Source organism: Canis lupus, chromosome 26, assembly GCF_048164855.1.
Source record: "Canis lupus baileyi chromosome 26, mCanLup2.hap1, whole genome shotgun sequence".
NCBI lineage: Eukaryota > Metazoa > Chordata > Mammalia > Carnivora > Canidae > Canis > Canis lupus.
In genome coordinates, this window is record NC_132863.1 from 17843233 (window position 1) to 17987411 (window position 144179).

At 41.3% G+C, this 144179-nt stretch overlaps 3 protein-coding genes and 3 long non-coding RNA genes across 14 annotated transcripts in view; 2 read left to right on the forward strand and 4 right to left on the reverse strand.

Moving 5' to 3' along the window:
* Window positions 1–55105: 55105 nt before the first annotated feature.
* Window positions 55106–61243, reverse strand: LOC140618129 (uncharacterized). Of its 2 annotated transcripts, none has more exons than XR_012018334.1 (3): window positions 61072–61243; window positions 58540–58851; window positions 55106–55558 (listed from the first exon to the last, which is right to left on the reverse strand). It is a non-coding gene; the product is annotated as an uncharacterized lncRNA (long non-coding RNA). The 2 variants fall into 2 exon arrangements; XR_012018333.1 differs by having other exon boundaries at window positions 58459–58851.
* Window positions 58180–94671, forward strand: FERMT1 (FERM domain containing kindlin 1). Of its 3 annotated transcripts, XM_072800119.1 has the most exons (16): window positions 58180–58315; window positions 60351–60445; window positions 61341–61509; window positions 63535–63768; window positions 67166–67312; window positions 68536–68749; window positions 70406–70508; window positions 75897–76004; window positions 76427–76558; window positions 78161–78210; window positions 85946–86070; window positions 86824–86930; window positions 88122–88343; window positions 88953–89077; window positions 90811–90952; window positions 92359–94671. In XM_072800119.1, the coding sequence occupies exons 2-16, from the start codon at window positions 60410–60412 to the stop codon at window positions 92530–92532; spliced, it is 2088 nt and encodes a 695-aa protein (XP_072656220.1). In that variant the 5' UTR covers window positions 58180–58315; window positions 60351–60409; the 3' UTR covers window positions 92533–94671. The 3 variants fall into 3 exon arrangements, with proteins under 3 accessions (XP_072656220.1, XP_072656221.1, XP_072656222.1); XM_072800120.1 differs by lacking the exon at window positions 60351–60445 and having other exon boundaries at window positions 58186–58315; XM_072800121.1 differs by lacking the exons at window positions 58180–58315; window positions 60351–60445 and having other exon boundaries at window positions 61368–61492.
* On the reverse strand, window positions 61295–101715 carry LOC140618128 (uncharacterized). The gene is made up of 4 exons (XR_012018332.1): window positions 100862–101715; window positions 87485–87557; window positions 86139–86216; window positions 61295–61466 (listed from the first exon to the last, which is right to left on the reverse strand). It is a non-coding gene; the product is annotated as an uncharacterized lncRNA (long non-coding RNA).
* Window positions 101716–111354: 9639 nt separating this feature from the next.
* On the forward strand, window positions 111355–120647 carry LRRN4 (leucine rich repeat neuronal 4). The gene is made up of 5 exons (XM_072800122.1): window positions 111355–111738; window positions 112768–113431; window positions 114591–114795; window positions 118054–118191; window positions 119594–120647. Exons 2-5 carry the CDS (start codon window positions 112777–112779, stop codon window positions 120591–120593), a joined length of 1998 nt encoding a protein of 665 aa, XP_072656223.1. The 5' UTR covers window positions 111355–111738; window positions 112768–112776; the 3' UTR covers window positions 120594–120647.
* On the reverse strand, window positions 113545–119705 carry LOC140618127 (uncharacterized). Of its 2 annotated transcripts, XR_012018330.1 has the most exons (6): window positions 119567–119705; window positions 119133–119185; window positions 117198–117288; window positions 116895–116982; window positions 114501–116523; window positions 113545–114381 (listed from the first exon to the last, which is right to left on the reverse strand). It is a non-coding gene; the product is annotated as an uncharacterized lncRNA (long non-coding RNA). The 2 variants fall into 2 exon arrangements; XR_012018331.1 differs by lacking the exon at window positions 113545–114381 and having other exon boundaries at window positions 115016–115823.
* Window positions 120648–123771: 3124 nt separating the features above from the next.
* The window catches only part of CRLS1 (cardiolipin synthase 1), a 23440-nt gene continuing 3032 nt past the window's right edge, over window positions 123772–144179 (reverse strand). For all 5 annotated transcript variants that reach the window (XM_072800125.1, XM_072800127.1, XM_072800126.1 and 2 more), the window contains exons 2-7: window positions 143924–144061; window positions 138952–139081; window positions 129232–129317; window positions 128096–128164; window positions 126493–126584; window positions 123772–124743 (exon numbers count right to left, since the gene is read on the reverse strand). In XM_072800125.1, the coding sequence (XP_072656226.1) occupies window positions 124656–124743; window positions 126493–126584; window positions 128096–128164; window positions 129232–129317; window positions 138952–139081; window positions 143924–144061 (603 nt within the window). In that variant the 3' untranslated portion in view covers window positions 123772–124655. The remainder of the gene's footprint in view (window positions 124744–126492; window positions 126585–128095; window positions 128165–129231; window positions 129318–138951; window positions 139082–143923; window positions 144062–144179) is intronic.

Consider the following 144179-nt stretch of genomic DNA (forward strand, 5'->3'; position numbering starts at 1 on the left):
AAAGTATTATCAAAGATAAAAAGGTGATGGGGCACCTAGGTGGCTCAGTGGCTTAAGCAGCTGCCTTTGGCTCACATCATGATCTCATGGGTCCTGGGATCAAACTCCACCCATGTTGGACTATCTGCTCAGCAGAAAGTTTACTTCTTTCTCTGTCTCCCCTGAACCCCCCAACTCCCAACACCCTTGCACGTATGCACACTCACACACACTCTCTCAAATAAATAAAATTTTTATAAAAAATAAAAGATGAAATGGTGATAATAAGTCATTTACCTAATCAGGAAGTTATGTAAGTCTAACCTTAACCTAAAAACAGAGCCTTACAATATGTAAAGCAAAAAGTATGGAAGAAAAACAAGGAGAAATGGAGATTCAAACATCGCTCTCTGAGTAATCAGTAAACCATGCAAGAAAAAAAGTATATAAAACATACAAACAACCCAATTAATAAGGTTAATCTAACAGACATATATAAAACCACATTAAATACACATTTATCTAAAACACATTTGGAATATTTACAAAAACTGACCACATACCAAACCCTAACGCAATGTCCAGTACGTTTCAAAGCATCATACTGATCATATCCTCTTACCACGATATCCTTAAGACAGACAAGGATAAGTAAAATGTTTGGGAGATTTAAAGACACACTTCTAAATAATTTTTTAAGAAGGAATTATGGCAAAAATTTTGAAAATACTTAGAATTAAACAATAATAGGAATACTACATTCCAAAGTTTTAGGAATGTATGTATTATGATTATACAAGAAAATTATTTCCTTGGCTATAATTGCTTATCTTAGAAAAGAAAAAAAATTGAAAATTAAGATGATGAGCACCAATTAAAAAGCTAGAAAAAGAGTAAAATAAACCCAAAGCAGAAGGAAGGAAATAGTAAAGCAAAGAGAAAAAGCCAATATCATTTTTAAAATGAACATATAATAGAGAGAATGGCTTATCAGGAAAAGGAGAAAAGGTAAAGTAATCCATTTAAGAATTCAAAAGTTGGCAAAACTGTGGATAAAACAAAGATTAAAAAACTATAAATATACAAAATTTATGGCAAATCAGTTTGACAATTTAGATGAAATAGACATTTCTTAGAGAAATGTAACTTACCAAAATAGACTAAAGAAATAGAATTGAGAAGAATAAAAAAAAAACAAAACTGAGCAGTTCAAGAAAAAAAAATACTTGTGGAAAAAAATACCATGTCCAGGTGGTTCAGGTGGTTTTAGATACAAGTTGTACAAATAGTCAAAGAATATTTCATTCTACATTATATAAACTCTTCCAGAAAATAGAAAAATTGGAAATGATCCCTAATTCTTTTTTTGAGACTATCACAATCTTGAAATCAAAATCAGACTCAGAAAGCAAAAGAAAGGAAAACCACAAGACAATGTCCCTTATGAACATCAATACAAGAATCCTAAACATAGACTCAGGTTGAACTTAATAATATATTAACAACAGACAAAGCATGATCAAGCTGGACATGAAAGAATGGCTTAACCTTTAAAAAAAAATGGAGTGGGTTATAATTCACTACATTAGTGATTAAGGAGAAATGCTATTGGATCATTGCAAAATGTTTTATTGAATGCCTTTTCTGAATACAACATATATTTATGATTTTTAAAATAAATCTCTTAAATAAAAAGAAATTGAATGGAATGGACTTAACCCAAAAATAAGAATTTCCCCAAAATCCATAGCAAACATCTTACTTAAGGGTGGAATACTAGGAAACATTACCTCTAAAATTAGGGCCAACATAAGTAAGTTACTATCACTGCTTCTGTTCAATCTTGTACAAAAAAATAAATGAAAAGTATAAGGGCCTGAGCATTAGAAAGAAAGAAAAGTGTTCTTATTATAAACTATATGATCACTGTATTATTATTTATTGCTGTGTATCAAATTATCCCAACACTTAAGAGCTGAAAATAATAAACTCCTATTATGTCAAGCAGTTTTTGAAGATCAGGGTTCTAGAAGCAGCTTAAAGGCCCAGCATCTCTGAAAAGGTCTTAATCAATATATCTGCTGAGGCTACATTGTCTGAAGGCTTGAGTGGGACTGGAGGATTCATTTCCAAGTTGGCTCATTCACTTGGCTGTTGGCAGGAGCCCTCAGTTCTCCACGTGGACCTCTCCACAGGGTTGTCTGCGTGTTCTCGTGACATGGCAGCTGGCTCCCCCCAGAGTGAATCATCAGAGAAAAAAAAAAAAAGACATAAAGGGCAAAATGGAAGCTTCAGTGTCTTTTACAACCAAATCTCAGAATGACACACCATCACTTTTGTCTATTTGTTAGAAATCACAGAGCCCAGCCCATACTCAATGGAGGGGGTTTAGGCTCCACTTCTTGGAGGGGGAAATAACAAGAAATCTGTGCACATTTTTAAAACAAGTTAAATTATTGAGGTGGAAAATCCAAAATAAAATGCATATAATTCCTTATGATTAATAAGAAAGTGTAGCAAGGTTGCCAGAAACAGCATCTATATACAAAATTCAATTACATTTTTATGCAAGAGTAATAGAGTTCAAAAATCCACATTTTAATTAAGATACAGTATTGATGGGAAAGCTTAATATTTTAAATGTAATAGTCCCCAAATTAATCTATAAATTTTCACTATACTTAATACACTGATTCTAAAATTTTCACAGAAAAGGTCCAAAAATAATCAAGAAACATTTGAAGACAAGTACAGAAACCTGCCTAATCAAATATTAACACTTATTTTAAAGCAATAGAAATCTCAAATGTGTGTTTGACATAAAGATAAACTAATAGTTCAAACCAAAGAGCCCAGAAATAGATGCACACATACATAGAAATAATATTTTTATAGAAATGGACTTGTAATCAATACAAGGAAGAACAAACTATTCTACAATTTCTGGGATGGTTGCCAACTTTTTAAAGCAGATTAGATTTCTACCTCATATAAAATGAATTCCAGTTGAGTTAAAGACATAAAAACACAACCCAAAACTTTTAAAAAATTAGAATGAAAGATGGGAGAATTTCTTTATAATCTTGAGGTAGGAAAGGGTTTTTTTAAACAAGACCTAAAACAGCACAATAGAGATGATAAGAGACTGATACATTTACTGCATTAAATTTAAAAATTCATCTCTGATGAGAGAATAAAAATCTGAAGATTTCAACAATTCTAACAAACTAAGAAAACTTATTTTCCATACATACACCAACATGGATTAGTACCCAGAATACATACTTCAACCCCAAAAGAGAGGCAACTCAATGGGAAAACTGAGCAAAAGATATTAATAGACAGTTGACAGAATAAAAAATGAATGTACAATAAACATGCAAAATTATCAGAGAATAGAAATTAATCAGAGAAGTTCAAAATTAAACCAAAATTAGTTACTGTTTCATACTCAACAAATTGATAAAAATGTAAACCTAACACCCCAAATGTTGGAGAGGATGCGGAAAAACAGAAATTCTTATATATTTCTGATAGGAATATAAGTGGGTACAATAATTTTTGGCAAACAAGTTGGCAAAGTCTAGGATAGCATGCACTATTTCTTACCCTACTTTAAGGTCTTAATAATCAAGGAGTCTTGGTGAGATGGATGTATCTAGAAGGTTCCCATGTTGGGAAGAGTGGAGGAAGGACTGCGACTTTGGCACAGGACAGATTGAGTTTTAGACACTAGTAAGACATTGAGCTAAAGATGCCAACAGGCAGACGGGTGAGCATCTGGAACTAAGGGAAGATGTCTGTACCATGAATAAAGAACTAGAAGTCTAGTGTATAAGTTGAAGGAAGAGTAAAATGAGAGCCTGTGAGCTGTGAATGCCTAGGAATGTAGTTGAATGAGCAATATTTTTAGCTAGGCAGGTGTTAAGCTAAGTCACTATTCAAGCAGTTGTCTCCCTGGCCTCCCACTTTAAACAATCTGGTTTCACTCGTTTGATGTTTAGTTGGAAGATCTGATAATTGGTGATATAAGGAGCCATCGGTCAGCTTGGACTACCAAGGGCCCTAAGTGTTCAAATTTGAATATTCTAATTTTATAATACTACCATAACCTAAGAAAATTGATTATAATGTGTATTAATTATACTCTCGTGCTTATTCAGAAACTCAGGCATTGGATTCAATATAGGTCTCATTTCCTTTTAAGTGAATTTTGGATGTGAGGGCAATCTGGCTGCAACATCTGTCACCCCATTGATCGCCAGGGTTGATTCGGCTGATCTGGCTGGCTAGGTGGGTGTCCCCTTCTTCCCTCAGAGCTCCAGTGTGTCCCTCCCAAAGCTGCATGATTGGTAGAAGAGGAAGACCATCCCCAATAAAGGAGGACTGTTCTTTCGGTCAAAAGTACATGAGTAGCTCTACTCCCCTGCTAGTACCTCCAAAAAAGCTCCTTTTAAGTGAATTTTATGGACATTTTATAACCTGTGAAATAATGTCTGCATATTATAGCACCGATATTAAGGTTAAAGCAGCAACTGACAAAGAGTAGAAAGCTAAATCTTCTTACTTGGATGTCATTCTCACTAACATCTGACCTCTGTTTGGTACATGCCAAAGAAAGGGGTAGTAAAAGAAAAACTTGAATGGCATTCAAGATTAAAATTTAGTAAATGGAACTTAATCACTCAAGATATATATCCAAGAAGTACATACAGGAGTTGATAAAAACATGAAGATTCTGGAGATCACTATTAAATTTTAAAGGACAATGTGATATGGTCTCATTCATTTGGGGAATATAAAAATTAGTGAAAGGGAATAAAGGGAAAGGAGAGAAAATGAGTAGAAATATCAGTGAGGGTGACAATACATGAGAGACACCTAACTCTGGGAAATGAACAAGGGGTAGTGGTAGGGGAGGTGGGCGGGGGGTTGGGGTGACTGGGTGATGGGCACTGAGGAGGGGCACCTGGCGGGATGAGCACTGGGTGTTATGCTATATGTTGGCAAATTGAACTCCAATAAAAAAATAAATAAAAATAAATAAAGGACAATGTGAACCTTCACAAATGCTAGAATTGAAGGGACAGTACTTAAGAACAAAAGGTAGTATGATATTTTAAGGCTAATAAGAGTATAAGAACTAATCTTATTCATATGGATGTTAGGATGAATAAAGAGTATTCTGTTTGAAAGCACTGCTTAACTCTCCTCCTAATTTTTGCCTGGTTTCTAAACACTGGAAGTATGCCTCCCCCCCCCAGACCACATATGTCAGTTTTCCCCTTTTAGAATCAACTGAAAACAAGAGTGAAATCCCAACCACTTGCCTCCTAAACAAGAGAAGATTCAAGACTTCATTCAAAAGGAAACTTACTCAACAGGAAATATCAGCCTTGAGTGAGGTCCCAGTTCCCTAGCTGGCTGTTCAGGCCTTCCCAGTTCTTCAATTTCTGCCCCTGATCCACAGGCACCCCCTGTGTGGGTTTCCTACATGTGAGGATCAGCAGAAAAAAAGGTAATACATTGCCATTCATCTGCCAGTAACAAGTGCAGCTCATTCCTGACCTGGAAAATCTCAATTTGTTTCTAGAGTGAGTCATATGGGTTCTGAATAACTGACGGCTAATGCTTGCAAATGGTCCTGTTCCTCAGCCACCAGCAGGTCTGAGCATACAATACAGTTTTATGGTAGAAACCAGATATCAACAAGCTAAGAAGAGCCCAGCCTGGCCACATTTCTGAGAACTTCAAGCAGCCTCAAGGAAGAGCAAACTGGACTGTCCTTCCCTGGCTACATTATAATGTCTGTGCTCCATACAGTCTAGGAACACACTAGAAAATAGTCAGAAAGTGATGACCATTTGTCAACAAGAGGGATTTAGTCAAACTGTAAGTCCCTGTTCTCTATCCTGCACATAGACAAGGTTCCATAATCTCCCAAGCTGGTAGCCAATGCTGTTTCCCTGGTTATGAAGTTCCCAGGGAAAAGGACAGTATGTACAGGCTACCCAGGGCATTTGTAAAGAATAACGCCATGGGAAAGTGTGGGCATGTATTTAATTTTGACATGGTCTCCTTTCTTTTTTTTTTTTTTTTAAAGATTTATTTATTTATGATAGACATAGAGAGAGAGAGAGAGAGGCAGAGACACAGGAGGAGGGAGAAGCAGGCTCCATGCGGGAGCCCGACGCGGGACTCGATCCCGGGACTCCAGGATCGCGCCCTGGGCCAAAGGCAGGCGCTAAACCGCTGAGCCACCCAGGGATCCCCCATGGTCTCCTTTCTTACTGAATCTTTGATGGCCACATACAAGTTTTATGTCAGTAAGGCAAGTAAAAATCTGCTTTGCTAAGGATTGCACATTGAGCTTTATTGCACGTTGAAATCACCTGGGGAGACTTAAAAGTACTTATGCCTGATATAATCAATGCCATTGTAATAGTGTTGTATGGTGACAGATGATAGCTACACTTGTGGTGAGCACAGCATAATGTACAGACCTGTCAAATCACTGTGCTGTACACCTGAAACTAATATAACATTGTGTGTCAACTATACTTAAATAATATTTTTAAGAAGACAAAACAAAACAAAATACTGATGCTTGGGTCCCACCCTCAGAGATTATTCTGATGTAATTGTCATGCATTGTGGCCTAGACATTAGGATTTTTTTTTTGTATATTTTTAAAGCTATCCACATGATTCAGATATGCAGAAAAGCCTGAGAACCACAGCTGTAGAACTATTGTGAGAGCTACATTGGCCATCCATAAGGTTTCTTCCCTTTAGGGGTTCCCATTCACGGTAGAAACAGCATAATGGGTCTGGACCTAAACTAGTTGTTCTTTCTGAGTTTCTGTTTGGCTTTAAATATATAATGTGATTTAAATTCTTTTTAGAGTCTCAAGCAACTACAGGTTTAACTTTCTTGACACTCTGAAATCCATAAAGTTCTGAAAACAAGTTTTGAAATGATCCATTTCATGGCAAAATCTGAGTTTGGCTGATGTGGGATGATTAATAGCCTCATTCAGCTCACTTAGTGTGAATAATCCTAAATGTCTCTGCAGAAATAGTCATGTAATGGATTGTATATTGCTGCTTCAGTTTTAGAAACTATACAATATGTATACCATAACAGCTTCCTAAAATCCAAGGGTTTGAGATAAGAGAGACATTATGCTATATGCATACAACAGAAAAATAAATCAAGATGTGGTCTTAAATTTTAAATAACCCCCATAAAAACAATCATATTGCAATATGGAAACCTTATTTAAAAAAAAAAAAAGCATATAAAGCTCTCTGGGAATGCAAAAGAAGGAGCAATTACTCCTTGAGTGAGATGAAGGGGAAAGTCACTTAAGAGGTGGCAGTTGAGGGATCCCTGGGTGGCGCAGCGGTTTGGCGCCTGCCTTTGGCCTGGGGCACGATCCTGGAGACCCAGGATCGAATCCCACGTCGGGCTCCCTGCATGGAGCCTGCTTCTCCCTCTACCTGTGTCTCTGCCTCTCTGTCTCTCTCTGTGTAACTATCATGAATAAATAAATAAAATCTTTAAAAAAAAAAAAAAAAAAAAGAGGTGGCAGTTGAGCCAGATCTTAGAGAATGAGTAAGGCTGGCCAGGTTTAGACACTCCTGCAGAGGCAACCACTCACACAAAGACCTTAATTCAGGAGACCACAATGGGTGGAACGAATGGAAAGGATGGTAGAGACACACTTGAAAAGAGGGAAGCCCCTGGTTCTTAAGGGCTTTGTAAGTCAAAGATTTAGGACGATAAGCCAGTGGTTCTAAAATTTTAATGTGCATAAGAATCACTGGGGAATCTTGGTAAGGTTCAGATTCAGGAGGTCTGCGATGTGGCTGAAGATTCTCCACTTTTAACAAGCTCCCAGAGAATGTCAATGCTGATGTCTGAGCAGCATACTATTGAATACCAAGGTGGTCAAATACAGTAGAATACCCAATACAGTAGCCACTAGTGCAAGTTAAACTGTAATTATGTAGAATCAAATAGAACTTAAAATCTAGTTCCTCAGTTTCACTAACCACATTTCAAATACTCAATAGCCACAAGGGACTAGAAGCTACCATACTGAACAGTGCAGAAATAGAACGTTTCCACCATCACAGAAAGTTCCATTGGTCAGGGCTGATTCTAAAAGACAACATGGCACCATTAGGTATTTTTCAGACAGGGATATGAGACCAGCAAATGAAAATAACTAATATTTAACATATTACTTAGCATGAGCCAAAAACTGTCTGTAGTGGTTTTAAGTTATATCCACAAATAAATCCCTCAGTGTTCCTCCCTTTAAGAGATGGAACTTCATTTTCCTTTTGAGTGCAGATGAATAAATGAGTAAAATGTGACAGCTGTGATGTTGTGACTTCTGAGACTCATCACAGAAAACCACTGTGGCTTCCTTCTCTCTCTCTCTCTCTCTCTCTCTCTCTCTCTCCCTCCCTCTCTCTCAGATCACTCACTCTGAGGGAAGCCAGCTGCCATGTTGTAAGGACATTTTAGCAACCCTATGGAAATGCCCATGTGGTGAAAAACTAAGGCTCCAGCCAAAGCCACGTGATTGAGCTATTTTGGAAGTAATCCTCCAGCCCCTGTCAAGATCACCACATATCTGGCTGACATCTAGACTGCAACCTCAGGAGAGATCCTGTGCCAAACCTAGCTAGCTAAGTTACTCCCAAACTCCTAACCTATAGGAACTGTAAGGTAATAGATACTTGTTTTAAGCCACTAAGTTTCAGCTAATTCGTTACCTAGCAATAGAGAACTGATATATAGTTCTAAGCACTTTGCATTAGAATTAACTCTTTGGTAGAACAGAACATACTATCTTATCCCTCATGTTACAGATTGGAAAACCAAGGTGCAGAGAGGTTAATTAAATTGCCTATGTTCCCACAGCTAATATGCATGGGAATGGGGATTCCAACCAGGAGGTCAAGAACCAGTGTCTTGCTCTCTAACACTATAGAGTTCTACCCCAGATCAGTTAGAATATATTTCTGAGAGCATCATGAGATACAGTTTCAGGGAACCACTGAATGATATGCCTTTGTCTTATTCTGGCTGCATATTAGGTTCACAGGGGGAACTTCTACCAATGCCTGTGCCGCACTCTAGTTCAATTGAGGCAAGATCTATGGAGCGCAACCCAAACATTAGTAGTTTTTAAAGCCTTCCAGGTGATTCCAATGTGCAGCCAAGGTCAAGAACCACAGATAGAGCATAGCCATTCCAAGTGTGGGCCCAAGAGGATGTGAGAAGTGAAATTTAAATGTCAACAAGATTGCCCAGATGCCTTGTACTACATTAAAGTTTGAGAAACACTGCTCTAATCCTTTCCCCAGGCCACACCTGGTGATAGGTAGCAGCTGAACATCAAATAGGTTGGCACATATGGTTTCGCTGCAGGAACTGAAATTGGGTGCATAGAGACAAACCAAGTTTAGCATTTCACAAAGTGGTTCTTCAAAATATCAAAAAGACAGGAAGAATGAAAACTCGAAGAGATAGGTGGGAAAAGCAGGAGGGAACAAATAATTTCTCTCAGTGTCAAAGAGAAATAAAGAACTCCAGGGAGTGATCAGTAAAAATTAGGATGTCAGAGAGGACCTGCCTTAAGAGACAAAAATCAAAAAAGACAGCAAAATTACTTCTCATTGGTTTGAGGCCAGAGGAAATACTATACTCACTGTAAGGCTTTGGAGGTTTTGTGAAAAGAATATAAAAACTGCTCTACTCTAGCCTTCTCTGTCTATAGTAAATGTGCTAACAAAACTTGATTTAAAAGAAAGAAAACAAAATTTCTTACTTTTTTCCTATCCTACTTCGTTATCAGCAGTATAATTATGGCTAATCCTCAGTTATTGATAATCAGCTTTATGACTTACCTACAAACTTTAAATTTTATCAGTGTGATCTGTTTTTTAAAAAAGCCAAGCACAGGATGTCTGGGTGGCTCAGCGGTTGGGTGCCTGCCTTTGGCTCAGGTCATGATCCCGGGATCCAAGATTGAGTCTCATACCGGGCTCCCTCCCTCTGCCTGCACCTCTGACTCTCTCTCTCTCTCTCTCTCTCTCTCTCAGTCTGTGTCTCTCATGAATAAATAATCTTTTTAAAAAAATAAAAAATAAAAAGCCAATCACATAGAGCTTCATCCCCCACTCCTTCATCCTTCATCCCCCACTCCTCAAGAGCTTCCAAGGAAGGTGAGAAAACAGTGCCCTACCTATCAACAAATGAAAAAATGAAGGGTTAGGGAGACTATTGGTAGCATCCTCCTACCTAAAAAGAGCATACTAGAACCTACTCTGCATGTGAATGCTTAGGCAGAAGTTTCTCCCACTTATCCAAAAGGTGACATAACTCAAAGGGTAAATCAAAAATTACTTGCTATGTGGACAGCAGTCCAGAAGTTGGTTGTCAAATGTTGGCATGCACTGAATTACCTGGAGGGTTTAATTTCAACACAGATTATTGGATCCCATCCTCAGAATTTCTGGTTTAGTAGGTTGGGCCATTGCCAAAAAATGTGCTTTTCTAACATGCCCCCAGGTGTTGCTGCTGCTGCTGCTAGTACCAGGACTGCACACTGAGAACCCTTGCAGTGTAGCATGGTGGGTAACACTAACCTAACATAAAGGAGCTGGAACTCTGAGCCAGTATCCTTATTTAAAACCCAACTCTGCTTCTTCCAAAATGGATGACCTTGAGCAAGCTACTTAACCTCTCTCTGCTTCCATCTCTTTACTTACAAAATGAAGATAATAACAGGATAATCTCCTTGGGTTGTCATAGTGATTAAAAATGTTAATACAGATAAAAAGCACAGAACAGTGCTTAGCAAATTGTACAAGTTCTCTCAGTGTCAGCTGTTAATGTCAATGCCTACGGAAGACAAATTAATTCTGTACTAGCTTTACTCAGAGCACTAGTAAAGCTAAGAAAAATAACCCAATTTATTTACTTACTTTTTTATTATAAATACAATTATCAGTCTTGTTCTCAAGTACTGCATATGAAACAGTGATCTATCAAATGAGGGAACTGCATAAATTTTCTGTGACTTTGAACAAATTCCAGAAGGTACAAGCAAATTTTGTCATGAGTCTGTAGCTACAACAGACTCAGAAGGACATAGAGCTCTTTTAAAAGCACTGCAATTATTAAACAAGAGTTTAATAGCCCACATTATAGCATAAAAGGAAGAATTATTTGATGAGAAAAGGAAGTCAAAAAGTCAAACAGAGCACTTTAGAATCAGAAATAGATGGAACACAAAAGAGGAAGGTGGGCATGACACAAGATGGCTGCCACTGATTTGAGCACTTGAAAACCAAGCCCAGGAAAAACTCCATGTCCAGGACACTAGACCTAGAAAGAACTAAGGGGGTATCAGCTATAGGAATTAGGAATGAAACATTTAGAAAAATAGAGCAAAAAAAGCAAACTCAAAGAGGAGAAAGTAGAAGCAGGTAAATGGGGGGGATCAGGCTTTACCTGAAGAATCCTGGCCCAGAGAAAGGGTTTAAGTCCATCTGCAAGTTTTAAAAATGTAATATGTTGTCCCTGTTGTGAAAAATATCACAAATTGAACCCTCGGTCCATAGTCCAGCCCTGTGCTCTTCCAAATGATCTCCTACTTCCTCTCAGCCATTTTATGTCCCATTCAAGCCCACTTCTTACAACTGTCCCCAAACAATCTGATGCTGCAGTGGCCACAGCTGTGCAAACACTAGTCCTTCAACTTGAATTAAGTTCCTCCTCTTAGCTTAATCCTTTCCATCATCTAAGGACAAATCAAAACCCATCTTCTCTGCTCCCCCTAAGTAAAATCAATTTCCCCTTTCTTCATGCTCCTGTGCTTCTTTTTAGCCAATCTATTAACAAACATCCTGCCTCATGGTATAGTAAACGGGTGCTTGCCTGCCTCCTTTTCTCAATCCTGTGACTGGAGGCACCCAACCAGCACTCTGAGCACACGACAGGATCGTGGTAGATATTGCAGGGCTCTCTGCATTCCCCAGTCCCTTACAGGTTCAGACTTCCTAGTGTTCCTACTGTATGCATCCGTAAATCTGCCCCACAGGATCTCTTTGGTGGCTGGACTGTGCTAGCCCTCCCAAGGAAAAGTTAGAATTGGAGAATAAATGTCGCTGGGAGCAGTCCTCAACCAATTATGGTCATGGATTGGTGGAGTAATACCCCAGTACCCTCGCCTCTCTGGTAGAACAATTCTGCAGAACTCTGTTCTACACATTCTCCAAGAGGGCTCCAGTAGGTTTGAGCCCTCTTAGGTAATAACCCCATATGTCCCCAACTCATCCCCACTTCCCCACTTTTCTGTTGCTGTTTCCTAAGATTCTCTCTCAAATAAATACCTACTCTAGAATCCTTATCTTAAAGCCTACATCTGGGAGAATCCAATCTAAAACAATACTCAATAAATATCAGCATTTGTTTTGATGACTTAAATTCACAGAAGAAGAGAGACAAAAGGAAAAGTGACTATATGTTAAGATGAATTTTCAGAGGTAAAAAACGAGCAAGTAGGCCCAGAGCCCTTACTGGTATGGAGGTTCGGACTGGAGAAAGGAAGCAGTGAGGCTAAACAGGCCAGATAAGACCAGATTTTTCTAATGATGACCTTCTCCCCAAGAAATCCTCAAAGATTTTCTCAAGGGATTTCTTTATAGAATAGCTACCAAAAAAAAATCCATTTATTAAAGTTATCTTAGCATTATAGGATTAAGAAATGGGTACTCTCAGGAAATGCATAGAAATATACCCCAAACGGAAACTCAGTTCTAAGGGTGACCGCATGTTGAATAGGGCTTTCCTCTTGCCTTAGAATTTCAGTGGAAGGTTCAAAGCTGAAAATTATATCCAACAAGATGGGCAAAATTTCAGTACTTTAAAACAACAGTTTGGGATTTTTTTTTCCTTTTTTTTTTTTTTTTTTTTTTAACACTATACATCTAAGGCAGGTTTGGGCTGGCTCTGCTTTGTGTCCTCACTCAGGGACCCAAGTTGACAGAGGCACCATTCTTTTATAATTGCCATATTTCAAAAACAAGTCTGCATGATTTGCCAAGCAAGAAAAAAGAAGAGTGGAAGTCAAGCACTGGCAATTAAATGCTTCCATCCAGAGGTGAAATTCATGTTTACTACTCACCTTTCATTGGCCAGAACTGGTCACATCACCATACCTAACTTGAAGGGGACAGAGAATCTTAATTATTCATGTGCTTCACAATGGAGATGAGCCATATATTGGATAACATTAGTTATATTACCACAATCATGGTAGGTTGAATACTGCCCCCACACACACCAGGATGTCCATATCCTAGAGCCTGTGAATATGTTACTGTACATGGCAAAAGGGACTTTGCAGGTGTGATTAAGCTAAGGACTTTGAGATGGGAAGGTTATCCTGGATTATCCAGGTGAGCCCAATATCATCACAAAGGTCCTTTTAAGAGGAAGACTGATGAATCACTGACCTCTACCGCTGAAACTAATAATACATTATATGTTAATTGAATTTAATTTTTTTAAAAAAAGAAAGAAATTTGAAGGAGAGTGATAGCAGGAATTCAACAGTCTTCCCTGAGGTGCCATTGACTAGAACTAAGTCTTGTGCCTTTTTTTTTTTTTTTTCAGTATAGTTGACACACAATGTTACATTAGTTTCAGGTATACAACATAGTGATTCCACAATTCTCTGTGTGTTGTGCTGTGCTCACACCACAAGTGTAGCTACCATCTGTCACCAAACAACACTATTACAATACCATTGACTATATTCCCTATGCCGTGCCTTTTATTCCTGTGATGTATTTGGAAGACTGTATCTCCTTGCCTTCATCCATTTTGCCCATCACACCCAACCTCCCTGCCCTCTGGCAACTTCGTTTTTTCTCTGTATTTATAGATCTGATTCTGCTTTTTGCTTCTTTGTTTTGTTTTCTAGATTCCACATGTAAGTGAAATCATATGGTATTGGTCTTTCTCTGTCTGGCATGTTTCACTCACTCATAATACTCTCTAGGTCTAACCATGTTGTTGCAAATAGCAAGATCTCATTTTTTTATGGCTGGGTAACAACATTCCATTTTTTATGCACACACTACATCTTTATCCATCTTTATCCATCTATGGATGGACATGTCGGTGTCTTCCATATCTTGGCTACTGTAAATAATGCTGCTATAAACACACAGGTGCATATATTGTGTTTTTGTTTTCTTTGGGTAAATACCCAGTAGTGGAATTATTGGATCATATGCTATTTCTATTTTTAATTTTTTGAATTTTACCATACTGTTTTCTTATTTATTTATTTATTTATTTATTTATTTATTTATTTATTTATGATAGTCACACAGAGAGAGAGAGAGGCAGAGACACAGGCAGAGAGAGAAGCAGGCTCCATGCACCGGGAGCCCGACGTGGGATTCAACCATGGGTCTCCAGGATCGCCCCCTGGGCTAAAGGCAGGCACCAAACCACTGCGCCACCCAGGGATCCCTACCATACTGTTTTCAACAGTACTTTACCAATTTACATTCCCACCAACAGTGCACAAGGGTTCCTTTTTCTCTACAACCTCACTAACACTTATTATTTTCTGTCTCTTTGATCCTAGTCATTCTGACAGGGGTAAGGTGATATCTCAATGTGGTTTTGATTGGCATTTTCCTGATGATTAGTGATGTTGAACATCTTTTCATGTGTCTGTTGGCCATCTGTATGTCTTCTTTGGAGAAATGTCAGTTCAGGTCCTCTGCCCATTTTTATCAGATTGGTTTGTGTTTTTTGTTTTGTTTTGTTTTGTTTTGTTGGGTTTTTGTTTTTGTTTTTGTTTTTTTGGTGTTGAGTTGTATAAGTTCTTTAAATATTTTGGACATTACCCCTTATCAGATACATCATTTGCAAATATCTTTCCCCATTCAGTAGGTTGCCTTTTGTCTTGATGGTTTCCTTTGCTGTGCAAAAGCATTTTATTTTGATGGAGTCCCAATAGTTTATTTTTTCTTTTGTTTCCCTTGCCTTAGGAGATATATCCAGGAAAATATATATATATATATATATATATATATATATATATATATATATTGCTGTGGCTAATGTCAGAGAAGTTACTGCCTATATTCTCTTCTAGGATTTTTATGGTTTTAGGTCTCACCTTTAGGTCTTTAATCCTTTTTGAGTTTATTTTTGTGTAAGATGTAAGAAAGTGGTCCAGTTTCATTCTTTTGCATGTAGCTGTCTAAGCTTCCCAGCACCATTTATTGAAGAGACTGTTTTTCCCCTATTGTATATTCTTGCCTCATTTATAATAGATTAAGGGTCACATGTAGTTCTTAACTCACTGGAAAGGAGAATGAAACTATCATGACTGGCTTGGACTTAAGATTCACCCTTGGAGACTAGGGTGAACTGAAGCACACAGCCACCGATTTATGAATAAAATGTGTTCTTAAAAAGAGTAGGAAGTGACTACTGATAGAAAACAACACATTATATAGGGCAAAGAAGACTATTTGTGCTACCAAGTCCAAAGAGGTGTTGTCTCAGGCAAGTTTCCTAAAAGCAGAACCTGAGGGGCACCTGGGTGGGCAGTCAGTTAAATGTCTGCCTTTGGCTCAGGTCATGATCCCTAAATCCGGGATTGAATCCCTGCTCAGTGGGGAGCCTGCTTCTTCCTCTCCCTCTGCTGCTCCCCCTGCTTGCTCTCACTAGCTCTCAAATAAATAAATAAAATCTTTTTTAAAAAATTTAAAAAGCAGAGCCTGAGATAATTTACTTTAGGAATGCCCTTAGAAAAGGAGAGTGAAGGAAGCAGGATGGAAGAAAAGTTGCTAAGCAAGGAAGAGGCTATCTCAGCTAGACATTTCCTACAGCTTGATTCCATGGGGAGCCCCTAAGCATAAGTCATACTACAAAGTTGATTCCTACTTTAAGAAAAGGAAGTTGACCTTTTGTACCCCATTTCAGTCAGTCATTGTTTGTGAATTGTTGAAAGGGGCATAAACTTTATGACAAAGTGACTCTTTTCAATGAGAGACAACTCTCTAGAGAAAGACATAGCTATGAGTCATTTGCAGCCAACACTCACAGCATCTGGGATGGGTGTACAGTCTATTAAAAGGGATCTGAATGAAGCACTAACAATGCACACCATAGAAGTTGCCACTGGAAATAGACTCAACGACTGAAAAACCTTAACCAGCCTCCAAAATGGTGCTCTGCAGATGTCTGGCACGCTGGGCCATTCTGGTTTCTCCCAAACAGGACAATTATAGAAAGTGTTGTCAGCCCCTGTGTTTTCTCTGGAAGAGCCCAAAACTACTAGCATGTCCCACGGTCCAGCACTTAGTTCCCCATGTTACAGCCTGGGTTCCAGGTATTACTTCTAGAGGTTTTATAGAACATGGAACCCAAGATGAAAAGCATTTCCATATTCATGACTGCTCTGCTGTACCCCTCTGTCCACCACTGGAAGGTTCTAGAAGCCACTTTATTAAGATAACAAACTTCAGAAACTGCTGGTCTGGCTCTCTTTATAGGTTGAGTGGTCCTATACTTGAGGTGGAGAAAGCATCTGAACTGGGGGAGCGGCTTGTTTCTCATCTAGTGACATCAGCCTGCAGGGATCAAATGAATCACCCAGAACCTGGGGCCTGGTCTTAAGCCTACAGCATATCATTCAACCCACACACTTTCAACAAACCTTCCACTGCCAACACTCTGATAGGAAAAGGTTAAGCAACTCTCCACTTCCAAATTTCACTCTAGATTTCCTCTGGGTCGAGGAGAGCTGAGTTATAACAATTCCCCTTTTTCACTAGAAATGGAAAGACTTTAGAGGAAACCAAGACAATGAACAAGTCTTTCCAAATAATCTACTTTAAAAATCATGGGTAGAATTGCAATGTACAGATTAATTTCCTCCTAAAATGTAGCTGGATTTCAAAAGTAGGAAGAAAGGAGGCTTGAACAAATCAATTTTGGCAGAAGCTAAAAGATTTTAAAACAACTTGAATATTCTGGCCACCATCTACAACAGGAAATGGAAAGAATTCTAAAACCCACCAATAATTAATATTAGAGAAGTCAGCAAGTATTTGAAACAAGAATAAATATTTTGTATTATATTTTAACTTCCTGCATTTATGTCTTATTATCTCTGTATTTCATAAATTCTCTTCCAGGAAGGTTTGACTCAGGCTCACCTCTGTAGATCCACCCCCATCCTTCTGCCTTGTACACAATCAATATTGGTTGGATTTACAAGTAAATAAAATCAGCAGAAATTTAAACCATTTTATGATCTGCTACTACTATCACTACTAGTACAACTTATCACTTACCCAACTAAGAAAAATATTGGAACAAAACTTCTTAACACTTTAACACCTTATATATAAATGACTTGCCAAAAACAAGCTAAACTGTAAAGCCTTTAGAAGAAAACTCTGTTTCCTAATGCACATCAGTATCTGCAAATAATTCTAAGGGTAAAGAGAAATTCATTATGTAAGGATGCCCTCTACTGGGAAACACTCTTTTCCACTCAGCACAAAAGACCAACTTTCTTCATTCACTTGCCTACCATTCACATTTCTCTTCAGAAGAGAAAAAGGCCACACAGGGTGTGAGCCTGAAATCCTAGTGTCAGAAGACTTCAAACTCCAGGGAGTAATCAAACTGCCATCATTCTCATTTTAGATAGAACCATCTCAAACTACAGGGGACTCTTGGACAACAGGCCACAGCACAGTGGTGATGTTGAGGGGTGGGGGGGGGACCTGACAGAGTTGAAAATCTGCGTACAATTTTCAACTACCTAAAAACTGAACTACTAAGAGCCTAATGTTGATCAGAAGCCTTACCAATAATTAAGAATCAATTGACACATATTTGTGTGTATTATATACTTTATTCTTATAATACCTACATATTCTTAAATTTTTCAGTATTTCAAGGCTATTGGGTTCTTCTGTAAGTTTTTTCAAATTGTCACAAATCTCCAAAAACTGTTTTCCAATATATTTACTGGAAAAAATCCACATATAAGTGGACCCATGTAGTTCAAACCCATGTTGTTCATAGGTCACCTGTAAAGCATAAGGTGAAGAAATCTTGGAAGATAGATAAACTTTGGAGAGAAAAAGGTGTTCAGGTTCCAAACTCAATGAACATTTTCTATATGCCCAATTTTATCCTCTCAATGCAGTCTTCTTAGACTGCCTAATCTTTGCAGATCTGTTTAGGTTTAGAAGCAGTTAAGTCCAGCCTCTGGCTGAATTCCATCTTATAGAAATTGTATTGACATTTTTTTCATTGTACTTCAACTGAAAGGGGGATTCCTCACTTCCTGGCCTAATTTGATCTTAATACTGTTAGAAACTGACTAGTCACTGGGTTTTATTTTTTTTATATTTATTTATTTATTATTTATGATAGACATAGAGAGAGAGAGAGGCAGAGACACAGGAGGAGGGAGAAGCAGGCTCCATGCCAGAAGCCTGACGCGGGACTCGATCCCCAGACTCCAGGAGCGCCCTGGGCAAAGGCAGGCGCTAAACCACTGAACCACCCAGGGATCCCCCAGTCACTGGGTTTTAAAGTCTTGATGGACTTTTATTTGTTCTCCCTCTTCTCCCACCCTCCTTCTCTATCTCCTCATCCTGTTTGAATATTTTAGTGTCACATAAAAGAACATTCCTAGGAAGCCTCCTTTGGTGAAGATTTTCACATTTGCCTCTGCTCTTCAAGGCTGCCTAGAAATTCGCTCCTCCTATTGAGACTTGAGGCCAGCAGCATATGAAGGGTTAAAACCAGCAGCCCAGCAACCCTAGCACCAACAGGCAGAGTTCATGCAGAGGGGCTAAAGCCACAAAGAGTGCTGAAGTGGGATGTAACTTGGATATGTGGTAGCTGGAATGGACAATTTCTGACTCAGAAAGAGGTTCTGAAGTTCTACAAAATGCTCAGATCCACCTTTGCAATTTGGATTGGAGAAACTAACTGAAGAACAGTCCGCCAGTCCTCAGAATGAGAACGGTGCCTCGGAGGCACCCTTCTTCTGGGGAAAAAGAGGATCAATAGGCAAGGGCTAGAGTATGTACCATCTCTCCCATTTCCTGTCCCCGTCTGATGCTCTAACTCCAGCCTACCCACCTCCTACCCATTCAGTCCAGTTATTTGGGAAAGCAGAGCCAAGAGTTGCTTGCAAATCTCACAGAGAGGGCGTTGTGGTTTAGCTAAGGTAGTTTGGGTTAACATCACACAAAATGGTATGGAGTCTTTCCGGGGACTAGTCAATAGGATTGTTTGGGTAGTATATGTTTCCTGTCTACAGAAAAGGTTGTCTGGCTCTACACTCAAAGTTCTCACAGAGATATGCTCATGATCGTTGTGAATCTCATAAGGTCAAGCCTGGCATTTAGCCTACTTCAGGCTCAATCAACACACTGAGAATGAATCCAATGGGGAATCACTTGGGGAGCTTATAGAATTATGACATCTGGGTCGTACCATCACAGATCGATTTAATTGGTCTGTCTGGCTTGTGGCCTGCCATTAGGATATCTAGAAGCTCCCCAGGTGATTATAAAGTGTGTCTAAGATTGAGGACCACTGTCCTAGAGATGGACTCACTAACATCATAACTGCAAGCTCAATTCATCTCACTCCACTCACCTTCTGGATTATTATTGACACATGTTTTGGCATCTTAAAAGTAACACTGAAATATAAATGAGCAAATGCTTTAAAAAGGAAGTTTCCTAAGTTTGTGATGTTAGCTCACTGAGCAAAGTAACTCAAAGTAGAAGTCACCATGGCATTACTCCAGCTGAGAATCAGATATCCCTACTTAGATGTCACAAGGGATGGCTGTCTCCATATGTATGGGTAAGGAGCTTAGATTTTTGGTTTCTAATTCCCAAAGAGAAAAATTTAGCAAAAATTCTTTTTATCATAAGCTCACCACACAGAAAGAAGGGGGACAAGAATTGGCTTCATCAGAAAAAGAAAGAAACTGTGGTGGCAAGGTTAACCATGTAAGTGAGGTTATTTCCTTTAAAACCTACATTAATTCAATATAACCCAGTATATGGCCTTCCTCCAATACAATGAAAAGTGTCTCTCTTGGCATTTTAATTTTTTCAATCATGTTGAAATGTGTTTTAGTCACATTAAAGTTAAAATTAATGTACACATACCTTCATTTCTAGAAAATACTAACTCCTAAAAAGTCAATACAAAAAAGTCAAGTGCTCTAATAGAAAAATTGGCAAAACTTGAGCAGGCACTTTACAGAAAAGGATATTCAAATGACAAATAAATACATTAAAAAGTGCTCAATGTTATTAGTCATCAGATCAAAGCATACTGAAACCATAATGCAATACCAAAACATACCCACTAAAATGGCTAAAATAAAGATGAAATCCACTAAGTGTTTAAGAGGAACAACTAGTACTCATAGACACTGCTGGAGGGAGGATAAATTGGTATGACCACTGTGGAAAATTGTCTGGCAGTATCTATGTCTACGCTGCGTCCCAGTGGTTCCACTTCTATATATACACTGAACAGAATTGCCTACATAAGTTCACCAGGAGACTTGCACAAGATTTTTCATTTCAGCACTGTTTTGATGTAGCCAAAGTTAGAAATTATGGTAATAATCAAATGAATAAATTGTGGTTTAGCCATAAAATGGAACATTACACAGCAGTGCTAATAAATGAACATGGATTAATCTCACAAATAGAATGGGCAGACACTAAAGAACATATTGTGTGATTCCATTTACAAAAACTCAACAGTAGTCAAAACAAATCTATGGTGTCAGGAGTCAGATAGTGGTTAGCCTTGAGGAGGTGGGGAAGACTGGAAGGAGCATGAGGGGGCTTCTGAGGTGCTGATGATGCTCAATTTCCTGATAAGGGTACTAGCTTCATGAGTGTGCTCAGTTTGTGAAATTCCTTAAGCTACTATGTGCCCTTCTTTACACCATAACAATAAAAGGTAAAAACAGACAGATATACAAATACATATACATACTTCACGGCTGCCTAATTTTTATTTCTCTGAGGTTTTCCTAGAAAAGTGCTTACCAGTGTGTTCAAGGAGTAAGTGAGTTTGGGTCCCCTGAGAAGCAGATGCCAAGACAAGATTGGACATGCAAGAGATCTATTGGAGGAAACACCTGTAAAGAATAAAGGGAGAGGGACAGAAGGCAGGGACACCCTTCAAACTATGAAAGTTCTAACATTTATGAAAGGAGAAAAGGAAGGAAGGTTTGGATAGGATGATCCTCAGACCACAATGCAATTCTAAGAAAATTTAAGCCAGGTCACTGGGGAGACCCTTAGCCAAAGATGCCTTGGAATCCTACATCATGCAAGTATACCACCTCTGTCATATTGCCACCGGCTGGAAGCAGAGGTGTGGCAGCTGGAAGTGACAATCAGCAATGCCACCAGAAGCAGGCTTTCTTAAGGAGTGATAGCCACCACAGGAGGCATGCACAAAGAACGCTCTTTGTGACATCATTTGCACCAGTAAACAATGTAAACAGCCTCAATGGTCTATTGCTAAGGAGGTAACAAGATAACTAAATATCCACAGTGTAGAATATCCACACAGCAGTTAAAAGGAACCACACAGATTTTTTTGTGCTAACATGGATAGATGTTTAGAATATATCATAGAGAAAAAAAAATAAGTTGTAGAACTCTCTTTTTTTCCTTCTGAGACTACAAAAGACCCTGCTTTAATTCTTTTTTTAAAAAAAATATTTTACTTATTTATTTATTTGAAAGAGAGTGAGCAAGAAAGAAAAGAGCACAAGCTGGGGGAGGGGCAGAAGAGAGGGAGAAGCAGACTCCCCACTGAGCAGGGAGCCCAACGTGGGACTGGATCCCAGGACCTTGGGATCATGACCCAAGCTGAAGGCAGACGCTTAACTGACTGAGCCACCCAGACACCACCCCCTGCTTTAATTCTGAACAGGTTTGCTCCTTACAACTTCATGTCTAAAAATACTGATAAACTTTCTGCCATTATTTTCCTGCTCTATAGGTATGTTTTTAAATATTGTACATTTTAAGCAAGTATACCCACAAGACATTATTCCTTTAGCTGCCTTTGGTAAACTCATGAATTGATGTGCTTTTTTTTCATCACTACCTTTCCATTGTTCCTTTCTCAGACATTATTTGCCATAGGCCTTTGAAAATATATTTCAATAGAAGTACGTATCTTTCAAGAAGAGAATCAACCATCAATATCAATGGTCTCTCAAAGTTTTGGTCTTTGTTTGTGCCCCAATTTTCACTTTTGAAATTTCATCCTTTTCCTTTGTCCATTTGTTCCTAAGAACAAGATATTCATATTATTTGGGGGTCTTTGAACCCCAACGTATTGTGTATCATTTGCAAATATTATGCTATGTACTGGTGAGTTTTTCTCCCTGATTTTTTTTAAGGTCATTTGGTTTCTTTTTCTATAACTTGGAAGACTTTGCTCTGGGTAGCTCCCTTTCTGCCATCTGATCAGTACCTGTCACACCTTTCCCCTACCCCTACCACAACCAGTTTTACACATCTCCCAGGTGGCTTGCTGATACAAGTGGCCAAGAACTAGAGTCACTTACTTATAATGAATCATGGATAATAACAACACAGGCCTTGGCATCAGACCTCCCCGGGTTACATCTTGGCTTTGTCACTTACTAGCTGAGTGGCTACAGCCAAGTTAGTTAACCAGTCCTCACCTGAAAATAGGAAGAATAATAGCAGTTACCTCTAAAGAGTATTGTGAGGATCAAATGAGAAAAACTTCACAAAATGCTGAGAGCTTGACTGGTTGTTCAACTGATGAACTAATCACAGAACACATCTTTAATAGTATAGGCCATTAAATGACCACTTTATCAGAGGTGTGGCCCTAATGGGAAAGGAAAAAAGTGCTTTGCGTTTCTTTAAAGCAAAAAGTTTATAGTCATTCTCTTTATTTGGCAAGAGGCACTGGGAACAGTTCCATACACCTGCAAAGTGACCACATTCTAGTTCTTCAGTTCCTGGAGACCTGGACAGAGTTAAGAGAACCGTGACTCAGCAGAGCGATGCTCCCTCTGCCAAGTCAGAATGTCACCATTACCGAATCTCAGCAGGAAACAGAATCCAGGGTGCCTCAAGTTCAATGAATTCCAAGCAATTAAAATCAAGAGCAAAGGATTGGGATTTTAACACAACATGTTTACAACGTTTGTCACCGAAACGGGCCGGCTGCTCATGGGGACCATAAATAGTTCTGTCATTTCCCAATTTCCAGCTTCCACATTTAAAACAGATTTTTTTTTTGAGATCAAAACAATAAAAACAGAAAGATCAGAAGATGATATATGACAGGATGTTAGGCAACGATGAATGACCTTTTAATATGTACACTCAGTCATTGCTCTGATGGTCAGCCTTTCAAGTCAAGATGACAAATCATTCCTTCCGTTGGTGAATCGCAAACAACCCACTTATCAAAAATTGTCAAATAAATCTGTCACTCATTAGGGGTTACAAGGCATTCGTAAATGTGGCAGACCTCCCAAAGTAACAAGGCCCCTAATGCCCTTGACTGTCTCTTAGGAGGAGAAAAAGCAAACTATTGAGCAGTTGCTGGAGACTTAGAGATTCCAAAGACTAATGTAGGAGCCAAGGGGTCTACAGAAGCCAAGGAGGCCAGCTGCAGGCTGCAGGCTCAGCACTTGGCCACCACACAGAGACTGCTTATTCTCAGGACCCACCTGTCAGACAGGCTGTGCAGGTGTTGGCTAAACAGTGGCTTCGCCTCTCTGGCCCTTCCATTTTTCCTAAAGAGAGAGGGCTATAAAAGAGGGACCAGAACACCCATCTGGAGTCATGGACTCATTGAACTTTTAACCCAGAAAAACCCTTAATAACCTGTCTAACCCATCCCCCTGCATTTAAGTCAGGACAAAATGGCAAACTGGGTAGATCATAGGCTTTACCTGAGATTCATAAAGGCAGAACCCAGAACAGACCCTAGGCCTCCCAACCCCAGCCATTTATTGGCCACTATAGGACCCATAAAGCAAAGGAAGAGATACAACTTGTCTTCAAACAAAGGTGCTATCATATGACTCAGTGTGAAGAACCAACCATAAAACACATGTTCAAAAAAAAATAGTAGTGCCAACCCTGCTTCCCAATAAAACATTATATTCTAGCTGGTAACTTATCATTTTGATATCATTTCAATGTCAAATTTGAAACAGGTCATTTACTCACATTTTTAAACAAAAAAGTCATTTAATTGAAATAAACTATCAAATTTTTAGATCCATTTATAGAAATTTTTTTCAAATTCCAATGACCGGTGAAAGAGAAAGTTTCTGACCGGATTTGCCAAAACAAACATTAATGAGACTGGTCCAACCAAACATGTTCCAGAGCCAGTGCTTGGCATTCAAAATCACCTCCAGAGAGTTCTTGCCTGAAACATTTTTTTAACCTTCCTTTTTACAGGTCCCTCAAGCATGTTTCCTCTTTTTCTTCTTGTTAAGTTCTTGTAAGATGCATCATATATTCATTTTCTTTCTCACTCCTTCACCTAGCAGGAGGATTTATAATATGTCAGTTAAAGGCATGGGCTTAAGAATCAATCACTCAGATCTGGATTTCCAGTTGGGGGACTTGAATGAGTTGTGCAAATTCTCAATTTCTTCCTCTGTCAAATGGTATAATAGAGCTTATCCATAGGGTTGTGATGATGATTAAGTTAAAGTAATTCCATGAAGTAAGTGTTGGGAAGCATGTAGGTAAAAGGGAACCCTCATGCACTATTGGAAATACAAACTGGTTCAGCACTATGGAAAGCAGCATGGAGGTTCCTCAAAAAGTTAAAAATAAAATTATCACATGACCCAGTAATTCTACTATTAGGAATTTACCCAAAGAATATGAAAACACAAACTTGAAAAGATATATGCACCTCTATATTTATTGCAGCATTATTTACAATAGTCAAATATGGAAGCAACCCCACTGTCTATTGATAAATGAATAAAGAAGATACAGTGTGTGCATGTGTGTGTGTCTATATATATATGTATACACAGTGGAATATTACTCTGCCATAAAAAAAAGAATGAAATTTTGCCATTTGCCACAACATGGAAGGACCTAGAGAGTATAATGCTAAGTGAAATAATCAGAGAAAGACAAATACCATATCATTTCCCTCATATGTGGAATTTAAGAAACAAAACAGATAAACAAAGAAAAAAAAGAGACAAAAAAGCAGACCTTAACCACCAGTTTGTTCTCTGTATTTGCCAGAGAAGAGGTGGGATGGGGAATGGGTAAAATAGGGAAAGGAGATCAAGAGTACACTTATCATGATGAGCACTTAGGTACAGAAGTGTTGAATCATTATATTATACACCTGAAACTAATATAACACTGTATGTTAATTATGCTTGAATTTAAAATTAATTTTAAATTTAAAATTTTAAAATTTAAAAATTATTTTTGAATTTAAATTAAAAAATAAGTTTAAAATTTTTAAAAATAATAATGCCAGCAAGTATTCTTAAGTTTACTCTGTGCCAGGCACTGTGGTAGGCCCTAAGAATTCAGTAATGGTGAGTGACCTCACTGGGCCCAGAACAAGAGAGATACACCCTAAAAAAATAGTCACATAAACAGATATATAAAGACCACTCATTTCCATGAAAGACAAAGTAAGTGAAAAGGACAAAGATGCCAGCATGGATTTTCAGAACATGTGTGTAAAGCAGATGCAGCAAGAAAGCCATATTTCCTTCCATATGATGTTTCCCCTGGAAGAAGTAGTTAGCTAGGGAGGCCCATAATTGTAGATGGGTCACATTAGCATCCACGGGATTTGTTCTTACTCCAACTCCTCCCAGAAAATTGGTCAAGAGTTTCCCCCCAAAACAGAATACCTTGAAAAGGCCATACCTATTCCCAAACCATATGAAGAGGCCATCTCATGTTCTTGCCTGGACCCTAAAGGAGTCCTCTATCACCTAAATGACATCAGTTGAGGCATCCTAGTGCCCTTATTCTGAGTTGAGGTGGTTTACATGGGAAGAATGACACAAATGCAGAAAATAAAGGAAATGGGGGTGATTGGGTCACCTGGGGGCTATTGCTTTTGGGAAGATGGTCCAAGCAGAATTGTGAGAAACTAAGTGCTTCAAAGAGCAGCCTCACCAGGAAGGACTTGTAGAAAAAAAATCCCACTGTCTTTTTGCCTCCAAATTTCTGACCTATTCCACTTTGTTTTTCAAAGCTATTAAATTGAACTTTTAAAAATAAAATATACCCAAATGAAAGAATTTTTATTCAACTGTCTGTGGAGACTGAGGGGGCTTATTTTAAATAGAATATCTTTCCACATCTCTTTCTGTTTCTAATTTCTCTGCTTTAGGACCAAGAAACATGTCCATCCCTTAGAAGGCCCCCATCTGAGAGAATTCCCTGGCAGCTAGCTCACAGGAGCTGCCTCTGGAGGTCAACCAGTCCCCTGAAGCTGCTCTCCAAGGCCCATAGGCATGAAGTAAGAAAAAGTCAGGCAAAGAGAGGAGGCTTGTGGCATTGCCTTATGTTGGCATTGCTCCGGGGCCAGGGAATGTCCAGCAGGAGCAAATTCCAATGAGCCCAGATCCCAGAACAAGTGTGTTTTCCCAATGATTCCTGCCAACTCCCCTTTAAACTGACAGGATGCATGTTTCTGATGGCTGGAGGCCTGCCAGTGCTGGAGCAGGGTGTGTGTGTGTGTGTGTGTGTGTGTGTGTGTGTGTGTGTGTGACAGAGAGAGAGAGAGAGAGAAGCAGGCTGAGAGAAACCAGGTCTCAGCCTGATGTTTTATAAACATGGGGCAAGTCAAGAAGTCAAAAGAGACAGAAGGACATCAGAGAAAGCAAATACTCCATAAAGCTGAGTCTCCTTTCTGACATGTTAGAGCCACAGGTTCCAGGCAAGTGGAGTGTGGCTGTCTTAAAACTGACAGAAGGACCTTGCAACACTTCTCAGCTGCCACATTTGTCCTCTCACAGCACTCTGGGGGCAGGTGGAACTGCTCCCATTTAACAAATAAGGAAACTATGGCCCTTGAGGCAGCAAGAGCTCCTTCAAGCCAGATCCCAGTCTTCTGAGATGCTGCCAGTGTGTGCATTAGACCACCCTCTTCCTAGAACCTAAATGTCTAACCTGATGTGCTCAAACTTTAGTGTGGCTCTGATTTCAGCCCCAACATGTAAAGAGCTTGAAAGACATCACTCCTGTTCTTACAAGATGAAGCTGGATAAATAGAAAATCAACACTTTTAGTAGACTCCTCAGGAAACTGAAGTCACAGGGCAAACTACCACTTCAAAATATGAAGATACAGGGGCACCTGGCTGACTCAGTCAGTGGAGAATGCAACTCTTGATCTCAGCGTTGGAAGTCCAAGCCCCATGTTGGATGTAGAGATTACTTTTTAAAAAATCAAATCTTTTTTTTTTTAAATGAAGAGACAGACACATCAAGAGAAATACAGCAACTGAGAGATTATTAACTGAAGCAGAAGCTCATGGAGGTAGAAACTGGTAGGAATATTTAAATGACAGTTGTGATGAATATCTGGAGACTGAGTGTGGACCAGTGTAAAAGTAAGAAACTGCTGGAGCTGCAGGCAGGGGGGACCCCTACACTGCCATGAGGTTTTCTCCGGGAACCTCACCAGGTTCTCAGACTGAGGATCTGAGCAGAACCTCCTTGTGGCCCCTGCAGAGGGAAGAGTAATGATAGGGAAATGTACTCAGAGACATCTGCATCATACTCCAGACCCTCCTTCCCCTGTCTCTTCAAAAGTGGAGTGGGGGGACCATAGTCAACGGGGCCTAGGACTTCAGGGAAATAGATCAGGAATGCTGCTGAGCCCCATGAAAGGACTTAGGGGACATTGTAGGTGGGGGGGCTATGCTTCTGCAGGTCATATTTGTGAAAGGACCACAAGCCCACTGAAGTTGGAGAATTCCCACCAGATAATAGAAAATTCTCCTTGCTACAACCTTTTACCAGGTAAAAACAAGAGGGTTACAGCTGAAAGAGCCATAAGACACAGACTCTTTCTGAATGAACATAAACATGCTCCAAAGCCAAGAGAAAAGACAAAAAAAGACACTAGAAGAATTTGAAGTCTCTGGTACCTATAGCTACAATAAATATTAAACACAGTCCAAATCCCAGCCCAACCAACATTAAGCCTCATGCTAAAAGCTTATTTATTTCAGTTTCTGTTCCCCAATACAACATGCTCAGCTTTCAATAAAAACCACAATGCTTTCAAAAACAAGAAAAAAAAAAAAAAAAACACAGTCCAAAGAGACAAAGCAATCACGAGAACCAGACTCAGATAAAACACAGGTGTTGGAATTATCAGACATGGAGTTTTAAATAACTATGATTAATACATTATGGGCTTTAATATATTTTTTTTAAAAAAGGAAGACAACATGCAAGATGGATAAAGTAAACAGATAGATGGAAACTCTTAGGAAAAAGTCAAAGGAAATGCTAAAAATCAAAAACACAAATATTTAAATGAAGAATGTCTCTAACAATGTAATAGCATCAACAGAGACAAGAATCAGTGAACTTGAACATAGGTCAATAGAAACTTCTCAAGCTGAAATGCAGAGAGAAAAAAGGTAGGGAAAAAAAAGGACAAAACATCTAAGGATTGTAGGATAATTTCAACAGGTATAACATAAAAGTAAACTAGAATAGTATTCCAATCCAATTCCAATGGTAGAAGAAGAAAAAGATAATGGAGCCGAAGAAATGCTGAAGTTATAACAGCCAAAAACTATCCAGATTAATGATGGACCCCAAACCACAGCTCTAGGAAGCTTTGTATTTACATAAGATAAATACAAAATAAAAATTTATATACTATGTTAAATTATCTTCAAACTGCAGAAAAAAAAGACAAAGAAAATTTTGAAGGAAGACTGAAGAAGAAAAAGAAACTAACATATAGAGGAATGCAGATAAGAATTACTATGGACTTCCCATCAGAAATCAAACAATCAAGAAAAGAGTGAAATCTTTAAATCTGGGGGGAAATAATCACCAATCCAAAATTCTATATCCAGCAAAACTGTCCTTCCAAAGCAAGGAGAAATAAAGGCTTTCTCAGACCAAAAAAAAAAAAAAACCTGAGAAAATGTATTATTGTCATCAGACCTTCCCTGCAAGAAATGTTAACAAAAATTCTTCAGGCAAAGGAAAAATTATGTCAATCAGAAACTACATAAAGAAAGAAATAGGAAGTGCCTAGGTGGCTCAGTGGGTTGAGTATCCAACTCTTGATTTCAGTTTAGGTCCTGATCTCAAGGTTGTGAGATTGAGCCCTTCATTGGATTCTGAATTGAGAGTAGACCCTGCTTAAGATTCTCTCTCTCTCTCTCACTGTCTCTCCCCTCAGCTCAGTCTCTCATGCCCTCTCCGTCTCTTGAAAGAAAGAGTGTTAGAGAAGAAACAAATGAAGTAAACTATTTTTTTCATTCTTAATTGATCTAAAATAGTTTGTTTAAAGCAATAACAGTAACAACATATTTGGTAATTTTAAGCATCTAGATAAAAGAAATGAATGACAGCAATGACACAAGGGATAGAGAATGGAATTGGGATACTCTAAGATAACTGGAATACCTGTAAAGCAGGATAACGCTATTTGAAAATGTACTTAAATTATTTAAAACTGTATATTGTAAACTCTAGGGTAACTACTAAAAAAATTTTAAAGAAATATAAAAGATATGCTAAGAAAGGAGATAAAATGGAATCATATAAAATGTTCAGCTAAAACTAGAGAAGGTAGAAGGGGGAAAGAAACAAAAAACAAATGTAATTAAGAAAATATTACAAAGATTATAGATGTTGAACAAATTATAATCGTTATTGTGAACAGTTTAAACACACCTAGTAAAAGATATGGCCACAACAGATATAAAAATACAACCCAACTATGTTTTCTATAAGAAACCCACTTTAAACACAAAATCAGATAGTATATAAATAGTAAAAGCTTGGAGAAAGATCCATCTCATTATCACTATCAAAAGAAAGTTGGACTTACTTTATTAATTTGAAACAAAGCAGAATTTGAAACCAGGAAGAGTATCAAGGATAAAGGATATCACACGATGATAAATCAATTCTCCAAGAAGACATAACAATCCTTTATGTGTATATACCTACCAATAGAGCATCAAAATAAATGATGCAAGAATTGAACTGGAGGATATCATGTTGAGTGAAATAAGTCAATCAGAAAAGGACAATCATCATATGGTTTCATTCATATGTAGAATATAAGAAATAATGAAAAGAGATTATAAGGGAAAGGAGGGGAACTGAATGGGGAAAAATCAGAGAGAGAGAGAGACAAACCATGAGAGACTCCTAACTCTGGGAAACAAGCAAAGGATTGTGGAAGTGGAGGTGGGTGGGGGGATGGGGTAACTGCATGATGGGCACTAAGGAGGGCACTTGATGGGATGAGCACTGGGTGTTATACTCTATGTTAGCAAATTGAATTTAAATTTAAAAAAAAAAAAAAAACCAAGAAAATAGGGCAGCCCAGGTGGCTCAGCAGTTTAGCGCTGCCTTCAGCCCAGGGTGTGATCCTGGAGACCTGGGATCAAGTCCCATGTTGGGCTCCCTGAATGGAGCCTGCTTCTCCCTCTGCCTGTGTCTCTGCCTCTTTCTCTCTCTCCCACCGTGGGTGGGCACACATTTCAGGATAGGGTCAGGGCAAAAAGCTTCTAATTCGGTAGATCTGTGGAAGTGAACCAGCAGTCATGTCCTTTCAATGATATCCTCCAACACTCTACTTCTCATGACCTGCTCTTACAATCTTAAATGCCCCCTCTTCCACATTGTGCCCTGCGGGTCAGCAAGCAGTTTTATTAGCATGGAGGTGGTTCCTTTGGCAGCGATCCGGCTGCGCTGGATTGATATGGGCACATATGCAAGAAAAAAACACAGATTGAGATAGTGATTCCTAAAACAAATAACAATTTTCTCCAAGTGCCCTATGATCTGAACCACTGATTTGTTAGTGGTTCAATGAACCACTAATTATTAGATCCCCTGGGCTCGGGACTGGATCACTCAGAGTATACACATGTGTCCTAATGTAATTTAACAAAAATGATACACTAGCAGACTCATCAAGTATGAACACACAACATTCTATTTGGATAATGGTATTCGTGCCTCCTCTCAAGACAATAATAACATCCAAGGTCATTCTGTTTTGGAGCACAGCTTTTCTCAGTAGAGACATTTCAGTGTTCAATAAAGAGACTTTGCTGGCTACCAAGACACTGCTCTCTCAAGACTATGTCCTTAAAAACAGCTCCCACCATGGGAGCAGTGGACAGAACATACAATTTACAATTTTAGTTGTTATGGTATTTACCCCTGAGTACCCTGGGAGCTCCAATAGGGTCCAAGTTTAAAAAAGAAAAACTCTAAATAACCCCTTCATTGTTCAGAGGAGAAGTTAGGTGGATTTTTCCAAGGCCACACAGTATGTAATCGGCAGAGCTGAGAAGAGCATGTTCACTAAAGCTCCAAGGATTAAACCAGCACCAACTTTACCCAACAAAATGGTAAAGCGAACCATTTAATCAAGGAACACTAACTATAATACTCAAGAGCTAAAGAAGTACATTAAAAGATACTGACCAATGAATTCTTCATAATCAGATTTGTGAGATACAATAAAAACAAGCCAAGACCCCTCTCTTATCACTTGTACCCTGGAAGCTACATGCGCCACCAGAAAAGTCCCAAAATCCTAGCGGTTTGGGATTGGAAAGCCTTTAGAGATCTGACAGGCCTTTTACAGACGAAGACAAAAATGTTCATAGGGACAGTCATATGGAGACTAGGAGAAAAAGACTTCCAGGCAGAGGCAGGGTCCAGAGTCAAGTGTGGGGCTGGTATGCTCAGAGAAAAGCAAGGGAGCTGGGATGGGCTAGACTAGAGTGAACTCCAGGAAGGTAATGCGAGAGTTTAGAAAGGTAATGGGGCTATATGGCATCTTAACAGCCAATAAAGGCTAGAGGGATCTTTTATTCATTCTCCAGGTTTTTTCCTACACCATATTATTTTGTTGTTATAATTTATTTTATTTTTTGTTATTACAATTTCAGATACTAAAAAGGAAATTTTGCTCAAGTATTTTTCAAAGGAAGGTTTAGTTAAAATCTTCTCAGCAAGATGTTTTCAAAAGGGAAATAAAAAATACACAATAAGGTCAAAAACTAAAACTTTGAATTGCACAGGAAAAATTGTGAGTTGCATAAGGTAGATTAGCTTTTAAATAGCCACCTTAAAAAATTTTTTGTTCAGACTTCACACAATTCATTCATTTCTACATATGTTATCCCAAAAAGATCCATCATATACAAAAGTTAACATATATTTACAAGCTTTAGTGGATGTATTTTGTCAGGAAGTTTGTTTCCTGCTTTGAAAAGTCAGTAAACAGGAAGTAATAGATTTCAGTAAGTTTCCTCATCAGACAGGACACAGAATTAAGAAAACATAATGGTAAAAAGCATTTTTTTCCTTTAGTTCATGTAGAGAGCATTTATTAAATTATTACTACAGTGAGTAATGAAGTAACTTCATGACCAGGAAAAAAAAGATATTCTATTATTATACTTCAATTTTAAAAATATTTTTATATTATTTTTATATATTAATGTTATTTATAATTCTTATATTTTATATTATATACTTACATTTTATATTTTAACTAATGTTATAGCTTACTATATTTATACTATATTTACTATATTTATACTCTGCTTCTATACTCTAGGGCAAAAGGCATTTCTTTATAAAAAGGAGAGGATATTAAAATTAGGACATCAAATATTAAGTTAATATATTTCTAAACACCAACAAAACATCTTACTCTTAAAAAAATTAAGATTTGAGGACCACCTGGGTGGCTCAGTCATTTTAGCATCTGACATCAGCTCAGGTCATGATCTCAGGGTCCTGGATTGGAGCCTCACATGGAACTCCCTGGTCAATGGGGAGTCTGCTTCTCCCTCTGCCCCTCCCCTCCTCACTCCTCCCTGTTTGTGCAAGAAGAGCATGTGTTCTCTCTCTCACATAAATAAATAAATAAAATATTTTTTAAAAATTTAGATTTGTAAATAAGTAATCAAATAAGCTTTCTGTAAACCGTATGTACCTGCCCACTTGTGAAGCAAAGTTGAGCCTCAAGATGTGACTTTGGGTCTGATAAATCTGTTGCTTGTCTCTTTAAGTGATCTTTCTTAAGTTTATTATCCTTATTATTATAAGGAAGTAGGTTCTTTCTATACTTCAATTTCTTTCAAGGAAGACTCAGTGTACTTCAGTCTCTTTTTTTGATGAAATATATATTAGGCTTGAACATAAAGCCTCTGCATTTCATTTCTCTCTAGTCGAAAATGCTTTAGAATTACTCAGCTGTGATCACCCCTGCAGATACCATGGCTTGCTTTATAGACCTATATAACAGGCCAGGTGACGCTACCTCCAGAGTTTTACACATTTATGTCAGAAGTTTAAAACCCTGAGTCCATTAGCATTTGAAACTCTTCCCAGCCATATGATCTATCCATAGTGGCTGTATTTGTCAGGGTAGGCTAATGGCTGTAACAAATAACCTTAAAGATCAGTGCCTGAACACAAGATAAGTATCTCTCATTTATGTAAACTCCAAAAACAGTGTTTCCTACTATGAAGCATCTCTGATTGGGGAACAGGACTGAGGACAAAGCACAAGCCCAGGGAAGCACATTAACAAGTCCTTGAAACCGGCAGAGGAATATTCCTCTACACTCAACTGCCTCAATGTTCATACTTTGCTAAGGGCAAAAGGCAATCTTAGCCCGACCCCCAGGATCCTGTAAGTCTACTTTAACATATAAAAATTCCTTTAGAAATTTCCTTTGTTGGGGATCTCTGGGTGGCTCAGCGGTTTAGCACCTGCCTTTGACCCAGGGCATGATCCTGGAGTACCGGGATCGAGTCCTATGTTGGGCTCCCTGCATGGAGCCTGCTTCTCCCTCCTGTGTCTCTGCACCCCCCCCTCTCTCTCTCTCTGTGTGTGTCTCTCATGAATAAATAAAATCTTTTAAAAAATACGTTAAAAAAAAAAAAAAGAACGAAATTTCCTTTATCTCTAAACACCCAAGATACGTATTGGCAATCATCCCCCAAGCACATGGCCCACCAATATACAGCTGAAGGGTCTCATGACAGGTTTTATTAGACAGTAATAAATGACCTTTTCCCAACAACAGCTAGCCCCCTCAAGGTCCTGGAAACTTTGCTTCCAAAATTCCTTAGAGAGTATTCTATCCTCAAGTCCCTCCCAACTCCCAAGTATACAATCAGCCACCCCTCACAGGCCCGGGGCAGCCACTCTTCCTGCCCACTGGTCCTGTCCCCATGCTTTAATAAAACCACTATCTTGCACTAAAGATGTCTCAAGAATTTTTTCTTGGTCATTGGCTCTAGACCTCTTCTATATTCCAGAACTTCATCAATCTCTACTCCAAGCAATGATTCCTGGGCAGGGGAGAGGTGGGAGTCAATAATTTTCCTCTCTGCCATCTTCAACATCTAGTCTCTAAAAGTTGCTTGTGGGTGGTTGCCACTCCAACCAGCCTACTAGAAGGAAAACACACACACAGTGATACATAAAAGGTGTAGATGGCCTATCTCCAATTTGCTTTCTTATCAAATCCATTTCTATAAGACCCTAATCTGACTGAGTGATTCACCTGTTGAAAACCTTCATTGCTCCCCATTCCCCACAGGAAAGAGAAAGATCCACATTCCCCACCACAGCCTATGAGTCTCCCTGACCCAGCTCCTGGCCATTCACTCCTCACACACAGAGCTGCTCATCTTCTCTAAAGTTGCCCCAGCTGACTCACACCACCTCACGGAGGATCATGCCACAATCCCTCCTCCTCAAAAATCTTTCTTCCTATCTCGTGGACCCTTCCTCCACCAACACTCCTCCTTTTTTTTAAGATTTTTTATTTATTTATTCATGAGAGACACACACACAGAGAGGCAGAGACATAGGCAGAGGGAGAAGCAGGCTCCTGGTGGGGAGCCTGATGCAAATCTCAATCCCAGGATCACAACCTGAGCCAAAGGCAGATGCTCAACTAATGGGCCTCCCAGGTGCTCAACACCTCGCATTCTTGAAGACTCAATTCAAATCACTTCTGCAGAAGGCCTTATAAGCATCCCCAAACACTAACAGGGACTCTGCATTTCCCATGTTGTATAAGAAATACCTTCTTCTGGGTCAGGTTACCTGATAAAATGCCAAATTAAAAATAGTAATGATAGTAACAATAAAAATAGCTATCCCCAAATGGCTAATGTGGCAAATGTTATCCAAAGTGCTTATATAAATGGATTTGTTTAATCTTCACAACATTCCTATGACGAATCATTCCCATTTTACAGATGAGGAAACTGAGGTCATGAAGGAAAATTTTATGAGACCCTCAGCCCATAATACGGGCAAGATTCAAATCCAAATCCCTCTCTAGAGTTTCTGTCCTCTTCACCATACCTACTTGTTTTTGTTGCCATTTCCAAAAGGGCTAGTACCAGTAAGATACCAGAGACACAGGGAAGAAACCTACCCAAAAATGTACTGCTCAGAGAAAAAGGCATTAAGTAAAACTAAAGGAAATCCAAAACAAAAACAAACTACAGACTTTAGTTAATAATTGTATTGAACCAATAGATCCAATATTGGTTCACTAGCTGTCACAAATGTACCTCAGTAATGTAAGATATTAACAATAAGGGAAACTGAGTGCAGGGCTATACAAGATCTCTCTGTGCTATCTTGGCAACTTTTATGTAATCATAGAACTATTCTAAAATATCAAGTTTATTTTTTAAAAGAAACATACTATTCCAGGCCAAGTTGGTAGTAACAGAATTTCTACAAGGAAAGACACTATTTCTTTGGCTTATGACTTCAACCATTAATATGATTAAATTAGGGCTTTAATAAATAAATTAAAATGAAATTTTCTATACATGGTCTTGTCAGTAATTTACACTCCTTATCCCAATTTTCCTGGTTTCAGCTCCTGGTATGGATCTGTTCATGGAAGTTTTTAAAAGAAAGAAAGAGACAGAAGTAGTATGGTAGTTTAAAATAAATCCAGATTCTTTGATATATGAGGTGGAACAAATTCCTGCCCCTTCACTTCTAAGGAATATATGTGACAGGTGTGATGGTGTGACGTCAGAAATCAAGTTGTAAAAGGCATGTGACTTCTGCCTTTCTCTCTTCTTCTCTCTCTCTCAAATCATCCATTCTCAAGGAAGCCAGCCACCGTGTTGGGAGGATACTTTAGAGGCACCATCAGCAGGTCCATGCAGCTAGGAACTGAGGCCTTCCACCCACTGTGATGTGAATGCACCATCTTAGATTTCCCAGTTCAGCCTTTAGCTGACTACAGCCCCTGCCAACATCTTGACCACAGATTCATGAAAGGCTCAGAGCCAGAACCACCCAGCTAAGTCACCCCCAAATTCCTGACCCACAGAAACTACAATAAATGCTTATTGTTTAAGTTGTTACGGTTTGGGTAATTTGTCACGCAGCAATAGACAACTCCTTGGTTCACCACCCACCTCCACCACAGATAGAACTGTCCTTAACTGACCCTTAGTCTAGACACAGGGCCTCCTAGATTCTTTTGTGCTATAGACCTCTTTGTCACTGTATTTGCTTCCTACTGCTGCTGTAACAAATTATCACAAACCTAATTGCTTAAAAAAAATACAAATGCATTGCCTTACAGTCCTGGAGGTCCAAAGTTCATATGGAACTCACAGGGCTAAAACCAATGTGTAGGCAATGCTGCTTCTTTCTGGAAACAGGGGGTTAGCAGCTCAATATCTGGATTCAGACAGGCCAGCGTGGAAGCCCAGTTCCAACTTTTATATATTGTGTGATAATCTCTCTGAATATGGTTTCCACATCGACTTCTATTTCTCCCCAGCCTGGGTGTCAGAGAGGCTCTGGAGAAGGATCTGTTTCCTTGATTTTTCCACTGGGTGTCAGGGAGGTTCCAGAAGAGTGATGGTGTTAGGAAGGGCTCTGTTCTGCTCTTTCTGGCTGTTGCTTTCTCTGTCCTGAGGAACACCAGGTCTGCTCCCATTGTTGGCTGGAGCCTGAGCCAATGGCAGTGCAGAAACCCTTGGAAGATCTGTTTCTTTGCCGAGAGAGGCATGCCTCCTGAGTCCTCAGGCCGCGCGTGAGGTTCGCTAAGCTTCTTTTTGCCGCCCTTTGTCCTACACACCTGTCTTGCTTATCCTTGTCCTCCTGAATATGTTTGGTCCAAAATTAATAGTGTCTGGGACTGAAACCCTGGCTTTACTGGAATGCCTGTGGCGTGCTGTGGTAACTGCAATTTCAGGGTCTTCAGTCATCCCACTAGTATGTTTTACTGCTCAGAAATAGCATAAGCCGAATTTAAGATTTTTTAAATATTAAATGATCATTGTTGTGCATTAAAAAAAAAAATAAGAGTCATTGCCTGACTCTTCTGACTGGATCTGTTTCCTTGATTTTTCCAGCATGGGTGTCAGAGAGGCTCTGGGGAAGGATCTGTTTCCTTAATTTTTCCACTTTCTAGAGGCTGTTCACATTCTTCAGCCTGCGGCTCCTTCCATTTTCAAAGCAATCCCTTTACTCTGTTTCCACAATCACAAAATCATTCCCTCCTGACTCTGATTCCAAGTCAGCCTCCCTCTTTTGCTTATAAAGACCTTTGTAATTACAATGGGCCCACCTGGACTCTCTAAGGCTAATCTTCCTATTTTAAGGTCAGATGATTAGCCACCTTAAATCTATCTGCAACCTTAATTCCCCCTTTGCATTGTGGCATGATATTTCACAGGTTCCAGGGATTAGGTTGTGGAGTCTTTGGGGAGACATTATTCTGGCCTACTGTTAGTCAGTCTGGCGAAATCCATGGAGCCCCTCTCAGGATGATGCTTTTACAGCCATTTAGTAATATACATATGACTACAAAGGAAACCAACCCCACTAAATATGATTATCAAAATACTTTAAAAACAAATGTGTGATATAGTAATACATGTGCTTCTTTCCTAACACATTATAAGATCTAATGGTGAATCCAGTAACTATCTTAATTTCAAAGTGGAGATGATGTATATGTGCTATTTCAAAATCATCTGCAATCATATATTATAAAAATAATGATTTCTATTGGTGACATAGTCCTAGGTAGTACAGCCACTATGGCTCATTGCCTACATTTATACTTAAAGGAAATGCTACTTTTCTGTTAGAGGTTAGTCATTTTTTTTTTCCTACTCAAAAGCCACACCAAATTTGGCTTAAGATCTGGTTAAGACCCTGGTAGAATTAAGGAATTTACTTTATTTATTTATTTTGGGGGGGTGGGGAATTTACTTAATTTAAAAGAAATGAATAGGGGGCACCTAGGTGGCTCAGTTGGTTAAGCATCCAACTCTTGATCTCAGCTCAGGTCACCATCTCCGGGTCCCATGATTGAGCCTCAAATGGGCTCCACGCTCGGCACAGAGTCTGCTTGTCCCTCTCCCTCTGCTCCTACCTTTCCCATAAAAAAATTAATTGAAAAATCTTTTTGATAAATAAAGAAATAGTACTTCAGTAGATTGAAGTAGGACACTATCTCCTCAAAGTTCTTTCAATTCAAATTTTGTTTAGCACCTGCTGGTACAGAGACCTTCAATATGAGCAAGAAAAACAACAAACGTAATGGAAAGTCAGTGACAACATGCAAATAAAGCAACGATTCCAATCATTTATAGAGGAAAATCTGCCTTCTAACTTAAAATTGGGCGTACTTGCGTTCTCTAATGAAATCAAACCCGGATGGGGGAAGGGTAGAGGGAATACAAGCGACACAGGATTTGCAAGCATGACAACAGGGACATCTAGTGGGCACCTCAAGTACCTACCAAGAAATGCTGCAGATGGAAGCAAGCACAGAGAGCCACACTCATTAAACATTTATTGAGCACCTATTATGGATTAATATCTCTGGGCCCAGGCCAGCAGCCCACTTGTGTTCTTTTCCCTCTCCTGGCTCTATTCCACACCATAACGGCCTCATGTGTACACACCTTAGCCAAGTCCTGGACACAGGGTAGGTAAAGAAAATGATTCTGGCTATTCTTAACCTTCTAAAATGAAGTGTCTGGAGATTCAGTGCCAAAGAAAAAACTCATGCAGGTAGGAGACTACCAAATCTAGGCAAGGGATATTTGTTCATAGGGACAAAGAAAAACACTCAGGTAGGTTATGATGTTGACCCTAGGGGTGTAGTCATTCAAAACTCCCCAGACTACTTCCATGTTCTGTCCCCAGTGATCATTACTTTTTCCTTCCTCCAACAAACCCAAAGTCCCTTAGAAATAATGCAAGGGCTGTGCAAGAAGAAAGGAAGGGGAAGGAGTAAAATAGAGTTTGGAAGAAAGTGAGGGCCTTCTGCCCTTAGACCTAAAGGTGCCGACACTTGTGGCAGATCCACTCTGCAGAGGAAGGGCAGTCCCAGGCACCATTCCTCTCTGTGCTGGGGTCCTGTACCCCATTGCGGGCTGAAGATCCTTTGGAACCTGGGTGCCCACAGTCTGATGGTTAAAGGAGAGGCCCATGCAGAGACATGCTTGGGATCATTTGTACAAAGAATTCCTGAGTCTCAGGTACCCAAAACAAGGTCTACAAGGGCAGAGGGAGACTCCAAGGACACTCCTCTTAGCCTCCATGGACTCCTCAGCCAGTGAGAAGCCAAAGGAGAACCATAGGGGAGGGAAGGGAGCTCTTTCCAAGATTTAAGGGTACTGTGGCTCTTACCTGTACTTCCTTCCCCCCACATTTCCCAGTTGGGACCATTATCATGACTGCAGCAACTGTTTAAGCATTCATACCATCAATGTGGAAGAGGAGTGGGAGAGATCGACCATACCTCCCTTTCTAAAAGCCCTCTGGAGTACAGCTCCTCCCGTATTTCACTGTGCACAGGAATCACCTGGGTACTTGTCAAAATGCAGATTCTGATCCAGTGGGTCTGAAGGGGAAGCAAGAACATACATTTCTAACAACTTCCAGGTGCTGCTGCTTCAAGTAGCAAGGCTGTAGCAGACACGATTTCCAGCTGCCTGGCACTCCATTTTCTTAGAGAACCCATCCCATTCCCATTCCCTAGGAATCCACCTCATTCCATGTGATTCACTTGAGACTGGTTCTACCCTCCCAAGAGCAGGCACATGCCCCTAGCAAGGCTGATGGGAAGCCTTCCCAGGGCATTGTTAGAATTATTCAGCATTGCCAACCGTGCTTTTATAATGAACATGGTGAAGGTCATCCTTTCACCATGTTGAGTCAGCTTGAGAATGACACCACTGCAGAAGAAAATATAGCCAAGACATGATGAGAAAGAGGCAGAGCTCTGGTGAAATCCTGCACCTAGCCACGCCTCTAGACGTCTCTTTAAAATTTATTTATTTATTTATTTATTTATTTATTTATTTATTTATTTATTTATTCATGAGAGACACAGGCAGAGGGAGAAGCAGGCTCCTCAGGGAGCCCGATGTGGGACTTGATCCCGGATCCTGGAATCACGTCCTGAGCAAAAGGCAGAAGTTCAATCACATCCTGAGCCAAAGGCAGAAGTTCAACCACTGAGCCACCCAGGCGTCCCACCTGTGGACTTCTCAATTGCAAAGCCTCCTTCAGATGCATAGTCAAGATAAGAGCTACACTGCCTGAGTTCAAATCCCACTTTCACCACTTTTTAGCTGTATGATGTTAGGCCAGTTACTTAGTTTCCCTGTGCTTCCAATTTCTTCATCTGTAAAATGGGGATAATCATAGTTCCTTATTCATGAGGCAGCCATAATGTTTGGTTGGTTAATGTACGTTAAATTCTTAGAACAGTACCCAGCACGTGGTAAGATCCATAGAAGTGTCTACTATTACCATGACTATCATTATTTTTTATTATTATTTTATTATTATTATTTACCCCCTAAACAACCTCTCAGAGAAGGTATTATTTTTAATCTTCATTCTCGTCTTGTAGATGTGGAGACAGATGATGATTGTGAGACAGAATCATTTAATGAACAATGCTGCTGAGATAATGTCAAGTCAACATTCTTCCTTAAATTGTAATGTCAACTCTTCTAATGCTATCTTGTGTTATTTATTTTATTGCTATACCAATACAAAACAGTATAGATAGATAGATAGATAGATAGATAGATAGATAGATAGATAGATAGATTTGGGGTTTTTTTAAGATTTATTTATTTATTTATTCATGATAGAGAGAGAAAGAGAGAGAGGCAGAGAAACCGGCAGAGGGAGAAGCAGGCACCACGCAGGAAGCCTGACGCAGGACTCGATCCCGGGACTCCAGGATCACCCCCTGGGCCGAAGGCAAGCGCTAAACTCCCCAGACTACTTCCATGTTCTGTCCCCAGTGATCATTACTTTTTCCTTCCTCCAACAAACCCAAAGTCCCTTAGAAATAATGCAAGGGCTGTGCAAGAAGAAAGGAAGGGGAAGGAGTAAAATAGAGTTTGGAAGAAAGTGAGGGCCTTCTGCCCTCAGACCTAAAGGTGCCGACACTTGTGGCAGATCCACTCTGCAGAGGAAGGGCAGTCCCAGGCACCATTCCTCTCTGTGCAGGGATCCCTGATAGATAGACTTATTAATATCCCTTGGTGTGGCCACCCGTCCCAGTGTCTCCCAATAGGTCCTAAGTTGCTAGACTGAAGGCTCCCAGTGGTGCCATAAAATTCCATCTTACTTCCATTTGGTGTCTTTGCAGTATTGTCAGAGGGGCACTCACTAGGGAGCTCTTCCATGTGGAAGAACTCTCATGGTCCTTTGGGGTGAAAAGGGTGAGGTGCCACGCAGGGGCTCTCCTTCCAACATCTTCTACCACCAGCATGTATCTTATAATAGAGAAAAATGCTTTTTAAAAGCAAATATTTGTTCAATAAAAGCATTAAAACATATGTTGAAAATATACTGGAAGAAGTGGTTTGCATCCTGCCAAACTTCGTGGTGCTGAGAATATTTTTTCCCTAGCATTTGTTTTTGCTCTTTGGGAGTCCTTAAAATTCAATCAACTTTGAATCATCTGTTCCGGATTCTTTAGTCTACACATCCTCTCAGTTTCCTGGCTGAATTCCTCCCTCCACAACAGCTGGCACAGGACAGCTGTGAAATCTATAAAGATATTACTTAAGGTCTTCTAATTTCTAAATAAATTTTTTAAAGTTTTCTCTTTTTTTTTAAAGAATTTTATTTTTATTTATCCATGAGAGACAGAGAGAGAGAGAGAGAGAGAGGCAGAGACACAGGCAGAGGGAGAAGCAGGCTCCATGCAGGGATCCTGATGTGGGACTCGATCTGGGGACTCCGGGATCACGCCCTGGGCTGAAGGCGGCACTAAACCACTGAGCCACCTGGGCTGCCCTAAAAGTTTTCTCTTTAAACATTTCAATAGATAAAAACTCAAGTCTGACCCCTCTTTATCATTTAGTGAATATTTGTTTGGTGCTTTCTATATGACAGACCCTGGGGGAAAGTGATGAATTAAAACACACACTCTTCCTGCCATACAGGAGCTGAGAGTCTAGTGGACTTAAATCCCACCCACCTCTAGACATGATTTCCTTTTGTCATTTTTCTATGCTAAATGCTCTGCAAATTTTCCAAAATCAAAACTTCCAGCACACACTGAAGAAAGAAAGGCACCGAGGGGAAAGGCATTAGCAGAAAAGAAGTTGCTTCAGATTTTATCTTCCTAATTATTAGTCTAAAATCTGCCTTTGCCAGTATATTTCAAACTCCATAAGAACAGGGGCCATATCTTTTTATTCACTGCTTTATCTCCAGCACCTAGAACAGTGGCACTTAGGCACAGGCACTTAGGAGGCACTCAACAAATATTAATTTATTGAATGAATGAATAAATGAATGAAACTAGAAATGTTGCCTGGCAGATGGTAGGCCCTCATTTGTGAATAGTTAGATGGATAAACAGGTGGTGGAATAAATGAGTGGATAACTGTATAGGTGAGTTAATGGTGGATGGACAGGTAGAAGGTGGGATAGGCTAATGGGACATGAATGAGTGGATGAATAGATGCATGGTTGGGTTAGAGCTTATGTGGGTGATTTTTAAAATGTTAAGTTTCAGAGATACCTGGGTAACTCAGTGGTTGAGCATCTGCCTTTGGCTCAGGGCATGATCCCCAAGTTCCAGGATCAAGTTCCACATCAGGCTCCATGCAGGGAGCCTGCTTCTCCCTCTGCCTGTGTCTCTGCCTCTCTCTGTATCTCTCATGAATAAATAAATAAAATCTTTTTAAAAAATAAGAATAAAATGATAAGTTTCAGTACAGTGACCAGGATACTTATAATAAAGTTTAGTTTGTAGAGGCTTGAATTTGCTCCAGTCAGGAAGATATCACAGAAACACCAGCAGGTTTTGGAGCAGCCCACGGCCAGGAAGTGGCCTGCATTTTGCTAAACTGTCATCCCAGGTCATGAGGCTCCAGCAGCACACATGGGTCGGTGCCAGGAACACCTCCTGTTTTTGCTATCCTCACCATTTTCCCTACTCCTGGCAATAGCATCTCTTCACCCTTTGAAGAATTACTTCCTCCTCCAAATATGATCTCATGGGTGGGCACATGACATAAGCTGGATTACCCAGATGTTTGCCCCTTGGAATTTGAACCTGGAGCAGAAGAACACTAATCATTTCCTAGAGCTGCTATAACAAAGTACTAAAAATGGGGTGGCTTAAAACAACAGAAACTTTTTGTCTCATAATCCTGGAAGCCACAATTCCAAAATCAAGGAGCTAGGCAGGGCCTACATGCTCCCTCTGAAATCTATACATGTGAACTCTTCCTTGCTTCTTCTGGCTTCTGGTGTTTTCTGGCAATCCTTGACATACCTTAGGTTTCAGATGCATCAACTCAGTCTCTGCCCCCATCATCACATCATCTTCCCCTTGCATGCCTCTGTCTCTCCCCCTGTATGGATACTAGTTATGCTGGATCACCATCCTCCTCCAGCAGGACCTCATCTTGAGTATATCTGCCAAGATCCTTCTTCCCAATAAGATCCCATTCACAGGTATGGAGTGCTAAAACTTCAACATATGTTTTGGGGAAGGACACAATCCAATCCATAATAGACATGAAGTCTAAAACCATATGGAACTCATTCATCCAAAGGGAGGAACTGAAGAGACTCCCTGGGTCCCTGATGTGACTTGGTCCTTATGTTTTCCAAAGTCTAATGGGGAGATTTTCCTTCCTTGATTCAATGAACTATACCTTCATATCCTTACCATAAACTCCTTTTAATTTTGTCCTTTTACCCTTTTAAGACAGAAATGGTTCATGTTGCCTACAACCAAAGTATGCTAACAGCTGAACCCAATCCTTAAAGACAAAAAGGCTGAGTGTGGGGCAGACATACACACACACACACACATACACACACACACACACAGCGTCATTTCTCTCACCTCCGTTCCCTTTGGACCTTGAAGAGTGAGCTTAGCAAGAAGAGGCCAAGGGGTTTCTTTGTCAACTTAAATGAAACCAAAGGATGAGGCACCTGGCTGGCTCAGTCAGAGGAACATGTGACTCTTAATCTCCAGGTCATGAATTCAAGTCTCACATTTGGTGTAGAGATTATTTAAATAAATTTAAAAACTTAAAAAAGGGGTGTCTGGGTGTCTCACTTGGTTAAGTGTCTGCCTTCAGTTCAGGTCATGATCCCAGAGTCCTGGGATCAAGCCCCTGCCTTGGGCTCCCTGCTCAGTGGGGAGTCTGCTTCTCTCTCTCTCTCTCTCCCCCTTGTTCATGCTCTCTGTCTCACTCTTTCTCTCTCAAATAAGTAATTAAAATCTTTTTTAAAAATTAAAAGTTAAAAAAGTAAAACCTTAAAAAAAAAGAAAACAAAAGGCTTTTCCAAGTTACTTTTTTTATAAGGGCATCTCTCTCCCTCTCTATTTTAGTTCAAGAAGTTTGGATAGTTCACCAGCTAGACTGTGTTGAATTCTTGCCTAAGCTTATCACAGGGCTATTGTGACAAATAGAGGGAAAAGATCTTAAAAGAAAACATCGCTACAAAGTGTTACACATTAATGAAGGCCCATATTTCCAAATGAGGATTATCAAGCAGTAAACTTTCCATTGAAAAGACTCCTTCAGTTTAAAATCAGTCCCTTATCCTGCTTTATTTTCCTCTGTAACCTGAAATTATGCCTTATTTGTATTCATTTACCTACCCACTGTCAGCCCTCTCCACTGGAAGACAAGTTCTACAAAGGTAAGGGGTTGGTTTCACTCACTGCTGAACCCAGTGCCAGAGGGGATAAATAAGAGAATGAACAAATGAATGAAAGCAACAAGCTCCAAACCAGTTTTTTTTTTTTTGTTAGTGCTGCAAATTACTTAACCTGAGTTTTAATTTCCTCATCACTAAAATGGGAATGCTAAAACTTACGTTGCTAGGGAATTACAGGAGTTAAGATGCAGTAAAGCTAACTATTCAAAATGTATTCTGGATGGAATGGTACTGGCACAAAAACACACACATAGATCAATGGAACAGAAGAGAAAACCAAGAAATAGACCCACAACTATGTGGTCAACTCATCTACGACAAAGCAGGGAAGAATAGCCAAAGGAAAAAATCTCCCCAACAAATAGTGTTGGGACAACTGGACAGCCACATGCAGAAAAATGAAACTGGACAACTTTCTTAGACTATACACAAAAATAAATTCAAAATGGATGAAAGACCTAAATGTGAGACACAGACCATCAAAATCCTAGAGGAGAACCAGGCAGCAACTTCTTTGAACTTGGCTGTAGTAACTTCTTACTAGACACATCGCCAGAGGCAAAGAAAACAAAAGCAAAAATCAGCTATTGGGACTTCATCAAGATAAAAGCTTCTGCACAGTGGAAGAGACAATTAACAAAAGTAAAAGGCAGTCTACAGAATGGGAGAAGATATTTACAAATGACATATCTGATAGAAGGTTAGTACCCAAAATCTATAAAGAACTTAACAAACTCAACACCTAAATAACAAATAATCCAGTTAAGAAATGGGCAGAAGACATGAATAGACACTTTTCCAAAGAAGACATCCAGATGACCAACAGACACATGAAAAGATGCTCAACATCGCTTATCAGTGAAATACAAATCTAAACCACAATGAGATATCACCTCATACCTTTCAGAATGGCTAAAATCAACAACACGAGAAACAACAGGTGTTGGCGAGGATATGGAGAAAGAGGATCCCTCTTGCACTGTTGGTGGGAATGCAAACTGGTGCAGCCACTCTGGAGAACAGTATGGATGTTCCTCAAAAAGTTAAAAATAGGGGTGCCTTGGTGGCTGAGTCAGTTTAGCCTCCAACACTTGGTTTCAGTTCAGGTCCCACATCTGGCTCTGTGCTCACCAGGGAGTCTGCTTGAAAGGTTCTCTCCCTCTGCACCTCCCCTCACTCACACACTCTCTCAAATAAATAAATATATCTTTTTTTTTTAAGTTAAAAATAGAACTACCCTATGATCAAGCAATTGCACTACTAGGTATTTACCCAAAGAATACAAAAATACAGATTCAAAGGGGTACAATGTTTACAGCAGCATTATAATAATAACCAAACTATGGGGAGAGCCCAAATGTCCATCCACTGATGAATGGATAAAGAAGATATGGCATATATATACACACACACACAGTGGAATATTACTTAGCCACCAAAAAGAATGAGATTTTGACATTTGCAGTAATGTGGATGGAATTAGAGTGTGTTATGCTAAGTGAAATAAGTCAGAGAAAGACAAATACCACATGATTTCACTCATATGTGGAATTTAAGAAACAAAACAGATGAACATATGAGAGGAGGAAAAACAGACAAAAGAAAGAGGGAAACAGGGATCCCTGGGTGGCGCAGCGGTTTAGCGCCTGCCTTTGGCCCAGGGCACGATCCTGGAGACCCGGGATCGAATCCCACGTCGGGCTCCCAGTGCATGGAGCCTGCTTCTGTCTCTGCCTCTCTCTCTCTCTCTCTCTCTCTCTGTGTGTGTGACTATCATAAATAAATAAAAATTAAAAAAAAAGAAAGAGGGAAACAAATCATAAGAGACTTTTAAAGACAGAGAACAAACTGAGGGGTGATGGAGGGAGGAGGGTGGGGGGTGGGCTAGATGAGTAATGGTCCATAAGGAAAGCACTTGTTGTGATGAGCACTGGGTGTTATATGTAAGTGATGAATCACTGAATTCTACTCCTGACACCAATATTACACTGTATGTTAACTAACTAGAATTCAAATAAAAATTTGAAAAGAAACAAAATGTAGTCTGGAGACAATAACATCAGCATCACCTGGGAGCTTGCTAGAATGCAGATTCTCAGTCTCCAACCCAGACCCACTGAACCAGAATCTGCATTTTAACAAGAAACCCAAGTGACATGTATGCACATTATACTTTGAGAAGCCTTGGACAAAGGCATATGAAAATGTTTTATGAACTCTACAGCAATAAACACATACATTCTCATTATTGCACAGTTGTTTGCCATAAGCACCGTCACTGTTTCACTTCTGTGTCAAAGGCAGGTATCCTAAGGGCCTGGCAAAGCACTTAGCACAGTTTAACTAACACAAGACAGTGCCTGATAACAATAAATAATAATCTTAGAGGAACTCTGAAATATTCCTGGAAAGTATATTGATGGGTACAATCTTTCTTTCTGGAAAAATACTCTTTAAATTTTTGTGCACATGCACAACAATTTACCAAGATGTCCAAGGACAGCCTTAAGTTAGGGAAAAATAGAGACAATTCAAAACAGTAGATTTAATGGGTTAAAATAAATTATGTATATACAAATAATAGAAAGCTTGCAATCGTGTTCAGTATTATAGAAATACATGTATCCTCACTATATTAACTAAGCAAGATTTATGCAGTGTAATTTTAAAAATTTATTTTGTTTCCCATTCTGCCTGTTGACATGGGAGGGAGGGTATTCATTCAGATGTCACTTGCAAGAATTGTGTCCCTAGACCACCTATACTCTGATTTGGCTACAAAGTCAGGGGTTCCCCGAGCCTCAAGACTTGATAATTTGCTAGAACAACTAATAGAACTCAGAATAATGCTGTATTTACTCTTTCAGTTCATTATAAAGGGTACAAATGAACAGGCAGATGAAAGAGGTAGTTTTAGAGTGAGGTCCAGAAGGGTCCCAAAGGCAGGGACCTCTGTCCCTTTGGGGTTAGGATGCACCCCACTTCTGACATGTGGATGTGTTCACCAATTCAGAAGTTCTCCAAAACCCACAGTTTAAGGGTTTTTAGGAGGTTTCCTAACAGAGGCATGATTATGGCAGTTAGTGATTAACTCAATGTGAAGTCTCTCTCCCCTCCCCAGAGATGAGAGGGCGGTGCTGAAAGTTCTAGGATTTTAATCAAGGTCTAGTCTTTCTGGCAACCAGCCCCCATCCTGAAGCTATCCAGAGCCCTGCCACTTAGAGAGTCACCACCTTAGAGCAAGAGACACTCCTGCCACTTTTACCATATAGGAAATTCCAAGGGTTTTAGGAGCTCTGTGTCAGGAACCAGCCAAAGACCAAGAATCTTCCTTATTATACCACAGTGACAATGCTTACACTGTTTCATAACTATAATTCATATTTACTTTGTTTATAGATTAATTTTTAAATTGAAAGGGTTATCATTTTATTTCCTTTTCTACAGCCATTTGCTTTCCTGAATTTTCTGACTCTATTTATTTTATTTTATTTTATTTGCTGAATTTTCCTTTCACTAGGTTTTTTTCCCAAACTTCTTATAATACCAGATTTTCTATGAGTCTTATTTGCCCTGGAGACCTCTTTGGAGGGTCCTCAGTTCTCCCACTCTACTCTTTTTGGATTTGGATTTACTGTTTCCTGGGTATTCCCCTTTCTTGATTTACTTGCTTGGTTTCTAGAGTTCATCCTTGAAAACATTTCTAAGGCAGGTAATGTGAGATTGAATTTTCTGAGTCCTCATATGCTGAAAAATATCCTGATTAACAAACTGTCTGGGTATAGGATATTGATCTGTGTTCCTTTGTAAGTAACCTGGTTTTACTTCCTAAAAGCTTTTGAATTTTTTTTTCCATAGTGATCTTACATTTCACAGTGCTGTTCTTATTCATTTGCTGATTATCCAGAAGACACTTTAAACTAGAGATTAATGTTCCTTATCTCTGGGCAGTTTCTCATATTATTTCTGTAATAATTTATTCTACTCTATTTTGCTTTTCTCTTATATTAATCTTCCAGGTTTCTCATCCTTTTACTCATTTTGTTGTATGCTATATTTTGTCGTATTAGTTATAAGTCAATAAAACTGGAAAAAAAGTAAAACAAAGACTCAAAAAAAATTTTGTCTCTCTTGCATATTGGAGGATTTCCTTAAATGTTTGATAATGTTTGGGAATCAGGAGGTTTTTTTTTAAGATTGTATTTATTTATTTATGAGAGACACAGACAGAGAGAGAGGCAGAGACACAGGCAGAGGGAGAAGCAGGCTCCATGCAGGGAGCCCGACATGGGACTAGATCCCGCAACTCCAGGATCAGGCCCTGGGCTGAAGGCAGCGCTAAACAGCTGAGCCACCCAGGCTACCCAGGAGATATTTTTTTAGAGCTGTTTGGAAGCTCAGTGTCCAAGGTTCTACCAATAATGTTTGCTTTAGGGTAAGTGAGTGGACATTTAGCCTTTAAACCAGGTAACCTTTCAAAAGAGACATTTAACTTCTAAGAGTAGAGCCCTCTGGATTTGGGTGAGCAGGGTAGAGATGTGGCATCCACACTCTGAGCCTAAATATGATAGTGGGAGATTGACTGTCCTGTGGAGAGACATTCTATTTATTCCCTTGTTTTTGGCAACATATCTCTCTTCCCCTGTCTGTCATGCTTGGCATTTCCAAGTCCTATGTTTCTCCGAAAATATTCTGGAAGGCCTCAGGATGTCTCTGAGGACATCATACTTCTAGACTATGGATTACACTACTCTTCTCATCACCAACCTCTCCTTCAATTTTCTTTCCTACCTTTCCAATCCTTTAAATCTCTCATTGACTTATGGCCTTTGTCTTGTTAACCTTTGTCATGGTAGGTTTATATCTTTTTATTCCTATACTATTATTTTGGCAGGGAACTCAATAGGGAGAAACAATAAATAGGAGTAACCAATCAACCATCTTCTTTTATTTAAGATTTTATTTATTTATTCATGAGAGACACACACACAAAGAGAGAGAGAGAGAGAGACATAGGCAGAGAGAGAAGCAGGCTCCCTGGAGGGATACTGATGCAGACTTGGCCCCGGGACCCCAGGATCAGGTGCTCAACCGCTGAGCCACCCAGGCTGTGAGGGCCGAGAAAATTAGGGTCATTCAAGTTTAACATTGGCACAAGTACAGCCACTGCAGCTTCAGTAGCCATCTCAGGCCACTGTGACCAGGCCACTGTGACCAGGTACTGAACTCTACCTTACCCCGGCTACAGAAAAAACACAAAGCCTACCCTTATCAGAATAAGGAAGCAAGAGCTTGTGAGACCTCTTTACTGGAGATTCTCACACCCCCACCCTTACTGAAAAACCCCACCTTACCCCTAGACCAGCCCATAAAATAAAAACCCAGCTGTAATCCACCTCGGGGTCCAAGTCCCTGCTCTGCTGTGTCAGGTATACTTGGACCCAAGCTCAAGCTTGTTAATAAACCCTCATGTACTTGCATCGGTGTCGGCTCCTTGGTGGTTTTCTCAGATTCGCAATCTTGGGCACAACACAGGCCTCCCGCCAATCAACCGTCTTTAACCAAAAATCAATCAGATTAAGTTAGATTCCAAAACCTAAACCACCATGTTAAAAAGTCACTGTCAGGTGTAAGAATACTAGACATGGTCTCCAAACCACTACTGAGTTTGAAAACTATGGGTTTCAAAAACAATCATTTTGTGCATAGTCTCCCCTCCCCCTACTCACTGGAAGGTCATGGCTGGCTCCGGTACCCCCAAGCTGCCTTACCCTCTTAGTGAGTTGCTTCAGGGTCAGGGCATACACCTATCCTTCCCCTCCTCTCCTTTCTCCTCTTCCTCTTCCTCCTGGTTTTAAATAATTTTAGACTTAGAGAAATGTCACAAAAATAGTACACAAAGAGAACTTTATACTCTTCACCCAGCTTCCTCTTGTTAACATCATACATAACTACAGTCCAATTACAGAAACCAAGATATGAGTGTTGAAATGATACTATTAACTAATCTCCTGCCCTATTCAAACCTCAAAGATTTTCCCTCTGCTGTCCTCTCTCTGCTCCAGGATTCCATCCAGGAACTCACATGGCATTTAGTGGCCAAGTCTCTTCAGTCTCCTCTGACCTGAGACAGCTCCTCAGGTTGTCTGCTCTCATGACCAGGATACTTTGGAAGAATACTAGCAAATTATTTTGTAAACTGCCCTCCCATTTGGGTTGGTCTGATATTTTCTAAAGATTAAATAGAAGTTATACATTTTGAGCAAGAATACTATGGAAGTGATGCTGTGCCCTTCTCATTGTATCACATCAGGAGGTGTGTGAGGTCAACATGCATTATCACCAATGATGTTCATTTTGATCACTTGGTTAAGGGGATGGCTGCCAGTTTTTTCCATTCTAATGTTACCATCATTTTTTTAAGATTTTACTTATTTATTCATGAGAGACACACAGAGAGAGGCAGAAACATAGAAAGAGGGAGAAGCAGTCTCCTCACAAGGAGCCTAATGCGAGACTGGATCTCAGGACTCCAGGATCACAACCTGAGCCAAAGGCAGGCGTTCAACCACTGAGCCACCCAGGTGCTCCTACCATCTTTCTCTAGGTCATTGACAAATACTTTGCAGGAAAATACCTTGAAACTGCAAATATCCTGTTTCTCATCATCTTTTTACTCACTAATTTTTTATCTATCAGTGATTCTTGGCTATGATGATTCAATGGAAACCCCAAGGGCATCCTGTTTCCACATCTCACTCACTTCCAAATAAGTCTCTCTGTGTGTATCCAAGTGACAGAGGGCAGGTTGCAGGCCTGTGCCCCAGCTGCAGAGGAGGTGAGGAATTTGAGTTCTGATTTCTAGACTGGGATACTAACATAAGGATTTCTACAAACATAAAGAGCGCTTTCCAGGGATGGTAGGTAATCATGACGTCCACTACAACCACAACTATTTTTTATAGTGAGAAGAAGAAAAACACAGAATATGTATAGAATACAACTACTTGTATAAAAAGCAAAAATAGCCTACATGCAGAGACTATCTCCAGAAGGTTCTAGGGGAAATAAGTAACCCTTTTCTCTGGGGAAGGGAACTTTATTATCAAAGAGGAGGAAGACTTGATTATCAGTGTATATTCGTTTGTACCCTTTGATTGAGAGGGATGTAAAGGAAAGGAGGGAAAGCGGAGGAAGGAGGGTATGAGGGAAGGATGACCATCTTTCTTGCTCCTCTCATCCTCAATGGTGGGCCCTAGTGTGGTCTCCAGCAAGACCTTCTTAACTTTTCTTTCTCCATATAGGAGGGCCTCTAGATACATCAGGACACACCCTCTCCACCCTCGCAAAGAGAAAATTATAGAACTTGCCTGGGCATAGAAAGTGCTCATTATCCATCCAGCTGGAGAGGAGGGTGTAGCTTTAATAGGCACATTCGGCTTCTTTGCACTGAACAGAACATGTTCGCCAGCAAACATGAACACAGCCCCTGAGTCCTGAGGACTGGGTGAAAATAAAAATACATTTTAGGTATCTGTTGTCATAACTTAGTTGCTAGACATTTAGCATGTTTCTAATACTTAATAAAGAAGTTTACATTGTACAACACTCTGTCTGGTCAAATAAAACCACCAATCAAGGGAAAATCCCACCCTCTTTCTATTCCCAGCAGCATTTTCTCATTCTCTCTCAATTAATTATGTAGAAATTGTTTTAAGCTCTGAGAGCTCATCTAATGGAAATGGAAAGGCGCTAGAGGAAGAAAGTTGCTAGTGGTTAACAAGCTAACTAGGACTATCAGAGATCCTTTACTTCTTTACTTCCTTTTCCTGCTCAGTGAATAAGAACGTGGTCACAGCTCTCACCCAGTCCAACCCACTCATATTCCATATGATAATGCAGACATGACTAACGTATAACTGGAAGATACTAATCCTCACGTCAGATTTTCAGCATATGGGAGTCTGATAACAGTTATTGTTTCAATATTTATGTGTACCATGAACACATAATACTTTGAGGTCAGGAAATACAGCTCCTCTTTATTCTCCACCTTCTGACAACTGAAGCTACCAATAACAATCTGCTAACTTAAAAATATCTTAAAGCAGTTTTCTAGAGACTACAGGTTATTATAGGCAACAATCACTTTCTTATCTTATGCTTCAAAGTCCATCTCAAAAATCACCTCCTTTCCAAAATCTTTTATCACACTTCCCCCAATTCTGCAAACTTGGGTGAAGTAGATACCCCTCTTCTGTATTCCCCAGCATCATAATTATGATCTGAAGATAAAGTCTGTGCCTAGATAATCTGAGTATCTTCCACACATGTCACAGTGTCTAGCCCACAGTAATACAATGGCTGAATGAATTAAAAAACTAATTCACTACCTAATTAATATGTGTAAATTAATTAAACAACTGATTCAAAGGGTTGATTCTGCTTGTTTTTTAAGAGAGAGAAAGGGAGAGTATTGCTTATTTATATATATCTGAAATTTTAAAGTCCAGAATACACTTTTAAAATTTTTTTTAATTTATGATAGTCACACACAGAGAGAGAGAGAGAGACAGAGACAGAGACACAGGCAGAGGGAGAAGCAGGCTCCATGCACCGGGAGCCCGACGTGGGATTCGATCCCAGGTCTCCAGGATCGTGCCCTGGGCCAAAGGCAGGCGCCAAACCGCTGCGCCACCCAGGGATCCCCAGAATACACTTTTTAATTCATTTCTAACCCAGGTCCTTAAGTGATGTGTTAGACCTGTGTTAGAAGAATGATAATAACCCAGGGGTGCCTGGGTGGCTCAGTTGGCTAAGCGTCAGATTCTTGATTTTGGCTCAGGTTATGATTTCAGGGTCTTGGGATTGAGCCCCCTCCCTCTGCCCCTCACTCTGGTCACTTTCTCTCTCTCTCTCTCTCTCTCTCTCTCTCTCAAAAAAAAAAAAAAAAAAGAATGATAATAACCAAGTAGTAAGAAAAAAAAGGCCTAGGACACACAATATGGATGAAATTCAAAAATAGAATGAACATAATGTTGAACAAAAGAAGCTAGACATTAAATAGCACGTACTGTCTGGTACTGCTTATATACAGTACAAAGATTAACAAAACCCATGTAAGGAGTTGAAAGTCAGGACAGTGGCTGCTGCTGGTGGGGAGGTGGTAGTAATTAAAAGAGGGGACTAGGGAACTACTGGGGACTGATAAGGTTCTATTTCTTGATCTGGATGCTCATTACACTGGTGTGTTCAGTACGTAAAAATTCATCATCTATATATTCATGATTTGTGCTCTTAAATATAAATATAAAGTATATAATATTTCAATTAAAAGTTTAAAAAATAACACAGACCAAGCAGAAAGCTTAAAGCCAGTTACATTCTTCAGCAAAATCCAGATACTTTCAACCAATATGAGATACCAATTTGGTATAAATAAAGCCATTACTACTTTAGGATCACACAGGAGATCTTAAAGAATGTCTGTGTTCTAAGCAGCCATAAGCAGTCTCCACAAAGCAAGCCTTTAGACACCTTCTGCCCAAGATAACGTAATTCCATAGTTGGTATTGTGCACATACGGAAGTGGGACCAGATGACAGTTGACACCAGTCCCATAGTTGACAAACTTTATCAAATTAGGAAATTCAGTTTCAAGTTTTAATTATTTTGTTTTAATTATAAAATCCCACATTTGAGTTTATCTTTGTGTATGGTGTAAGAGAATGGTCTAGTTTCATTCTTCTGCATGTGGCTGTCCAACTTTCCCAAAGTCATTTATTGAAGAGACTGTCTTTATTCCATTGGATATTCTTTCCTGCTCTGTTGAAGATTAGTTGACCATAGAGTTGAGGGTCTATTTCTGGGTTCTCTATTCTGTTCCAGTGCTAGAGGAGAACCCAGGCAGCAACCTTTGTGACTTCAGCTACAGCAACTTCTTGCAAGACACGTCTCTAAAGGCAAGGGAAACAAAAGCAAAAATGAACTATTGGGACTTCAAGAAAAAAAAAAGCTTCTGCACAGCAAAGGAAACAGCCAACAGAACTAAAAGGCAACACACAGAATGGGAGAAGATATTTGCAAATGACGTATCAGATAAAGGGCTAGTTTCCAAGATCTATAATGAACTTGTCAAACTCAGTGCCCAAAAAACAAACAATCCAGTCAAGAAATGTGGAGAAGACATGAACAGACATTTCTCCAAAGAAGACACACATGGCCAACTGGCACATGAAAAAATGCTCCACATCTCTTACCATCAGGAAAATACAAATCAAAACCATTTTATACCAGTGAGAATGGTGAAAATTAACAAGACAGGAAACAACAAATGTTAGGATGTGGAGAAAGGGGAACCCTCTTACACTGTTGGTGGTAATGCAAGCTGGTGCAGCCACTTTGGAAAACAGTGTGGAGGTTCCTCAAGAAGTTAAAAATAGAGCTACCCATGACCCAGCAATTGTACTACTGGGTCTTTACCCCAAGGACACAGATGCAGTGAAATGAAGGGGCACATGCACCCCAATGTCCATAGCAGCAATTTCCACAGCCAAACAGTGGAAGGACCCGAGATGTCCTTCCACAGATGCATGGATAAAGAAGATGTGGTAAAAATATAGATGTGATATATATATACACACACACACACATATACACACACATATGCACACACACACAAAATGGAATATTACTCAGCCATCAGAAAGGATGAATATCCACCATTTGCTTTGATGTGGATGGAACTAGAGGGTATTATGCTGAATGAAATATGTCAATCAGAGAAAGACAATTATATGGTTTCACTCGTATGTAGAATATAAGAAATAGTGCAAGGGATCGTAAGGGAAGGAGGGGAAACTAAGTGGGGAAAAATCAGAGAAGAAGACAAATCATGAGAGACTCCTAACTCTGGGAAACAAAGGATTGCTGAAGGGGAGGTAAGGGGGAGGACAGGGTAACTGGGGGACCCGCATCAAGGAGGGCACAGATGTGATGAGCACTAGGTGTTACACTATATGTTGGCAAGTTGGAATTCAAACTAAAAAAAAGAAAAAAATCCCACATTTGCTAACAACTATTTAACTGATCTTTTTAAAGGTTTTTTTTAACATAATCTCTCTACCCAATGTGGGGCTTGAACTTACAACCTTGAAATCAGTGTCAACTAACCTTTTTTTTTTTTTTAAGATTTTCTTTATTTATTCATGAGAGACGCACAGAGAGAGGCAGAGACATAGGCAGAGGGAGGAGCAGGCTCCCTGCAGGGAGCGGATGTAGAACTCCATCCCAGGAACCCAGGATCACCACCTGAGCCAAAGGCAGACAGACGCTCAACCACTGAACCACCCAGGCGTCCCAGTCAACTGACCTTTTAAAAAATGAATGTAAAATACTTTCAAAACCGTTATAACGGCTGAATATGTTAATGTTCAAGCAAAAAGAAGGATTCCACTTCTAAATTTGATTCCATTTTAAATTAAGTCATCACAAGCTTTACATACTTGGTGTAAAGGGCTAAAGCCTATATATTACACTGCATGAAATTCTGTCATGGGCTGAATGAAATCCCACCTGGAATGGTGATGGACATTCCATCTCTCCACCCATTTCACAGATGAGGAAACTATCATTGCCTTGACTGTTTCATTAAACTCCTGCATCCTTAGACCTCAGCCCCATGCCTGGCACGTAGTGAACACTCAACAGGTATGTGTAACATGAACCAAGGAAGCTTGGACAGGTTGTGCACATTGCCCAAAGTCACCCATCCTTCCAGGGTGCCCAGCTTTCTTTGGGAGCAAATCCAACCGGAGGGCCACCTGGGACACCAGCTGTGAGCCTGAGGTGAGCCACCGGATGCCGGCCTAGGCGTGGCCGTGCGTTGCCCGGGTCTTCAATGGGTGTAGCGTGGGGCGGGGGAGTTGACATCACCCTCTTACTCAGAGGTGAGCCGCTCTTGTTTCTTCCACCTGGCCGTCCCAGGTCCCCCAGGCTCTTTATTTTTTACCTTTTAGGATTTTATTTAATCATGAGAGACACGGGGAGAGGCAGAGACACGGGCAGAGGGAGAAGCGGGCTCCCCAGAAGGAGCCCGACGCGAGGCTGGATCCCGGACCTCGGGATGCCGCCCCGGGCCAAGGCCAAGGCCGATCTCGGCGCCGAGCCCCCCAGGCGTGTCCGCCCCCAGGCTCCTTAAAGGGGAGGCGGGAGTCTCCGGGCAGAGGCCCCCGCGCGGGGGTGACGGGCGTTCCCGCAGGGGAGGGCGCGAAGTGCCTCGGGGACCCCGGGCTCTGGAGGCGCCCGCAAGGGGCGGGGTGCCGGGGTCGCCGGAGGGGCGCGGGCGGAGCGCGCAGGTGGTCGCGCTCTCCCGGCCGCAGCCCTCGGGCCCCGCCGGTGCTCTCCGCGCTGCGGGGCGCTCCTCCTCCCCGGGGGCGAGCGAGACCCGGCAGGCCCGGGCCGGGCGAGCCTTCACCCCCCGCGGGGCGGAGACCGCGGCGGGCGGGGCGGGGGCGGGGCGGGGCGGGGCGGGGAGCCGGCGGCTTCCCTGCCGCGGCCGCGCGCAGCCCCGCGGGCCCAGCCGAGCGCCGTCGCCGCCGCGAGCTCGGACCCCGCACCCCGCTTCGCGCGCGCCGGGCCTGGGGCGCCTCTGGGCGGGGCTCCGGGGGCGCAGGCGTCCGGCGAGGCTGCGGGCCACGGGCGCGGGAGAGCAGGTGGGTGCCGGGGCTGGGGGGCGGGGGGCCGGGGGCGGGGGGCTGGAGCTCCCTGCGGCTTCCTTTGCGCAGCGCCCTGCACGTGAATAGCTGCTGAAATGCAAATAACGTCCCCGGCGTGTGGCCGCTTTCTCCGGCCTTACCTGTCTGGCCTTGCAAAATAGTCTCCAGTTAGCCTCCGGGGCTGCCCTTAGGGGTCAAGGACGGGTTTCGGTCCAACCCACCTCACTCCCTCTGGCCCCAGGACCCTGCAGAACTGGCCAGGGACAGGCGGGGCGGCCTTTGACAGACTCTCTGAACTCCAGGGGAAGCGTCAGGGGCCGTGTCCCTCCTCCTTCTGTCTGGCTGTCTGGCTGCCTGTCTCTCTGTCTGTCCTTTGTTGCATTTTCTGTAGGCCGGGAGGACAGGAGGAGGTGGACGGCTGGGCTTCCCCCAGGGAAGGCAGGTCGGCCGGTGCGCTTTGCTTTCTGTTCTGGTCTCCTTCGACGTGCTTTCCGGGTTGCAGTTCGCTGCTCCCCTCAACAAGTAACAGCTTGCTGCGAATGAGAAGTTCACTCAGAAATGAAGGTGCAGAAAGATAGGAGAGGAATGTGGGGAAACCAGGTTGTCTAATTTTAGCTTGAATTTCGCTGTAAGGGAGTCACTATATATTGCCTACATGAGAAGTGGGGGGTTTTTGGTTTCAGAGAAGTGTTTTGATTGCCCAAGTTAGGAAAAAACCAATGTCTGACCCAGGAAGGAGTCACTTTAAAGTACAAACTTTTTAAATAGCTACACCTCACAGCATAGCATTTTAGAAATTGTGAGGATCTTAAAGTCAGATCAGTTCAGTGCCACATTATGGGGTTATCTTTATTGCTTCCTCACTGGGAAAGATATTAGTAGAAATGCTAAGAGAGTTTAGCTCATGCGGTTTGAAGAGGTTTGTTTCAGATTGGTGTTGCAGTTTTATCAAGGACATGTCCCAATGTAATGGTGGAGAGTTTGGAGTTAGAAGGACCTGGATTTCTGTCTGGGCTCCACCATGTAACTTGCTGCATGACTTCCAACAAGTTGCCTAACCTCTCAGCCTGAGTTTCCTCATTTCTAATGGGATTGCTGAGCCGAGGAAGGAGATAACACAAATTAGTGGTTCATATCCACAGCACCAGCTAAGTGTATAACATAACAAGATACTTGAGCCTGATGATGACAGTAAAGCGAGTGGGTAGGCCCCATATAGTCATTAAGTAGCATTCACTGCTCATGCAGGTCTCCAAGTGTGCCTCTGTGCTTGGGGAGGTGCAAGCATTACATCCTTCACACAAACACAAGGAGCTACTTCTGAACCTTGAATTTGATTTGAACAAATAAAGTCTGTCCTGAGCCCATTCAGATTTGCAGTGTATCTTTTTGTATATTTTGAGATTCTCTTATGCTTTCAAATGTGAGCAGTTTCAAATGCGCACAAAACTAGTATGACATTGGTGGTGTAATTATTGATTATTAAAAATAATGATCCTCAGGTGTCACCACAGTCCCTGGCTTAATATTGATTTGGGTAGATGGAAGGCAGGAACTGAGTTCTGAAGTCAATTTTTCACATGGCTGTTTAGACTCAAAAGTGTGAGCCATAGATCAGTGTTACCTGGAGCTTATTATACATGCAGGGTCTCCACCTCCACCGCAGACCTGCTGAGCAGAATCTGAGGTTAAGAAGATCCCCAAGGGACTCATGCACTTTCCATCAGAGAAGGCCCTTCTTAGGAGTTTGAGTGCACTGATGTTTCTCAAAAATAGGCCTTATGAAAACATGGATTTCTCATAAGCTGTCTTTACATAGTAAAGTGAAAAGGATGTGTTATTATCATTTAAATGGCCGATTTTTATTTTAAATATTAAAATAGGAGAGGTAGTATCATTTGCTTCCTTTTAAAAGTAACACCGAGCCATCATTTAAAGTTCTGCCAATTTTGGATTCCAGGGTTCCTGTTAATCCTTGAAACATTTCAGTTTTCATACTGCTTAGCTTGTTTTATTTTTGTTCCTCTGATAGGAGGAAAATTCTGGTTTTGAAGTTCTCACCCCATCTGTATCTTCAAGAGTGGGCTTTGTATGTCTGTCACTCCTATTTTAAATCTTTTGCCAGAGGTATGTCTGAAACCTTAAATGATGCACTTAATTTATCAACTTTGATATGATATAAAATGATAGCTCAAGTAAGTCAAATACGTGACAATAATTATTAATGCCCTATATCTTCACATGTAAACCTATATATTATATGACTGAAATAGAAAACTATTTTGCTATACTTCCATTGTTTGAATTTTCATATCAGATGTCATCAATATTTATGGAAGGAATATAATAAAATAGAGGAAGATATTAATGGCATCCTTTTCCAAAGTAAACTTTATCAAGGCATAATTTGCATATAACAAAGGCATCAAACTATACCTTTAAAATCTGTGCATCTTTGTGGTAAGCACAGCATAACATATAGAGTTGTTGCATCATTATATTGTACACCTGAAGCTAATGTCACATTGTGTGTCAACTACACTCAAAGAAGAATCTCTGCAGGGGTACCCGGATGGCTCAGTCGGTTGAGTGCCTGACTCGATTTCAGTTCAGGTCTTGATCTCAGGGTTATGAGTTCAAGCCCCCAACATGGAGCCTACTTCTTAAAAAATCTATGCATTTTGTTATACACAAATTACACTTCAGTGAAGTTGATGTTTTTTAAGATACCAAGGATTGCCATGATTTGTTACCTGCTGTCACAATAGTAGTTCAGAGAAAGCCAAGAGAAGTAGACAGACACAAAGCAAAGATTGAGGCATTGATTGGGCAGCCACAGAAAATCAATAGGCCAGTGCTCCTGGGGGGAATGGAAAGATAAAGTCACGTTAATTTGGAAGGCCTGAGACCATTTCTATAAGACTTTTTGTCTTTAAAGTTAGGATGTTAAATTTAATATCTACTGACAAGCTCCAGTTTCCTTCTCACATTCTAATCTGTGTCTGCTTTTTTTGTGTGGCAGATACCCGCCTTTGCCACGATGCTCTCATCCAGCGACTTTGTATCTGCTTCTTGGGAGCTCATTGTCAGAGTTGACGATCCAAATGAGGAGGAGCAGAAAGATGTCACGCTGAGAGTGTCCGGAGACCTGCATGTTGGGGGAGTGATGCTCAAGTTAGTAGAACAGATCAGTAAGTTACTGTTTATTTATGGTTTCCCTATGTTTAAAAACCTCTCTATCGCTAACAGTAAATGGCTGATCCAGATTGTCTGACCATCTAAGTTGTTCTGCTTATGATTCTTGTAATAGCTCAGAGAGTAAGCCCCCTCCCACAGGAGAAAGAAAAATAGAGGATCCTGCAGAAGCCATAAACTGAACCCCGCCTCCCAACCACTCTTGTAAAAACTTGAGTCTTTGGTGACAAACTAAAGCTCCCCAGTGGGTATAAAACCATGTTTCGACAGCCCTATCCCCCTGGTGACATCTAAGGTGACTTCAGGTGGCACGGCCTTCGATTGCTGTGTCAATTCTCTTGTTAATGTTTGATTTTTCAGTGATAAAGTCAGTTCAGTGCTAATGGGTCTTTTACCATATATCCACTATGCACTACTCTCTCGGTATAAAGAAAGAAAGAGAAGTCTTAAGGGTCAGAGTCTTTACATCAGGAATCAACGTGATTAACCTGGAACTTAGTAGTGTTCTATTTTCTCTGATTTGTTTTATCTTCTATCTCAGGTTGTCCAGATGTTGACTTTTCATTTACACTAATGAGATAGAGATTTTTTAAGTAAGTCTTCACTGAAGTATAATATGTATGCAGAAAAGTGTACTTATCATAAGTGTCCCAATCGACAAATTTTCAAAGTCATGTAACTTCCACTCAGATCAAGAAATAGAATATTACTGGGATGCCTGGGTGGCTCAGAGCGTCTGCCTTTGGCTCAGGGCATGATCCTGGGGTCCTGGGATCGAGTCCCACATCAGACTCCTCGCAGGGAGCCTGCTCCTCCCTCTGCCTATGTCTCTGTCTCTCTCTGTGGTCTCTCAGTGAATGAATAAACAAAATCTTAACAAAAAAAAGAAAAGAAATAGAATATTACTGACTCCCCCACCCAAGTATCATTTCTGACCCCTCCCAGTCACTGCCCCACCAAGGGAAACCATTATCCTAAATTCTAACACCACAGGAATAATTTTATTTGTTTTTAAACTGATATAGGTGGACTCGTGTAGGATATACTCTTAATGCATCTGCTTTCTTTCACTTAACATTATGTCTGTGAGATTTACCCATATTGTTGCATAAAGTTTTGGCTCATTTACTTTCATTTGCTGTGTGATATTCTATCATATGATTATGCCACAATTTACCCATTTACCTATTGATGGGCATTTGGGTTGTTTCCATTTTCAGGCTCCTACAGATAGGGCTGCTATACTGCATGTCTTTGGTGAGTATATAGAGGCATTGCTGTTGGGGTATAGCTCAGAGAGGAATGACTGTGTAATAGGACTTTCTAAAATAGTTACAGCATTTATACTTCTAACAGCATTGAAAGAAAGGTTTTCTGACATAAAGTGAGAAAAAGAGAAACTTTTTTTTTTTTTTTACAAAACAAATAAAAGATTGAATATTGGTTCCAACATTGACAAAAGGAAAAGATTCAACTTCAATGTCAGCATTGAAGGAGAGAAAAGAATTGATGCTGACATCAAGAGAGAGAAAATATTCAGCTTATCTCGGTGTAGACACTTTGGAAACTGGGAATCGGGTGGTACTGGGATAAAAGAGCTGGACATTATAGAGAGGGTAAGTGTCAACTTTAAAGTCCTTCTGTGCACACCTTGGGAGTTACTGATAGTCCTTTGTGATCCAACGTGGAAGGATTTGTTTCTAGTGGAGAAATAATCTTGATTAAAGTCAAATGCCCCTGGCTTTCCTAGAAAGGACCATGGCACTAAAGGACCTTAGGGAAAAGAACTCAGGCTACTTTAACAAGAACAAAATGTGTTTGTGTCTGTTTCTTTCACTGTATTTAAATACAGTCATGATAAGGAAGGTTCAGGCTCTGTTTTCTACCTGCCCCACCTTAGAGAGCCCACTGTCAAAGGAGACAGGGAGCCGAAGACCATTTGTGTTTCAGCTCTCACACACAATGGAATGGACCCTAGAGTTCTCTCTTGTTTCACTTCATCGTATTTTCCACTTTTGCAGAAATATCCCAAGACTGGTCAGACTTTGCCCTTTGGTGGGAACAGAAACATTGCTGGCTTCTGAAAACGCACTGGACTCTGGACAAATATGGAGTCCAGGCAGATGCAAAGCTTCTCTTCACCCCTCAGCACAAAATACTTCGCCTCCGCCTGCCGAATGTGAAGACAGTGCGATTGCGAGTCAGCTTCTCCGCTGTGGTTTTTAAAGCTGTCAGTGATATCTGCAAAATCCTGAGTGAGTACCCTGGAGAGGCCCCATGCCCTTTGGACTGTTAGTAAGGGAGGACAGGAAAATTATATGTGCTTTCTGCCTACAGGCGGTTGGTTTTACAGGACACTTATCTTACCCTAGTAAGCATACTTTTCAAGCCCAGTTCTGGGGACTTCAGCCATGTAAGTAGAGTTAAACCAAATGGAACATCATTGGAGTAAATCAGATTCATTTCCCCAGAGCTTAACACTATTTTTTAAGCTTATTTATTTATTTATTCATGAGAGACACAGAGAGAGGCAGAGACATAGGCAGAGGGAGAAGCAGGCTCCCTGTGGCGAGCTGGATGCGGAGCTCCATCCCAGGACCACAGGATCACAACCTGAGCCAAAGGCAGGTGCTCAACCACTGAGCCACCCAGGTGCCCCAGCTTAACACTATTTCAAAACAGATCTGTAGACAGAAAAAACAAACTCATTAAGACTTCCCCCCCAAAAAAAATCATTCCTCTAAGCCATACTAATATCATTATATTTAAGACAAATAAGAAGTTCTATTAAATCGTCATCACCATAGAGCTGATGTATCTTTATTGTTTTTGAGATAATGGTGTTGCAATGTCTTAATTGCTTTACAAACACTTCACTACAGTAAATACCGTATCCACAAAAATTATTTGAGGAGTTTATTTTAAGCAGGAAGGAACACTTAATTAGGGATTGAAAACTAATTCTTACGATTTTAACAATCATTAAGGACAACACTGCCCAAACCATTTATCTGGGGAACCTCTATAATGGAAGTGAACGCTGTGTCATGAAGGTTTTCTTGTTTTATATTCTTTGAAAGTGTGTAGGCACATTCTCTGGCTCCAAGACAAAGATTTGGCATTTGAATACAGTATTTACAACATACGAGTGAGTAATCTGTCTTCCCCATTAAACTATCAACTCTTCATTCATTCTTCCAACAAATATATATTGATTATGTAGCCATTGTGGCAAGTGCTAGGGATTGGTTAGCAATAAAAATAGTCCCAAACCCCTTCCCTTCTTGAGCTTACATTCTAGGATGCAGAGACAGAAAATAAACAATGAATGTAAAAATAATTTAAAAGTAAGAAAAATAAGATATTAAAAGGAGATATTTGGCAGAGGAAAAGAAAAGTAAAGCTCTAATAGTATACGCAGGATTAGGAGTTCCAGTGTTGGGCAATGGAGACTGTGATGGCATGAAATAGGGTGAAGGCAGAAACCATTAATTGAGCATGCCCGTGTTCCTAACAATGCCTGGCACACATTCACTGCTCATTAATTGTTAAGTGAACAAATGAATGGAACCTGCTGTTACAGAGCTCACCACCCCAGTGCCCCTCAACCTGGCATTGCTAGTCATTGTTTTGTTTTTTTTTACATCTATTCAACGGAAGCTAAATCAAATTTAGCAATATGATGGATTTTCTTAAAAAGAGAAGACAAGACACAAATCTTGGGCTTGGAGATGCAGGTTTGGTTTGGTTTTGTTGTTTTGTTTCTAATGCTCCTGCTGGAAATTCTGATTCATGTCGTGGTCTCATACATAAATTATACATTTGGAATGGGCACAGGTGTGTACTGCAACCTGACAATTGAGCATCCTTGGTTACAGGGGAAGAGGATGGAGCTAAACTGCTAGCCTCAGCCTCAGCACTAAGCAGTATTTAAACTGAAAAATGGCAGCACCTATGGAATCAGTACATTTGCCTCCAGGAAAGCTGCTTTCAGACTAACATCCACATTTCCTTGGCTTTTACTTGGAATCATAAAGCAGCCCAGTGTGGTTAATGGTTACCAGGAATTCTGATTGGCAATGGCAGTTATAAACATATCTGATGAATGGGAAAAATGGGAATTATCTTGGGTTTGAGTGCTCCAGAGGCAGGCCCTGAGACAAGAATTCAAGCACAGGGACACCCAGTGGCTCAGTGGTTGAGCGTCTGCCTTTGGTTTGGCTCAGGGCGTGATCCCAGGATCCTGGGATTGAGTCCCGCATCAGGGTCCCCGCAGGGAGCCTGCTTCTCCCTCTGCCTGTGTCTCTGCCCCTTTCTGTGTGTCTCTCATGAATAAATAAAATCTTTAAAAAAAAAAAAAAAAGAATTCAAGTACAAACATTTATTTTGGGGTGTGGAGGTGATTCCAGAAAACACTGGTTGGGGGTGAGGAAGTAAGACTGGAAAGACAAGGCCACCAATAAGAGAGTATCACCAATCCAGTTGCATTTGGGGCAGTCGGGGGCCTCTGGGAGATGATGTAAACATGCTTCAGAGCTCTCCCTGCCAGGGGGTGAGGGAGCAGGAGTCTTGTCAGTCATGGAGGGCTGCTCTTGGGAAATGTTAATTCTCTGAACTTGTTTCGCCTGTTACATGAACATTTGGGTAGTGCAGACTGTGGCATCCAGAGCAAGCCCTCGGTCAGAAAGACACTTGTCCTAGCTGCCTCTAGAAGTCGGATCAGGGTACACTGAAGTGGTGAGGGCCAAGAAGAGATGGGCAGGGCACCAGTGCTGTCTGCCACAGGGATGAAATTAGCAATTGGGCACAGTATAAGAGACAGGTCTCGGGAACTATGATCTATAAAGAAAAAGGTGGGGTTCTTCATTGTTATTAAAAAAAAAAAACTAAAAAAGAAAAAGAGGGAAAAACTGGTAGTAAGTAGATGACTAGGAACAGCAAGTACTGGTAGTTGTTGAAGCTGGGTGATGAAAACATGAGGGGGCCATTCTCTTTGCTTTGGGTATCTTTGAAATATTTTCATGATAAATTAAAAAAACAACTAGAAATTTTATTGGACTAAAGCTTTCTCCACTCTTTGACACACCCACTGCCCCCCCCCCACACACACACACACACACAACCGTTTTAGGAGTCTCTGGTCTGTTTCTTTTTCTTCTATTTCTTTTTTTTTTTTTTTAAGATTTTTAAATTTTATTTATTCATGAGAGAAACAGAGACAGAGGCAGAGATATAGGGCAGAGGGAGAAGCAGACTCCTTGCAGGGAGCCTGATGCAGGACTTGATCCCAGGATCCCAGGATCATGACCTGAGGCGAAGGCAGACACTCAACCACTGAGCCACCCAAACATCCCTCCCCTTTTATTTCTACCAAAGGGATGTAATCTAGTAACATTTACTTCTCAGGAATTTCCTGAGCAATCATTTCAGATGCCTAGCATGACTCTTGAGTCTTAGATGTAATTTACTTTTTACTTTTTTTTTTAAGTTTTATTTTATTTATTTTTAGTAATCTCTTTGCCCAACGTGGGACTTAAACTCACAACCCTGAGGTCAAGAGTCACATGCCCCTCCAACTGAGCTAGCCAGGCACTCCCTCTTTTTTACTTTTTGATAGGTTTTCATTCTTCTTTATATTTATTTGTTTGTTAGATATTAGAAGATCAGAAGAACTTTCCTTGTTAAAGCCTTCTGGTGACTATTTTAAAAAGAAGAAAAAAAAAGACAAAAGTAACAAGGAGCCCATAATTGAAGATATTTTAAACCTGGAGTGTTCTCCAACGACTGTAGGTCCACCAGGTATGATTCATGACAGATGTTTTATTGTTGTGTTTCATTCTTGAATCCAAGGATTTTTTAAATCCCAAGAAATCTCCCTCCCCTCTATTCCTCTTTCCCTCATCTCCCTTTTCTTCCCCTCCCCACGCCCCCAAACAAAAAAAGACTAAAATTGCAGGATTTCTGTGATGAAGAAAGGATATGCAATTAATTTTAGAACTCACAGAATTTTTTAAATTAGGTTTGTTTTGTAGCTCATTATTTTTTTTAAGTAGGCTTCATGCCAAGCGTGGGGCTTGAACTCATGACCCTGAGATCAAGAGTCACAGACTCTACTGACTGTATACCTCATTGTTTTAACCTTGTATATTATATTCTGATGAATGCAAAACTTTAGGGAAATTTGCCGTGAATTTGGGAGGAAAAGAAATTAGTTGGATCTCTTCTTGATTCTATCTTCAGGTGACTCTTTCCTGAATTCAATTTTATTTTGCATTGGGCATGTAATGAGAGGGCAGGTAAAAATTCTGGAAAGACGTAATCCTTGTCTTTTTATACAAAAGCAAATCAATCCCTAGCTTGCTTGCAGCAAGAGTCTTCTTGCATAGTATATTCCAATGCAAAGAATAAAGGGCACTTTTCCCATTTTCCTTACACAGACTGCATGGTGTATAAACTCCCAACTATCTGGGTTCTTAAAATTGGCAAGTACTGTTATTTGTTGAAAGGATTTGCCCAAAAATATAGTCTGTACCTACACTCTTGGGAGATCCTCTGTTCTCTGATGGTGCCAAAACTCACAGCTGAAACAGATTTTTGAATTATTTTTTAAAGGTTTTATTTATTTATTCATGAGAGAGGCAGAGACAGAGGCAGAGGGAGGAGCAGGCTCCTCACAGGCAGCCCGATGTGGGACTTGATCCCGGAACTGAGGGATCACGACCTGAGCCAAAGGCAGACACTCAACTGCTGAGCCACCCAGGCATCCCAAATTTTTGAATTATTGACAAGGAGATGGTCCCCAACGTTTGTCTGGGTTGGTTTTTATAAGCTTTTACAGCCTGTAAGTTCTCTGCCCTTCCATGAGTCCTCTCCCATCAGCCATAACTCATCTCCTTAGTTGAAATGGTACACAAATTCAAATTCAAAATCCATTTTAGTATGGCAATGTTAGTCCTTATTTTTCCAAAGATTCCTCGCCTTGAACCTCATCTCATTGTGTATGCTTCCCTTCGCCTTTGCAGTAAGTCCTGGCTTATACAGTAAAACCATGACTCCCACATATGACCCCATCAGTGGAACGCCAGCATCATCCACCATGACTTGGTTCAGTGACAGCCCTTTGACAGAACAAAACTGCAGCATCCTGGCATTCAGCCAACCCCCGCAGTCACCAGAAGCACTGGCTGATATGTACCAGCCTCGGTCACTGGTTGACAAAGCCAAGCTTAACGCAGGGTAAGGACGGGGCTCCACTTTGCTTCTCTGTGTTCACAGCATCTGTGAAGTGATGTTGATACAGTAAGAAGATGCCACAGAAGTTGGGGAGAGGGGGTTATTTAATTTTTAAGTTAGCACGCCTGGGGATTGTACACGATTAGCAAAAGTCAACGCCGCTTTTAGCTATAGAAGGGGAAACTGCCGCCTTTGGTCATTGCCATACATTTAAGGTGTGACATTTGTGTTCAGGTAACTCAATGGATTGTCGTATGTGAATACAAATTCTTTGTCCCTATCTATGTGCAAAGTGCATTTGGTGGGATGGAGATCAGTTATAAGTGGCAGCGGGGAGATCCAGGTGGCTCACCGGGCCAACATCCCCCAAGGGGACATCACATCTCCCTTTAAGTGTTTTAATGAGTCCTTCAGCTCTGAAGTCATCTTAGAACATATACCCAGACCACTTCTCAAACCACCATTTCTTTCACTCCCCCCGTTCACCAAATAAAGTCGTTTGTTCATAGCATTCCACTCCCTGTGAGAGCTGGCCCAGCAGATGTCCCCGTCCTGTGTGCTCACATACCCCATCCCCCCTTGGTGCACACACACTCTTCTGTCACTACCTTTGCTCTGCTCCAGGCCTCTCCTCCTTTCATCCTGCTCAAGCTGGCCCTTGCTTGTCCTGTAGGACCCAGTTGCATCCGTCTCCTTCTCAGATAACAGGATTCTAGAGGACTCACTTCCCTGTAGTTGTTGTGACACTCTACTTGCTCCCACACCATGTTCCTTTACTATGAGGCTCACCATCCCCTCACAGGACTGTCCATTCCTTAAGGACAGTGATTGTATCTCAGTCATCCTTATTTCCCCCTAAGGCCTGATAGAAGGGACATTCAGGCCATCTTCTCCATGGGACTGGATGGCATTCATCCCCACCTCATTCTGTTGTTCACTCTTATTCCCCACCTCTCCCACTCCCTCCCCGCTATGCAGTATTTATTTCTCAACTCTAGAACTGTACTATCCAGTACAGGAGCCACTAGCCACAGGTGGATATTTATATATACATTTGAATTTAATTAAAATTAAAGTGTGGCACCAGCCGCATTTAAATCTTCCGTAGCTATGTGTGACTGTGAGTACTCTGTCGGACTAGGCAATATAGAATATTTCCATTGTTGCAGAAAGTTCTAGCCAGTAAGATAGACACAGCATTGAGTCAGACCAGCTGGTGTAGACAAGAGGCAGTGCAGGAAGTCAACAAGTACAGATTTTCATTCTGGTTCCATGACAAGGCCCATGACCTTGCACACAGCACTTAATGTCACTAAGACTCCATGTTCTCACCCATAACACTGAGAAAATGCCAACTGCATTGGCTTCTTAACTGGGTTAAAGAATCAATGTAAACAAAATATATATAGAAAAAGCACTTGGAACGTCATAAAAATTATAATATAAAATGCAAATATAAGCTATTATCAAGTCCTCCCCCTTACAGGTTTTTGGGTATATTACTCGGGCTTTGTTCAAAGAAATATACACACACTTACATTTACATATGTGTGTGTATAAATGTATATATGTATATAAGTATGTATATAAACACATTAGGTAATACTATAACGTGTGTAAAATCGATTGACTTTTAAAAGTCATCCTATTGTTTTCTAGTTGGCTGGACTCTTCACGTTCACTTATGGAACAAGGCATCCAGGAGGATGAGCAGCTGCTGTTACGATTTAAATACTACACTTTCTTTGACTTGAATCCCAAAGTAAGATCCTTGCTCTCTTCTCTCTCTCCTTTTTTCAATGTCAAGGCCTGGAAGCGTAAAATTGAGTCATTTAGTTATCAGAATTAGGGTTAATCTGTGTAATCTTTTGTGTAACTCTGCAAGGTTAGACCAATGAATGTAAACTGTCTTTAGATTTTCATCTTTTAGTTTCTAACAAGCATGGTCAGCTGCCCAGCATGGTTCGTGCCACCCCATCCATCCACGTGAACAAAGGAAAAAGGAGAGTGGCTCAGAGAGCTGGAATCCTTAATGCTTAGGGAGGAAGGAGCATCAGAGCCAGGGTTAAGAGCAGGTTTCTGTGAATAAGCCAGGACCCCATGATGGTGCATACCACACTCCCCATCACAGGGCTGATTTGGAGATGAGAAAGAGGCACCATCTGAATGAATGAATGAATGAATGAATAAATAAATAAATAAATAAATAGATAGATAGATAATAAATAAATAAATAAATAAATAAATAAATAAATAAATAAATAAAAAAGGATGGACCCCAGCTGATTATCAATTCTCATTAAGTACACATCTGCCACCTGAAGTGTACTGGGACAACTGAGTGGTGAAATAAATCCTCTGAATTTCTGCCCCTTCCTTGCCCCTGTTTGGCCAGTTTGTGGAGTTGTGAGTCAGCACTCAGCTGGCCAAATACAGAGAATATAAACTGAGCCACAGGCCCTCCGAGTGCACAGGGTGATTTTATCCCAGTTCCATATGCTTGTTGCTCTTTTCCATTCATTGCCAGGCACTTGTTTGAGGAGCCTGCCTCAGGCCACCTCTTCTGTGTAAACTCCTTTCTCATCCACAACAGTGATTCTGCCTCTCATGGCACTGTCTTCTCCTTGACCCTGATTTTTAAATATGATCTTCAAAGGTACATCTCAAGTTGCACTGCTTCCTCAACTGGCTTCTTCTTCAAAATAAGCCTTATTCCTTGTCACTTCTGTGCAGCTCCTTCCCAGTCTTTGGTTTAGATCTACCTTAATACCCATGGACCTAGCTTGTGACTGGAGCATGTAACTTTCACCAAATCATGGCAAAAGAGCAAATTTTGGCTCCTCGATAAAACCTTCAGGAGAAACTACAGCTTCTCCTAAAAAGGAGGGGGGTTTTGTTTTAATTTTTTTCAAGGGTGCTATGAATGATCATGTTTTCTCAATTGGTAAGGAGTTCTCTCCACATGGCTCACAAACAAAACCTATTTGAATCTAATAGCCAAATAGAAGCTGTCAACCCAAAAGTAACAGGAAGACTCAGGCTTTGGGGATATGGCTTTAGGGCACAGGAACAGTGATCCCCAACCACTTTAGAGTTCTTTCCCCTCTCTTCTAGAGTATGGAATGCTATAAATATAACCAAGTTTAGTTCCAAGTTTCTACTAGGTGCTGAGTAGATAGAGGAATACAGAAACTTAAGATGCAGTTCATGTTTTCATAGAATCTACAATCAAATCAAGAAGAGCAAAGATAGCACCCATAATGCCATTGTAAAACAGACAAGACATCCTACAAATGGGAACCAAAGTGGATAGTAGAATCAGGGAGCTTCTCCACCTTTCAGAAGAGAGATGCAGGGAGGCTGTAGCACCGGTTACAGGTACTGATTAAAATCTCAGATATACAAAATACTAGAATATACAAAATTTCAAAAATAATATATCTTAAAAATATACAACCCAGAATCCATAAAATATTGGTACTTATTCATAAATCAAAATTTTATCCACACCCAAAAACTATATACAAAGTGAAAAAGTCTTTGCAACACATACTATAAACAAAAGGCTAATATTCCTAATAAAGAGCTCCCAGAAATCAATAATAAGACCAACAACCCAGTAGCCTAATGAGCAAAGAATATGAACACATAGTTAAGAGAAAAGGAACTAGGATGGCTTTTAGCCTTGTATTGGTAAAGATCAAAAAGCTTCACACACTATCTTAGCAAGAGTGTGGAGAAAATGGCTCTCATACCCTGCTTATTGATCACAGTGCAAATTAATCTGATCCTTATGGGAGGCAATTTGGCAATATCTATCAGAATTACAATTCTACATAGCTTTGACATAGCAAATCCTTGGTACTTATACCACAGTTACATTCAAATATGTGGATCAATATGTCTGTACCCAGGAACAGTTATTGCTACATTATTTGAAGAAGAAAATTGGAAACTCCCTAAACATCCATCAATAGGGAAGTGATTATATACATTATGATACATATATAGTGTTGTTGCTAAGAAGAATGAATCAACTTTCTTTTGATGTAGAACAAATGCAAGGTGTTTTATCAAATGAAAAAGAACAAGGTACAAAACAGTCCATAGAGAAACCAGCATTTGTAAGGAACAAGGAAGAGAAGGAGACTTTTTATTATACGTTCGTCTCTTTAGAATTCATTCAAAATTAATTCCTTCAGTATCTATTATCTGTTATTTAAATATATGAATAAAAAATTTTATAACTCCAATAATTCATAGTATTTTTTAAAAGTTCAATAGAGAAAAGGTACATCAGTTTGTTTGTTTGTTTTTAAGATTTTTAAAAAATGTATTCATGAGAGACACAGAGAGGCAGAGACACAGGCAGAGGGACTCAATTCCAGGGACATTGGGATCACAACCAAAGCCAAAGAGCAAAGTCTTGGGTTTGATCCAATGTCACTTTAATTTCAAACCCATCTCTTATTCCCTAAGAGATCATCCATAGCTCCTTAACCTCTCTGAATTTGCCTAACACAGCTTTACAAAACTGTAAAAAGGGGATACTAACACTTACCTCCTGTTTGGGGGGACTACTTAGTTAAAAAAATTATAAGAGTAAAAAAAAATGTTCAACCACTGAGCCACCAAGGTGCCCCAGACACATTGGTTTTAATAAGAGTCCTAGAGAATACTGGATTTATATATATTTACATATATATTTATATTTATATTTATATGTATATATACTTTATATATATATATATATATATTTATATATAATACTGAATTAGCTTCCTCCCAGCTAATAGGGAATCCTCCGTGATTAGATCTAAATAACTCTTTACTGAGAGAGTTATAGGAAGCAGGTCTTGTTATTTGTTCGTTTGGTTGGTGGAAGGAGAGAGGGGTTTACTGAATTGGCTGGATGAGGAGAAACAGGGATTCAGGCAGTAGAGGTGGCAAAAACCATGTGCTTCCAGTCTGGGATTTCTATTTTCAGTAAACCAGATGACAAAAGAAATCTAGGGCTAAGGAAGGGGAAGAGGAGCCAATCCCCACCAAGGGAAAAATTTGTTTCTAAGTTGGGGAAACCACTGACAGAGTTTTCAGAAAGAAAAAAAAAACCTATCAGAATGCCTGTTAATAAGTGACCCCTGAAAACCTAGGACCTCGTGATGTTCTAGAGTCTCAGGGGGAACGTGAAGAAGGCCCCAAAGAAGAAATTGCAGAGCTCCGCTGGCTGCCCCAGAGAAAGCCAGTGTTCCTCCATGGGAGCCCAGGTTTATCCTGTCCTTTATAACACCTTGTACTAGATCCTGTTCTCCCATGTCAATTTGTAATGTAAGTAACTTTTGTTTAACCAGTACTCTCTCAAGGAATTGTTTTATTTGGCTTTGGGGGGGTGGCAGGGGAGTTAGGTTTGTTCAGGTGTGGAAGCGATTACTTTTTGTAGATCTTTACTGAGTACCTTTGAGAGAAAAGCCTTATCGAGTGATTTAACTTACTCTCACTAAAACTACAGAATGAGGATTATAGACTCACTGGTGGACAGACAGACAGTACAGGCCAATTCAGATTTTATTGGCAGCACACACACTATTTAGATTTTGTCCTTTTTTTAAGAGTTTATTTATTTATTTTAGAGAAAGAGAGCATGAGCAGGGTGAAGAGCAGAGGGAGAAGCAGGCTCCCCACTAAGCAGAGAGCCTGATGCAGGACTTGATCCCAAGACCCTAGGATTGCGACCTGAGCTGAAGGCAGACACTTAACTGACTGAGCCACCCAGGCGCCCCTAGGTGTTGTCTTTAAACTGTTTGTGAAGCAGAGGTCTTTGTGGGGGGCAGGCGTTGTGGGTTTTGGTGTGTATGGTGTACATTTTTTTAGTTGTTGCATCTTGATTGCCATGTCACTTACATGCTATAAAATTCTAATGTAATGGTTGTAGTACATTCATATGGTTGTGCAACAGTCCAACTGTGAAACACTTGCATCACCCCAAAAGTTTCCTCGTACCCCATCCGTGGTCAATCCTTGCCCCCAGCCTTAGCCCACCACTGGTCTCTGCTTTCTGTCTCCAGCCCTACCTTTTCTGGAAGTTTCACATTGGTGAAATCATACAGTGTGTAAGCTTGCACATCTGGATCTTTCACTGGGCAGGTTTCTGAGGCCCCCCTGTGCTCTCACGTGCCCCAGGAGCATGCTCCTTCTTACTGCTGCACCACATCCGCTTGTGCATGAGCCCCATTTATCCGGTCACCAGTCAAGGGACACCAGAATGTTTGCAGTTTGGAGTTGTCATGAACAATGCTGTTGTGAATATTTTCACGTGTGTTCTGCTTGGGTTTGTCTGGGGAGGCTAGTGGGGCTAGCTCCTGAGGGGTGCCATGCCACCTGGCAAAGTTCCCAAAGCAAAGACAGACTTTCTTAAGGTCCTTAGACTGACAGCTCCCAGCCTGCCACACATTTCAGTTTGCATTTGTCTTGCCTTGACCGTGTCCTGAGCACTGCTGAGAGGGAACATGCCTCCATGGAAGGTTCCATTTCCCCCTGCACCTTGTAGCAGTGCTATTTGCTGGTTTGGGCTTGCTGTGGATCTTTATACCCCTTATCTCACCTTTTTTCTAGTGTGTATAAGGTTAGTGCAAAAGGAAAAATAAACTAATGCTAACCAACCCGTGATAAATCTGTTTAGACAATCTATTTTTCTATTCCTCCTCCATATTTCCCTCACAGTCATTTTCTTTTTTTTCCTAAGGATATAGTAAATTGTGTACCCATGGGAGGAAAAAAATAGGAGTTATGGTTTAATGGGTACAGAGTTACAGTTTCACAAGAAACTGAAGAGAGTCCTGTAGATAGGTGGGGACAATGGTTTTTTCCTACCAATGGAAGTGTGATAAAAGAGAGGAAGAAACAATGGAATCTGTTTGGCCTCTTGAAGAGGCTCTGGAAAATATTTTGACAACAGAAGTTCTAAGTTCAGAAGCAAAATGAGCTGGGGCAGTGGAAAGATAGGTGTTTGTTTCACTTACCTGAGCAAAGTTTCTTGCATCTAATTAACAAGGAATGGCTTCAGTTATTGCAGAGTTTTTGTACTGAGAAATATAAATATGTGCCCCCGCTCCCAACCAACACACATCTATCTACCTGTTTCTTTCTTTAGTACGACGCTGTCCGAATAAACCAACTCTATGAACAAGCCAGGTGGGCCATTCTCTTAGAAGAAATTGACTGTACGGAAGAAGAAATGTTGATCTTTGCAGCACTGCAGGTATAGAAATTTCAGTACCCTTTCTCTGGAAGAAAACAAAGCAAATTTGTTTTCTGAAAGTTTCATTTTCTTCATACTGTTTTTGTTTTCTTCAATGAAAGAACTGTGAAGGAAGCCAATTTAAATTTAAAATATTCTTCATAACCTACACAGGTGCCCCTCTTATATAAGGCATTGGTATTGTGATTCTTATGTCATCCCCCCTACCAGTTCAACCAGTGATGGCGAAGAATCAAGTTGGAACATTGGCTAACCATAGATCTCAAAATAATTCAGATTAAAATGTCATTTCCCCTTCATAGGAGGGAAATCTCTTTCCAGGAGGTGTTTGGAACTACAGGGGAGTTGTCTGCAAAAAGAGGAAAGGGCTAATGGATGCGTTTGTGTTTATAACATTTCCACAACCTCTGTTTACATTGTAGTATCACATTAGCAAACTGTCCTTGTCAGCTGAAACACAGGATTTTACAAATGAGTCTGAGGTGGATGAAGTAGAAGCAGCACTCTCTAATTTGGAAGTGACCCTAGAAGGTGGAAAAACGGACAACACTTTGGTATGAACTTCTCTGGTAACTCAGAACTGTGGCTGTGTTCTGATGGACTCTGACAAATGTAAATGAGCTCTTTTTTATCATAAATAAGAGAATATTTGACCTGATTTTGAAAAAAGAAAACATACTTGTCACAAGCTTAAAGCTAACAAGAACTGACTGGCTTTTCTCAGGTCAGTTCTGGAAGGGATTGTGAGATATGTTCAGTGCTATTAATGACAGTACCTTTGTATGTATTTCTTAGGGATAAGCTGTGGCATATGAGGGAAAGACTACCACCACCAAAGGCTTTTTTTTCACTCATAGGGATTCTGGAAGTTGTCCCTTCACTCAGATCAAAGAGAACCACCCAGTCTATTGTATGGCTGGCTATGAGAATTGGAGAAGATGCTTCACAGATATAAAGCCTATTCTCTATTGACCTAGTCATGCCCCACAACTGGGCAAGGTTGACACAGTGGGGGCCTTTATTCTGGGACACCTTTTTGACTTCAGGAAGTAGACAAAAACTTTCCAGTTACACAAAAATAATACAACTATTTTATCATCTCCTTATCCATGAAATGTGGCCAAAGGGTGGCTTTATAATCGGAATGCCTCTCTTGTTTGAGTCATCTTTTGAGTGCCATACTTTTGTTTGGGATTCGTGGGAGTCACTGTTAGTTTAATCCACATTGAATTAGATAGGTGGATCTATTATAATTAGATATAAATAAGAGAAAAAAATGAATCACTATATTCTATGTATTTAATGCCTGCTTCCTTATGATTCATTTCCTTAAAATGGGAAGTTGGTGTCATGCAAAAGCAAATACTTCATACAAACTAAATGCCAAGATTCTATAGCAATTCAGAGCCTGTCTCACATTTATAGGAGACACAGGCCCCATGAAATTGGAGTTCTCTTTTGTTGACTTCCTCCACTAACTAGATATAATATTTATATACTCTGAGAATATACATATTCTCAGAATAAATGAAAAAATTCTCTCCTCCCTCCTTCAAAATTTTCATGTGATGCTAAACAATAGGCTTTTCATTTAGAAAGTAGGCACCAACCTACACTGCAGAATGAACTTTGAGCCAAGTTCCTTTTGAGAAGTTAATCAGTGAACTAGATGTAGCTAGATTTACTGGCTCTGAGACAAAATTTGTAAAATACTTTGTACATAAAAGTAGTTTTTCTAAATCAGCTTTTTAACTTGAATGGTAGTGCCTGGTCACTTTTTTTCATCTCTTTTTTCATTGGTATGACACATGACACATACAGAAAAGCAGGAAAAAAATAAAACAAAAATGTACAGGTTAACAAATGTGTATTATCACCCAAATCACCACCCGAATCAAGAATGAGAACTCTGCGTGTCCCCCAGAAAGCCCTGTGTGTGCCCCATCTCACTCCTGCCCACTCACCACCTGCTGGGGCAACTACTGGAAATCTGGCTAGTATAACTGAGGAACTGAGTTTTTCATTTAATTTCATTTTAATTAATTCAGATTTTAATAACTCCATGTGGCGACTGGCTACAGTATTGGACAGTGCAGGTATAGAGTCTCAACACCACCTAATTAACTGCTTATGAAATGTTATCTATTTCTCCTTAGGAGGACATTACTGATATCCCTAAACTTGCAGATAATCTCAAGTTATTTAGGTAAGTCACCCTTAAAGGGGAAGGGAATTATTCTTAACAAAGCCTTGCAGGTAGAGAGTCCAGGAATTTAAATTGAACCTGCACTAGACAGCTTCCTGGTTCAAAGGTAAGGTAAACAAGCATGATGTCTTTGGCATCAGACAGACAATGGGCTGAATCCTAGCTTGACAACACACACTAACTAGCTAAGTTACCTTGGGCATTGTCATGTGCCTGAGCCTCAGTTTCTTGAACTATAAAATGGGGGATATACCTGCTTTTTGGTTTATTGGGGGGATTGAATAAAATAACATATATGAAGCACTGAGCATGGTACCTGGTTCATAGTAAACAGTGGTGCTCAATAAACAGTGGTGTAAATATGGCTGGTGTCAGCAGTTAGTGAACATATATGCTAGACTAGACTAGTCATCCCTGAGGCTTAAGATTTGACACCACGTGAAGGTTCTTCCATGGTTTAAAAATCAGTTGTCTCTAGAACTTTGGTGCTGGGCTTATACAGAGTAGTCAACTCGGTTTATCTACCTTTGCCTGTTAAAATGTTTCTGATAAATACCCCAGTCACATCAGATCAATCTGAAACTACTAAAAGGGCTGAAGAGTTTTTTATTTCTTGGAAAGAAAAGACTGCCACATTTGTGATGGTGCCAGGGTGTGTTAAGATGAAAAGAATAAGGCTCCTTTAAAGTTCTATCAGTTACTCAGGTCACTTTATGGCTCGTTGACTTTTCTTAACAAACAGACACTTCAGTAGGCCAGTTGGCTTGAAAAGAAACACAAGTTGTTGTTGATAACACATGATGCAAAGAAAGACTTAGAAAGAGTGAACAGTAAATAAAGTATAAATGAGAAACAAGCATCCAAAGGTAACAATTTTTTTCCCTGGGTTACTACAGGTTGCTTTTTTTTTTTTTTTTTTTAATGTGGTCTCATACAATAGGATCCTTAATTTAGCTTTTGTGGCATAAATGGTTGCAACCATACATACTGTTATCATCAGAGCTACAGAAAAAAACGGTAGTAATTTGAATGCACGAATACGTCCTTATAATTTTTTAATAATCAGTGTTTTTTAAAACATTTTATTTATTATTCATGAGAAACACAGAGAGAGGAGCAGAGACACAGGCAGGGGGAGAATCAGGCTCCCCGTGGGGAGCCCGATGTGGGACTCAATCCCCATCCCCCGGGATCATACCCTGAGCCAAAGGCAGACACTCAACCACTAAGCCACTCAGGTGCCCTAGTAATCATTCGATGAAGAGAATAAGTTGCCATATTCTCTGCCTAGAGGAAATCTGGCTCTTCACAAACTAAATAATGACAGTTCCCTTTATATAGATGTTTTCAGTGAAGGAGATGACATTCTGGGGTTAAGCCCTACATCCCCTTCGCTCTGGTGCGATTGCTTTGCTGAAACCCACAGAATTGTCCTCATGTTTCACAGTGGTCACTATATCTGCCAGGGTCTGAAGATGTTGACTTTAATAGATAATATAGTTCATGGAAGAAATAAATGAAGGAGGAAGAGAAGGAGGGAAGAACTAAAGAAGAAAGGAAACAGGAAGGGGAGAAGGAGAAAGGAGACTAGAGTTCTACTCCTTCTCCTCAGCATTTGTGACCCTTAAAAACTCTTCATTTCCATTTCCTTGGGCTTCCTTTTCTTACCAGTAGAAAAGCATTGAGCTAGTCCTGTGGTTTTTAATGGATCTTTCTGTTTTTAACAGTGAAGCTCTTTTTTTCTAAACAAAATCTATTGAACTCACAATATAAACAATGGACTTTGGTTTCCAGTATCTGATCTAAATGCATCTGATCTAAGCCAAACTTCGGTCTTGCTATAAATATGTCTGAGAGCTAGATAAAGTAAAAATAGAGACCAGTGTTAAAGTGAGACTGGGAAAGTCCAGCTTGCAGGAAATACAGAGGGAATCTAAATCTACAAATGAAGCCTCCAACCCACAGAAGGATTTGGGCCACAATGTAGATTCTCATGGTTTGGGACTGGGATTTTAATCCCTGGGAGAGCTAGGAGATGAAGCTTCGGGCCTATTGTAAGGTTGTGACACAGGACTGAGGCCAATGCCTCAAGGCAGGAACTTGAAAGGGACGCCTTCTCTGTTTAACAGGGAGTATAAAAACTGTCCATCTGCCACAGGAAGCCGTAAGGAAGTTCATCCTTGCATGGGATTCTATGTGGGGAAATGAAAAGTCTCTCTGGAGAAATTGGAGCCAAGTCCTGTGCCACATGTGAATGTAGAACTAAATTTAAATGTCTTGTATGATAAGTGAATTCTGAAAAAAATAAAATAGAAACTGGCCCAGGACCACAAAACCTGTGAAGCCCTACCAAATGTAATTACAAAAATACTTGGAGGGAAGTACTCACAATCTAGCATCTATGGGTCTTCTAGAGAAAACAATAACCCCCTAAAAAATGAGCTCACAATAAAAACTACCAACCATGGGAGTTCATGAACCACCATAAAAGAAAGACAGAAGACCCAACAAACAAGTAGTTTCAGTAATTCTAGGTAATAGAACAATCTGAAAAAGCCATAAAATAAGTGTTTAGAATCCTTTTTTTTTTTTAAGACTTTATTTATTTATTCATGAGAGAGAGAGAGAGAGAGAGGCACAGAGACACAGGCAGAGAGAGGAACAGGCTCCATGCAGGGAGCCCAACGCGGGACTTGATCCCAGGTCTCCAGGATCACGCCCTGGGCCAAAGGCGGCGCTAAACCGTTTGGCCACCAGGGCTGCCCAGTGTTTAGAATCCTTAAGGAGGGTGATGGGCACTAAGATGAGCACTGGTGTTAGACTATATGTTGACAAATTGAATTTAAATAAATATTTTTTAAAAAAGAATCCTTAAGGAAATTAAAAGATAAAAATCATCATCGTGAAAGAGAAGAGGCAATATTAAAAAGGAACCAAATAGAAACTCTGGAAATTAAAAACTTAGTTGTAGAAATTTAAAATTAAATAAGCGCACTGATTGTCAAGTTGAAAAACACAGTTAAGGGGCACCTGAGTGCCTCAGTGGGTTAAGCATCCAACTCCTGATTTCAGCTCAGGTCATAATCTCAGGTTTGTGAGAGCGAGCCCCAACTCAGGCTCAACATTGAGCGTGGAGCCTGCTTAAGATTCTCTCTCCCTCTCCTTCTACCCCTCCTCTCACTCACACAAGTATGCACTCTCAAAAAAAATTAAAATAAGTTATAAAAATAAAAACTCAGTTGAATAAAGAACACAAAAAGGTAGAAATGGAAAATGCTATAGGTAGGATGAAAAGTTTCAATGTACATCTACTAGGAGTTCTAGAGAGAAACATGGAAGACAGGCAAGTATTCAAAAAAGAAAACTTGGGATCCCTGGGTGGCGCAGCGGTTTGGCGCCTGCCTTTGGTCCAGGGCGCGATCCTGGAGACTCGGGATCGAATCCCACGTCGGGCTCCCGGTGCATGGAGCCTGCTTCTCCCTCTGCCTATGTCTCTGACTCTCTCTCTCTCTCTCTCTGTGTGACTATCATAAATAAATAAAAATTAAAAAAAAAAGAAAACTTAAGAATATTTCATAATTGTTGAAGACAAAAATCCTTAAACTCAGGAAATGTAAATCCCAAGCAAAATAAACCACCATAAATGAACATCTTACTAAGGCCAACCATTGATCAGAGAAAGTCTTTAGATCAGAGAGAAAAGACAGATTTCCTAGCAAGGAAAAGCAGTTAAGTGGGAGCAGAGTTCTTGTTGGCTAGGAAATCTCTTGAAAGTATGAAGAGAAAATCACAGTCAATCTAGAACTTTCTGCCCAACCAGCCTTTCAAGATTCTACATTATGCAAACCCATAAATATAAACCAGACAAGATACAATCCTACTACCAAATTACATACTTCATGAAAAGAATGATTTATGTCCAAACTGTAAGGTGTGACCACTGTTGGAGAGATTACTTTTGGAGTAAATAAAACGGCTCCATTAGAGGATTACAGGGAGAGAAGCCACACATAAAATTCATTCATTGCTTCATTCACAGGTAAGTTAGTATAGGCAAGGAGGCAAGTTACTGTAGCAAAGAAGTCCCAGGCCGATTTACACGATGTGCTGTATGGGAGATTATCACTGAGATTCATGTTATAAATACAAGACACCCAAAATACAGTGGAATCTTCATGATACTTCAGAAAAAGAGAGTGACCATGAAAATCTTTGATCTCCCTAAGACACCCTGGTTATCACATGGAAAAATACCTGGAATATGCACTTCTTGTTTTTTCAAAAGAATGTGTTCCAAATTTATGACCTGTCTGTGATGGCAAGTGGCCGTCAGTGGTAAACCTCTGAGTGCTTTCAAAAGAATAAATACTCAACCTCTCCTTTAAGAAATTGTGAAATGAGTGAGAATCTAATTGGTATTTGAAAGAGACTAATGGTGTGAAGAGAGCATTTTAAAAGCACTTATTTGGAAATGTTTCCATTGTCACAGTGTTGCCAATAATGAAACTGCCTACTAAAACAATATTCTCTTGCCTTAAATTTTGATTACATTTGTCCTTTAAGCTGTGAATCTGCTCAAAAGGTGGGGGAAGTGGAATTGTTGAAAACCATAGGCCCCAAAGGCATCACTTAGACCAAGTCACCAAGCTGGGGCTTAACACCTAACTAATTGCAATTTCAGCTTCCCCCGGAAATTAGTCTTAACCAGTCAGAAGGAAATTTTCTGATCAGCACCAATGAGGTCATTTGTCTCTTGGGCCCTCCATCTCCCAAAAGATGAGGTAATCCCCTAATAAGACCTCCTGCCCTTCCCCACAAGGAAGGTGACCTTGCCTGAACCTGTCCTTTCTTTTGCAAATAACTTTCTCACCCCACCTTCCTTCCTATGACAACCTTCCAATTTGTACCACTCACTCCTCAGAGCTCCCCTCTACTTGCCAGATGGGATACTGCCCAATTTATGAATCACTTAATAAAGCCAATTAGATCTTCAAAGTTTAAAAAATAATAAAATAAAACAAGGTTGTCAGCATACCTTTGAAACTTGGAAACGGTTTTTCTGTGTTAAACATCATCTAAATGAAGCAATCCTGTATTTGAAACCCACTTATTAAAAATATAAAAATGCAACCTATTCTGATTGATTTGCATAAGTGAGTGATTGACACTGGGGAAAATGGAACTCAGTAGCTTTGTTCTAACAAAAAACCCCAGAACTAGGTAGATGGCATCATACAATGGACATTGTGATTTCATGAGCATAGCCAACAGCATACTTCCTCATCTGGGGCTTATGTCACTGAGTAACAACCTCCCTTTTTGAACCAAATTGAACTTTTCATATTCATTTTTAATTTCTATATTTATATAGGTTTTACATATATATTGCAAATGTTACACAGAAATAATTATAAATATGTTAGGGGATGGGTATTTATTATTGTCACATAATACATATGAGTAACATTATATATTAAAATATTCAAAATATTTTAAAGATGAGGTGTACCCAGTTTTATTTTGGAGATTACTGGCCTCGGGAATCACCTTAGGAAAGCTTACTTAAAATGCAGGACCCTAGGCTGTAACCTGGACCTGCTAATTATGAGTCTCTGGGACTAGGGCCATGCTTGGGTATGTCTAACAAGCTCTGATGAACCACCAGAGTTTGAGAACCTTCATTCTAGAAAATAAGGTCTGACGCCTTAGCAGAACATTCAGATTCCCACCCTGGCCCTACCCTTATTGTGCCATCCCTGTCTCCATCATCCCTGATCCCCATCATCAGTCACAGAAAAGCACCCCCCCCCCATTTCCATTGCTCAGCACAGTGCCCAGTATGAGAAACAGTGTTCAAGAAGTGTTTGACCCAATTCTTATTCACAGAGTGCCCAGCTCTGACTTACCTTACATTTTGTATATTCAGTTACCACCTTCTGAAATTTCTCTTCCCTTTTCCTGCAGTCAAATTCTTATCCATCCTTCATTCTCTGTTTAAATGCTATATCCTCTGTAACTCACCATGCTACACATCCTTGTCATGTGACTTGGTGTATTTTTTTTTAGTTAATGTGTGCATTTCCCTCTTGACCTTATGGACTCCATTAAGATTCAAATGACTGCCTCATTCTGGATATATCACGCTCCATCCAGCCACCTTCTCCACTTCTTCCCCAACCCTGTCCTGCCCCAGCCTCTGCAACATGGAATAGGAGCAATCATCATTAGCTTTGGGAATGAATGGAAGCAGCCTGAAAGATGAACTAAACTGGGAGACGATAGCAGGGGGAATCTTTCAATATTCTTGAAGTCTAGTTGAAATGGAGATGAAGAGTTTCATTCTTAATTCTGGATAGAAATATTTAAATACCTAGGACTAAACCGAGATCTTACTATCTTTTGATTCTAGGCTTGTATTTAGATTTTATTTTGAAAATACTAAAAAAAAAAAAAAAGAAAGAAAAGAAAATACTATTAATTTTGGAGAATCTGAATCTGATTCTTAGACAAATAACCTTCTAAATATGTTCCTTAGAATGATCATAACTACAACTTTCAACATGACAAATATTATTTAAATGCAGGGGTTTTCTAAATCCTGGTAATATTAACTGCATATGATGTTTTACAATTTTATTCTATACTTTTTATGTAACACACTGGTTTTTAAATGAACATCTTCTCCCTTATACATGTGTTAAGGAGAATGCATTTTTAGCTAAGAAAAGTCTAGGACTGACATGTTAAAAAACTTGCCCCAAATTATGTACGAGTGGGGTTAAAAATAGGCTTCCTCTCTTTCTCGTTCTCAAATGCAGAAATCCACTGCTCTAGCATAAGATACCTTGATTCATCCCCACAGCCAGGACTGCTCCATGGAACCATGGACAACGTGTATTATCTTTTCTCTGCCCAGCTGTATTCCCTTTCCTACTCCCCAGCTCTCTCATGTTTTCTATTTTGAATGACCCAACACTTGTCATTGGCACCACCAACCCAGAGTACAAAGTGTTCTGGCCCCCACAGATATCACTTTTGGAGATCTTCCCCCAAAACATTTTTTAGTAACAGTAGAATCTACATAGATTATTAGCTGTTGGTTTTTGTGATTTCCATGATTCACTGGGAATTCTCTGGTTATTTCTCTTAAGGATCAAGAGGAAACTATAGAAAAGGTTGCTTACTTTTAGATCTAGTTTTTATGCCTGGTACTTTGAAAGCTGTGCTGTCCATATGGACAGCTTTTTCAGATCCAAAAAGAATACTGAAATTACAGAGATCCTCAGATTCATGGATGTTTCAATAATCATAATAATAATAATTTATTAAGCACTTCAGTTATGCCAGATCCTGTGATAAGCACTTTCAGAGATTACCTCTTCTCATCCTCACAGAAACCCTGTGAGTTGGAGGCTGGTACTATCCCCATCACACAGAGGCAATACACATGGCCCAAGCAGATGACGTGTCTTCCCCAAGGTCACATATTAGGCAGTAGCAAAGCCAAAGTGGTTTGAATCCTGAGATTCTGCATTAACTTCTACATCTCTTATTAAAAACCTCACTTTTAGTTTTTAGAAGTGAGTTCACAATTTAAAAATTACTTTCAAAAATAAAGAGTATGTTGTTTGAGTAGCTTTCTAGAGCATCTTGATCCCCTTGAAATCTGCAGTGTGTCCCTACATTTCTGGATGCCTTCTAGATGTTAAAATGCTTACTGTACTTTAATTTGCAGGCCCAAGAAGCTAATGCTAAAGGCTTTCAAACAATATTGGTTCATCTTTAAAGACACATCTATAGCCTACTTTAAAAATAAGGAACTTGAGCAAGGAGAACCAATAGAAAAACTAAATCTTAGAGGTAAGAAAGTCCTATGTATGGGTATGGCTTGTCATGACCCAACCAAGACCCAATGAAGCAGGGCTTACTTCCAGAGGAACCTCTCAATTTCATTGGTTTCCACATGGCAGCCTGCCTGCAGATCCTCTTCCCCACGGAGCATGGACCTGAAATGTGGTGCAATAACTGTGATTATTTGCCTTCTGCTGTCCCTTCTTCCCCCGTATGTCCAAGTCTACAAAGTGGTGGTAATTGGTGTCATCCATGTAGTACATGAGGCATTGTAGGGTCTGGTCTAAATTCCAGAATGGTTATATTTAATTCAATGTCACTTTAGTTTCCATTCTAATTTCTGAAAGTGGCTATGAGTGTACTGGTAACACCATCAACTGAAATATTTAGCTAACCAGTGCACTCAATTCCCTTATCATTGTGACAGTAAGAGAATTCCCTCTGCTTTGGTTTATTTAAAAGTTCATATTCATCACTCCATGTTACTATGAGTTAGCATAGCCAAATTGATCTGAAAAATGAATTCAATTGATGACATATTTAAGAAAACCACAACAGAAAATATTTTTTTGTTATCCAAGCGAATTGTTCATGAGTCTTATTTAGTTATCCTTTAATTAATGTTGTCTGCTTGCTTCTCAATTTTTCAGAGGAGAACCAAATCTGAAGGGCTTATGTTCAAAGTGTTTCTTTTAGATGCACATCTGATTTACATAACAGATTTCTCAGAACTTGGTCTTGTCCCTGCCTTTTATCATCCAGGCTGTGAAGTTGTGCCAGATGTCAATGTAGCAGGGAGAAAATTTGGAATCAAGTTACTAATCCCGGTTGCTGATGGTATGAATGAAGTGTATCTGAGATGTGACCATGTAAGTAAAATCACAAAAATGCTAAGTCCTTTCCCCTTTATTGAGCCTAAGGACAAACCAGCTGAGATGTTGTCTCAAATCAGAGCACTCATCAGTCAGCTGTTGCTTTGTAACAAACAACCACAAAATCAAATGACCTATATCAATAAACATTTGTCTCCGAAACACAGGTGGGTAGGCTGGGGCTTGGATGATCCAGCCTAGTGTCACCTGGACAGACCTGCTTCTAGCAGTAGGTCTGACTAGGCCTTCTGGAAGTAAAGCTCACTGCACTTATTCTGGGTGCCAGACTGCCTGGGGATGCTCTGCTCATAGTGATGGCAGAAATGCGAGAGAGGAACTACAAATATGGAAGACCTCCTAAAGCTTGGGCTTGCAAGTAGTACACTGTTATTTCCACCCACATTCTTTTGGCTGAAGTCCATGGTGGGGCTCAAAGTCAAGAGGTAGGAAATTACACTCTGGCTCCAATGAGACAGATTGTAAAATTACATGGCAAAAAGTGTGAATACCAGGAAGATGAAGACTGATACCAGTAATTCAGTGTACCATACCTGCTGTTGCTCTTTAGAATTCCACTCTTTAAATGCATCCCCTCTGCTTCTAGGACTACTCCTCTTGGCTCCCCTAGGCAAAGAATGAACACAAACATTACAGAGCAATAGAGGCCACCACTGACTGGTTCAGAGCCCATCAGTGGACCTGATTTCTGCTTTGGAATTAGAATCTTTACTAAGGATAGGTCAGGGTAGACATAATATGAGAAATCAGTTAATGATTTTTTGCCTCTTTTCCTTCTGTAATAGAGATCAGACATGACGTGAAAATGGAAATATGTATCAAGGAGGGCTGTCAGGTAGTTTGGGTTTTCACCTTTCTGTGTGCCATGCACTCCTGTGTCCTCAGTTCATCTTTCAATGCCAAGTTCCCAGCATGGAATTTATGACAACTGACGTTCCTATTCTCTAGCCCCTTAGTGTAGAGAAACTCAACACAGGACTCAAAAGCTTTTGCTGGGTGTTAAATTAGGTGATTGACAGCCACTTAAAACATGTGCCCCTTCACATCTTTCCTTGCTTGGTAGGTGACAGTTTTGTATATTGTAGAGATGAAAGCCCACATCCTGTTCTGTTCACAGCCGGGTGGCTTTGCATTTGAATTTGTGTCTCAGCCCCCTGATGTTTGCTGCAGGAGAATCAGTATGCCCAGTGGATGGCTGCCTGCATTCTGGCATCGAAGGGCAAAACCATGGCAGACAGCTCCTATCAGCCAGAGGTCCTCAACATCCTTTCATTTCTGAGGATGAAAAACCGAAACGTGTCATCTCAGGCGGCTTCCAATCTTGAAAGCATGGACATGAACCCTGAATGTTTCGTGTCACCTAGATGTGCAAAAAAACAGAAGTCTAAGCAGGTACTGCTAATCTTGTTGGAGCAATGGTTTGCAGTAAATTCTGTATTTTCTGAAGTAAAATGAATTAAAATGATCAAGGCCACCATCATGCAAAATCGGCTGATGGGGATTTTTGACTCTGGACTCGGTATTAGACGATGTTAAGAAATCATCATTCGTTTTGTTAGAGCAGACTACATTTTGTTAGAGCTAACTGAACATGGCAGTATTCCCAGGCTTCATTACAATTACTTAGTCCCCATAAATTAAAAATTTTAATTATACTTCCATTCAAGGGGGTTAGGAGTTATGCAAATGAACTGGTATAAGTAGAACCATTGTCCACAGACCCTATACAGATCCCAGAAACAAGACCTAGAACTCTCCATCTCCATGAACCTTAGAAGTTTAGGTGTTGGCTGGTGTTGCTCCTTCTTCTCCCCAGCGATTTACGTCTTTTATAGTAGGACAGAGAGGAACAGAGGATGAATGAATGGAAATGAATTGTCTTCATAGAGTTACAGTTGGGCCTTGCATTTATTTTTCTCACTGGGGGTCTGAGTTAAAGGGATGATTATAGTATAGTACGTGTATGCTAAGGATGGTTCAGTGTCTACCACTTCTTCTTAGCTGGCAGCCCGGATTCTAGAAGCCCACCAGAATGTGGCCCAGATGCCACTGGTCGAAGCCAAACTGAGGTTCATCCAGGCGTGGCAATCACTACCTGAATTTGGCCTCACCTACTACCTTGTCAGGTGATTACAATGTTCACTTGCCTCTCTCACTTTGTGTGTTTCTAAGTGCCTTTCTTGGACCTCAATTTATTCTCAGTCTAGAATGTAGAACTCTTTTTAATTTTAGAATACTGTCCTCTGGGGCACCTGGGTGGCTCAGTCGGCCTTTGACTCAGGCCACAATCACAGGTCCTGGGATCAAGCCCCACATCCGGCTCCCTGCTCAGCAGGGAGTCTTCTTCTCCCTCTCCCTCTACTTCTCCCTGCAGCTTGTGTTCTCTCTCACTATCTTAAATAAATAAATAAAATCTTAAAAAAAAAAAAAAAAACTGGTCTCTCACAAATGGCCCAAACACATTGGCTGCTCGTAATAATCTTCCACGCTTCCTCTTCAGTACTTATCTGGGCTCCCTGCTTCTCCCCTTCTTCCCCCAAATTTTCAAGTTGGCTGCTAGAGTGATCCTTTTAAGATTTGAGTCAAACCAGAGTGGGCGTCTTCCCAGAACAATCTGAAAGCCTTCTGATTCACTCAGTGTATAAGCCAAATCCTTACAATGGCCCTATAAGACCTTAGCTTGGGGATTTCACATTCTCTGACCCTTCTTCACTGTGCCCAGGCACACTGGCTTCCTGGCAGGTCCTTGAGTATGCCACCAAAAAAAAAAAAAAAAAGCTACAGCCTTGCACTGGTTGTGCCCTCTGCCTACAATGCTCTTTCCCCTGATTCCCATGTGGCTCATTCCCTCACAGACATCTCTAATCAAATGTCCTCTCTCACTGTAATCTTCCCTGACTCCCTTTTTAAAACTGTCACCACCTCATTGGCAGTATTCCCTGCTCCCTTCTATGTTTGATTTTCCTTCATGATCTTATCTGCCATATATATTTCACTTATTCATGACCCTGTCCACCCCCCCCAAAATATAAGCTCCATGAATTAGATAGTTGCTCTCCAATTAAGTCACTAGTGTATATTCCCTGTGCCTAAAAGGGTGGCTGGCATACACAGTTGATTTTATTTCTTTTAAGATTTTATGTATTTATTTGACACACAGAGAGAGAGACCACAAGCAGGGGAAGCAGCATGCAGAGGGAGAAGGAGAAGCAGGCTCCCTGCCAAGTAGGGAGGCCAATGTGTAGCTGTATCCCAGGACCCTGGGATCATGACCTGAGCCCAAGGCAGACACTTAACCAACTGAGCCACACAGGAACCCCTACAGTTGATTTTAAATTAATTGACCTGACCCTCTCTTACTTTGCTTTACTCTGATGTCAACTTCAGGTAAAGGATGTCTATGGGACAGACTTAATTCCCTCCATTCTTCATATTATCTTCATATCACAATAAAAATGCCCTTCTGTAGAAAGTTAATCCCTCACTGTCCATTCTTTGGATATCATTTAGAAATGTTCATATTATCTTTAAGAAGTAGTGTATGGAGACACCTGGGTGGCTCAGTAGTTGAAAGTCCGCCTTAGGTTCAGTGCATGATCCCAGGATCCGGGATCCAGTGCTGCATCTGGCTCCCTGCTGGAGCCTGCTTCTCCATCCGCCTATATCTCTGCCTCTCTCTCTTTCTATCTCTCATGAATGAATGAATGAATGAATGAATGAATGAATAAATAAATAAATAAATCTTTAAAAAAAATAGTGTATGAATGAAATGTAGTGTATGAATGAAAAATAGTGTATGAATGAAACTCATATTATAGGAAGCAGTTGCTTCTTTTAATTCATTTTTTTTTTTTTGTAGATTTAAAGGAAGTAAGAAAGATGATATTCTGGGAGTTTCATATAATAGGTTGATTAGAATTGATGCAACCACTGGGATTCCAATTACAACTTGGAGATTCACAAATATGAAACAGTGGAACGTAAACTGGGAAATCCGGCAGGTACAGTGAAAGTTTTTGGCATCTTCAGTGTTGAGGCTATAAATGTGTGTTCCATCAGAATTGTAGATTACTCTGTTCGTGTATTTAGAACTCAGAAACCACAAGCATGTGGTAATTGTCTGCTAAAATAATCACATGCAGTTCTGGACAATTTACTAACAGGTATAGGCCAAATGGTTTTGAATTAACACCACAAGTTGGCTTAGTCTCCATATAGACTCTACATACTCTAAAATTGCTGAGCAGTTTGATTAGTTTCCTTCAACTCACCATGGGATTATGTAAGACATAGGCTAGTAATTACTTAGCAGAAATTACGTGAGATGGGACTGTCATCTAAAATGAATCAAAAAAAGCTTCATCTGACTGGCTGTCAAGAGGTCTAACTAGTTGAGGACTCAACAGCTCAACTGCCCACCTGGAGAACATTCCAGTCCCCAAAGGGAAAAACTGGTAAGAGAAGCAAGTGATATGAGCAGGGATGACTGAGAAAAGCCTTGCCTCCTTAGTTAAGGAACCCCCAAAACCTCTGCCTCCTATCAGTTGAACCCTAGGAGCTAAGTTCAAGCCAAGGCTATAGCATGGGAAATTCTAGATCAAGTCAGGGGCACCTTAGCATCCAGCTGATTTAAAACATTCCAATGTTGCTGGTATAGAACCTTGCCTCCTTTTTTTTCTCATTTTTCCAGTAGAAAGCCATCTACCCTAGAGGGATGGTAAGAGACTTCCCTTTTTTTAAAGAACCATGGATTCCTCTCGGCAGGGCTGTTAACCATGTGGGCACTCATCTATAGAATAGAAGCTTGAGATCAGGTGACCTCTATGGCAGTGGCCTTAAAACCTTGTTGCGTATTAGGACCACTTGGGGAGCTGTCACACACCACTGCACTGGCCACACACTAGACTAGTAAAATCCCAATCTCGGGAGGTGGGAGCCTTGGCAGCAATTTTTAAAGGACCACAGGTGATTCCAATGGGCAACCAAGGTTGAGAACCCCTGAAATCTGTTTCTTCTAGTGTTTAGAGTTTATGACTAAACCTTTTATTCTCCATGAAAAAGTCTGTGAAGCACCCTGCCCCTTGAGAGAGGAAATGCTTAGGAAGTTCCTACATCTAAACAAGAGCAGCCAAAAGTATCTCTGTATTGGGAGTTAGAATGTTTTGCTAGGTGTGCAGCAAAGGTAACACCACAAGAGGGCGCAGGGAGCAAAGACTTGTTTTCTGTAAGCATTTAATGGAAATGGTGATTGGGTTGGGTTTCTTGTGGATTTTGTTGGGCGGGTGGCAGCGGAGGGAGATCATCTGTAAGCCACCTATGCAGTCCTCAGCTCTGGGGCCGTAACAGGGCAGTTTTTTCCCCATTTTCCTTACCAGAGTGTGAGTTTACCTGTGCCTTCCTCTTGCAGGTGGCAATTGAATTTGACCAGAATGTCTCCATTGCGTTCACCTGCCTGAGTGCCGATTGCAAAATCGTGCACGAATACATTGGTGGCTACATTTTCTTGTCCACTCGGTCTAAGGACCAGAATGAGACACTCGACGAGGACCTGTTCCACAAGCTAACTGGTGGACAGGAATGAAGCAAAGCAGACCTGCCCACACGCAGAGGGTGAGCCAAATGTGGTCCTCCCTGGACAGATGGCATCGTTGGCTCACACAGTGTGTAGGCTGCAGACTGATGGACAACATATGCTCACCACTGGTCACTCAGATGAAGATCCTCATCTCATTTCAAAACAGACTGCCTAGCATATCCTCTTCCTCTCTTTACCCTGTCCTACCAGTGATGGAAGGGGCCTCAGTTGCCTTTTCTGTAAAACACGTGGGTAGGAGACAGGCTAGTACTCAAAGATTACACCATGGCCCAGCATGTGGCTACAGTTCTATGACTTCAGAACCCACAAGGATATGGCTAGAAGTTACCAGTGTGTTTTTCTGCTTCGTTGCTAAATCAGCAAAAGACAGAAAAGCACATGTAACCAAGGATATATCTTATTCTACAACTCAGGTATAAAAAGTAATTTGTCTTTCCTAACAGAACCACTTTTAGCTCCTATCTTGTGAACATGCAGAGGGAGTCTCCACATACACATATACTTTTTCCCTGGGGGTAGGGAGGGGGAAGATGGAGTTACTGGTACTACCTGGTGACAGAGGGTCAGAGCAGTGGCTTTCAATGTCATCAGCTCACAGTGACTTCTGCAGAAGTGACTACTGACCCATCTGGTCTTGGACATTTGTCCCCTTGGGTCACTTCTGCCACTGTAAGTCCTAGTCCATTCCTGGGGATCCGTCACCCACCTTTAAAGTCTTTCTTGATGACACAGGTGACAGAGGTACAGGGAAATCCATTCCTCACCCAGCTGCATGTCTCAGCTGCTTGTCTTCTAAGCTGGGGCTCCAGAAGATGGGTCCGGTTCTCTCTGTTTATAAAAACCATCCTCCCCACATCTCCAGGCTTACCATGGGGTCTCTATACCAGCTGGTCAGGAAGAGAAGAACAAGCTCATTCTCAAAGACCACCAAGTGCAAGGGCTAACAGTTTCCCCTACTGACTTCTGTCTACATTTTGCAAATCAGGAGCCAGTGATAGACTTCTGTTTTCTCTGCTTTTTTTTTTTTGCTCTGTCATCTCTACCTCAAGACATGAGCATGAGCCATCTCACCTGTCATTTTCTGCTTTAGTTTTTCAGCTTTGGGAGGAGTGGGATTTGAGAAGGAAAGAAGCGATATGGGGGGTAGAGGGAAATATCAGATGACATTTAATTATGTTTTTATAAACGTTCTGCTGTCACAGAAAGGACTTGGGTTGCCAGGGTAAAGCAGAGGCTCCATCTCCATTTTGAAATCCTTTAGGATACAAAAGCTCTGGGGGCCTGGCCAGAGCTCAGATGCCCCCATTCATCATCTGTTGCTATATTTTCCAACAAAGACATTTGAGAAGAGAGATCTTCACAGCTCCAGGAGCCACATTAAGACAGCCTTGTCTAGGGAACCCCAGGCCCTGAGCTGGAAGCTGTTATTCCTCTTTCAGACTCTCCTTTGAGGTAAATGTTCGTGAAAACCCCCCAGGCACCAAGGTGAGCTTCCAAGGCCTCGTTTAAAGCTTGAAGGCAACTCAGGCCCTTGGAAAATCTGGTCCACATCATAAAGAACTTAGTTTGAAATGTTTTGTATGGAAACTAGTGCTGAGCATACTGTTCAACTTGGTGTTGGTCATTTCTGTGTAGTCTTGGGCTCCATGATTTTTACAACCTAAGTCAGGTCTTTACAAGTATGTCAGACCCTACAACAAAATAATGCTCCTTGATGTCACATTTTACCTATCTCCTACCAAGTACAGCTCTGCATCATTTACCAAAGTTAGACCTCCAGTGTGACCCTCTTAGCTTTTCATGGTTGTCTGACGTTGCCATGAAAACATTCAAAGGAGTTTTAAACCAAACTTTCCGGGGAACATTTCTCCCGTGACTACACTGCCACATCCCAAAGGAATAAACAAGTGTGTCAAGAAAAACCTTAAACGCTGCTATTCCAAAGAGCAACTTGAGGACTTTTTTATATTGGGTGCAAAAGGTCATGTGACTTCCTATGATGAAATTTTAAATTAATGTGTGCCTTTCAGCCTCCTATGCTTTCTTAACTACACTAGATGGGGAAATCTGCATTTATTATTATTTTATAGGACTTTTTTAATTAAATGCTTTATATAGATTTCAGTATGGTCTGGTGGTGTCCTCTCCACTCTGCTGTCTCTGAAAAAAGGTGAATATTTTCTCCCCCATGAAAAAGGAATGCAACTTTCAGGCTTAATCCATACTTTTCCTCACAATTCCGAGATTTGAGCTCATTCTTTCCAGTGAGGTTGACCTAGAAACCTCACTTAACCATTCACTTTAATTCCTTTCCCATTGAAGGTATCCCTAGATTCCTGACATGAGCTCTTTTTTCCCAGTACCTTTTGGAAAAAGCACCAGAGAACAAAGAAATATCCATAGGTGGAGGAGCATCAGAGGGCCTCTGATCTGATGGATGAATGTCCAGGACAGTTCTTTGATTTAGTGGTAGATAGTCCATAACAGGCAGTGATGTGCAGTTTATAGATGTGCCTTCATACAAGTCTCACATCAACCCGTTGGAGGACAGGAATGGTTTGCCTTCTTCATTTCACAAAGGAGGAAACAGAATCAGATAGCTGGTGAAGCACTCGCTCTAGGTCACACCACCAGTAAGCAAAACCAGAATTCAAAGCCAGCTTTGTCTTACTAACACTATCCAAAGACACACATTTTTGGCATTTCGGACTTTGTCTTTCCAGCCTTTATACCATCTCGTATGCTGGCTTTTGTTTTTGTATCTTAATATGATATCAATTAAGTCATTCTATATTCATGGAAATTAATTCATGAGATATTTACTGAGAAAAAAAAAGGAGCTATTTAAGTGCTGGCTGAATGCAAAGTATGGGGCCATGATTATTCTGCCCAAAGGCAGCTTAAAACTTCTGATGTGGAATATCATGCCTCCTCTTTTAAAACATTTTCTTTCTCTTTTTTCCCCCCACTTTCACCTATTTCCTTCATCCTCCATCCGCAACATCTGGCAACCATCAATCTATTTCTAGGAGTTTGTTTCTTTTCTTTTTTTAAGATTTTATTTATTCATGAGAGACACAGAGAGAGAGGCAGCAACATAGGCAGAGGGAGAAGCAGGTTCCCCATGGGGAGGCCAATGTGGGACTCGAGCCCAGAACCCCAGGATCACACCCTGAGCCAAAGACAGACCCTCAACCACTGAGCCACCCAGGTGCCCCAGTTTGTTTCTTTTAGATTCCACATATAAGTGAGAATATACAGTATTTGTCTTTTTCTGCCTGACTTATTTCACTTAGCATAATGCCCTCAAGGTCCATCCATGTTGTTGCAAATGGCAGGATTTCCGTCTTTATGGCTGAATAATATTCCACTATATACATACACATATATATTTTTATCCTTTTTTAAGATTTTATTTATTGAGACAGAGAGAGAGAGAGAGAGAGAGAGGCAGAGACACAGGCAGAGGGAGAAGCAGGCTCCATGCAGGGAACCCGATGTGGGACTCGATCCCAGGTCTCCAGGATCACACCCCGGGCTGCAGGTGGCGCTAAACCGCTGCACCATCGGGGCTGCCCATATATTTTATCTCTATCCATGTACCCAGCAATAGGTTGTTTCCATATCTTGGCTATTGTGAATAACGCTGCAGTGAACAGGGGGATGCAGATACCTCTTCAAGACAGTGATTGCATCAGCCTGGTCAAAAAGGAAACTGCAGGTGTGCCTGGGTGGCTCAGTTGGTTAAGCATCTGCCTTCAGCTCAGGTCCTGGGATCGAGCCCTGCATCAGGCTCCCTGCTCATCATGGAGTCTGCTTCTCCCTCTCCCTCTGCACCCCCTACTCGTGCTCATGCTCTCTCTCTCAAATAAATAAAATCTTTTAAAAAAAGGGATGGGGGAGGAAACTGGAACAATAACAGAGGAAAACCCAAGCCTCCATCTGAGAGTTGTAGGTCTCCTGTATGTAAAACAAGGGTTTGGATTGCATGATTTCCTAGAGCCCATTGCACTCCAGCATTCTTTGGTTGTGATCCATTTTCCCCCACAGTCAGGTTGAGGTACATCCCCCACTCCTGTGCATCATGCCATGCCTTTCTTCCAAAACTCTGGCATCACTCTGTCAATACTGGCCCATTTTCTAAGTCCGAACACATAGTTCTATAACTCAAATTTCAGAGCAGGTTGACAGGCTGTCATGACAGTCAAATAAGCCCCAGGGGCAAAACAGATACCAGGAGGTTAAATGGTAGTGCCAACCAATGTTAGAGCAAGTTAAATTTTTTTTATTAAGATTTGATTTATTCATTCATGAGAGACACACACACAGAGAGGGAGAAGCAGGCCCCATGCAGGGAGCCTATGCAGGGCCCAATCCTGGAACCGCAGGATTATGCCCTGAGCCAAAGGCAGACGGACGTTCAACTGCTGAGCCACTCAGGTGTCCCAGATTAAGTCAAATCTTGCTTCTGCCCCTGACCAAAGAATATCCTCAAAAATAATAGAGCTTAGAATGCCAACCTGTATTAGGGCTATCACTTGTGCTTCCCATAAGTCCTTTCAATTCAGCCTCTGGGAGAGAGAGGTGTTGTCAGCCTCACCGTACAAATTAGGAAATGTGGTTTCTGGCAAATGTTTCATACTCTGTGGGTATAAGGGTATAAGGGTTAGCAGGCGGAGACTGGATTTGCCAGTTTCACTGGTCTAAAAACTCCCACCATAGCCAGCATGGCATCAGTGAACACAATTGGGAAGATATCCAAACACCCTGCCCTCTGACAGGGATGAGCCAGCTCTAACACACAGCAGATCTATTGTGCACAGAGAGGTCAAGCAACTTGTCAAGGTCACCAAGCTAGAGTGTGGGAAGCAAGGATTTGAACCCAGACCTTCTGACCTAAGCTGTGCTCTTTACCACTGCTCTTGATAATCCCATGTGAGTGGCAAGGCCCCTTGGGTCCAGAGCCCTAGATTGAGGCACCTCGGTGCCTCAGAGATTGAGCATCTGCATTCGGCTCAGGTCATGATCCCAGGGTCCTGGGATCGAGTCCCGCATCAGGTTCCCTACAGGGAGCCTGCTTCTCCCTCTGCCCATGTCTCTGCCTCTCTCTCTGTGTCTCTCATGAATAAATAAATAAAATTGTTTTAAAAAAAGAGCCCTAGATTGTCTTTATTTCTGATAACCCCCCGAGGTGATTTCCATCACCACCCCCAACGTATTTGGGTAAGGCCTACAAAACTCCATAGACATTTTTTTCCTTCATTTACATTATACCAGATTTCGAATGTCAAAATAGTGAAAATTTCTACTAAATAACCTTCGGATCCCAAGATGTGGGATGGCCCACTTGCCCAATATGACATCTGACTGCACATCTGGGTCAGAGGTGGCATTCAGGAGGGTGGGAGAGTTCTGCCTTCTTCCCAGCAGAGGAAACACCAACCCATGACCGGAGACAACCCCATCCACCCCCAACCCCACAAATGATTGGCCTTGGTCCTGCCATTGCATGTAAGTGATTAGTGCCAATTCCATCAGAGAGAGGCAACTTTCCCTCAGGGACTGAACTCTGTTTTTAGAGGCTGAGTGAAATGTTTTTATTCTGACCTTTTCCTCCCTTTATAAATGGTTCTTTGAATCAGGTAGACATCAGAAGAGCAAATGGGCAGCCAAATACTCGGCAAGAAGCTGTTGAATAATCCATTCCTTATAAGCTTAGCAAAGTTCATTCTAGGACAACGGGCTGCAAAATGCTAATGCACTTGGGGTAGGTAGTGTGCACAGGCACACTCAGTCAGATATGAGGCCACAGGGGTTTGGAAGGTACGCCCTGCCTAGTATTCACAGAGCTTAAAATATATGAATGCATATCTAATATATCCGAGAACCTAATGTAGCCTATGGACCTACAGTTGTCAAGCCATGCTAGGTTCCAGCCAACAGTGTTTCAACCAGTTCAGTTAAACACACATATACACACAATCACACACATATATATTTTTTGTATTATATAAGCCATATAGTTGATATAATTTATTACATTTATTGTATATTTAAGTACTATTTACATATTATATTATGTAACTTATACATGTACATATATTTCTACCAGTTAAAATTGCTTAGCTACTAATGATGGAAAATTGAAAATAATAGTGGCTCAAACAACAGAGGTTTTTCTCTCTTCCACCTGAAACTCCAAAAGCAGGCCTAGGCCAATAAAGCATTATATACCACGTCAAGACCCACACTCTTTTATCTTTTCTATCCACTAAGCACAGCTTCTATTCACAAAGTCATCTCATGATCCAATATGGCTGCTTTGGCTCTAGGCATTATGTCACATGGCTTCAAATAACTATAAGGGAGATCGAAATATTTGGTCCTTATTCAAAGTTACCATAGGCTCAACTAAAAGTTAGAGTTCCTTTACTGATAAAGAGGGTGAGAAGAGATATTAGGAAACAGGTAGCTCCTTCTGCCATAAGGAGATATTAGGAAACAAGTAGCTCCTTCTGCCTAGCACATACTTACTATGTGCTAGGTATTACACTAGCTGCTAAGGGTAATATAATCCAACAAGAGACAGACATCTGAGCAGATATTCTGTAATATTATATAACAGGCATTATTCTTGATATGTTAAAAAGATTTATGAGAACAAAAAGGAGAGAGTAGTAGTTTTTGTTAGTCAAGATCAATGAAGGAAGGATTTCCCAGAGAAAGGGACATTTAGACTTGGTCTTGAAGGATGAGTAAGAGTGGGGAGAAGGACAGGAATAAAGTCAAGCTTGAAAGAAGGGCCATTAGTAGAGAGAGAGAGCCAGTGAAAGTTCTTATCCTTGGGGTGCCATGATCAGACTTGCATTTTAGAAGTGTTAGTCTGGCAGCTGATGGAGAATGGGCTGGAAATTGATGGATCAGTTCAGAGCTTGCCTCCAAGCCAAATTAAAAGACTCTGAGGACCAGAGCTAAGCCAGTGGAAAGTGAGGTAGGGAGAACTGAGAGCCATTTCAGAAGTAAAATCAGCACACTGCAATTGTGGCCAATGCTATTATTTACCTACCAAAACAATTTCTTCTTTCAACAACAAGCTTGAGGATAAAGGAAATACACTAAAGATGACAGAGCCTAAAAACAGAAGTTTGTTTACCAATAGCTGCCTAATTCTGGATTCTTTGTTATAGAAGAATAAACAGATGCATTTAAGCCACTATTAAGTGAGTTTTCTGTAACCTGCCGCTGAATATATTCCGGATTGTGGTGAAGAGTAAAGAAGTGAATTTGTAGAGGAACAGAGAAGAGAGTCAAGCCTGACCTACAGTGGATGGAAATCCAACCAGTAAATAAATATAAAGGATACTGGAGAGAGGGGATATCAGTGGGCATAGATGGTAAGTTTGGTTTGAGTGACCTTAAGATCTCCATCTCTCCTGACACGGTGTAATTCTATGAAGTATGTGTGTGGACCTTTGCAATGGTGCTGTTCTAAACATCCTCAGAACTACCCTTTGGAAATTCTCAGCAAAGCCTAGTTTGTCTTATTTGGGATGTCCTTGCTGTTGACAGATCTTCAGTACTTTCATAAGGGGTTCAATTTTTGGAACTACCCAAGACTAAATAAAGTGAGCTATGAGATTGTGACTAATAAAATATTTTGGTGAACAACTTAACAAACAAAAGTAGCCCTGGTGATTGTTTTGTGTGTGTGAAAAAACTTATTCTGAAAGCAATTCCAGAACAAGAATTACAAACGGATTTCAACACCTGAAAGCATCATTTGCAAAAGGACATGATCTACTACCTAACTTTGCTCAAGACCAACCCTTGCCAGATAATTTTTTTAAGTCATTCTCAGGAGTTGATGATTCAAATATCCCCTTCAAGTAAAATAAACAAGTATTTTCCATGTTCTCAGCTCTCCTAAAAAAGGAAATGATCTCAGAGTTATAATCTTGGGTTCTTTCCCAGACTTACTTTATGAAATTAATGCTAGTTCCTCCAGCAACAAAATGGAAATATAATATTATGTGGCTCCCATCTAAAAGAATTGGTCAGCAACTTCCTAGAATTTAGATGATCTCAAATAGATTCCATAAACACTTGGCATAATTAATAATAAGTAAAAAGGCAATTTTGTTACTAATATATTATTAAGGATTTATAATCATGTACTTAAAATCTATACTGTTTTTGGTGATGACAAAAAGCCAATCACTGTTAAAATTTGCTTTTCAAAAAAAATACTTAATATTCCAAGTCTCTGAAATTATTTTTGTACCTTCTTTTCTTGTCAACCTGCCTCAACACCTACCATGAGCTGATGATTTGTAGCATAATGACCTGTACGTTAGTTACTGAGCACAGTGATGTCACCAGATGGGAAGAGCTTCATCTTCTCATGATGTCATTCTTCCCTTCTGCCCTAGGTGGAAAAATGCCCAATCCCTAGCCTTCTGAGTCCCTTCATGACCTCCAAAGGATTTGATTCCTGAAGTTTTTCTCCTCTCTTTGGCATCATTCACCTCTCCCCATCTCCTGGTACATTCCTATCCAGACTGTAAACATGTTCTCTGTCTATACGGGTTTTTAAACATAGCTACAAATTCTCTGGATGTCTTACCATCAAGAGATGGGATTTATGTCCCCATCCCTTAAACCTGAGTAGGCTTGTGGCTGGATTGACCAATAGAGGACAGCAAAATAATGCTATGTGACTTCTAACTGTAGGTCACAAAGGCCATGTAGCTTCTGTTTTGTTCACAGGATATTCCCTTTTGGAGCCCCGAGGCCACCATATTAGGGAGGCCACAATTAGGCACTCCAGTTGACGGTCTCAGCAGAACCCAGCCCTCTAGTCAGCCTTACCCAGGTGCCAGACCCATGAGTCAAACCACCTTGAAGCCTCAAAACCAGCCCATTTAACAGCTGAATACTACCAGTGAATACTGACCACCAGGCAGTGCTATATGGAACAAAAGAATCATCCAGCCCCTCTATGACACATTCCTGACCCTCAAAAATCATGGAATAGAATAACCATTGCTTTAAGGCACTAAGTTTTGGGGATACTTATTGGTAACCATAGACAACTACAACAATATTTCCCACCTTATAAAAGGTTTGAACTCTACTTTGCCCCATTTTTCTGCTCCTGCTCACAGTAAAAGCTCTCCAAATAGTTAAGAAGGCTTATATATATTTTCTCATGCCCTTAACTCATTCCTCTTTGGCTTCTGTCCCTCCCCTCCCTAAACTCTACTCTTGCCCAGGTCATAAATATCCACCATTACTCAGTCTGTTAAAACTTGGCTGGCTGTGCCCTCCTTAATGAAACATTGTTCTCTCTCAACTTCCATGATTCCAAATTTTATTCCCACCTCCGTGGCTGCTCCTTCTCAGCCTACGAGGCTGATTCCTCTTCGCTCTGCTCTACCTTCAAATGTTGACTTGTTCCTCTTGTCTTCCCTCTCTACACCGTTGTCCTAGGTAGCCTCAGTCAGTCTGCTGGCTTTAAGTACCATCTGTATGATAATGCCTCCCAAATGTAACTCTCCGGCTCTGACCTCTTCCCACAATGACACAGTTGGATGTCCAGTTATCTCCCTCAGCATCTCTTTGTAGGTCTAACAGACATCTCAAACTTAATATGACCAAGACAGAGTCTAATTTTCCTCCCCTAAATCTGTTGCTCTTTTAGACTTCTCTTTTCCCAGTAAATAGTCTTCAGGTCCAAGAGCCTAGGGATTGTCCTTGAGACCTTTTCTCTATTCCCTCACGTATTAGTTTCCTATGGCTGCTATAACAAATCACCACAAATTTGGCGGCTTAAAACAACATACAATATTATTCAGCCATAAAGAGGAATGAAATTTGATGTATGATGGACATTGGCATTAAACATCATGCCTAGTGAAATAAGCCCGACATAGGATAAATATCATGCAATTCCACTGATAGGAAGAATCTAGAATAGACAAATATAGAGACAGAAAATAGAAACAAGGTTACCAAGAGTTGGGGCGGGGGAGGGAAGTTATTATTTAATGGGTAGAGTTTTTGTTGTGATGAAGAAAATGTTTCAAGCATAGATAACAGTGATGGCTGTACAACATTACAAATGTATTTAATGCCACTGAATGGTACACCTAGGGAGTGCTTAAAATATTACATGCTGTTATGTATATTGTACCACAATAAAAATATTGATGACATACACATTTATTCTGAGTTCTGGAGGTGAGAATTCTGAAATCAGTTTCCTTGAGTCAAATACAAAGTGCCAGGAGGGCCATACTCCCTCAGGAAGGATTGGGGACCATCCATTTCCTTGCCTTTCCAGCTTCCACGGCTGCATTCTTGCATTCTAGACCTCTTCCTCCATCTTCAAAGCCAGTAGCATAGCATCTTCAGTCTCCACATGACCTTCTTCTCTGTAGTAACTCTCCTTCTGCCTCCATCTTATAAAGATACCTGTGATTCCACTCGGGGTCTACCCAGATTATCCAGGATAATCTCCCCATCACAAGATCCTTACTTAATCTCATATGCAAATTCCTTTTGCCAAATATAGTAACATATACAGGTTCCAGGAATTGAGATATGTGTATCACTGGGGGCCCATTATTCAGCCAACCACACCTCATTTCCAATCCATTAACAAATCTTGTGGATTCCACTTTCACAACATTTTTTTTTTCACAACATATTTCAAATGTGAACAATTATCTCCATTTTCACTGTCATCACTCTTGAATCAGCATCATTTCCTCCCCCATGAACACTTTCAACACCCCCCTAATGTAGCTCTCTAGCTTTGCTCTTGCCTACAATAGATAAAGCAACTATAGGGACCTTTAACACAACCTCGTTGCATAATCACGTCCCTGCCCACCTCTCCCCTCTCCCACTATCCTCCAACCACAAAGATGTGCTTTCTGTGATTCATATACAGCCGGCTCTTTCCTGGGTTCAAATCTTTGCCCGTGCTATTCCCTGGAACATTATTTCCATGGCCCTTTGCATGCCAACTCCATCTCATCCCTAGGCCTCCATGCAAATGAAGCAATCTTTCCCCAAGACCAGCCCTGCTCTCTTCCCCAATTCCTTTTTTTTTTCCTAAGTAAAATAAAAGTTTATTAAACAATTGAAACACTCATTGGATATTGGATGATATTTGTTTTGACATATGGTAGTTAATTTTTTAAGGAAATACAAGGTTATTAGATTTTTTTTTTTTTTTAGCAGTAGGCAACTTTTTTTTTTTTTTTTTTTTTTTTTTTAGTAGGCAACTTTTAATAACCCAATCTGCTCTCCATTGCAAAGTACACCAATTTGGAAAGAAGCTTGTAGACATATAAAATAAAATATTTGTTTTATTTGCCAATCCCATTTTTCTGTTCATTTTTTCTCAATCGAGGTAATAAGTAAAAGTTATAGATTTATTTTTATTGGTGTTCAATTTACCAACATACAGAATAACCCCCAGTGCCCGTCACCCAATCACTCCCACCCCCGCCCTCCTCCCCTTCTACCACCCCTAGTTCATTTCCCAGAGTTAGCAGTCTTTACGTTCTGTCTCCCTTTCTGATATTTCCCACACATTTCTTCTCCCTTCCCTTATATTCCCTTTCACTATTATTTATATTCCCCCACATGAATGAGAACATATAATGTTTGTCCTTCTCCGACTGACTTACTTCACTCAGCATAATACCCTCCAGGTCCATCCACGTTGAAGCAAATGGTGGGTATTTGTCATTTCTAATAGCTGAGGAATATTCCATTGTATACATAAACCACAGCTTCTTTATCCATTCATCTTTCGATGGACACCGAGGCTCCTTCCACAGTTTGGCTATTGTGGACATTGCTGCTAGAAACATCGGGGTGCAGGTGTCCCGGCGTTTCATTGCATCTGTATCTTTGGGGTAAATCCCCAACAGTGCAATTGCTGGGTCGTAGGGCAGGTCTATTTGTAACTCTTTGAGGAACCTCCGCACAGTTTTCCAGAGTGGCTGCACCAGTTCACATTCCCACCAACAGTGTAAGAGGGTTCCCTTTTCTCTGCATCCTCTCCAACATTTGTTGTTTCCTGCCTTGTTAATTTGCCCCATTCTCACTGGTGTGAGGTGGTATCTCATTGTGGTTTTGATTTGTGTTTCCCTGATGGCAAGTGATGCAGAGCATTTTCTCACATGCATGTTGGCCATGTCTGTCTTCCTCTGTGAGATTTCTCTTCATGTCTTTTGCCCATTTCATGATTGGATTGTTTGTTTCTTTGCTGTTGAGTTTAATAAGTTCTTTATAGATCTCGGAAACTAGCCCTTTATCTGAAAGGTCATTTGCAAATATCTTCTCCCATTCTGTAGGTTGTCTTTTAGTTTTGTTGACTGTATCCTTTGCTGTGCAAAAGCTTCTTATCTTGATGAAGTCCCAATAGTTCATTTTTGCTTTTGTTTCTTTTGCCTTCGTGGATGTATCTTGCAAGAAGTTACTGTGGCCGAGTTCAAAAAGGGTGTTGCCTGTGTTCTCCTCTAGGATTTTGATGGAATCTTGTCTCACATTTAGATCTTTCCCCAATTCCTTTATATATCACATCAGCCTGTTATTTCCTTTCTAATTCTTAACTGCAATCTGCAATTATCTCATTCACTTATTTACTTATTTCTATTCACCAATACAGGCACAGCAACATCAGGGGAGTTCTGGCACTCCCAGGGACCCAGGCTGATAGCACCCACCTTCCAAAATACTGCCAATGCCAGAGGGGGAAGGGAGAGCCCTGGAGGATCTGACATCAGCAATTAAATGCAATGTCTGGAAGTGATGCACATGGCTTCCTGTTACAACTCATTGGTCAGAACAAAATGTGGAACATTCAATCATAAGGGGCCAGAAAGTACAATCTTACTGAGTGACCAGAGGGAGAAAAGCTGAATATGTGGCAAACGGCTCTAATGACCACCACAGGACCTTTTACAAAATGATCTCAAATAATGTTTCCAATGTCTTCTCCCTACACTCCTCCACCACACACCTCCCGCCATAATGAACTGCCCATCTCCTCAACGCACCATGTCTTGTCATACCTCCAGCTCTCACATTTACTGGGCCATATACTTACTTGGTAAGTTCTCCAAAAATAGCCACTATTCTGACCATTGATTGGTTTTGCCTGTTCTTGAACTTTACATACATTGAGCCATATAATATGTACTCTCGTGCCTGGCTTCTGTTATTCAACACAGTGTCCATGAGATTCATCTGGGTTGTTGTTGTTGCTTTGTGACTGTGTAGTAGCCAATTGTGTGACTATACTATGATATACCATAATTTATATACTCATTTTGCTATTTTAGCCTTTCAGGTTATTTTCAGTTTGAGGATTTTATGAATGAAGTTGTTATAAACTTTCTTTTGGCGGATATATATGCTCATTTCTCTTGAGTATAAAGAGTGCATCTGTTGAACCATTACATAGGTATATGCTTAGCATTCATCAAAATGCCAGTTTTCCAAAGGAATTGTACCATTTGACACTCCTACCAACAGCGTATAAGAGTTCTATTGCTCTACATCCTTCCCAAAACTCCGTACTGTCAGTCTTTTCAATTTTGGTCATTCCAGTGGAGGCATAGTTGTTTTTCATTGTGGTTTGAATTTGTACTTCCGTGGGAAGTAATAACATTAAGTACATGCTCATATGCTTATTGGATAGCATGTATTTTTTCCTTCAACAAAGTCTTATTGTGTGTGCAAGTCACTGTGGCAATGAGGAATAAATAACATCCAAGCTCTACAAGACTCTAAATCATCATCTTGTTTGTACATTTTGAATGCTTTTGCTTTGGGAAGAATTTTCTTTAACATATCAAAAATCTAAATAAATATACAGGCAAACTGTCACTGCTCCGTGGAAAATCCCAAATAAGGAAATACAACTGATCAGAAACAAAAGAAGGGGAGGATACAGTTCATAAACACTCATTCACTCAGCAAATATTTCCTAAAAACACGCATTGTAGGCAGGTGCCACCAAACACTGGGATAGAGCAGCAAACAGGCTAGTCACACACCCTGGCCTAACAGAGCTTGTGTTTCAGCCTTATATGCCAAGACAGTAGGCTCACACTGTTGGTGACTGTTCCCTGTCTTCCACACCTTCTAGACTTGAGAACTGCTTGAAGGGCACGGTCCAGGTCTCGTTCATTTCTGGATCCCCATTTTATATATTCAGCACCTGGGGCATGCACTGCATCTTCTCAGGATGTGTGTGCTGAACCAATGTGTTTACTTTACAGATGAAAAATATGAAAGCGAAGCTGAAGAATACAGATATTATACCCAATTTAAAAAGTGGCAGTGTTAAAATGCAAACCCAATATCTTGTCCCAGTTTTGGGACCTTTTTACTAACACGCACTGCCGCAGTCTGTAATAAATTCCAGATTGTGCCTTGGAAAAAAAAAGCCCACATACTGTTTTGTCCCACTTCCTACATGCAAAATAAAGTGGTGGGTTAAAGTCCGACCTCTCATTTCAATGTTTTTGTTTGTTTGTTTTTAGATTTTATTTATTCATAGAGACACACAGAGAGAGAGAGAGAGGCAGAGACACAGGCAGAGGGAGAAGCAGGCTCCATGCAGAGAGCCCGACACGGGACTCGATCCAGGGTCTCCAGGATCCAAAGGCAGGCACTAAACCGCTGCACCACCAGGGCTGCCCCGACCTCTCATTTCAGTTTGAATCTTACCCACTATGGGTTTTAACAGAATCTCAAGCGGTGTTTTTTCAAATTCTATGCATTTGACAAATCATTATGCTGAAAACTTACTGCTATTGAGGGATGCCTCAAGAGGAAGATACCATGAGTCGCAAACCATGACTATTTCATTCCCTGAGGATCACTTCCGCACAGGCAGGTCAGCGGAGCCCACTCAGACATCTCAGTCCCCACCACCTGAAGGCCTCTTTTCTGCATACCATTCCCCAAGAGCTGGCTGCCCAGAGACTTGACAACCTGGTACCGACTCCTCCCCCAGACACCCTCCCATTCCTCCAGCTTATCTCTGCTGTCAGAGAAGAATGCAGCCTCAGGCTTGTGCATTCCCTCCAGCACTTAGGGGAAGAACCCTCAGCAGAGCCTTCTGGCATTTGGAAAGCAGGGCCAGGGCCAGGACATCTGGCTGGAGAACCACCTGCCGCTTAGCGCAGCCGTCCTCAGCCCGTCCCAGGCTGCTACAACTGCGAACAGAGCTGGACAGACCCCCTGGGGGAGCACCACTTCTGTCTCTCGGGGACAACCCATATTAGGGGTATTGCTTTCTGGAGTTCTGGGGATAGGAGGGGGAGAGCCAGAGTCAGAACCCCTGGAGACTCTGCCCAGTGACCTGATGCTCATCAGGTATGTTTACTTAGCCGTACCTACGGGAAAAGACCTACAGTGCTGATGCCAGGGCAGGAGAGACCTAATCAACTAGGCAAAAGAGCCTACAGCCCAGAATAGATTAATGAGAATCAGGTCACCTTTCCTTCCCACTAGATTACTAGGATTCACCTCTGTGACCTCAGACAAGCCAATTTTCCTCTTTAGGGACCACTGTTCTCCCTCTAAAGTGGACAGGGAAGGGTGGAACCAGACAAGTTGTAAAGTCACTTTTAAGGAAGAATCTACAAGTTGGATTTTGATCTAAGTTCAGAAAAGAAGTATGGCCAAGTATATAATTGATTGCTGGTGCTTTTTTTTTTTTTTTCCCTGCAGGCGTTGGTTTTACTAAACACTCTGACCTTGTGATCTTCTTCCATGAGATCATTCCCCTCCAAATCCATGAAAGTACTGGGAATCTGGGTTGGAAATTTCTCTGTGACTCATTTCTCTCCTTCCACTTCCACCCCAACCCCACCCCCCATACCCCTTGTCCACCCCCACCTGATCTTGTTCAATGCTGTGATGCTGGTGGGCCTGAGAATTCAATGTTTATGGTTTTGAGTCCTGCCCCATCCACTCTTGGGCACTGCAGAGGACATTGACTTGCTGCGTCCTCTTCTCATTCATTTGTTGAACATTTCTCCCAAGGGATACTGAGAAAAACAAAGTGGCCCAGTTCTTAGGAAGTTGAATCCAGGGACTCCTGGGTGGCTCAGCAGTTGAGCGTCTGCCTGTCTTTGGCTCAGGGCATGAACCTGGAGTCCCAGGATCGAGTCCCAAATCAGGTTCCCTGCATGGAGCCTGCTTCTCCCTCTGCCTGTGTCTCTGCCTCTGTGTGTGTGTGTCTCTCATGGAGAAATAAATAAAATCTTAAAAAAAAAAAAAAAAAAAAGAAGTTGAATCCATTCATTAAGGAGAAGCCTTGCCAGTCCACCTGATGGCAGTTAGCCTGGGTCACCTGGGAGAGAACATCAAGGGCAGGCCTGCCTGGGCAAAATCTTGAAGGGTGCTATTGCTGATGCTATAGATGCCCCCTCCTATCAGCGTTGCTCGATGCATGCTCAGGACAGGCCAGGGGTGTCAGGGAGTTAAACCACAGGAGGAAACCTCAAGCCAATGAGAAGCAGAAGCTGGTGGGTAAAACTCTCAATTCCTCACCACATCATCCTGAGGTGTGCTTCGCGGAGTCTCACGGGGTCCCAACGGGATCGAGTGACCTGCTCATTAACACAGCCGCGGTGCCTTCCCTCCCCTGTCTCACTTCCTAATCCCTCTCCATGCTCTTTAGGGTCACCTCCCAATTTGCTTATCTGTACCATGGGAATAATAGTACCTGAGGAGGACTCAATGAGATAATACATACGGCATTAGGCTCTGACTATAGTAGATGCTTGGTTTAAAAAAGGTGGTAGTGGTGACAAGCTGAGTACACCCACTGGGGCAAAGCCAACCAGCCACCTGGGCAAGACCAGTAAGCAAACTCTGCCATGAAGTATTTACCATCAGACTCCCCAACTCAAAAGCCCAACTGGGAAGCCCACCAAGGGTGTGTCTGCTTGGATTGGGCATGACAAGAGCAAACCAGACAGCCAAGCTCAGACACTGGGTCATCCTGTCCAGGCCAGGCTGTCCAGGCCGCCATTGGTGAGCTAGCCAGCAAGCAGTGAGGACAAGATATTGGCTCAAAAGGCCTGGGGCTCTGGGTAAGTACAGGGCAATGACTTCAGCTGGGTTCCTCAGCCTCCTTGCCCCACTGTTGTGCAGAAGAGCACCCAACATTGCTTCCTGGGATCCTCTTTTATTGGCTTCCATGGGGGGCCAACTTCCTCTTCAGGGTCGCTGTTTCAATAGATTTGACCCCTCTCATCTGGGGAGCCCTGCCTATACTCCTCAAACCTCTCCTGGCCTATAGAGTAGACCTGGCTGGTTTAACTCTGTGAGAAGGTTGGCAGGGAGGGGCTCTGGGGTCTGGGCCCTGGGCCCCCTGGATAGTGACTGCGTTGCCCCAGACAGGGTTGTACAGAACAGGCCTCTTCCTGCAGCCAGCTGAGGCAGATGAAGGAATGCTTCTAAGCGGCAAGGCCCCAGGCTGGCTCTTAGGCTGATATTTTGAGGCTTTTGAGAAGGCCTCAAAGGAGATCTCAGGGGACTTGCAATTATCCAATTAACACAACACACCAGTTCCAAGGCGTCCTGGAATTCCTCAGGGCTGCTCAGATAAGGACTGACAGGAGGAAAGATCCATGAAGTTCTGGTCCTTGTCTGTATACACAATGCTGGGGATGATTAATCCTCAGCCTGGGGGCGGCAGTGGGAAGGGGATGGAGGTGGGGGATGCAGATCAAAGCCTCTCAGACAAGATGACTAGTCTTGGAACTCTGGGAGAGAAGGGCACTGTCAGCTGTAAACAAAGTGTATTTAATATCATCGCTGCTCTTAGTAATGCGCATCCACCACCCCAGCCATGGGGCAGCAATGTTCTTTCTGCACTTCCGCCCCCTTTACTTATCTTCACAAGATAAACGGAGACAAATATCCACTCTGTCACCCCAGCGAAACCCATTCTTGGGGACTCCTGGATTTGGTTTTGTTGCAGGATTACTCTGCCTTTTAGTGCCTGCGGTTCTCGGTTCTCGCTTCAAAGAATGAAGAGGTGGACCAGAGGAAAGTGGCAGCAGCAAAGCAAAGTTTATCGAGCATGAGTATGAAGCTCCTGGAGAGGGAGGGAGGCCAGAGAGGGCTGACCCCGGAGTTTCTAAGTTCACCGAGTTTTGCAAGCTGTTTTGCAGAACTATCGTAAGCAATCCTGGGGTGCTGAGTCGTACCACTCAGGGCTTTGTTTACGTTATCTGTCTGCCTATTAGGTTAGTGTCTCTGTGCTGATGGTCATTTTTTGCTGACACCTGGGGGCTTAGGTCTTAACCACCCCACTCCCTGTGATAGGGACAAATGCCTTGTGCTTCATTGTCTTATTTCAGGATAGAAGTCATTTCTGCAAAGGCTGCAAAAAAAGAATGTCAATCTGGTCCTGTCTAAACTGCAAAACAGGGTGTCAGTGCTGTTTTCTTTCAGCTGTCCTGACTTGGTATTTTCTTGTGGGGGACCCCGGCCCTAACTACCGAACTGTCCAACTAACTCCTAACAGTTTGAGCCTGGCCCTGCTTCCAGACTCTTCTGAGGACCCACTCTCCTGCCAGTTTTTCCTCTAAAGTCCTGCAAGCCTTCCTATGGACAGAGGTGCCTTCCTCCTTTGGAGAAAGGGGCTTCCTCCTCATACCAGCTCATCATTCAGCCTCCAACTATCCCAGGAAGTGGGAATCACCCAGCAGGAGGTTCAGATTCCTCAGAGGTGAGAGTGCTGCCTTTGCCTCACTGCACCCACTAGCCCTCAGACTTCTCTCTGGCCAGCCAACTCCCTCCCTTTGTCAGGCCTTGGAAAGGCAGTGCAGGAAGAGGTAACAATGGTGGAGAGCAGGAAGGAGGTGCCAGGCCCAGCACCAGGGAGAAGGGAAAAAGGCAGTGAGAGCCTTGGCTAAGGACCACAAAGTCTTGGTGGGGAAGGAGGGGCTGCAGGGACTGGAGTAGCTCAGGCTCTCTCAGTAGGTGGGGCCAGGAGCAGGGGTACCTGGGAAACAGGCCTCCCTCTGGAATTCAGAGTTGCACGGCTGGCTGTCTAAGTCACCGACCTCTGGAATCCATAAGACAGGACAGAGGACTGTGAAGAGCATCCAGGGGTGCCATACTCCCGCAGAGCAGCTTAGGGTGAGTATGACATTCTCCCAGACCCGTGGCCTCCTGGCCTCAGTTTCCAGGATCCTTCCCATCACCTTGACCCTCAACTGGCAAGAGAGAAGCCTGGGTGGCTGCTCAGAAACCCGGTGGTCAGCAGAGACAGTGGGGTTGGGGAATACGACCCTGCAGAACTGGGGCCACATGGAGCAGTGACCTCAAGGCCAGGCCTGGTGGGAAGTAGCTTTGCCGCTCCCAAACCAGCCCCCGGGTTTGTGATCTACCCCTCTCCGGTTCCCCAGCTGCTCTAGAAACTCCACACCTAGGAGCCTGCAGCCACCCCCCTAGGGCAAGGTTGACCTCAGGGGTCCTGGCTGTCGTTGGAACCAGCATGAGACCAGGAAACGCTGGACTCTGGGTTCCCATGCCTCACAATTTTCTGGGGGCTCTTTTCTTCCCCAAAGGCAACCCTGAGTGCCCTCTCAAGAGGAAGTTCTGCCCTCTGAATTCATTTTAAAATATAACCTGCAAACCAGGTCAAATGCAAATGGGACTCACTTGTGGCTGAACCCTTCTAAGGGGAAAAACGGGGGCAAGTGAGTTTTGCTGGAATTGTCAAAGTCTTCTGAAAGTCCCATGCTTCTATTCCGGCAGAGCTTCTCCCGACTGAGGTCATTCACTGGCTCATTATTAATAGATGTTTCTGGAGCAGCATCTGGGCACCTGGGGAAAGTTTAGAGCAATAAGGGACACGGTCCCTTCGCTCCAGAAGCTCATGCAATGGGAACAAGGGAGGAGGTTCCTTGGAGGTTCAGGCAGGAGGGGACAGATGGAGGAGGCCTCCTGCAAGACGTCACCTGTGGATGCTAGCCCACGGCGAATGAGAGGGAAAGGCATCACTGGGAGCAGGAAGGGCAGGAGGTGCGGCAGGAGCGTCCCGCGTCCTTCGGGGAACATCCAGGGCCTGTGCGCCCCTCGGAGCCGGAGAGTAGAGGGGCTTACCTGCCCCTTCGGGGAGGGTTTCTGCGGGCTCACGAGGCTGCGGGGCTCTTGTCTCCCCAGCCGCTCACCATGTGGTGGGCCCCGCTGCCGCTGCCGCTGCTGCTGCTGCCCACCGCGCTGCGCCCCGGCTGGGCAGGGCCGCCCCAGGAGAGGGGCCCCCCTTTCCGGCCGACCCCGCAGGACCCCCGGGCCAGCGGGGCCGGCAACGCCACGGCCTCGGCCTGCGAGGGGCTGCCGGCCGCGGGAGCCTCGACCTTGAGCCTCGCGAACCGCAGCCTGGAGCGCCTGCCGGGCTGCCTGCCGCCCGCGCTGCGCAGCCTGGACGGCAGCCGCAACCTGCTGCGCGCCCTGAGCGCCGCCGAGCTCGGCCACCTGCCGCGCCTGCGGGCGCTCACGCTGAGCCACAACCGCATCGCCGCGCTGCGCTGGGGCCCCGGCGGCCCGGCGGCGCTGCACACGCTGGACCTCAGCTACAACCGGCTCGCCGCGCTGCCGCCGTGCGCCGGGCCCGCGCTGCCCGGCCTCCGCTCGCTGGGGCTGGCCGGGAACCCGCTGCGCGCGCTGCAGCCGCGGGCCTTCGCCTGCCTCCCCGCGCTGCGCCTCCTCAACCTGTCGAGCACGGCGCTGGGCCGCGACCCCGGGGCCGGCATCGCCGACGGGGCCTTCGCGGGAGCGGGCGGCGCGCTCGAGGTCCTGGACCTCAGCGGCACGTTCCTGGAGCGCGGTGAGTTCGCAGCCGGGCTGGGAGGGCGCCCCCGGTGGGCGGGGGCGGGGGTGCGGGGGGTGCGGGGGGTGCGGGGGGCCTCCCCAGAGGGTGGCGACCGGGCTCCTCGCTCGCGCTGCGGCTCGAAAATAACCCCACCTCGATTTCTGGGGCGCAGCGGGCCTTGTTCGAAGGTGGGGACTGTGATTCCTCGTCGCCGCTTTGCAGGGGAGGGGACCGAGGCACGGAACGATGAGTGTCCGGCCCGCGGTCTCGCCGCTCCAGCTCGAACCGGGCATCCGGGGTCCAGAGCCCAGCCTGAGCCTCTGCTCCTCTGCTACTACCCAGCAGAGCGCGCAAGTGCTGGCAGGAGGGGGGGGGGGGGGGGGAGGCATGGCTTTGGGGCCCATTAATGAATGAATTTGGCACCAAGCATGCAGTTAGCCTGAAGCAACAGGTGCCCTGAGGATGAATTCATGGATTTTTCTACTTTGGCCCAAATTGTTTCTGTGAACGTTGAGTCTTCAAATAAGACACAGGGGGGAAGGGAGTACCACTTCCCCTGTACCTGGCACGTTTTGACTGATTCACAAGGTTGGTTTTTACTTCTTTAAAAAACACTTCGCATGCCTATAATAACCTGTTCCACTACAGACAGAAGGAGGAGCGGGAATGGGGAACAGGGGAAGTGGTACATCCTCCATTTGTTAGGGGAGCCACAAAATTAGGTTTCTGGGCCTCATCCAGCCTTGCTTCTCCTCTGCTCCTTCCTTACCTCTCTCAAAAATGTCACCACTTTCAGTAGCCATTAGAGTGAAGCCTGGGGTAGTTCACTGTGGAGTTCAGCAAGAGGATGAGGTAGGAGAAGCCTTGGAGACCCTAACCTGGGTTTCAAGTCCTCGCTCCATCCTTTCCCAGCTGTGTGGCGCTGGGCCTGTCATTCTCCTCTCTGACTTTGGCTACCTCTGGGGCTGGAAGGAAGGACAGACTGGTCACCTCTGAGGGCTCTTCCAGCTGAAGTGGTCCATGCTCCTGAGCTTCCCAAAGCTGCTAACTGTGCCCATACTCAGCAATGGCCTTTACAACTCACCCTGTCCCTTTCATCGTTTCTGTAATGCTGTGTCAGCCTCTCGGGTGTGTGCCCTCCCGGGTAGTGGGCAGTTTCCCCTCTGTATTTCAGTGCAGTCAGGGTGGATCAAAGACCTGCAAAACCTCACATCTCTCTACCTGAGGAAGATGCCCAGGCTGAGAATCCTGGAGGGGGACATTTTCAAGATGAACCCAAACCTGCGGCAGTTGGATTGTCAAGACTCCTCAGCACTTAGCTCTGTCCACACGCACATCTTCCAAGACACTCCTTGCCTACAGGTCCTTCTACTCCAGAAGTAAGTGTTTCTAAAACACATGTGAATCACATAACTGATTTCTGCCCATTGCACCAAGCTGAACGCGTGTAAGCATTGTATAGCACTAACCAGACCTTAATTCCTCTCCCTCTGCTCCTTCGCATCCTCTCTGGATTTCTGTGCTTCCTCGTGCTTTGGGTGATATTTTGGTCGGGTACCAGATAGTACATTGGCCTAATAACTGTGCAACAAACTCTCATGCATGTAAAGTTTCCTTTAAGCCCAGGCTGAGAAACTTGCTGGGGGAAGAGGGGATGAAGCATCAGGTTCTTCTCTATTTCTGGATCCACTTGCCTCCCCCCACCTCCCCTCTGCCACCCCAGGTATTTATGCAATTCAGCCCTTTCAAGGTTTGAACGTGTCTACGGAGGAAAGGTGAGGGAGTAGAAAGGTCCTACTTGCAGCTGGGACCCAGGATCAGTCCTTTCAGGCCTGGTTGTCCAGAGTGTCACTGTATTTACCTTCCTTATCAAGAGTAGCTACTGTCCTGACTTCAACAGGAGAAGCAGAATCCCTTTGCAGATGACCCCAAGCCACCTCCTTTCATGGGAGCCCGTATCTGGGCCCTGGGAAGCACCTTTGCCTCCATCATCACTTTCAGTGTAGACACTTCTTTCTTTTCTCTGCTAGCTCCAGCCACAACCAGAATATTCACTTTGAGGTTTGTCATGAGAGAAAAGGAAACAGAACATGCAAGAGCACTTAGCTCAGTGTCTGGCACATGGTGCGTGCTCTACCATTCGTGAAGATGATATGGTGGCTGTGAAGAAGGTGATGGGAATAATGGCAGCAACAGTGATGGTGGTAATGGTGTTGATGTTGGTAGTCATGGTGAATTGGTGATAGTGATGGTAATCGTGATGATGATGATGGTGGTGGTGGTGGTGATGTTGGTGAGAGTGATATCCTCTCTGGCTCTGACTCCTCTTCTGAGCTTCAGACTTGTGGATAAGGTATCAGATGAGGAGCCACAGCTCAAATCCTGATTCCATCCACTTTCACAGTCTCTGCAGACCCCAGGTTAAGAACACTTGTAACCCTGTCACCCCATTGAGGCAAGAGGTCGGTCTAAATCATAATTTGATTGAGCCTCCTGCCAAGTGAAAACCTTGCAGTGCTTCCCATGGCCTGAAGGAGAAGGTTGAACCCCTTCTGGCTCATCCTAGGCCCCTCTCCCCCCAACTCTACCACCTGTGCTCCAGCGTGGGGGAAGGAGCCACTTGCTTTCTTGTGCTCTCAAGTCTCTCCATCGGCCCTGCTGGGCCCTCTCTCCCTCTTCTCAGACTGGCCTACTCTTGGCTCTCCTTAGCCCACCCGCCCCCTCCCCCGGGGAAGCTGTTCTAAATACCCAGTCATGTTTGGCTGCCCTAGCATAGCTAGCACCCACTGGTGAGGAGATGGCCACCTCCCTGGCTGCTCTGCCAACCCAGTGTGCCCAAAGCCCTCCAACAGTCCCCTCTGACATGCAGGAGGGAGGGGCAGTATTTCAGCAAAGAAGTGAAAAGAGGTTATTTGGGAGAGCAAATAAAACTTCTTTCACACTAGGTCTTTGTAGTTCAAATGGAGAGACATGCAACACACACCAGGATGTGAGCCAGGCCCTCCTGTAGCCCCAAGTAGGTGGTGATTCAACTTGATTTTATCACATGCAAGTTGCACAGGTGGCAGAAAGGGCCACCAGATAGGGAAAGGACTCATTTTCCTTACCTGAAAAATGAGCAGAATATTATTATGTCACTATATTGTCAGAATGATGTCAACGAGATGATGAATGTAAAGTACTGGGCAATGTTACCTGTTCAAAAATATGATAATCCTTTCCCTCTCCCCCTTCAGGCAAAAAGAAAAATATTTCCCTGGCATGCTGAAGTACTAAGTAAACTCTCATCCTAAGATTCCACTCTAGCTCTGTGAAATCTGCTGAAAGCAAGCATGCATATATGTATATACTCATATATGTGCATTAAGAATCAATATAAATAGCACACACATGTATCTGGTGTTCCAGAGGGGACAAGTGTCAGGTCTCCATCACCCTGGAGTGTTAGAGCAGATCTGAGGAGTCGGTCCTTACTCACCTAGCACATGAGCTTCTCCCCAGAGTAGTTGAGGAAGGCAGAAGGTTCCCAGGCAGGTGGAGAAAGCCAGCCTTTAGTCAGAAGAAACCTGAAAGTCAAGTACAGCACCTGTAGCTCAAGATGAATTATAAGTATGTGTAAAAGAAGCCAGGAGACTCAAGGAATTGAGAAAGTTCAGGCCAAATGCTCTGTAAGACTCTAGGGAAGAAAGAACGGAGGATTGAGAGGGGCCCTGTCATTGCTGAGTGTGCTAGACCCTTTGCAAAATGGCCCCAGGAATTCCTCCCATCCTTGCGGACACACCCTTTGCAATGTGACTGCAGCTCCTCCCATCAAGAAGTAGAGTCTTTTCTCCACCTCTGGAACCTGGACGTGGCAATGTGACTCGCTTAGGCTAGTGAGACATTAACAAACGTGACATAAGCAAAGACTTGAAAGTGGTTGAGCACTGGAGCTTTCCCTTCCTGGCTGGTGGGGACCCCCACCACACCACCACCACCATGTACACTAGCCTGGGCTAGCCTCCTGAATGATGAGGAGTACATGGAAGGGGCCCCAGCAAACCTAGCTGAGGCTCCATAGACATGAGGCCAGCCTAGTCTTCCAGCCCCAGCTGACCTGACCCAGACCACAAGAACCACAGACTCCTAAGAACAAACATTTGTTATTTAAAACTACTAAGTTTTGGGGAAATTTCTACTCAGCCAGAGCTTAACTGATACACTTCAGTGAGGCATCTTCCACCAAAGGACTGGTGCTGAGTGCCATCAGCACTCAGTTCAACTGCCGTAGTATATATTCAAGAGTGTTCTCATTAATAAACAACTTCTTCCATCTCTTGTGACTGGTCTATAATAACAGTATCTCACTTTTATGTAGAGATTTACACTTTTAAGCAGTTTCATTATCACAGACTCTTTCTGATGTAACAAACGGGCAGGGGAGTATTGTCTCCATTTGATAGGAGGGGTGATAGTGACTGAGTTGGGCTGGTATCTTGACAGATGATAAGTGAAGTCTAAGGTCTTTAAAGAGTTTTGTCCAAAGTGGTGTCATCTAACCCCTAACAAAATGATTTTGCGGTGAAACCACCATGGCTCTCTGGGAGTAGTTTTGACTTGATTTTTAAGGCCTGACTTAATTAATTTTTGTGTTTCAGCTGCAACTTGAGTTCCTTCCCTCCTTGGAACCTGCATTCCTCCCAGGTCCTATCCATCAGCCTCTTTGGCAACCCCCTCATTTGCAGCTGTGAGTTGTCCTGGCTCCTCAGGGATGCAAAGAGGACCATCCTAAGCAGGTAATACATTTACAAAGCAGAGGACTAAGAGGCGAGCTGAGTTCTCACAGCTTATGTCTTGCTCATCTTGGGCAGGGTGGCCATCCCCCATGTAGTCACACTCAGGGCCCCCCAGTGAGGGAGGCTCTTCATTCCAGCCAGCCAGAGTGGCTCAGAGCATGGAGGAAGGAACAGACATGGCAGTTTCAAAGGGGCAAAGCCAGGAGGTGGGGCTCATCACTTCTACTCTCAACTCAGTGGCTCAATGTCAGTCAGCAGGCCACGTCCACTACAAGGGAGGCTGGGAAAGATAGTCTAGTTTTGTGCCCAGTAGGGGGAAAAATGGGCTAAGTGAACAGCTATATCCTCTCTGCCAAGATAGTTTTATCTTTGTTCTATTTTATGGACAAGTGGGTTGGGGCCCAAAGGGGGCGGTGCTTGCTTAGGGTCAAGCAGCTTTTGGATGAAGGAGGCAGGATGTGTCTTCCTTCAAAACTGTGCTCTTAACCACTGGGCCCCCCTAGTGAGTTCCCCAAGATGCAGCTGGTCTCCTGCATCATTCAGTCTAAGGCCAATGGGCTTACAGAGCTCTTGTGGACCAGGGGAAAAAGCAGTCCTTCAAAGACTTCCCATTGGGTGTTGGCCAGATGAGCTGTTTTTGCAGTGGGGAGCCATGCCCAGACTGGCCACCAGGAGAGAATGGGGGCAGCTAGGGACACCTCTGGTGACGAGAACCCTCACATCAGCTCCACAAGCAAACCTCTCCTCCTTGCAGCTCACTTCAGGAGACCCTTCCCGGCATCATGTGTGGTTGTTTTTTCACGTCCCACCCAAACCCAGCTGTGAAGTGGGGCTCCCATCCCCTTCATGTTACCTCCGAAGGACCCAGATCCTTTGCAGTGAAGGGTCTCACTCTAGTTTTAATGAAGAGGTTGAGAGTGCTGCCTCTTCACACCACTTACCACTGTTGATTTCGGCTGTATTGCTTGACCACTCTGTGCCTCTACTTCCCCATCTGTAAAATGGGATAATAGTGGCTACTTCATAGGGTCATACGGATTAAATTAGTTCATACAATACAAGCGCTCAGAAAATGTTAGCTAGTATTGAGTATTGTTACTAGTAGTCAGCCAGGAAGCAGATGGTCGGCCACCAAACGGCAGACTGCCTCGGAGAATGGGGACCCCCCCCCCCCCCCGGCCTGCCCTGGGTTTGGGTTCCGCCAGCGGCTGTGCTGGGCAGCTAGTTCCTCTTGCTGAGCTTCTCTGCCCAACGGGGATGATGAGGGGCGCCTCCTCCACAGGCTGCCCCTAGGGTCAGCGAGGCGAAGGGCGGCCCGTGGGTAGCATGTGGCGCCCGCAAAGCCCAGCACCCGAGGAGCCCCGCCTCCAAGTACCTCCTAACTTGCTGGCGTCCCCTCCAGGGCAGCAGACACGGCGTGCGCACCAGCCTCGGGATCCCACGGCGTCTCCGCGGCCCCCCTCCCGCTGTCCCGGCTGCCCGCCGCCTGCCCCCGGGCCCGAAGCGCCGCCGTCCCCGAGGCCACGCGTCCCCCTGGGCCCTTCGCCCACGCGCCGCCGGCCCCGCGCGCCGCCGCCCCACGGAGCACCGCCCGCCCCGCTCGGCCTGCGGGAGCCGGACGCGGCGTCCCCGAGGCCCCGGGGCTGCCCCCCGCCTCCCGCGGCCCGCAGGCGCCCCCTCGGGCTCCCCAGCCGGGTCCCTCCGAGGGCGCCATTCCAGTCTTGCTGCTGGGCGACTCCAGCGAGGAGGAGGCGGGGGCGGGGGCGGGGCAGCACGGGCCGGCGGCGGCGCCTCCGCGGGACGCGCCCTGCGACTACCACCCCTGCAGGCACCTGCAGACCCCGTGCGCCGAGCTGCAGAGGCGCTGGCGGTGCCGGTGCCCCGGCCTCAGCGGGGAGGACACGGCGCCGGACCCGCCGCGGCTGCAGGCGGTCACCGAGGTCGGCGACACGTCGGCGCTCGTCCGCTGGTGCGCCCCCAACTCGGCGGTGCGCGGCTACCAGATCCGCTACTCGGCCGAGGGCGGCCCGGGGAACCGGTCGCAGTCGGTGGTGGCCGGCATCTGCGCCACGGCGCGGCAGCACGCCCTGCACGGGCTCTCGCCGGCCACCGCGTACCGCGTGTGCGTCCTGGCCGCCAACGCCGCGGGCCTGAGCCTGCCGCGGGCCTCGGGCCTGGGCCGGCCGCGGGCCTGCGCCGCCTTCACCACCAAGCCCAGCTCCGCGCTCGTCCTGGCGGGGCTGTGCGCCGCCTGCGGCCTGCTGCTCGTCGCCAGCCTGCTGCTCGCGCTGTGTCTGTGCCGCCGGCGCCGGGCCCCGCGCCCGCCGCGCCGCGCCGCGCACCTGGTGGCCTACAGAAACCCGGCCTTCCAGCCGCCGCCCGAGCCCCGGAGCCGCTCGTAGCCCGGCGCCCTGCTCCCGCCCGCCTCGCGCCGCCTGTGCGCAACGGCCGCCTGTGCGGGGGGGCTGGGGAGCTGCGGCCGGCCGAGGCCCGCGCCCCGGGGCGCACGGGGAGCCGGCCACGCGCGGGCTCGGGCGACGAACCACGGGCTCCCTGCCTCCCGCTCCTCCGGAGACCTTGGAGCTCGCACGCCCCCGGGTCGGCGACGATAGACTGGGTGTGAAAGTGGGAGGAGACGGAACGGTTCGTGCAGTTCAGCCCCTTTGGCCATTCGAGGTGACATTCTCAGGTCATTGCAGGGAAGTACGGTCCTGGTCCCGGTCAAGCTTCCTGCAGTCTTCTGGGAGCATCTGAGAAACGCAAGGATAAGCTGTCCTTTTTGAAGTCAGTTTACTGTACTTCTCCACAGTCTAAGTGGTCAAAGAAACTATGAACTCCTTTTCTTAACAAAGCATAATAAGGTGACTTTCAGGATTTTTTTTTTTTTTTAAGAGAAGAAATGAACAAAAAAGAACCTCAAGGCTCTAGCTAGAGGCCAAAGCATTTTGCTCTCAGTTCCATCAAACAGTGCCTTCATGATTTGTATCTGAGTATGGATTATGTCTTACTACATCCTCTTTTCACTTGTATACCAACTTTAAAAAAGTGATTTTATAAAAATTATGTGGCTCCAGATTTTTAATTTTCTACATTAGCATTTATTTTACTTTTCTGTCACTATTATAACAATTATCACAAACTGGGTGGCTTAAAACAACAGAAATCTATTTTTACAGTCCAGGCAAGAAAACCACAACGGAGGGTATCCATAGGACTGGTTTCTTCTGGAGAATCTTGAGAATTATTCCATATCAGTCCTGGTTGCTGGCAATCCTTGGTGTTCCCTGGGTTGCAGATAAATCCATTCTATGCCATCATTGTCTATGGCATTCTGTGTCCAAATTTCCCTCTTTAAAAATTATTGCCCTCCATCTTTCCAGAGATATAATTGACATATAACTTTGTGTACATTTATGGTATACAGTGTAAGGACTGGATACCCCTATATATTGGGAAATGATTACAAAATACTTAGTCAACACATCCTTCAACTCACATGGTTACTTTGATGTGTGCTAAGAACTCTTAAGACCTACTTTATAAGCAAATTTCAAGTATACATTAACTATAATCATCATGCTGTCTTCTGAGGATCATTAAATCTCCCGAACCTACTCATCTTGTAACTGAAAGTTTATACCCTTTTATCACATTCATCCATTGTCTTCCACCAGCATGAACCACCAATCTACTGCTGTTTCTAGGAGTTGGGTTTTGGTTTGTTTTTTAGATTCTATATACAAGAGGAATCAAACAGAATTTGTCCTTTTCTGCCTTATCTCACTTGATATAATGCCCTCAAGTTCCATCCCTATCATTACACATGGCAGGATTTCCATTTTAAGGTTGAGTAACATTCAGCCATAAATTTTATAAACACACACACACGTTTTATCCACTCATCCATTGACACTTGGGTTATTTCCATGTCTTTGCTATTATAAATAATGCTGTAGTGAACATAAGGGTGCAGATCTCCTCTTCAAGATGATTTCATTTTCTTCCAGTATATACCCAAAGTCAAACTTCCCTCATCTTATTAAGGCCCACCCAAATCCAATAGGACTTTATCATCCAGGGTTACTTCTGAAAAGATTCCATTTCTAATAAGGTCACATTCATAGGTACCAGGGCTTAGAACCTGAACATATCTTTTGGGGAGACACAATTCAACCCAACCAGCATTTATTTGTTTAAAAAAAAAAAAATCAAGTTTGATTCTCACATATCTTGCTTCCAAAATGTGCTGTAGCACCAAAAAAAAAAAAAAAAAAAAAAAAACATGCTGCAGAAATTCAGTATATCCAGGTTTGACCTGACTAGGTATTTGAAGTTTTGAAAAGGCTTTCTAAAATTCTAAGGTGATTCCAAGTTTCATCACATATGTAACCCATGAGAACTGGATTAAGCAATCTTTTAAGATACCTACCAGCTCGTGATTAAAAATTGGAAAGCAAAAGCCAAAATTGTGACTAGCATAGACTCCAGACATGTAATCCTCTCAATGCCTTTTTTAGCTATCAGGACCGAATCCTATTTTATAAAGGAGGCACCAAAATGAAATTTGTTGTGCTTGACTCTGTATGCATGAATGTACACTCAAACATGCCTAATAGAATTCCAGTGTTTTGCAAACTAGCACAATTCATGTTTTACAACTGTCCAATATCCAAAACCCTCAAGAAACTTGTCCCATTTTTTCTAAGGGTTGAGGTTTATTAACCAGAGCCAGATGAAGACCTTCATATTAAAGAGACTCTGGGTCCAACACATAAGTAACTCCAAACAGCATCAACACTAAACCATGAAATAAACATATGAAGTGCAAAATCCTAATTTTTCCCATAATCACTCTATCTCGAGTTCTCTCATTTTAAAACATTTTTGTGCTCCCACTTTGCTAGTGCCAAGACATGTTCAATGTGTCTCTTGGGTGGGAACTCCACCTCCAGCCTTACTCCCTCCCAAGTTATGACACTACACAGGAGGTTCCAGAAAGGGAGACTGGCCAGCTGCTAGAGGCCATCCTTTTCTTCCCTCACACCACCCTCCGTCTGATTTGGTGACAGTGTCCCTGGCTGCAAGCTTCAGTATGTTTCAAGCCAAGGGCAACTCAGCTGCCAGCCTGGGAACAAGGAAGTCAAGACCAAATGCAACAAAGGAGCATACTGATCCAAGGATGCCATTGCCAAGAAGCATGCATTTTGCTTCTTATAACTCCCATCTTAATTTAACACAGCTCAACAAGCTGTCTGGATAATCTCATTGCATCATTCCATATTACACTTATGTCTTACTACATCCTCTTTTCACTTGTATACCAACAGTTGGCAGCAGCTGGCCTCCACTGCTAAGAGGAAGCAACCAGCAACAGCCATTGTCTTTCCTCTTCCCTCTCTCTGCATCTCCCACTCTTTCAAATATTGAAGTGTAGTCAGTCAGGACTTTGTCAGATGGTCCCAAACAAATTATTTTTACAATGTAATTGCAAGTGATGTATCTGAATGAACTTTATGAATCAGAAAACTTAACACAACAGCAAGCACCACAGCATGCTATACAGAACACCACCACCGAAGGTACTTTTCCAGCTCTTTTATTCCTTTAATATCTTAACAAAAGATACCCCAAAAATTTAAAAACCTTTGAAAAATATACAGTTTCATATTATTTACATGGGAGTACAGGCTCCAATATCATACAAACATTGCTATGTTAGAAACAGTGGAAGATATAATTCACTGCTTCCTGGATGGTGTAGGCTAATGGACATGGTTTTGTACTTCTACCACCTTGGTCGCTTGGTATCCTAGTACATAAACTATTAGGCACCTGAGAGTTTGGAAGACTACTGAACATGAACTTCAATACCTTCTGTTGTGATCTTAATTATTTTCAAAACTTACTGCATTTTCAATCTCTTTACAAGTTTACTTCATCCATAGCCAAGCTACCTTGTCATTATCCTAACTGATCAAATATTAACCAAATGAACTATTAATGTGTACACAGTTTAAATATCAAACATAAGATTATGTAGCCAAGTTGTGTAAGATAGATACTTAAACCCAAGAAATTCCCTAGTGCTTTGTAAGCAATCTAAACTCTGTTAAACAGAAGTGGCGACTCCAGTTTCCATGCTCTAGACTATGTTTTTAAAAAAATGTATTAAAAAGTGACTGATGATAATTGGAATAATTGGTACCTTATAAATTAATCAAGAAACCTAAGATAAAAAACTCTAAATTATAGTTTTATTTGTATTTAAAAATACATTGGAAATTCTGCATATGCCCATGATCAAGCTTATTTTCAATGCACATTACTTAAATTTTGATGACATGGTTTGTTCTGACAAGTCCTTTTTCAAGCTGAACACCGAAATACGGAAACTCCTGTAGATTTCCACTTGCCCTGCCACCAATGATGTATATTGCTTCCTTGCTAATGATGATAGATGGCTTTCATCTCCCTTTTATCACCTGAACAGTTTTTCGACCATAATGATAGTAACTGTAAGCTGATGCAGCTGTGGTGAAAGCTGTAAAACACCTTTTATGGAAGAGAACAAAAATTTAGTTGTCAGGTCAAAAACACAGTAACCATGAGAATCACAAAAAATACATTTAGTAAGAACTATTTAATAAGCAACAACACTACGGGCGTAATTCTTTTAGCTATAGGAAGCTAAAGCTACTGCTTTTAAGATTTCATGTGAATTAGTCATGTCAAATAGAATCTAGTTAATGAGCCTGAAAAAGGTAATCCTAGCAATTGTCATTTTTACCCAGCCGTTATTCTAGGTGTCTTATGCCATCATCTTATTTTCACAACAACCTTCTCTTACCGAGCAGCATATGGATCCCCAGAGAACTTAGCTACAGGCCACAGAATCTTGTCTGAGCCTGGCATGGTTCCAACTCTAGAGCCCATGTGCTTTTTCCACTGCCCTATGCTGCTTAGGGTATTGGGCTAATACCCAGCAAAATTCGAATATCTGAGTCATCTTAAATAAAATCCAGTTTTTTGTTTGTTTGTTTTAATGATTTTCCCTTAAGTGAACTGCCAATTAACCAGATTCCCTTAGAAGTTCCATGGGTGATGTTCATCGCTTGCTGAGTACTCGTGGCCTAGGGGCTTACTTTCTATAGTGCACCCATGTCTGCTTCCACCAGCTGAGTGGGATGTCCCGGAGACTATTTTCGTTTGTTACCAAAGCTGTTTGTGCCAGTTTGATCATCTAAATCCACCTGAACCAATGAAACATACATGTAGGGAGAGTTGCTATTTCTGAGAACTAAGTGAGATATTTTGCAAATACTTTATAACAAGGTAAATTGCTAAAAACTACTGTCAACATAGGCAATGATTGTTGAAAGGTTGGAAAAATGGTAAAAATATAGAAAGTTTCTAGGTAAGATTGCTTTACAAATGTCTTAAGTTCTTATATCACTTTTAAGAAGCAGAAAACAAACATCAGAGAGGTTGTACTATGGATATAGTTTAGTCAAGAATGAGAACACTCCCACAGACAGATCAATACTTAAAGAAAAGGCATTAGTCCTCTATCAAAAGATGTAGAATGAATCAGAAAAAATGTACACATGTATTTTAGAAAATAAAATGTTTAGCATGTGTATCATCTTTAATGCTTCTTTAGCTTAACTGACTTTGGTTAACTAACCATTTTCTGGCTCAGACTGCATCAAGCAAGGTTTTAGTTAAAGTATACTAAAACATAGTGCTTTGGTTTCAACGGGGCACATCTGGACTCCAAAAGTTTAAATTTGACACGATTTCAAGGTGATACATTTCAAAGCTGTAACTAAGGATAATAAAATAAAAATAAAACTACTTTCTCCAAGTTTCCCTCCCACCATGCCCCTCTGCCACTATGCTGGATGCACTTTCCCCTAACCTACTCTCCTACACCGGACTTTACTCAGGGCCAATCTTCACGTCAGTGGCCTACCCCAGTTTCTCCCTGTATATATACCCCAAATGGCACTTCTTCCTGAAGTTTTCCCTTTTCTCCCTACCTGGAAACAAGTATCCTCCCTCCCCCCAAACCCCAATACTTTATCCATACCTCTCATCACTTTTAATTTGCATGAAAGCTTCTGTAATTTCTATATCCCATGCTTGATAGTAAACTTCAGAAGAGTATCAGTCATAAAATATACCCCTCAGCTTTACCCAGTTAGTGCTCAATAAACACGGTAAGAACCAAGTTAATTCTAAAATTGTCACAATAAGACATTTTGTTGACATTCTCAGAGAGTAATTCTACATTTAGCTTACCAGAGTATCTGAAGATAAATGCTGTCAGCATAATTGAAAACTGGAGCTGCCAAAGAAGCTGCTACCAAGATTAACTGGACTGCTGTGTTTACCTAAAAAAAAAAAAAAAGGCATAAATGAGTGGTACCAAGGAGATCCTGTTGCAAGCTCAAGAGACAAGGGCACAGCCCACAATGCTGTAACATGACATAACCTCAGCGTGCTTGGTGTTGTAATATGTGAACTTCACTAACCGACTCACTCATCTGTCTACACAGGTGCCCTTTACAGTGAGGATAGGGGCATCTGTCAGAAAAAACTACTACCTTGAATTTCCATAGCAATTCAATAATGTTGCAAAGTTCTTTGCCTTTTTCAGTTTTCTGTTAAAATAGCCCTGTGAACATTGCAATAATAAAGTTACTGCTTCACAGATGAAAATGTAATGAGTTAAGTAACTTGCTTGTAGTTATAGCAGGCTATAGGACCTAACCCAGAACCTAGTTACCCAGCGCTTCATCTAGTGCTCCCTCACTTGCCTAAAGGTCAAACACTAGGGTATCAGTAATTTGAAATGCATCTATCTCTATGAGAGAGGCTCTGGAGGAAATGAGCATGTTTCCGTACCCTACAAGCCACAGAGGAGAACAGGAAGAACACAGAACCAAAAATGCACTGGAGACTGCCTACTCATCCTGAGAAGCGTACTGGGGAAGAGTGTGATAAGTATGAAGCAGTGGGAAATGTGCACAGAAGCATCTCTATCGTCCATTCTGCAACTAAAGACAAGGATTCCACTTCATCTTAAAAAATTAAATAATAAAACTGGAGAACTTCTTGCCCTTTTTGGGTCATTTTCTAAGCAGTGCTACACTCAAACTGTACTTGATACAAATATAAGTCACTTGAACCTCAAAAAAACAAACAAACCCATAAATGTAGGCAAAAGTCCACCCCAGGAAGTTTTAGGTATAATACTAATAACCCTTCTGTCTCAAAGATGATCTGGGTCCCTAACCTGTTAAACTTCTGTCACAAAGGATAGGGCAAAAGGATGATTAGAATGAACTTACCAAGGCTACTAGAAAAATAAACATGCTTTAAGGCATTAACTGTGTGTTCTCTGTATGCAAAGAGTGGCACAGGTGCTGTCCTGAAAAGGGCTCAGTAAGACTCGATGGAAAACTAAGAGTAGCAGCTGCTTATTAGTAAGTAAAACTTTGTCCTATCCTTTCCATGTAATAATTGTGAAAATGAAGAGCCTGATTTTATGGTGTTTACACCACAGAAAGGAGGGTAATGAAACTACAAAGGAGCCTCCATAATTTCTTTGTATCTCAATCAAGATGAGATTATAATTCCACTCCCTCCCCTTCCCTAAACGGTGACCTTAAGACCTCATGCAGAGACTTAACTATTCAGACCATCAAAGGCAAAACATAATGCATAGCTTAAAGACCCCAAAAGCTCAAAGGACAAAAGAACTGGGTTAATGACCTCACTATCTCCTACAGTCTCAGTGCATGAAATAGGTCTCATTTTCAGCTGCTCCAGACTAAGGTTTATATTCATTATAATAAACATTTACAAGGCAGTAACTTAAAAGCATGTGTGTGTCTCTTACCTTGCTGATGAAGGTTGGTTTTAACCTAGCAGTGGCATAGCAAGGATTGAAATACTTAGAAAGTGTTCGCTGGCAGAGGACAAAAAGATAAAGTTTATTCAATTTATCATTCAAGTTTAAAACAAACATTTTGTTATTATATGTAATAAATAGTGACTGAGTATTCACTGCATGCCTGGCTCTATGCTAGACAAGCCCTTTATCTGCACCTTCTTTTAATACCCTAAAGGAACAGTGTCTATATTCTTTTCAAATCATACACAGGTTACTGAAAACAGATTTTAATTTATAGATTACTCAATTCCTAGAAAAATCTAACACAGTAACTATCCTGAAGTGACCACATCCATTTTCTAAATAAACTCAATAAATCTCCCTTGTTATTTTCTTTCATAGACGAAAAAATGAAATGAATCAAATCCTGCTATTTTCACTGGACTGAGAAACTAAAGAGGAGGTTATTATGCTATCCCTAAATGCTCAAGTATCTGTAGAGCAATGAACTAATATGCAAACAAACCATTATGTGCTCATACAACTTTGATTTTAAAAACTAGTTCCAGACAGTCCACAGTAGAAGCTAAACCAGGCAGCAAAAGAGGCTTGGTTACATAACCACTCCTAACAGTTTGCTACTATGGATAGGGCAAGTTGGTCTGGGTTTTATGTGCTGTCAATTAAAAAGGTTTTGACTCATAAACATGCCTTTTCAAAACTGATCATTTATGTGTTCACTGAACAACAACCATTGTGGGTGATTTAAATAGCAAGATGAGAGTTATGTATGGTTTTTAAAAATTCTTGGAAAAAGGATAAAAAATAATGGCCATAAATTAGTCTCATAAAGTTAAACTCAAGATACAACAGAGTGGGTTTTTCTTTTAACATTAAGTTATAAGTAATAATAAAAGAATTTTATTTTTTAATTAATTTTTAAAAAGATTTTATTTATTCATGAGAGACAGAGAGAGAGGCAGAGACACAGGCAGAGGGAGAAGCAGGCTCCATGCAAGAAGCCCTATGTGGGACTCTATCCCAGGACTCCAGGATCACACCCTGGGCCGAAGGCAGATGCTTAACTGCTGAGCCACCCAGGCATCCAAAGAATTTTTTTTTTTTTTTTTAAACAGACTCACCGGTGTTGGAAGAGTTCGATATCTGACGTAAAAAACAGCAGCAATCAACATTACATCTCTTGAAATTATCATATAAGTAAGTGGAACTGAAAATCAAATGTAAAATAATTTTGATTGGGATTTAGAAAATTACTGGTATTACATATACAATAAAGCCACATTCAGCCTTATCATGAACTGGTGTTTCACATAAGTAAAAATGTTTTAACAAAATACTTATTGATGTTTTAGGGTCCTTAGAGTGAACCACTGATTTTTATATTCATCTTTAACCTACCCTCTAAGTGAAAGACTATGGCTTTTCCTTTTTTTTAATTTAAATTCAATTTGCCAACCTATAGTATAACACCCAGTGCTCATCCCATCAAGTGCCCATCACCCAGTTACCCCATGCCCCCTAGATTATGGCTTTTAAAGTCTAAGCCTGCCTTTCAGAATGTCTATCCTCTTGCCTGCTTTCCTTCTTACCCATTTTTTTTTCTTACCCATGTTTTTAAGCTGTAGTTATTAGTATTAGTGTCAGCTCAATTCAGCCACTATTTTCTCCTTTGTTACTCTTCAGCTTTGTGCATTTGGAAAAATGATCACCATGCTCACATGGAATGAATGAAACAGTAGGGATCAGAAAAGATAATGGAAGACTCTAATCATGCTGACTCAGGAGCTCTAATGGCTTCTATCTTCCAGACTATTTTACATGTAGTAAAATTTGCTATATGTAACACTTGTGAAGAAGCTGGACATTTTCATTATTGTCTGGCCAGTTCCTATCCAGGAAATTGCTATTTTTTTCTCCTACCCCATTCAATGAATTTTTTTTTAATATCTTTTTTTTTTTTATTTTATTTATGATAGTCACACACAGAGAGAGAGAGGCAGAGACACAGGCAGAGGGAGAAGCAGGCTCCATGCACCGGGAGCCCGACGTGGGATTCGATCCCGGGTCTCCAGGATCACGCCCTGGGCCAAAGGCAGGCGCTAAACCGCTGCGCCATCCGGGGATCCCGCCATTCAATGAATTTTAATTTAAAAAGAATTCAATCAGTTGATAGTTTTCTCATTATTCTTAAGATTCTATAGCTTGGGGGTGCCTGAGTGGCTCAGTTGGTTAAGCATCCAACTCTTGATTTTGGCTCAGGTCATGATCTCAGAGTCATGAGATCCAGGCCCTGAAGATTCTCTCTCTCCCTTTTCCCTCAGCTCCTCCTTACCTCCCCTAAAACATTCTATAGCATGGCCCCAAAGCCAGAGCAAGCAAAATATTTTATTTATTTTTTTAAAGATTTTATTTATTTACTCATGAGAGAGAGAGAGAGAGAGAGAGAGAGGCGCAGAGACACAGGCAGAGGGAGAAGCAGGCTCCATGCAGGGAGCCTGACGTGGGACTCGATCCTTGGTCTCCAGGATCACAACCCTGGGCTGAAGGTGGCACTAAACTGCTAGGCCACCTGGGCTGCCCAAATATTTTAGATTGATACCCAAAGAACCCCTGCTCCCTTGCTGAATAATAATGGGATGGCAGAGGTTCTGTTTCATTTCACATTCTCTACACTGTAGGAAGTCTTAAATATGAACATACATTACTTTTATTAGAAAAAATATTTCTTAAAAAAGAAAAAGGTCCTGACACTCAAATTGCTTCAAATTAAAAGAGGGTTATGTGTATCCCTTCCATAATACTTCCAAACAGCTCTTTTATGAATTACTTTTGAGATCATATTTATGATCCTCTCCAGTTCTGACATTCTATTCATTCTGCAACTTGAGTAGACTCTAATTACAGATTATAATTTAAATCTCTACTGGTTATGGCTATGATGTAAGTATAGATCGTTGGCCAATCCTTAATGACATGACTATCTGAAAGAGAAAATACTTATCTACCACTCAAGTCATGGCATTTGGAGCACACAAAAGACACAGCTGTCTGAGCCAAGTAACAAAACAAGTCAGCTATGATTTTTAGAAGCATTTTTGTGTCTGTAAAACAGACTTTTCTACAGCAATCATTAGCTAGCAAATTCTAACCATCAGATTTTAAGATGCAGCAAACTCATGCAAATTACATAGAGTAAGCCTGCTAAACATAACTCTAGAAGACAAAAAACACCTGTTAGTGTATTTAGTCACAGGGGAAAAGAGGCTAGGATTTAATCCTAAATAAGAAGTTTCTGCAAAAGAGATGAGGCAATTCAATAAACTACAAAGATTTGGGTTCTTCTTCTAACTAGCAACAACCCAAATTGCCATTTATTATCTGGCACTGTTTTAAGCATTTCATACATATGATTTAATCTATATATCAACTCCACAAAACAGGGACCATCATTACCCCCATTTTACAGATAAGGAAAACCAGCCTTAGGCAGATTATATAATCTGGCCAAGGTCACCAGTTAGTGAGTAGTACAGCCAATACTAGTACTAGCAAGTAGTACAGCAGTACAGTAGAGTAAGTAGTACATATAGCCAGAAACCTAGGAATAGAACCTAGGTCTAAGGAATTCATAGCCTATGCTCTGGTCAGTGTATGAGGCTTCAAACCAGCAGTGTGAACTGCGATTAGCATCTCTGGACTCAGCTTACCATCTGTAACAGTCTGGTGGTAGAAATAACTGTTAACAGAAATGAAGTGTTCTCCAAACTGACTGCCCACCACACAATCACTCTGGAAGAGCATCATAGAAGCACAGATGAAAGAAGCTACCTACCTGGAGGATTCGCATGCAGAGCCAGGCTAGGACCCTGCCTCACCAGGTGCTCTCTAAGGCCTCTGCCAACTGACAGTATTATATGCAGGTTCTTACTTTGGTCCTTTGGACAATTTTATTCAGTTCCCTGGCTTCTGCATCTTCTAACTATTCCTCCTTTCTCTCCAGCCTTCCCTTCCCTTTATTTCCAGGGCTAAAACAGTTTTCATTTTTGCCTATCAGAGTATGTCAGTGTGTTAGTGAGGGTAGAAGGGTGTAAAATGTGTCAAGGATTGCCCCAAGGTTTTCCTCCCTACTTGCTAATCCTATCTGAAATAGGTAATGTCTGCAACAAAGGAGTACATTACAGGCAAATTTTATTAGCATTCAAGGGAAATTAATAAGACAAAGTTACTTTTACATATTACAAGTGGTCATTATCAATATCATACATTACATTGAAAATAACAATAATTATTCCAGAAATCAATTCAAATCAGCAATAAGAATTTGCTATACAGTAAACCAAAAATAATACAAGATATAGAAAGGAACTGTAATTTAGTAAATATAGCAGAACAAACGCACATAAGTAAAAATTAACTTAGCTCACATCCAGACTGTTATAACAAATGAAATAAGTTATTTTCATCTTTATCTCTCCTCCCATAGAAAGAGCAAAGAGAAAAGCAGACTTGTTTATTATCCTAGCTGAGGAAGAAAGCACATTTCTTACTCTTGAAGACAACAAAGCTATCCAAATCAAGGTGGATGGAACTTTTACAAAAATGCAAGCAGTATAAAAATAAGATGCAAGACAGCATATATACCATCTCTTCCCCTAAAACCCTTCTAAAATGACAGTGAAGGAATGAAAAGAAAAAGTCACAAAGAGAATGGGAAGAGAACTCAAATTTCCCAGTTCTAAGTTTATTAGTAAGAGCTACTTTAATTCAAACTGATTAACAATATCATTAAAAGCCCAACAAATCCCAAGCAAGATAAATAAAAAAGAAACTCATACCAAGATATATCACTATGCAACTGTGGAAAACCCCAAAGACCAAGAGAAAATCTTTAAAGCAGCCAGAGTAAAAAAAACTTACCTTCAAAATAGAAATGGATTAGCAGTTGGCTTCTTATATACCAACAGAAATGAAAATTGAACAGTATATTAAATATGCTGAAATGACTACTAACCCAGACTTCTACACTCAATAAAAATATCCTTTAAGAACAAAGGGAAAATCAAAGAAAGACAAATACTGCCCAGTATCACCTATATGTGGAATATAAAAAATAAAATAAAATCTGAAATAGAAATGGCAAGTAAAAAAGTGGTTGCCAGAGTGGCAAGTAAAAAAGTGGTTGCCAGATAAATAGGGAGAGGTTGATAAAAGGGTGCAAACTTTCACTTTTAAGATGAATAAAGTCCGAGGATCTAATGTATAATATGGTGACTAGAGTTGATTTCACTGTATTGTATTAACTGAAATCTGCTAGGAGACTGGAACTTAAATATTCTCACACATACAAAAGAATAAAATGTTCTCATATACACAAAAGAATAAAGGTAAAATAAAAATATTTTCAGAGACACAAAAGACAGGAATGTACCTACCACCAGCTGACCAATATTAAAGAGATTTCTAGAGATAGACTTTAGACAAAAGGAAAATGATCCTAGATGGAAGGTCTGAGATACACCAAACAATGTAAGCCAGAAAAAAAGTAAATATGAAGATACATCTAAATGAACACTGGAAAAACAGTATCATGTGAGTTTAAGAAGTATATAAAAGTAAAGTACGGCAACAATAACCTAAGTTGAGAAAAGAATAAATGGAGGTAAAGCAGGGGCCCATGGTGCAGATTCATTAACACTGAATTTTGATAAGGATGAATGATATAATTTTGAGAATAACTAAGTGGAAACAGTATATAACACTGCCAACTGGCACACAGGGAAAACAAGTATAATGATAAAATCTATATAGATGTAGAAATACACATATGAGCCAAATGAAACACAGAAAATGGAAGACTGCTACACAAACATTAGTAATCACAGTAAACATTAATGGATTAAATGTTCTAGTTGAAAGAAAATATTTTTAGACTGGATAAAGAGAACCCATCTATCTTTATGCTATTTACAAGAAATATCTAAAATATAAAAATATGGAGAAGTTGAAAGTGATTTATCTATCAGGCAAACACTGACCACAAGTAAGCTAGTGCAGTTCTAGCAATATTCAACAAGACTTTAAGGCAATAATCATTACTGAAGATATGGAGGGCCACACTTCATAATAAAGCATTCAATTTACCAAGAAGACAAAGAAATCTAATTCGTATGCACTTAACAGCATGACTTCAAAAGACACAAAGCAAAAATGAGACACAAAGAAAAATAATGGAAAACTACACAGGTAGGAACTAGTGAGAAACTAACCTACTCTCTCTCTCAGTAACTGAACAAGTAGACCAAACAGAAGTCAGTAAAGATTTAAATGTCAGGATTTAAAATTTGATCAAATGAATAAATATATAAATAACATCATGCCCAACTACCACATACACCGTCATTTGAAGCACATGTAAAATGTTTATAAAATGATTGTATACTGGGCCAAAGGGCTAAAAGCAGAGCATGTTCTTTGGATATAAGGTAATTATGCTTGAAATTAATAATAAAAAGATACCTAGAAAAGTCCACAAATTAACTTTTATTAACCCCCTTAAGTCAAAGAAAGAATTACAATGAAAATAGATTCTTTTGAACTCAATAATGGCAACGGCATATTTTACCAACATATGAGATGCAGTGAAAGGAATACTTAAGACAAAATGTACAGCCCTAAATGCCAGCTTTAGAAAAGCTTAAAGGAATGAGTTAAATATTCATCTACAGCTGTGCCGTTCAATAAAACAGCCACTACCCACATGGGAAGATAAAGCACCTGAAATGTGGCTGGTCTGAATGAGAGGTGTTGTAAGTGAAAACTAGACACTGGCTTTTGAGTTCATAGTATGAAGAAAAATTCACTAATTTTTTATGGTTTACACAATGAAATGATATTTTTGATCTAGAAGGTTAAGTGTTATTAAAAGTATATTTACCTGTTCCCTTTTGTTTTTAATAGGCTACTAGAAAATTTTAAGTTATATATTTGGCTCCCATTATATTTCTACTAAACAAATGCAATCTAAAGAAGTTGGAAAAAGAACAGCAAGGGAAACCTGAAGAAAAGAGCAATATTTAACAAAGTAGTAAGCATATCAGAAAAAGTTGGTTCTTTGAAAAGATTCATAACTGACACATTTCTATTAAGACAATTCAAGGGAAAAAAACAAAGAAAGGACAAACTAATAATCAGGATGAAGAGGGGAACACTACTACATATCCTGCAGATATCAGAAAGTTAATGTGGATACCATAAAGAGTTGCTAGTAAATCTTTATAAACGTAGTTGTAATGGACAAGTTCTTAGAAAAACACTGTAACTTACCAAATAGACAAAAGATGAACCAGAAAATCTGAATCATCCTATAACAAAAAAATAGGCATCACCTATTTGAAAACTCTTTCCTAAACTCCAGTCCTCAGTGCTTCAATAAGTTCTACCAAACATTTAAAGAAGGAATACTGCATTTCACACAAATATTTCCCAAGAATGGGGGAAAAAAAGACTTCCTAACTCTTATGAGGTTAATATATATTTGATAATAAAACCTAAAGTATACCTGTTGGATATTCAGAGAAAAAAAATCCAGGCCCATCTTGTAAATATTGAAACAAAATCTTCAACAAAATAGTAGAAACCAAATTTAGCAATATTTTCGTAATCTGTCATGACCAAATTGGATTTACACCAGGAATTTCACACTGTTTTAACATTAGAAAAATCAATAACATAATTCACCACACATTAACAGCTCAAAATGAATAAACAGGACTCTCATAATACATGAAGAAAAAAATTTGATAAAATTTAATATCTACTACTAATTAAAACGCCTAGCAAACTCCAAATAGAAGTGAACTTCTGTATCCTAAAAAAAGGATATCTATATAACCCTACAGGAAACATTTAACAGTGAAATGTTGATAACTTTCCTTTTGAAACTGGAAACAAAACACAGACACCATTCCTATTCAACACTATAGTGTGCAGTATAGAAAAGGAAAAGAAAACAATTGAAAAAGAAGAAATATACTATTAATTACAGATATTATATAATTGAGGATGTAGAAAATCCAAGAGAATTTATATTTATATTAGAGTAAGAGTTTAACAAGTTTTGCTAGACACAAAAATCAACATCAGAAATAGAAAGGATTTTTATCCTATCAACAACAGGCAGTTATTACAAAATGAAATAGTAAAGCATCAAAATTAACAAGCAACACAGAATAAAACTAATAAATTGGTTTCCACCTCTCCAAAGAAAACATTCTAAGATTTTATTTATTTTTTAAATAGTTTTTTGGTTTTTTTTTTTTTTTTTTAAGATTTTATTTATTTATTCATAGAGAGGCAGAGACACAGACAGAGGGAGAAGCAGGCTCCATGCAGGGAGCCGACGTGGGACTGGATCCTGGGTCTCCAGGATCACACCCCGGGCTGCAGGCGGCGCCAAACCGCTGTGCCACCGGAGATGCCCTACATTCTGACATTTTAAAAAGACTAAATAGAGTAGATATATCATGTCTGTGAACTGGAAGATCAATACTGTATAGATATCAATTCTTTCAAGTAGAACTATAAACTCAATACAATCCCAATTAAAATTCCAACAGGCTTTTTTGGGGAATTTGAAAAGCTGATTCTAAAATTGACAAACAGGGGCGCCTGGCAGTCTCAGTTGGTAGAGCATGGAGCTCTTGATCTCAGGGTCCTGAGTTTGAGCCCCATGTTAGGTGCAGAGATTGCTGAAATAAACTTAAAATATGTTATTTAAAAAAAATAAAGTTTATACACAAAATGGAAACAGCTAAGAATATCAAAGATGGAAGAATTTATTCTACTAGATATCAAGACTTTTAGCAAAGCAGTAATAATTACAATGGTACTAGTGCAAAAGTAGACAACTCAATGGGGAACAACTAAGACAACCCAGAAATGAACCCATGTATATATGGACATTGCAGTGAGTTTATAAAGTACAGATTTTTCAATAAAAAATGCTGGGATAGGGGTGCTTGGGTGGCTCAGTCATTAAAGCATCCAATTCTTGGTTTCCACTCAGGTGGTGATCTCAGGGTTGTGGGACTGAGCCCTGAATCAGGCTTCACACTCAGCACAGAAGCTCCTTGTTCCTCTCCCTCTGCCCTTCCAGCTGCTTGCTTTTTCTCTCTTGAATAAATAAATAAAATCTTTTTAAAAAAAAAAAAAAAAGTGCTGGGATAATCTGGTACCCACAGAAATAGCTAGAAAATTTTTAGGAAAGATAATTTTTTTCTAAAATATCAACTAGAAAAATGTAAACAACAAAAGAAATTCTGAAAACTTTCCAATACAAAACATGATCACATATAAAGGAAAAGGTACCAGAATGGCATGAGACATCTCAACAGCAAAATGGAATTTGGAAGTCTATAGGACAGGGTCTTCAAAAATCCTGAGTAAAAATGATCTGCAATCGAAAATTACATCCAATTCAAATCTCAATCAAGTATGGAGGTAGAATAAACACATTTTAAGTGTCTTTAGAATAAAGACATTGTGGACTCTAAAACTCTGGCTGCCACGCTGCATCCTTGCACAGGAAACTAGATCGCACTCCACCAAAAGGAAGCCATGGGAGCTTAGAAAAATAGACCCAACACAGAAGAGAGATGACAGAAATTTCCAGAATAATAGCAAAAGAAAATTCTCAGCTTGCAAAGCAACCTACACCAATTATTTAGGTAAATCTCACAGCAATAGTATCTATTATACTAAAACCTGGATACAGTTTCTTTGTTCAAAAGGGAAATGTCTGACCAACCTTTGCATAATAATGTAACAAAATACAAAATAACTCAAAAAACTGGAGGCAGGAAAGTATATACACACACATACAAGATCATTTGGATTTTGAATAATGTCAACAGAATGCTCTTTAGGTTCCTTTCTCCCCCCAACAAATTATATTAGAATGAGAGTACCCCTGCCCCTTCAACACCCCCAACCATATACACACCAAAATTCTGACTTTCAAAGGAAAGAAACATTAACCCAATTTTTAAATTTAGTATGGGAATTTAAAAGCCTAAAAGTAAACGAGAAAAAGAACCTGTAGACTGAGGAGACTAGACTGAAACCCCATTACACTTCTTCCTATCAAATGACAATAATAACATGCTATTGAAAGACCATGTGGCAGCATTTGCTTTATTCTCGGATTCTATTTCTAATACTTGGAAATTAACAGGTTAATCTAAACAAAGGGAGAAAAACTGAGAAATACAGCTTAAGTATAAAATGAACCACCAGAAAAGTACATGCAAAATACAAAGCAGAAGATCGTAAAATTTTGTTAAGAGTATTCAGATAATGTACAAACTGTATCTATGATTTGAAATTGTGTAATAATTTCTAAGTAAAACTAGTGATGTAGAATTTTATAAACATTTTCAGGATTTCAGAACTCTCATTTTTTATGATGAAACTATACTTAATAAGTAATAGATTTAAGAAAACTTTAAATTGCTTTCAAAAAGCCAGGCACTAAGAATATAAACTTATGGTTTCAAAAAGTTCTAAACTAATATGAATTGGTAATGTGAAATAATATTTGCTTAAATTTAAACAATCTAAGAAAACAACAGATTCTACTAATAAAACAAGGACACAAATTCTAAAGTAAAATAACAGCTTGACAAGCAAAACAGTTCAATAGTTTAAAATTAGGGAAACAGTTTAAAGTTGAAAAATATACTTTTGAAACAAAAATTAAACATCTCTCAATCAAGAGAAATCCTAAACTGACTAATGTCATTCTTCGCTATGCTATTTAAAAGTACGCATGATGGCGTTCTTACCTGGAATAAGATCTGCATAGGTCAAGCTAACATATAAGATACTGATAAGTATTTTATCAGCAAGTGGATCAAGAGCACTTCCCAAAGCTGATTTTTGATTGGCCCAGTTTCGAGCAATAAATCCATCCAACTGAAAATAGAAGTTTTTTTTAATAAATGTCATAATAGGTACAAAGTAGATATTTTGAAGGTTAATAGATACCAGGATAACAACTCTGTTTTAAAATGTTAATAAAACCTCTTCTATTTCTTACCCCCAAATCTTCTCATTCTTTTACTGGTATATGTTTGGTTTTCAAATTGCCAAATAGTCTATAAATAATTTCACTTTTCTACAGTACTTTTCTTTCTCAAGGCCTCCCGGTATTTCTTTTCTTTTCATAAGGCCTCTTTGTGGGTTGAACCCAAACACAAATTTAGAGATTTAAGGAACCCAAAAAAATCCCACTGAAAGCATGGCTGACATGGATTAGGAGCATGGATTAGGAGCCCCTCCTCGGGCTATTTCACTACAGCCAAAATGGCTGCTTTTGCTCACGAGGCCTACCTTTTAACTGTTAGACTTTGGTTTTTACTCCTACCTACTTTTCTAAGATATGACCCAATACTCTAAGTTTTCACTATTGCTATTTTTCTTTTTTGTTTAGTCCAACTGTTAATTCCATGTCTGACTGTACGTGAATAAAAAACTCAATCCTCAGGGGGCAGCTAGGTGGCTCAATCAGCTAAGTATCTAGCTCTTGGTTTTGGCTCAGGTAATCATCTCGTGGGTCATGAGAGTAAGCCACATTCAGAGGCTCCACATTCAGTTCCAGGCTCACTGAGGAACCTGCCTGAGATTCTCTCCCTCTGCCCCTCCCCTCACAGGCATGTGCGCATTTTCTCGATCCTTTAAAATAAATAAATAAATAAATAAATAAATCTCTTAAAAACAAAAAAATCAGTCTTCTGTACCTGGCCTACTTAAAAATTTTGATACGCAAATTGCTTACTCACTATTCCTGGAAATAAATTATATCTCAAAGCAGAGGTCACACATGGTTACCAATGGGCCAATTGGGGCCTGGCAGTAGCTTTTTGTTTAACCCACCCAGAGCTTTTAAAAATGTAAATTAGTTGCCAATATTTAAACAGTCACAGTCTTACCACAAAAATCCAGATCTCTAGCTTCACTTGAGAAATGGAAAGAGCCAATCACCTGGGGCCACAAGATGAATTGAAACCAAGTATCTATCACCTATTCCCATTAAATAAGGGGGGTTATTTTCTGGCTTTCCAAGTCTCTACTTGACTTTTATTCATTTTATTTAACTTCAAGCTTTAACAAATGTTTGAATTTTCTAGTCCTATTTCCAAGGAGAAAGTAACTTAGACATAATTAAACATGTGCATTTTAAAGGATAAATAAGTCCTCTATATCCTAAGTATTGTAGTGAGTTAGAGATAGCAGTACTACAGAACCATATCGTTAAGTATTGTAGTGAGTTAGAGATAGTAGTACTAAAGAACTATGGTTAAGAACTTGCTCTTTGGCAGCAGAACATAACTGGTTCAAGTCCTGGCTCAACCATTTACTATATGACCTTGGGGAAATTATTTGGCCTAAGCATCCCTTTCCTCATCTGTATAGCCCACCTCAAAGGGTTGATTGTCTTCAGGACATAATGGGATTAATACTTCTTTAGTACTTAGTAAATCCTCAAGAGCACTTAACTAGCTATTACTACAGCAACAGAAAGAACCTACTTTCTTATAAATATACATGTAACAATGTCTAACAGAAAGTACCTGGAACTTGGTTGGCATCAGGGCCTTAGTAGATCCAGGTTTCAGTTCAGTTTTTGATCTCAAAGAACGTCAACACCTTCCACTTTTTTACTAGCACTCCCATCTGGATCTCCCTGTTCCTCTACCTACATTAGATTCCAAGGTCATCAACATCACTGCTCCTTTGCAAATATCTGTAACTCCCTTACTTCACTCTTCATCCACCCTGCTTACACACAGCTATCCATGTACTTAACTCCAGGCCTGCACCTAATCAACTGACCAGTGCTCAAGAATACTTAAGTGGGTGTCTCACTTCCAATTCAAGACTATAAATCTCCCATGGGCACTCAGCACTGCCTGGCAATCCCACATCTGCTTGTTTACCTTCTCTTTTCACACTGTCTGTTCTCACTTCAAGCCTACTCCTCCTTCATTCCCAAAGCCTCTCACTCTTATGATCCTATCTATACTTTCCTGGAAAAACAGAAACAAGATTGTCAGCACTGTTCCCACCCACAAGTCCACCGCCTACCTGCTGCATCCATACACATTCTCTGCCTTTCCCTGATTCATGATCGTAGGCCCTCTCACCTTCTGTGATTTGCCTCTCTTCTCCCCCATGTCTCCTGCATCAAGCTCCTCCTTTCTATTTGATCATTTAGTTAACCAGTTAATTAACAACAAAAATTTCCCCAGGATATATAGCTTTAAAAACTAGCCTTCCTTGACCCTACTTCCCTATATCCCTACAAAGCAAAGCTTTTTCAAAACAGTATCTTTGAAATCTATAATTGTCATTATACCTCACGTTTGTTGCCAACCACTCTGATTGTCTCTACTCCTCAAGAGGGTTCTCATCAAGATCACCAATGAATTCTACACTTTTAGCATACCTTACCTCAACACAATTGAAGCAATGACTTCACTTAACTTCTGGGACACCTGATGGCCTAATTTTCTTCCTTTCTCACCAGCTGTTCTCAGTGTCCTTTACTGGCTCCTTTACTTTTGCTCCACTTAACTGCTCACTTCTCTGACTCTGTCTCTTCTGTAACCCGGCCTGACTTCACCCAGACTTGACCATCCACAGCTGATAACTCTCACATTTATCTGTAACCCTGACTTCTTCCAACTCCAAACTACTACTACCCAACTAATACCTCTCTCTGTCGACAGGCACAACAACGCTTGGTACTTTTTAACTCTGTCCTACAGAGTGTTGTTCATCACAAAACTGTTACCTTCATGCACCAGTTGTTAAAAAATAAAAGTAACAGCCTATCAGACATAATTCCCTCACTACACATTAACAATCCATTGACAAATCAACTCTATCTTCAAAACATATCCCAAATTCATTCACTTCTCCCCAAACTCCCACCCCAGTCCAAGCTACTATCATTGCCACTCCCCTATGTAACTGTAAGCTCCTTAACTGGCCTCTCTGCTTCCACTCTTGCCTTCCTACAACTTCTTTCCCATTTACAACATAAATCAGGCCTGGTCATTCCCCTGCTTAAACCCTCCATGACTCCAGCCATCTGCCCAGTGGGCAATCTAGAGGCATCAAAACCTCCATGAAGTAAATGTGAAATACAGTGCCAAATAACTTAGGTTTTCACATACACTGCCACACGGATTTTGAAAAATGTAAATGAGGCCTGAGTTTGGTGAATATTGCAGTCTCCTGTGGCAGCTTAAAAAAGGTACAAACAAAAGAAGAGCAAATCCAGTAACAAAAAGATCTTGTTACATTAAAAAAAAAAAAAATCCATTATCAATACAATGGCCTTTGACAGACCTGGAGTGTGTCTGAGTGGAGGCCTTCAGGCTTCATGAAGAGATAAAAGGAGGAACCAAAAAAAAGAAAGACTGTGAAAATGGGGAGAAATAGTAACAAACAGAAGCTAAACTCTGGAAAAAGAAGTGGGAACTATTTTGAGAGACTATTTTTAAAGCATATTTGGAAATGCTATATAATAATGCAAATGTCCTCCTCTGTTTACCCTGCAAATTCTTCACTATTTCTATATTGCTCACCAATGCTAATGGGAGAGTGGAATTTTGTTTCTGTGAACCTCAAAGGGAATAGCTGACATTACAGATACTGTACAACTGTAATTTACAGAAACTTAATCTTCATTCTCACTAAATAAGTATCACAAGCAATACTTTTAAAACATAAATCAGTTTGAAGAGGCACCAAATCATTATTGCCTGTCTGAGTGCTCACATGGATCTCAGACCAGTCTTGTATGAGGATATAATGTATTTATTTCTACAATTTAACTTTGCCCTGATTTTAAATTTTTCTTCCTTATTTTCACCAGTTTCCTTTACTGGGTTTTTGTAGGACATGTAATTTTAAAAACCATTTCAAATCCCTTATGCAACAAGGTGGGTGATAAATACAAGTAATGTCATACATACTGATGGCTGGTTAGCCCCAAAAGCCTATTTCACACGTATTTTGTCCTCTGCTATAAAATTATTTTCCAAGTTCTAATTTGATATAACCTGAATAAATACTTCCCTTTCTCAAAACTGACAAAGTGGTATAAAGGGGTTCTTTTTTCATTTTCCATCTACTGGGAGAGTAGAAGGAAGGATGCCTAAGGCCTGACCCAGGACAGGACCTTCTGCTAGGCACTCAGAGGGGTGCAGAGGCGGGATCAGAAACCAAATCCTGTGTGTGCCTATAGCCTCCTACCAGCATAAACCTGAGTAGAGCTCTGACTTCTACAAGCTCCGTGGTCACAGGTGACCCACTGTTTCCCCCTCCACCAGTAAAACTAAGTGTTGTTACAGATCAGAGTATTTCTATCACAATAAGTAGAAAAATAGTCTCACAACGTTTCTCCTTTATTTCTATTCCTAAAGCAAACACTTGGCTCCCTGGGAATTTCTAAAGGCAAATTTTCTTTTACAAAAAAGTTAAAAACCAAAAATAAAAAGCAGCCCCTCCTATGCCTCCCAACAACTTTCACCTCCTTCCTTAGATCACTTAAAAAATTGGAGTCCCACACAGATGCTAAAGACAAGTCTTTATACAAAGTACTAGGTTAAACTTATCTTGAGGATTTCCTTCTAGGAAAAAACAGACTAAGTCTCTGCCATTTCAGTGTACCAGAGACCCTGGGATTTGAAAAGAAAGCAAAACGGGGCGGGGCGGGGGGGGGGGGGGAGTACATTTACAACTTACCAAATCAGTTAGACCAGCTAAAGCAAAAACTCCTAGTGCAATATTAAAATCCTCTTCAATAATCAAATAGCCCAAAACTGGGGCCAAGCCAATTCTCGTCATTGACAACATATTTGGGATTGTCCATGGGTTTTCATACTGAAACACAAAGACAACAAAATTTATATTAAATGGTAACTTATTAGAAAAATACATCAACTTAGGAGTCAGAAGCTACATAAACTTTAAATTTAGTACTCTGAGTTTTAAAATCCAC

Bases quoted from the DNA above. Each gene is read 5' to 3' on its own strand.
- LRRN4 (XM_072800122.1), top strand. From the start codon at position 112,777: ATGTGGTGGGCCCCGCTGCCGCTGCCGCTGCTGCTGCTGCCCACCGCG. The intron at 113,432-114,590 runs GTGAGTTCGCAG...TCTGTATTTCAG, and splicing joins CGGCACGTTCCTGGAGCGCG to TGCAGTCAGGGTGGATCAAA. The intron at 118,192-119,593 runs GTAATACATTTA...CGTCCCCTCCAG, and splicing joins AAGAGGACCATCCTAAGCAG to GGCAGCAGACACGGCGTGCG.
- FERMT1 (XM_072800119.1), top strand. From the start codon at position 60,410: ATGTCTGTCACTCCTATTTTAAATCTTTTGCCAGAG. The intron at 86,071-86,823 runs GTAAGAAAGTCC...TTTATCATCCAG, and splicing joins AGAAAAACTAAATCTTAGAG to GCTGTGAAGTTGTGCCAGAT. The intron at 86,931-88,121 runs GTAAGTAAAATC...TGTTTGCTGCAG, and splicing joins TGTATCTGAGATGTGACCAT to GAGAATCAGTATGCCCAGTG.